Raw genomic sequence first — 122012 nt, 5'->3', positions numbered from 1 at the left:
TTTCAATTTAAGCCTACTAGTGTATGGGTGTGCCCCCAGGCCTGAGGCCAAAAAAAAGTCATTGGCCTTCTCACACCAAGAATAGTTAAAGCCCTCATCGGCCCAAAGAAATACCAACTAGCCTGTTACCAACCTCAGTAAACTATTGGAAATTGTGTTTCTGACCAGATACAAATGCCATTTTCCTTTACAGAGCAGTAAACAAATTGACAATAAACTTTCTACATGCTTATAGAGAAGGACATTCAACAAGCACAGCACTTACACAAATGACTGATGACTGGCTGAGAGAGAAATTGATGACAGAAAGATTGTGGGGAAGGTTTTGTTAGACTTCAGTGCAGCTGACATTATCGATCATAGTCTGCTGCTGGAAAAAAGAATGCTACTACTTACTTGCTACACTCCAAGGTTATATTGGTGATAATAGAGTTGCTTCTGTCTAACAGAACACAGAGGGTGTTCTTTTAATGGAAGCCTCAACATAACCAGGTAGAATTCAGGAATTCCCAGGCAGCTGTCTAGGCCTATTACACACACATTTTCAATCTGCACTAATGACATGATCAAGAAATGTGTGTGTGTGTAGATATGACTAAAATGTCACACCTCAGTTAAATCCAATTATTAATGACTACAATTATTACACTGAAACTGTGGAAATGTGTTAGAGCGCAGGGGCTAAGAGTATAGACATTGTGTTACCATTTAGCAATGCGAGTGAGTTGGACCAGATAACAAAGGACAAGGAGAACTGTCTACAAGACAGCTGAGAAACCAAGATAAAGAGGCCTCCCAATTTACGGAGGAGAGAAACCGTTAGGCTTTGAAGAGTGCACTGTGTGTGTGTGTGTGTGTGTGTGTGTGTGTATGTGTGTGTGTGTGTGTGGACCTGATGGTCAGGAGAGCAAGTTTCCAGTGGAAAACTACAGCCCGCCTAAAGAGGGGTGGGATTTTTTCCTCTGACGTGTGCGTATAAAAATATTGTACGACCATTTGGTTTCAGAACGTTCTCATGGAATAAAGCCTGATGATTGTATGCTCTGGGCTGCTTGGTCTGATTATTAGAGATTTACAACCTCTGGGATACAGACTGAGTAATAAGTTCATTTTTGAAACATTGGGGTAGGGAAATTCTCGTAACACATGCCACTGGCTTTGAGTAAAGCCAGAGGTCTATGTATGGCGGATGACTCAACACTATACATTTCAGCACTACAGCGACTGAAATGACTGCAACACTTAACAAAGAGCGTTGCAGTTAGTTTCAGAGTGGGTGGCAAGGAATAAGTTAGTCCTAAATATTTCTAAAACTAAAAGCATTGTATTTGGAACAAATCACATTCACTAAACTCCAAACCTCAATTAAACTTGTAATAAATAATGTGAGATTGAGCAAGTTAGAGGTGACTAAACTGCTTGGAGTAACCCTGGATTGTAAACTGTCATGGTTAAAACAGATTGATACAATAGTAGCCAAGATGGGGAGAAGTCTGTCCATAATAAACCGCTGCTCTACCTTCTTAACAGCACTATCAACAAGGCAGGTCCTACAGGCACACGGCTCTGAATTTTATCGCACCTGGACTACTGTTCAGTCGTGTGGTCAGGTGCCACAAAGAGGGACTTAAGAAAATTGTGGAGGAGAGATGGACCATCACTGTTGTGTTTGTGGAGAGGTGTTGACATGTTGAAAGCACCGAGCTGTCTGTTTGAACGACTGGCACACAGCTCAGACACCCATGCATACCCCACAAGACATGCCACCAGAGTGTCTCTTCACAGTCCCCAAGTCCAGAACAGACTATGGAGGCGCGACAGTACTACATAGAGCCATGGCTACATGGGAACTCTATTCCACATCAGGTAACTGATGCAAGCAGTAGAATCAGATTTTAAAAACAGATACAAATACACCTTATGGAACAGCAGGGACTGGGCTTAACACAAACATAGGAACAGACACATGCATACACACACATGATAACATACGCTCTATACACACACACGTACACATGGATTTTGTGTTGTAGATATGTGGTAGTGGAGTAAGGGGCATGAGGAAATCGTTATGAATGTATTGTAATGTTTTTGGCACACCAAGGCGGAGAAGTTGCCTTTTCTTCAGCAGGCGGTCTCCTTCCTGGGCTATCGGATATCCACCGTGGGAGTGGAGATGGAAGAACCAGTGGTCAGTGCAGTACGGTCGTGGCCTGTTACTCCAACATCAAGGCGGTGCAGCGCTTCCCTAGGTTTGCTACAACTATTCCAGCCGCTTCATTAGGGGTTTCAGCACAATGGTGTCCTCTCACCTCCTCCTGAAGGGAGGTCCCCGATCAGCTGCGCTGGACTGGGAGGCCAACGAAGCCTTTCGTGTGCTCAAGGAACGGTTTCTCGAACGCACCGGTTCTCGCTCACCTGACCCGTCTCTGCCCTTCATTGTGGGAGGTGGACGCCTCCAAGGTTGGAGTAGGGGCTGTTCTCTCCCAACGTACTGGATCGCCGCCTAAACTCCATCCATGCGCCTTCTACTCACGGAAGCTGTCTCTCTCAGGCAGAAAGGAATTACAACGTGGGGATCGTGAGTTGTTGGCCGTCAAGAAGGCGCTGAGGCATGGCGGCACTGGTTGGAGGGGGTGCTCAACACCCATTCCTTGTCTGGACGGACCACCGGAACCTAGAGTACATTCGAGCAGCGAAGAGGCTGAACCGGCGTCAGGCCAGGTGGGCTATTCTTCACCAGGTTTGACTTTACCCTCTCCTACCGCGTTGGGATCTAAGAACGTTAAGGCCGATCGTTGTCCCGGTGCATGACACAGAGGATCGGAGGGAGGAAGTGACACCCATTATTCCCTGTCCCGCATTGTGGCTCCTGTCGTGTGGAATGTGGACGTGGACATCCGTTGAGCCCTGCGACAGGAGCCCTCACCTGCCCACCTGCCGCTGTCCCGGGACCGATCTCCTCGCCTGGGTACACACAGCACCTGTGTCGGGCTCCCGGGTATAGCCCGTGCTATCGACTGTCTCTCCGCCAAGTACTGGTGACCCACCTTGGCCCGGGACGTCCGGGTTTACGTCTTCCTGCTCCACCTGCGCGCAGAGCAAGACACTGAGACACCTTCCCTAGGCAAACTCCACCCGCTGCCGGTTCCACAACGACCCTGGTCCCATCTCCGTGAACTTTGTCACCAGACCTTCCCCCTGGGGAGGGGGCACACCACCATCCTGGTCGTTGTGGACCGGTTTTCCAAAGCCTGTCGTTGATTCCTCTGCCTGGTCTCCCCACGGCCATGCAGACCGTGAGGCTCTCTTCTCTCACGTCTTCCGGCACAGCGGATCCCGGAGGACATCATGTCTGACCGTGGTCCTCAGTTCACCTCCCGTGTCTGGAAGGCCTTCACTGGAACGACTGGGTCACGGTCAGCCTCACCTCTGGGTACCGTCCCCCAATCAAATGGGCAGGTGGAAAGGGTAAATCAGAACTGGGTAGGTACCTTCGTAGTTAACTGTCAGGACCGGGCTGTGGGAGTGGGTGCGTTTCTGCCTCGGGCAGAATACGCACAAAACTCCCTCCATCGGCTCCTCCACTAACCTTACACCCTTTCAGTGTGTTCTAGGCTATCAGCCGGCCTTTGCACCCAGAGTCAGATCGAAGGCTCCTGCGTGGACGCATTGGTTCCGGCGCAGAGGAGGTATGGAACACAGCGCACACCGTCTCCAGCGCGTCGTCCCCGGGCAGAAGGCGCAGGCCGATCGTCACCGCAGTGTGGCCCGGTCTCACTCCGGTTACAGGGTCTGGCTTTCTACGAAGGACCTGCCCTCCGCCTGCCCTGCCGGAAGCTGAGCCCGCGGTTTGTGGGGCCCGTTCAAAGTCCTGAAGAGAATCAATGAGGTGGACGATACAGATTACAGCCCCCGTCAATTACCGTATCTCACCCTCATTTCATGTATCTCCTCCAGGCCAGTGGCAGCTGGTCGCTTGGCTAGTGCTGGACCCCACGACGCACCTCCCCCTCCCTTGGACGTCGAGGGAGCCCCGTCGTACTCTGTCCGCAGCCTGTTGGACTCAAGTGTGGGGGGTCTCTCCAGTACCTGGTCGACTGGGAAGGGTATGGTCCCGAAGAGCGGTGCTGGGTTCCGTGCGTGGGACGTCCTGGACCGTTCTGTCATTGGGGATTTCCACAGGCGTGGCCGACCGACCCGCACCGCATCTCGGGGTCGTCCCCCAAGGTCTAGCTGCTGCTGAACGCTGCTGATGGCTAACGCCCTTCACTCATCAACCCCGGTACTTGTCTGGTCATCATTACACACACCTGCTTCTAATCCCCACTCTATCACTGTATATACAGTGGGGAAAAAAAAAGTATTTAGTCAGCCACCACATGTGTGCAAGTTCTCCCACTTAAAAAGATGAGAGAGGCCTGTCATTTTCATCATAGGTACACGTCAACTATGACAGACAAATTGAGATTTTTTTCTCCAGAAAATCACATTGTAGGATTTTAATGAATTTATTTGCAAATTATGGTGGAAAATAAGTATTTGGTCACCTACAAACAAGCAAGATTTCTGGCTCTCACAGACCGTAACTTCTTCTTTAAGAGGCTCCTCTGTCCTCCACTACTTACCTGTATTAATGGCACCTGTTTGAACTTGTTATCAGTATAAAGACACCTGTCCACAACCTCAAACAGTCACACTCCAAACTCCACTATGGCTAAGACCAAAGAGCTGTCAAAGGACACCAGAAACAAAATTGTAGGAACTGCACCAGTCTGGGAAGACTGAATCTGCAATAGGTAAGCAGCTTGGTTTGAATAAAATCAACTGTGGGAGCAATTATTAGAAATGGAAGACATACAAGACCACTGATAATCTCCCTCGATCTGGGGCTCCACGCAAGTTCTCACCCCCGTTGGGTCAAAATGATCACAAGAACGGTGAGCAAAAATCCCAGAACCACAACCAGGGGGACCTAGTGAATGACCTGCAGAGAGCTGGGACCAAAGTAACAAAGCCTACCATCAGTAACACACTACGCCAAGGGACTCAAATCCTGCAGTGCCAGACGTGTCCCCTGCTTAAGCCAGTACATGTCCAGGCCCGTCTCGAAGTTTGCTAGAGTGCATTTGGATGATCCAGAAGAGGGATTGGGAGAATGTCATATGGTCAGATGAAACGAAAATAACTTTTGTGTAAAACTCAACTCGTCGTGTTTGGAGGACAAAAGAATGCTGAGTTGCATCCAAAGAACACCATACCTACTGTGAAGCATGGGGGTGGAAACATTGCTTTGGGGCTGTTTTCTGCAAAGGACCAGGACTGACTGATCCATGTGGAAGGAAAAGAATAATGGGGCCAATGTATCGTGAGATTTTGAGTGAAAACCTCCTTCCATCAGCAAGGGCATTGAAGATGGGAAACGTGGCTGGGTCTTTCAGCATGACAATGATCCCAAACACACCGCCCGGGCAATGAAGGAGTGGCTTCAGTCGAGAAGCATTTCAAGGTCCTGGAGTGGCCTAGCCAGTCTCCCAAGATCTCAACCCCAAGAAAATCTTTGGAAGGAGTTGAAAGTCCGTGTTGCCCAGCGACAGTCCCAAAACATCACTGCTCTAGAGGAGATCTGCATGGAGGAATGGGCCTTGAAAACCTTGTGAAGAGTATTGAGAAACTTTTTGTTATTGACCAAATACTTATTTTCCACCATAATTTGCAAATAAATTCATTAAAAAATCCTACAATGTGATTTTCTGGATTTATTTTTCTCATTTTGTCTGCCATAGTTGACGTGTACCTATGACGAAAATTACAGGCCTCTCTCATCTTTTTAAGTGGAGAACTTCCGCAATTGGTGTGGCTGACTACAATACTTTTTTCCCCCACTGTAAACTCCCCTGTCATTTGTCTTTGTCGGTCATTGTATATGTTGCTTGTTTTCAATGAGAGGGAATCTCTCCTACTATTTCCTGCGTACTTCATATTTTGCACTGTGGGTTTAGTCCCAGCTTTAAGCTATGGTCCTTTAATAAATTCAGTAGTTCTAAACCTCTGCCTCCTACCTACTCTACTACACTTGTGACATTATGGAAGTATACATGGAGACTGTTTAGTGACAAAATAAGGGGCTAAATACATGTACAAATAAAAGTGTTTCCTGATCTTTCTTATAGCTCTCAGATATAGGACAGACTCTTCAGAACAAACCCTTTAGATTTGTTTTGGTGACTATCTCTTCCATGTAGTGAATCTGTTATTCCATTTTTTTATACTTCAAGGGTTCTTAAAATTCAAAATCAAATAGCAAAATTATCCTTGGTATGACCTTTTAAAACAATTCCATATAGCTTAGTATTTTTTGCTTACGTCAATTGTCCAGTTTATGAAGTGCACCATGTTATCCATATGCTGTTCAGCACCTTGGACAGTTCCTTCTGGAGTCAGTTATAAACACCTTGCGTTGTATCTGATATCCTGGGTGGAACAGCTGCTTTGAACTACTGTCTGGTGAAATATCATTAGGTTCCTCACTGGGATGATGGGCAGATAGATACCCCTGAATTGTCACACAGATGGAGTGTCAGATGTTGAAAGATGACAAACAGCAGACACATCAAAACCCCAGACACATCAGGGTTCCTGATATCTCTTTCCTGTTGTGTTTTCTTTGTTTTCAGGAGGTATTACTGTGTAAGCTAACCCTCCGCTATCACAGCTCACACATTGATATGTGATACTGCTCCTTAATTGTTATTTTCTGCAGTTTCATTCGTTGTAGTGACTGTTAAAACACTCATATCAGGGTATGTAGGGGGTATGTAATGGTAAAGGGATGTAATGGTAGAGTAGAAACAAAGACGGATATTGCAAATATGCACACAAAAGTTTTTATGTGAATCTGCATCATCAAATTGATGTATTCCATCTCGCGTTAAGTTTTGACTGGAACAAATGTTATGCATCATTATTTTTCTACTGTACGTATCTGATGCATCGCTGTGGTTGTGAATAAATTACATTTGACATTTTAGTCATTTAGCAGACGCTCTTATCCAGAGCGACTTACAGTTAGTGAGTGCATACATTTTCATACTGGCCCCCATGGGAATCGAACCCACAACCCTGGCGTTGAATGAATATCAATTGAAAAGTCTGACATGCCTCTGTCTTTCTCAGAAGTAATTATTTGTATCGGCATTTTAAAAACATTTGGAAGACAGTGGCGTTTTGGGTCTGACTTAAAAGTGCCTCAGCCGATGTTCTTCTCTCTCTCTCTCTCTCTCCCTGCTCAGAAGTCTCACACTGAGAAGCAACACACAATGAATGGAGAACAATTAAGGCATAGAACCCTGAGAAGTCTCAGCTTCACTTGCAATGCTGTAATTTATATGCCCTCCAACGGACTCGTCAGTGTATCAGTTATCAAACTCTGCTGACTGATATAGGGGAGACAGGAGGGTAGATCTGACATAGAATGTCTTTGGGCACTTGAAGTAAGATAGTCGATATGAGAAGACAAAGGATGAACAAGAAGAGTGGCACTTCTTGACTGGGCATTCTTAGTGGTGCTCCTTAGTTTCAGAATCAGAACATCAGAATAAACTTGCTTTGTTTTTGCCATGATGAAGATGCCAGCTCATGCATTCTAATGAGGGAATTAAGAAAAGGCGTTTGGAGGGAAGAGATAGTGACTGAAATAATATTACAAGCTCTAGTGTCAGCACACAACCTGTTTGTCACCGCTGGTTTAATTCTAATCACATTCACTGGATCAAGATGTTAATAGCCAGCCTCTAACCTCTATAATGTCTTACCGGGTGTCGCAGAGTCATACTGGCCATGTATAACCGTAGCCTCCAGGCTAAGGGGAATTCATCTGGAGGTCATTGTGTACTATTTTGACCAATAACCGTGTGTTTATCACAGTTCTTCCCTCAAACCCTTTAATTTCCTTTCCGCTGATTGCTGCGATATGTGTCTGCAATATAGAGGAGAGTCCAATGATTGCTTTGGGATGCAAGGGCACAGCATCACAGAGGTGGAAACCTTGTAAAAGGTTGATTGGGTGGTAAAGTGGCCTTGGAAAAGCTTGGCAAGCCTTTAAAATGAAATGTCTGCTGTAAGGGAGAGGGTAGAGGAGATCGATGGGAATTGATTTCCTTCTGGACCTCACCTGTTGTTCTGTTCTATGCTGTGCGGTGTGTGTGTGTGTGTGTGTGTGTGTGTCATGCGTTTCCTCTGGACAACAGAGATGTCCATGTGCTGAGTAAGGCCTTGCCTTAGTAGAGGATAGTGTACTTTCACTCATTCACCCATTTACAATGGAGAATATTTCTGTGCATGCAGAGCAATTGACAGCCCTGTGTGTGTAATTAATGATGACTGATTGCATATATTCCTGTAATTTGTCTGATGAATCTAATGGAGTGGACTAAATGTTACGGCAGAGATCAACGAGCATGGAGGATGTGTAATGTAATGTAACTTAAAGGATGTCGGCTCCTGGCATATGATTCAGGTAAGAGTAGTTATTGACAGACAGCAGTGTGCTCCTCAATGTCTTATCTCCTAGAGGTGTCACCACGCCGCTGCCTATTGTAGGGTCTTAACATTGTCTGCAGAACACTGGAAAGGATCAAACATAACCTGTCTGTCACCTTTCTCAAAACGGATAAGAAGGGCAAATACACTACAATGTCAGCAGACAATGACAAGCTACTACACTGACTCATACTACAGTCATCACTTCCTAAGGACAGTATACAATATGTACAACCATGTACAGAAGTAGGATCTTAATTTGAGGCAGTTTGCTACAGCAGGAAAATAATCTGGCAGACACAGGAAATGTTTTAACAGGTTTGTCACGATCGTCAAAAGGAGCGGACCAAGGCGCAGCGTGGAATGCGAACATACTTTATTTATATTCACCACACGAACAAAACGATACGTGAAGTCCACGGTCAAATACACAAACCAACACAGAACAAGATCCCACAAACACAACTGCCCAAACGGCTGCCTAAAGTATTGCTCCCAATCAGAGACAACAACAACAGCTGATTCACGTTGCCTCTGATTGAGAACCACCCCCACCAACATAGAAACACATGAACTAGAAACTGAAACATATAACACAAACATAGACACTACACACCCTGGCTCAACATAAAAGAGTCCCTAGAGCCAGGGCGCGAGCAGTACCCCCAAAGGCGCGGACTGTGACCGCGCCAACATAAACCCGAACAGGGAGGGCCGGGTGGGCATTCCTCCTCGGAGGCGGATCCGGCCCGGGCGCGACCACCACCCTCTAATAACCCCCCGTAGTGCCCCTGGTCTGGTCTGGCCCCGCTGGCTGGAGCTGGGACTGGACATTGGCGGAGTTCGGATTGCTTAGGCTCCGGTGTGAGCAGCTGACCGGTACCTGACCAGGCACCGGTTAAACGGGCACGGGCTGTGCCGACTGACGACGCCAGCACCCCAGGCTTGGTGCGGGGAGCAGGAATGGGCCGGACCGGCTGATGACGCGCACCCCTGGCTTGGTGCGGGAGCAGGAACGGGCCGGACGGAAGCTCATCGCACCACAGGCTTGGTGCGGGAGCAGGAATGGTCCAGGACCGGGCTGACGACGCGGCACCCCTGGCGTGCGGGAAGCAGAAACGGGCCGACCGGTCTGACGAAGCGTCACTACAGGCTTGGTGCGGAGCAGGAATGGGCCGGACCGGCTGACGACGCCGCACCCCTGGCTTGGTGCGGGGAGCAGGAACGGGCCGGACCGGGCTGGCGCGCACTAAGGCTTGGTGCGGGGAGCAGGGAATGGGCCGGACCGGGCTGGACGACGCCACCCCTGGCTTGGTGCGGGAAGCAGGAACGGGCCGGACCGGGCTGACGATAGCGCACCACAGGCGGTGCGGAGCAGGAACGGGCCGGGCCGGGCTGGGCGACGCGCACCACTGACTTGGTGCGGGAGCAGGAACAGGCCGGCCCGGGCTGGCGACGCGCACCATAGACTTGGTGCGAGGGGCGAGAACAGGCCGGGCCGGGCTGGCAACGCGCACCATTGGGCTTGGTGCGGGGAGCAGAAACAGGCCGGCCGGGCTGACGCGCACCATTGGCTTGGTGCGAGGGCCAGGAACAGGCCGGACCGGCTGGCGACGCGCACCATTGGCTTGGTGCGAGGGGCAGGAACAGGCCGACCGGGCTGTGTAGACGGACTGGAGGTCGGAGCGAAGAGCTGACACAACCCGTCCCTGGCTGAATGCCTATCTTAACACACTCTGTGAGGCATCAGCACAGGACGTACAGCCAGCTGTACACATACTGGCACTACAGCAGGTGACACTGGCGCAGATATCCGGGGACCGAGGAGGTACTGGAGGCCACGAGCGTTGAGCCGGGCACACTCCGTCCTGGCTGCATGCCCACCTTAGCACGACACGTGCGTGGTGCTCGCGACAGGACGTACGGACTTTGCCGGACCACTCGCGGCACAGTACGCAGCTCCGCATATCTCGGAACCTGCCCAGTCTCACGCTGCCTAGCCTGAGTACGGGAGTTGGCTCTGCTCTACCTCTAGGCTCCGCCAACCTCCCTTCCGGCCCCCCAAACCCGGTGGCCTCCTCCTAATCCCCAAACCCGCCCCTGTAGCTGCCTCCAGCAGCCCCCGTCGTCCATGCCTTGTGCCCCCTAAAAATGTCTTGGGGTTGCCTCTTGCGTGTCCGACGTCGGCCCGGTGGCGCCGCTGCTCCTCTCTACGGCGCGCCTCCATGTCTCCTCCCACGGACGACGATCCATACCGGCCTGATCTCCTCCCAAGTCCAGACCTTTCCCGGTCCAATATCTCCTCCCAAGTCCAGGCTGTCTGCTCCTGGACACGCTGTTTGGTCCTGTTGTGGTGGGATCTTCTGTCACGACTCGTCAAAAGGAGCGGACCAAGGCGCAGCGTGGAATGCAAACATACTTTATTTATATTCACCACACGAACAAAAACAACAAAACGATACGTGACGTCCAACGGTCAAATACACAAACCAACACGGAACAAGATCCCACAAACACAACTGCCCAAACGGCTGCCTAAGTATGGTTCCCAATCAGAGACAACAAGCAACAGCTGATTCACGTTGCCTCTGATTGAGAACCACCCGACCAACATAGAAACATGAACTAGAAACTGAAACATATAACACAAAACATAGACACTACACACCCTGGCTCAACATAAAAGAGTCCCTAGAGCCAGGGCGTGACAAGGTTAAACATAGGGCTGGGCGATATGGTCTAAAAATCATATCTCAGTTTTTTTCAAATTTATGGGCGACTCATGATATATATTAAAATAAAATAAAATCTCTAGATAAGCATTGTTATACAATTAAAGGTAAAATTGTGATGGATGATTTGAAGGAGTCAGGCGCAGGAGGGTAAATCACAGAATACAGAATTTATTCCGAATACAGAGTTACGCAGAAATGCGTCAAACAGTCCAGTGCGCAAAACAGGCGCACTGGAACCAAACAGGCACACAGTGAAAAATACCCCCTCACAATAAACAATCACACAAGGACAAGGGGGCAGAGGGAACACTTATACAAGTACTAATGAGGGGATATGAACCAGGTGTGTAATAAACAAGACAAAACAAATGGAATGATGAGATGAGGAACGGCAGTGGCTAGAAGGCCGGTGACGACTGAACGCCCGAAGCCTGCCCGAACCAGGGAGAGGAGGCAGCTTCGAGGAAGTCGTGACAGTACTCCCCCTTGACGCGCAGCTCCATCAGCGCACTGACACCAGGACGGCCAGGGAGTACGCGGGAGCAGGGTGAGCCGGATGGCGACGGTGAAATCCCGCAACAGGGAGGGATCGAGGATATCCCTCACCGGGACCCATCACCGCTCCTCCAGACCGTACCCCCGCCCACTCTACGAGCTACTGAAAGCCCCCACCCGACGCCTCGAATCCAGGATGGAATGGACGGAGCGCCGATGTCCAGAGGAGGCAGAGGGCCTCCACCTCAGACTCCTGGGCGGACCAGCCACCACAGGCCTGAGGAGAGACACATGGAACGAGGGGTTAATACAATAATCTGGTGGGAGTAATAACCTATAGGTAACCTCGTTTATCCTCCTCAGGACTTTGAACGGCCTCACAAACCGCGGGCTCAGCTTCCGGCAGGGCAGGCGGAGGGGCAGATTCCGGGTCGAGAGACAGACCCGATCACCCGGTACGAAGACCGGGCCTCACTGCGGTGGCGGTCAGCGTTGGCCTTCTGACGACGCAAGGCGCGTTCCATGTCTCCTCTGCACGCTGAAACCAGTCATCCACCGCAGGAGCCTCGATCTGGCTGTGGTGCCACGGTGCCAGAACCAGTTGATAACCTAGAACACATTGGAATGGCGTTAGGTTAGTGGAGGAGTGACGGATAGAGTTCTGGGCATATTCGGCCCATGGCAAGAACACCGACCACTCCCGGCCGGTCCTGGCAGTAGGACCGCAGGAACCTACCCACATCCTGATTCACCCTTTCCACCTGCCCTTTAGACTCGAGGTGGAAACCAAAGGTCAGGCTGACCGAGACCCCCAGACGTTCCATGAACGCCTTCCAGACCTTGGATGTGAACTGGGGACCCCGGTCAGACACTATGTCCTCTGGCACCCCGTAGTGCCGGGAAGACGTGTGTAAACAGGGCCTCCGCAGTCTGCAGGGCCGTGGGGGAGACCGGGCAGAGGAAGGAGGTGGCAGGCTTTGGAAAGCGTTCCCACAACGACCAGGATGGTGGTGTTACCTTGAGAGAGGGGAAGATCAGTAGGAAATCAATACTCAGGTGAGACCATGGACAAGAGCAGGCACGTACTGACGCCCAGCTGGACACTGAGGTGGAGATGGCTCTGTGCGTAACGCCTGCTCTATATCTGCGTCCATTGCCCATACTACCGGCGCCACAATGCAGGAGGCCGGGAGTATGGGGGTGTTGTCTCTGGGCCTCTCCTCTGTGTCGTACAGCCATGACAGTGCGTCTGCCTTCACGTTCTTCGTACCCGGGATGTATGATAGTGTAAAATCAAACCAGGTGAAGAATAGGGCCCACCTGGTCTGGCGAGGGTTCAGCCTCCTCGCTGCCTGGATGTACTCCAGGTTACGGTGGTTCGTCCAGACGAGGAAAGGGTGTTTTGCACCTTCGAGCCAGTGCGTCCACACGGTCAGGGCTCGGACAACAGCCAACAGCTCCCAATCACCAACTTCGTAGTTCTGCTCGGCCGGGCTGAGCTTCTTGGGGAAGAAGGCACAGGGGTGGAGCTTGGGTGGCGTGCCCGAGCGTTGAGATAGGACCGCGCCTATCCCTACCTCGGACGCATCCACCTCCACTACGAACGGTAGTGATGGATCGGGGTGGGCCAGTACCGGGGCTGAGGTGAACAGACCCCTCAGGTTACTGAAGGCCCTGTCAGCCTCAGCAGACCAGCGGAGCCGGGACGGCCCACCCTTCAACAGAGATGTGATGGGAGCTGCGACCTTGCCAAAGCCCCGGATAAACCTCAGATAGTAGTTGGCAAAGCCAATAAAACGCTGCACCTCCTTTACCGTGGTTGGAGTCGGCCAATTACGCACGGCTGAAATGCGATCTCCCTCCATCTCCACACCTGAGGTGTTACTGCGGTATCTGAGGAAGGAGACGGACTGTTGGAAAAAACAGACACTTTTCTGCCTTGCCAACTCTTTGCGAACCAGGGACACATGCTCGGTGCGCGTAGCGGAATACACCAGAATGTCATCGATGTAGACCACTACACTGCGACCAAGCATGACCCAAACACCTCGTTCACAAAGGACTGGAAGACGGATGGAGCATTCATCAAACCGTAAGGCATCACCAGGTATTCGTAATGCCCCGTGGTTGTGCTGAATGCTGTCTTTCACTCGTCCCCCTCTCGGACACGCACCAGGTTGTACGCACTCAGGAGATCTAATTTTTGTGAAGAAGCGCGCCCCATGCATTGACTCGATCACAGATGGAATGAGGGTAGAGGATAACTAAATCGTATCGTCCCCTTGTTCAGTGATCGTAATCAATGCAAGGGCGCAGACAGGCGCTTTCTTCTTCACAAAAAATAAACTCGAGGGAGGTGGGCAAAGTGGAGGGATGTATAAACCCCCTGGCGCAGGGACTCTGAGACGTATGTCTCCTTAGCCTCCGTTTCAGCTTGTGACAGGGGATACACATGACTCCTGGGAGGCACAGCGTCTACCCGGAGGTTTATCGCACAATCCCCCGCCCGATGAGGTGGTAATTTGGTCGATTGCGTTTTGGAAAATGCGTGCACCACATCGAGGTATTCGGGGGGAATGCGCACGGTGGAGGTACTGTCTGGACTTTCCACCGTGGTTGCACCAACGGAAACACAGAGACACCTACCCTGACACTCTTGCGAACACCCCGTGAGAACCCTCTGGGGCCATGAAAAGGTGGGGTTGTGGAGTGCTAACCGGGGAATACCTAACACAACAGGGAAAGCAGGAGACTCAATAATAAAAAAAGTGACTTGCTCGTGATGAGTCTCGTGTGTAACCATAGTGACAGGTGCTGTAACCTCCCTAACGAACCCGGACCCTAATGGTAAACTGTCAAGTGCTCTGATGGGGAGTGGAATGGATAGGGGAACCAATGTAATGCCTAGACTGTGTGAAAATGACCTGTCCATAAAGTTCCCAGCTGCGCCTGAATCGACCAGCGCCTTACACTGGGGAACTACAATGTAATCAGGAAAGTGGATGGAGGGTACAGTGCACAGCAGAGGGCTCTGAACGAGTGTGGGTGTTCGATACTGTCATGTGAATTTCTATCTCTAATTCGACCTAAGCTTGAATCATTACCAGAGGTTGTAAAGCTCTGGTTTTAATCATCAATGATTCAAGGTCCACAATCCACAAGTAATTATCAGTACATTTTAGTTAAGGAGAGCTCTGCTCAAAACACAAATATCCTGTTTTTATACCCCTTGACAAACAAAGACACTATGCTCCTCCCACCTTTCTTAAACAGTTTCCCGCCTTCCCCCTTGAATGGTTAGTAACGCCCCTCTGTTAGTGGGGTTGACACTACATGATAATTCTAACATTTATACTGTTTTTGGGGGTGAAATTCTTTAGTCATTATTTTTAATACACAAATTCATCTATCAATCCACCCTTTTGACTAAATGGTTTCATCTTCAGGATAAATGTATTTACAAACATGTTTAATCTCAGAGATCAGTTCTATTTATCTACATCCAATCATAGGTCTTCTTTTAGGATTTTCCCTATGACCTTCATACATCAGAACCAATAAACGTTTCATCCAATTGCGGTCTTTCAGGGTCAAAGTCGTCGTTATCCCCAAGCCTGGAGGATCGTATTTCCCGCTCTCCTGGTCAGAGTCCGAGTCGGTCCATCTCTTATCATTTGGTGAGATACTGCATTCACCAACGCCTTGCTCACCAATCCTCGGACACAGGGAACAAGACAACAACCACATAATACAAGAATTCCCCATACAAACACTGACTGCCCCTAAGATGGTTGCTGCTATGGTTTTCCATTTACCAAACATGGTATCAAACCATCCTGTCCAAGATGTACTAATTCCTGAGTTTTCAGCCCACTCTTTACTTAGCGCAGTTAATCCTGCAAGAGCTCTGGTCACCGTCCCCTCGGTCTGCGGTGTTGTTAGGGATAAATGTGTGCAACAATGGCCCCCACCATTTTACAGACTCCACCCCTTTCTGCCAGCAACATATCCAGAGCTAACCGATTTTCCCAGGTCATAAGTGAGGTGGCCGGATAATTGCTCGGAGATCCCCTTTACTGCATCTCTAGTCTGGTTAATAAATCGTTGTTGGTTGTAATATATATAATTAATCCAATCCATTTTTGTTTATTGTCACCCACCAGAAAAATGTTGTGGTGAACCCCTCCCATATCTGATTCATAGCTTTGTATTCATCTGGAACACCCCTGGGGATGCCTATACCATCTATCCAAATGGGGCTATTTCCTTCCTGACCTATATTCCTTTTCCTTCTGATTCTTCTTCCTGTCACTGGTCTTTGATGACCAATTCTTACAGGCTGGACCAACAACACTGGTGCACAAGTACCCACCCATCCCTCTGGTAATGTCTGCCGAATACTCCCTTTTTTGTGCATGCCCACCACACATCAGTCAGAGGGATGGTTAGGTTCCTAATTTTTTTTCTTCCTTCCTTATCTAAATCAGTCACATTAATTATCTCCTTACAGCCATCAAAATCACCCAAGTTACGGGTGCCATTTCTATGTCTGTAACACTGGTATTCGCCAGGAGTTAAAGTGAATCTAGGTGGGCTGGCGAGTATGTCAATTTTGCCAGCCCAATCCCTGTGCAATTTGGCTCTTTTTGATTGGACCCCAGGTCTAATAGACAGGGAAACATTGCCTTTGGCATTGGGGCGGTCAACATTGTCGGTCGCCCAATGGAGCATGCATAACAATTGGTCTCCCCCAAGGCCCTAGCGGTGTATTTCATCCACTTTAACCAGAGATTCTCATCAGGGACCCCCTCCACTTCCCCATTGTTCCATTAAAATATTTCATAGTGGACGGGTTAGTCAAATTGACTCCGTCATCCCTTGACTGATTTACTCAGTCTATTGTCATTAATGGATTAATGCCAGTACCTGCTCCTCTCTATATCTGTTGACTCCATTAAATATAATCTTAGACAAGTATCCCGTCCGTATACGTCCGCGCAAGCCCAGTAAGTTATTTTCATGTCCTCTTTAGTGACCTTTACTATTGTTACTACCATCTCCGTGGGGATGTCGTTATACCTTCTTATCCTCCATCTGGACGTCCAGCCCCCCGTCTCATATCTCCTTCCCCCCAGTATGTCTAAATACCTGAGCCCAGGAACAATCCGCTGAGGGGGCTGAACATAAATACAACGGGATCTTATAATCCCATGTTGCTTGCTTATCCGCTCTGATAAGATCCCTAATCATAATTTTGAATCTTACTCCCCACCCTTCTCTGACTCCTATTTTGTAGATCACTCGCCCTTGATGGTCAGTATGTCGGGTCGCTTTCCCTTTATTTCTTAATAATGGTAAGGCCATATCGTAATTGGTGTGAGGTGGTGGTGGATTTTGACCTACCACGACTACTTGCCGAGACTATGATGCAGCTCAGGGTCCACCCATATTCCCAAAAAAACCCAACCTCTCCTGTCTTGAGTCCTTCTGCTCGGTACCACCCCATACTCACACCCTAGGAACACACTACAGTGATGATAGGTCTGGGTAGGAGATCTTCGTTGACAGAGGTGACCCCCGCACCCTGTGGCGCAGTTCCGCTCGTCAACTCTGCGTGTGCTAAGCGGTGCTTGTATGTGGTCCTACCTTCTTGCAGTGGGTAACATGGACCCAGGTTCCTCTCTCTGCTATTCTAATGGCAAAGGCGGTGACCAATAGAACCTGGTAGGGGGCCTTCCCAACGGGGCTGCTTCCAGTCTTTCTTCTTTAGGGATTGTATCCACACCCAGTCTCCGGGTTGGATAGAGTGGGTTACCCTCTCCTTTAGTTCTCCTGTGGGACACAGAATCTTTGACATACGTGTTTGGTTAATGAACAGTCTTCTCATATGTCCCGCCAATGTCCCTTCTACTTCTGTATCTGCCTCCTCTAGTCTGCCTAACTCGGGCATTCTATATGGTCTCCCAAACACTTTTTTCAAAGGGGGGATAACCCATCTTTATCCGGTGTTACCCTTATCGTCATTAATACTATTGGTAGACATTGTACCCAATTTCTTCCTGTACTCATGTCTTTTTCTTAAACGTGATTTAATCGCCGAATTAGTGCGTTCAATCAAACCTGCTGATTCCGGATGATATGAACAATGTTTTTTCATATTAATATGTAACTTCTGTCCAATATTATCTATTACCTGGTTGGAGAAGTGAGACCCATTGTCGGAATAAATAGTTTCTGGCAATCCGAACCGAGGGATTATTTCCTGACATAAAGCTTTAGCTACTGTGAATGCATCAGCGGAGGAGGTTGGAAAGACTTCTACCCATTTGGTATACTTGTCTATCACAGTCAAACACCATTTTTTCCCTTCACTTCTTGTAAGTTCTATAAAATCCATTTCCAACTGTTGGAATGGATATTTGGCCTGGGGGAAATTCCCCTTTTGGTGCTCTCTGCTTTCCTTGATGATTACTTTGTGCACATATAACACACCTAGAACAATTTTTTTAAAGTAATTTGTTATCCCGTACGCTACAAAGTGCTTTCTAATTATTTCCACCATTCCCCCCGGTTGATACGTGACTTTGTCCATGTATCAAAATTGCTGCATATCTAAACAGAGATTTTGGTAATATAGGTAAATTACCTTGATGCCACATTTCCCCCTTCTTGACTGCTCCCATTTTCTCCCATCTACTCACTTCTTCCTCTTTTCTCCTTCCTCTCTCCTTCGCAGCTTCAAAAAGCCATACCCTCGCTGTCTCTAGCCCCTCCGCCGCTGTTTTTAACATTTGCTCCACAGTTGATATGCATTTGCGTAATCATATTTTCTAACTTTGCAACATCGAGATGCCCAATAAATCCATACCTCTTCTCCCAAATGGACCCATAAAACATATTTCTCCGATCCCTCCCTCCCCTATACCTTTCATCTCCCGTTAATTCTCGGACTTGTTTAGAAGATGTCTTTCCCATCGTGGAACAATAAGAAATCCCTCCCCCCTTTTTTGTTTTTTAAATAATTCACTCGAATTATTTCCGTAGAACCAATCTCTTAGTGCGCCTCTTGCTTTTGTAATTAACCCTTTAAAATTATTTAACCCCTAACCCAGAGTTTCTATTTAAAACTCCGGTTTCAGGAAAAGAGTAAGTTACCCAATTTTCCTCACGCGACTTATTTTTTCCCCCACCCCTGAAATAATAATCCCGTCTCCGAGGGATCCAGTCTCACACACATATGACCTTATCATCTGTTAAACTTGTTTGCACAGTTCTAGCAAATGCCCAGTCGCATATATGAACTCCCGACATATCCCTCTCATACGATGATAATTATTTCCCTGTTTATACTGAACATTGCAATTCGTACAATGACAATATTAACTTAGTTTACATTTGTGATTGCAATTCACTGTCACGATCGTCGAAAGGAGGAGACCAAAGCGCAGCGTGTTGAGCGAACATCGTAGACTTTATTATAAAGAAACCACGATCAAAACAACAAACCAAATATGACGAAAGTGAAGTCCAATACTGATAATGACTAACAGCAACAAGGAAACAAAAACCCACAAAACCAAGGTGAAACCACACAGTATAAATATGGCTCCCAATCAGAGATAACGAGCCGACAGCTGACACTCGTTACCTCCGATTGGGAGTCATATGACTAATCAACATCAAAACCAAACATAGAAATGAAACAACTAGATCCCACATAGAACTACACCCAAATGAAAATGACAACCCTGGCTCACTACTAAAAGTCCCGGAGCCAGAACGTCACAGTACCCCCTAAAGGCGCGGACTGCAGACCGCGCCTCACAACCCCACAATAGGGGAGGGCTGGGTGGTGTTGCTCCCCCGGAGGCGGTTCCGGCTCGGGCTTGACCACCACCCCACTATAGTTACTACCCGCTTTCTTAACCTCCCTCCCAATGACCACCCTCCACTTAAACCCACCTGGATTAAGGGGCAGCACCGGACTAAGAGGCAGCACCAGGCTGAGGGACAGCACCGGACTAAGGGGCAGCACTGGACTAAGGGGCAGCACTGGACTAAGGGGCAGCACCTGACTAAATGGCGGATCCTGGCTGGCTGGCTCTGGCGGATCCTGGCTGGACGGCTCTGGCGGATCCTGGCTGGATGGCTCTGGCGGATCCTGGCTGGACGGCTCATGGCTGGCTGACGGATCTGGCTGCTCATGGCTGGCGGAAGGCTCTGGCTGATCCCGTCTGGCGGAAGGCTCTGGCTGCTCCTGTCTGGCGGAAGGCTCTGGCTGATCCGGTCTGACGGAAGGCTCAGGCTGATCCTGTCTGGCGGAAGGCTCTGGCTGATCCTGTCTGGCGGAGAGCTCTAGCGGCTCCGGTCTGGCGGACGGCTCTGAAGGCTCATGGCAGACGGGCGGCTTTGCAGGCTCAGTACAGACGGGCAGTTCAGGCGGCGTTGGGCAGACGGACAGTTCAGACGGCGTTGGGCAGACGGGCAGTTCAGGCGCCGTTGGGCAGACGGGCAGTTCAGACGGCGTTGGGCAGACGGACAGTTCAGGCGCCGTTGGGCAGACGGGCAGTTCAGACGGCGTTGGGCAGACGGACAGTTCAGGCCCCGTTGGGCAGACGGCAGACTCTGGCCGTCTGAGGCGCACCGTAGGCCTGGTGCGTGGTGCCGGAACTGGAGGTACCGGGCTGAGGACACGCATCTCAGGGCTAGTGCGGGGAGAAGCAACAGGGCATGCTTGGCCCTGGGGACGCACCGTAGGCCTGATGCGTGGTGCCGGAACTGGAGGTACCGGGCTGAGGACACGCATCTCAGGGCTAGTGCGGGAAGCAGCAACAGGGCATGCTTGGCCCTGGGGACGCACATAAGGCCTAGTGCGGAGAGCAGCAACAGGGCATGCTGGACCCTGGGGACGCACATAAGGCCTAGTGCGGAGAGCAGGAACAGGCCGGGCTGGGCTGGCGACGCGCACCGTATCCCTGGTGCGAGAGGCCGGAACAGGCCGGGCCGGGCTGGCGAGCGCACCGTATCCCTGGTGCGTGGGTAGGAACAGGCCGGGCTGGGCTGGCGACGCGCACCGTATCCCTGGTGCGAGTGGCCGGAACAGGCCGGGCCGGGCTGGCGAAGCGCACCGTATCCCTGGTGCGTGGAGTAGGAACAGGCCGGGCTGAGCTGGCGACGCGCACCGTATCCCTGGTGCGAGTGGCCGGAACAGGCCGGGCGAGCTGGCGACGCACCCTATCCCTGGTGCGTGGAGCAGGAACAGGCCGGGCTGGGCTGGCGACGCGCACCGCATCCCTGGTGCGAGTGGCCGGAACAGGCCGGGCCGGGCTGGCGTAGCACACCGTGGACCTGGTGCTTGGAGTAGAACAGGCCGGTCCGTACCGGGAACACACACCACTGGCCTCAACCGAGGATCAGGAACGGGCCGGACCGGACTGGCAACACACATCAGTCTTTCACGCCGTGCCACAAACACTTCCCTCCCTCTACTCGCCAATGGCTCCCGTACTCCGTTAGCCTTCTCTCCTTTTCTCCCTGTGGCAGCCTCCTGCTGCCCAGCCCCTAAACCATGTGCCCCCAAAAAAATTTTTTTGGGGTTGCCTCCCGTCCTTCCGACGATGGCCCTGCCGATGCCGTTGCTCCTCTCGCCGTCGCCTCTCCACCGTCTCGCTCCATGGTCGGCGATCCATACCATCCAGGATCTCCTCCCAAGTCCAGGACCCTTTACCGTCCAACAGTTCCTCCCATGTCCAGACCCTTTGCTCCTGGACGCGCTGCTTGGTCCTTTTGGTGGGTTTTTCTGTCACGATCGTCGAAAGGAGGAGACCAAAGCGCAGCGTGTTGAGCGAACATCGTAGACTTTATTATAAAGAAACCACGATCAAAACAACAAACCAAATATGACGAAAGTGAAGTCAATACTGATAATGACTAACAGCAACAAGGAAACAAAAACCCACAAAACCAAGGTGAAACCACACAGTATAAATATGGCTCCCAATCAGAGATAACGAGCCGACAGCTGACACTCGTTACCTCCGATTGGGAGTCATATGACTAATCAACATCAAAACCAAACATAGAAATGAAACAACTAGATCCCACATAGAACTACACCCAAATGAAAATGACAACCCTGGCTCACTACTAAAAGTCCCGGAGCCAGAACGTCACATTCACTACCATGTCATTTCGGACTAGTTTTTTTTTGTAATAGCTATTTACCTCTAGGATCAATTGCGGACCCTCCCTGTCGTAATAATTATTACCTTCTTTGACTTTGGTAACTAAGTTCAACTCATTTTACCAAAATCCATGAATAAAAATTACTGACCTTTTCCTTGGATTAAAATGCTTTTTCAAACTTGTTAACGTCTTTATCGTTCATAAGAGTAATCACCGGCCTGTTTATTAACCTTAACGTGGAAGGCCAGGACTCTCTAACGGATGCTATCACCCGCCCGTACACGGATTTCGGTGTCTCTAGAACGATAAAGATGTATTAAGCTCCGCTTCGAAGGACCAATCTGTCATGTGAATTTCTATCTCTAATTCGACCTAAGCTTGAATCATTACCAGAGGTTGTAAAGCTCTGGTTTTAATCATCAATGATTCAAGGTCCACAATCCACAAGTAATTATCAGTAAATTTTATTTAAGGAGAGCTCTGCTCAAAAACACAAATATCCTGTTTTTATACCCCTTGACAAACAAAGACACTATGCTCCTCCCACCTTTCTTAAACAGTTTCCCGCCTTCCCCCTTGAATGGTTAGTAACGCCCCCTCTGTTAGTGGGTTGACACTACATGATAATTCTAACATTTATACTGTTTTTGGGGTGAAATTCTTTAGTCATTATTTTTAATACACAAATTCATCTATCAGATACCTGGGGTGAGCGAGAGTGCCCTGCCTGCCGCCTCCAGACCCAAAAGAACGCTGACGACATTGTGCAGTGAAATGTCCTTGCGTGCCACCAGAGTGACACTGGTGCTGTCGTCCTCCGCTCTCCCTGGATTGCCGCTCCACCCAGCTCCATCAGCTCGTGATCCGGGTCGAGCGGGGTTGGAATGGGCAAGCCGCCTCCAGGACGTCCTGTGGTCGCCGGATGGCCATGTCCACCAGTTGAGTGAAGGACAATATGGTGTCCCGGCAGGCTAGCTCCCCCTTCGGACGTCCTCCCATAGATGGGACCGGAAGTGAGTCGGTGAGGGCCCGCTCGTTCCACCCGGACCCAGCTGCTAGAGTCCGGAACTCCAGGGCGAAGTCCTGCGCGGTCCTCGTCACCTGCCTCAGGTGGACCAGCCGCTCGCCCGCCTCTCGACCCTCGGGCAGGTGATCAAAGACAGCCGAAAGAGGCGAGCGAACTCCACGTAGTTGTCCAACGCGGCTCCTCCTTCATTCCAGACCGCGTTGGCCCACTCCAGGGCTTTCCCCGAGAGGCAGGAGACGAGGGCGGACACCTTCTCCCGCTCCGATGGGGCCGGGCTGATGCTGGAATAGTAAAGCTCCAGTTGGAGGAGGAATCCCTGGAAGAGAGCAGCTGTCCCGTCGAAATCCTGTGGTCGGGATATATGGATCCCTCTGGGTGATGGGGTGTGGGTGGCTGGATCCGGTCGCCTAGCTGGTCCCGACAGATCTACTCCTCTCCTCTCCAGGCGTTGGACGACCTGGAGAACCCGATCCATCGCTTCTTCCAAGCTGGCTAGCATCATCGAATGCTCCTGGACCTGCGCCACGACTCCAGGCATGCGCTCCTCTCCTGCTGACTCCATGGCGGGTGTGTGATTCTGTGATGGATGATTTGAAGGAGTCAGGCGCAGGAGGGTAAATCACAGAATACATAATTTATTCCGAATACAGAGTTACGCAGAAATGCGTCAAACAGTCCAGTGTGCAAAACAGGCGCACTGGAACCAAACAGGCACACCGGCAATACAAAATACACGGAGCTCAACGAGCTACACTCTCCTCACAATAAACAATCACACACAAGGACAAGGGGGCAGAGGGAACACTTATACAAGTACTAATGAGGGGATATGAACCAGGTGTGTGTAATAAACAAGACAAAACAAATGGAATGATGAGATGAGGAGCGGCAGTGGCTAGAAGGCCGGTGACGACGAACGCCGAAGCCTGCCCGAACCAGGAGAGGAGGCAGCTTCGGGAGGAAGTCATGACAAAAATAGACTGCATTTCAAACAGTCAGCAATAATCAAATTAATTCAGGGCTTGTGAAGTTAGACCTAGGCTAAATATAAGCCTTCCACAACCAGTAGACCCACTAATAATTGCATTAATTTATCAAAATAGTTTAACCTGCTTTTTTTTGCAATAATCACTGATCTGGCTTTCAAGTCTGTCTATGAAAATGCGCTTTTTGTTACAAATGCAACTAGAACCATGCATAATGCACATGAACTAATAATGACTAACTTCTTATAGCAGGCATTAGGCTATAGACAATGAACACAGGTCTCATCAACAATCTCTCAAGCCCACGTGCTAGTGATTAGCCAGCTAATCTTTATATTTCAACATCAAGTTTAGCCAACTTTGATCTATTTGCTAGCTAACAAGGTTGAACAGTTGAATTGTTATAAACACACCCTTCTGTCTGTCTCCAACTGTTTGAAAAGCATGTTAGCCTGTCCACTTTGTTCAGATGTTGAAATCAAGTGGCCTACCTTATTTTCAGAATGAGAATGAGTTGCCAATTCCTTAAATAATTGTATTTTATGCTTATTGCACATTTATAAAACACAGACTAGACAGCTAGTATAACAGTCTTTGGCTAAAATGCTGCTAGCGGTACGTGGTACCCCAATGCCGCGTTAGACAAACTGAGCATACATTTTCCAGAATCAATGTTCATTGATACTGTAGTTTTAGTAGTGTCTGCTCTGCGTGTAATTTGATAGTGGAGACATAAAAAGGGTATCGTTAAAAAAGTTAACTTCTCCTCTATTACAGTAAAATAATGTCTCAATGTGTGTTGGTGTCCAGATGACTGATTCTGCAAATGCAAGTAGCGAGTTGAAACCGCTTGTCAGAGAGGAAGATGTGATCTCTCAACTTTGTTGGCGTGAGAGGCAAAGGGAGGGGCTTGGTGTGTGTGTAAACCATAGAGGAAGAGGTGAAGTGAGAGGTTTCACTCTCGCTAAAATCTATCCAAAATAAAGCCAATGCGTTTCTATGGGTTTATTTTGGACCTAAGCTTGTCGCCTGCCTTCCTGCCTTCCCGCCATTGGGACAACGACTCCCCATTGTTAGGGTGCAGACGTGCATCTCGTCATTATATTAAGATCAACACGAGAACAAGCGGACATAAACGAAAAATTATTGCGATACAGGCATTTGGAATATAACGCAAAAACATCAATTCAAATTAATCAAATTAATGTGAGATATAGCCCAGCCCTAGTTTAACATGTTAACATTCACAAGGCCGCAGGGCTTGATGGATTACCAGGACACGTACTCACAGCATGCGTTTACCAGCTGGCAAGTGTCTTCACTGACATTTTCAACATCTCCCTACCACGCCAACAGATCCACAAATGACGCAATCTCTATTGCACTCCACACTGCCCTTTCCCACTTGGACAAAAGGAACACCTACGTGAGAATGCTGTTCATTGACTACAGTTCAGCATTCAACACCATAGTGCCCTCCAAGCTCATCATTAAGCTAAGGACCCTGGGACTGCAACTGGATCCTGGACTTCCTAATGGGACGCCCCCAGGTGGTGAGGGTAGGCAACAACACATCTGCCATGCTGACCCTCAACACAGGGGCCCCTCAGGGTTGCGTGCTTAGGCCCTTCTTGTACTCCCTGTTCACCCACGACTGCACGACTCTAACACCATCATTAAGTTTGCTGACGATGGTGGTAGGCCTGATCACCAACGACGAGGAGACAGCCTATAGGGAGGAGGTAAGAGACCTGGCACTGTGGTGCCAGGACAACAACCTCTCCCTCAACGTCAGCAAGACAAAGGAGCTGATCGTGGACTACAGGAAATGGAGGGCCGAGCACGCCCCCATTCACATCGATGGGACTGTCGTGGAGCGGGTCAAGAGCTTCAAGTTCCTCGGTGTTCACATCACTCAGGATCTATCATAGTCCACACACACCAATACAGTCGTGAAGCGGGCACGACAACGCCTCTTCCTCCTCAGGAGGCTCAAAAGACTTGGCATGGGCTCTCAGATCCTCAAAAAGTTATACAGCTGCACCATTGAGAGTATCTTGACTGGCTGCATCACCGTTTGGTATGGCAACTGCTTGGCATCCGGCTGCAAGGTGCTACAGAGGGTACTGTGGACGGCCCAGTACATCACTGGGGCCGAGCTCCCTGCCATCCAGGACCTTTATACCAGGTGGTGTCAGATTAAAGCTCTACAAATTGTTAAAGACTCCAGCCACCAATGTCATAGACTGTTCTCTCTGCTACCGTATGGCAAGCGGTACCGATGCACCAAGACTGGAACTAACAGGACCCTGAACAGCTTCTACCCCCAAGGCATAAGACTGCTAAATAGTTAGTTAAATAGTTAACCAAATAGCTACCCGGACTATCTGCATTGACCCTTTTTGCACTAACTTATTTTGACTCATCATATACGCTGCTGCTACTGTTTACTATCTGTCACTTTAATCCTAGTAATATGTACATACTGTATCTACCTTAATTACCTCGTACCCCTGAACATCGACTCGGTACTGGTACCCCTTGTACACTGAGTATACCAAACATTAGGAATACCTTCCTAATATTGAGTTGCACCTTCTTTAACCTGTCTCCTCCCCTTCATCTACACTGACTGAAGTACATTTAACAAGTGACATCAATAAGGGATCATAGTTTTCACCTGGATTCAGCTGGTCAGTCTATGTCATGGAAAGAGCAGGTTCTTAATGTTTTGTATACTCAGTGTATATAGCTAAGTTATTGTTACTCATTGTGTATCTATTATTCCTTTTGTTATTACGTGTTTTACTTTGAAATTATTTCTCTAATTTTGTTCTCTCTGCATTGTTGGAAAGGGCCTATAAGTAAGCATTTCACTGTTAGTCCACACCTGTTGTTTACGAAGCATGTGGCGAATACAATTTGATTTGAATTATTATGTGGATTATAATTAATGGATATTTTGTTGTAGGGTTTGATACATTTTACGTTAGGGCAAATCAAGTCCGACATTTTTAACTTTAGAAGCATTTTTAAACCTTGAATACACTACACGTTTGCATATCCTGCTATGCAGGAAAATTCTCATCAACAAAAGAGTGATCAAATTAAGATCCTACATCTGTAGCTAGCTACTATATTCTGCTACATGTCAAATGTAAATATTTGACAGGCCTACTGATACTGTAAGTTTGGCACAGTATTTTGGTTTTTCATATTGCAGTAATGTACTGTAATTGGCTATTGCTAGATAATGCATACAGATTGATTGTGAGTTGTTGCAGGTGTTGGTAACTGTCCTCCCATCAACAGAACACGTGTCATTTGTTGGCGTCTCTGGCGACTGATCTGAATGGTCCTATGCAGAGAAGTAGAAGCTGCAGTGTACTGCAGTGTGAGTGGAGCCTCTGGGACCAACCGTAGCCCCAGGACATGAGATGATACTGCAACCAAAGCACAATGTGACTGCCTGGCTGAGCGGGAGAGACAGTGGTGTCGCTGACACTCTTTATCTGTCTGAGAAAAGGAGAGCGAGTGTGTGTGTGTCTGCATGCTTGCGTCTGTTTGTATTGTATGCGTGTGCGAGAGCGCAGGACACATTGCAGTCGCCAGACTAAACAGGCTGATTGTTTTGTGCCTTGAGAAGTTGAGGAAATGTCCCAGCTAAGCTTCTAATACCTGAAGAGGTGATAATAGATTCTGCTCTGCCTCCTAACTGGCACTGTGTTCTCAGTAACAAGCACAGTTGGTTGTTTTCACTCTGTCTTTTTCTGCAAAACGGTGTCTTCCCCTGGGAGGATGAGTCACACAGCGCTGCTTACTATCGGTTCAAAGCAGTTTCATCCTCAGATGGAACGTGGGCATTGTTTGGTAGATAGCTCAGCTGTGTGCTACTTGCTCATATATTTATCACCTGGGATAGAGCAATGCCTCTTCTGGCACTATCAGTTCTCCTAAGCATTTCGATTTGCTGCGCTAATGTTATTGATCTTGATCATGACTTTGGACACAGTAAATTAAATATTTCTGGGTGCTACACATATCAATGATTTATTTATACTCTGTCTTAAAACGAATTATGGTTGATCATTGAAATGGCTGAACAATGCGATTTGGCACAGGTATGGGGGCAGGGGGGTACAGCACAACACTTAGGTGTGCTGGTTAGGAATGGTCTATCAGACTCCGGCAGGGTTTTTGACATGGGGTAATAGCAGGAGTGGGCCTGCATGGCCCCTGAGGACCCATGATGGCAGCCTCACAGTGAACATCAGCACTCAATAGTCTTGGCATCTCCCACATGCTCGTTGAGTCACTCAACTCTCCATGCTGTCAGCAGGCTCTCCTCATCCCTCCTCTTCCCTCCTCATCTCTCCTCTCCCCCCGACAGCGCCCCTGACAAACGAACTGTCCCTCTGAAGCTGGATGGATCCTCTCTAGGCTCTAATTGTGGAGTGGAACATGAATGTGGATGTGGAAGCCTTCCTTCACAAAGAGGATGTGGGGCTGAGATTTACACTGGCTGGACTCTGCTACAGTAGCCTATCGGGCACAGCTCTTGACTCCAGCCATTTGTCAAGATTTGCGGGAGAATCTGCCCTGTTTCCACCCAGACTGAGACTGAGCTTAGCTGCAGATGGCAACCTCTCCTGGAAGGCAAAGTAGGATGCAACTTGTTAGAATGCAGTAAGCCTATTCCCTGTATCCAAGATGGAGGCACAAACATCCCAGAAAACAATTCTGTCACTTCACACTTAGAGCCCAGGAGATCAGTCTTGTTTGCCCTGGTGTTGTTGTTTTTCTTGAAGCATCTCTCCCCTTCAGTATCAGCTGATGTTGGTAAAGGGAGACAGGATGTTTTAGGACATCAAAGAAGCAGCCCCGCCTTTAATCAGCACTCCAGCCTGAGCGCGAACAGAAGCAGGTAGTAGGTAGGTTACTTTATGCCTTAGGTCTGTCTCTGGATAGGAAGATGTGGTAAGATAACATTAGCGTCTCTGTGCTGTGGTGTAAGGTATCTCCTCGGCGAGGTTGGCGTGTCCAAATGGGTCTCAGTAACAATACGATGTGCAAATCACGTCCAGTTCCACCTGAAGCCTTGAGGGGAGGAAGGATGTGTCAGCACAAGGCTTATCATGCAGAAAACATCTGGCCAGAGACAGCATTATGTGAGAGAGAGAGAACAGTCAGCAGCAGCATCCTTTTCCTGTGCTGCCTGTCTCAATTGGCAATCCCCCCTCTCTCTCCTTCTCTCCCTCCCTTTCTGCCTCTCTCCCTCCCTCCGTCTCTGCTCCCTCTCCCCATTAGGGTGCCAGCAGAATAGAGCTACTTAATGAATCAGAATCTTTGTGAGCCCGTACTCAGTAATCACATCACACTAAACTGAGAGACAACTTTTTTCTCCCGTTAGTGCTTGGGTTTGTTGCTAATCTAATGACATACCAGTTCCTTTCAGGATGCTCCCTCCAACCCAGAGATAAGCTCACAGTGCTCTTTGTTGAGTGCATTGGCATGAGGAGCTGATCAGCTGTGACAGGAAGCACCCTGAGAGCATGTGATGTCTACGTGTGCTCATTGCTCTAACTCTCCTGTTAAAGACTGGGCTTTTTGGGCTTCTCATCTTTATTTTTGCAGTGTTGCTTAAAAACCAATTTGGAAATCTTGCTGTGAGTGGTGCAGTAATGATGTTGTTTTGACCCAAAAGCCAGACTGCTTTATTACCAAGGGACCGAGGGAGGAGGGGGGGTGATAATGGGGCGGCAGGTAGCTTAGTGGGTAAGAGCGTTGTGCCAGTAACCGAAAGGGCGCTGGTTCTAATCCCCGAGCTGACTAGGTGAAAAATCTGTCGATGTGCCCTTAAGCAAGGCACTTAACCCTAATTGCTCATGTAAGTCGCTCTGGATAAGAGCGTCTGCTAAATGACTAAAATGTAAATGTGATAGATCAATGTTTTACTGTCTGAGCTGAACCAGTTGCCTCTTCACCATACTCAGCCTTGTACTCTTTTTGTTTCAGGAGTGCACCTGGGAAATAGACCACATCATCCACCAACCTACAGCTATTGGTGAGTATTTCTGCCTATTTTGTTGTTTCTACTTTCCAGCATTAATGGGTTTCATTCTCAAGGTTGTTATAGCTGTGCTGCTGTTGTTGTTTAAACTAGGTGGCTTTATTAGGTGGAAAGGTGGGATCAGGTGCACATCTCAATAACATTGTGTGCATTGTGATGTCACGAGAGGCTACACAGCTTTCAGCGGGATTGCTCAAGTAGTGCAAGGAGACCAGGTTCAACCAAAACAAGGATTTTATTAAAGGTCTTGGGAAACTAACGAAAGTATAACACAATTCTGTTCTCTTGTGGCTCTTTAAGGGTTAACAGTTCAGGGATGTCTCTTCCACATCCAAAATCATAACTCTCCCTCGCTCAAATAACTTTTCCCCAGTCTTACTGTATTCCACGTTGCAGCTAGTGGCCAACCCAGCAAAACGTCCTTCCAAATGTCCCACACGTATTTCCACAGGTGCATATATCCAAAGGTGAGTATTTCCCAAAGGTAAGTATCTCCAAATCCTTATATTCCTCATGGAAGTGGACGTGCAGCACTCTTGTCCTCCAGAGAGCCCAGCTTGGAGACTGTGTCTCTTCCCTTCCCAAACCTTCAGCTCATCAGCCCCTCATTGGTTTCAGCTGCGTGGGAAGATTGGCCATAGAGGGTTGGAGTTCCCGACCATACCAGCAGATGGAGCCATAGCTGTCTGGGTTTGCAGCCATCTCAGGGGATGTAACGTCCCTCCAGGACACAGCCTCTCGTGACATCACACATCCCCTCCTCGGGACCGACGTCCTCGTCGGGGTAAAGGCAGCGAAGAAGGCATCACGCCGGGAGAGGGCGTCCGCATTGCCGTGGTGCTTGCCAGCCTGCTCTCTCTTCCAACTCCTCCACCTCTAGGACCAGGGACTCCGCCTCCTGTTGTCTCTCCTTGAGTTTCTTACTGAACGCATCAGCCTTGGTTTTAGCAGAGTTTAGCTTCTGTTGAGCAGCTTTCAGTTCCTTCTCTCTCTCTGCCTCCGCATTCTTCATCTTGTTCTCCAACACCTTGTACTTCTCCTCTGCCTTCTTCTGGACCTCCTTACTACTGCGCAGGGTCTCCTCACACTCCTCGATGGTCCTGCGCAGCCTCTCCAGCTCCTCCTGTTGCTTAGGGAAGGAGCTCTGTTGGAGTTTAGCCTGGAGGATATCTAACTCTTCTGTCTTCATGTCTAACTGTTGCTTTAACAAACGATACCTCCCAGCGGTCCCCTTCAGACCAGACAGTTCTTTGTCCAGATTCTGTAGCTCCGTCTCTGTGTCGGTCTGGGCACCTGCCATCCCTATCAGGAGCCCGGGCGGGAGTGAGTAACTCGGAGGATTGCACCGGAGCCTTCCCAGGATGAGTCTTGCCTCTCCGTTTCCGAGGTACTCGGGTTATCCTCTCCTGAGACTCTCTCCAGAGTGGGTAAAAGGCTGGGCAGTCTCGTCCAATTAGGACAGGGACGGGGAGGGAATCAACCACCCCCGCCGTCGTGTGTATGGTTCCCCGTGTGCTGGTCATTGTAAGTTCAGTAATGGGGTATTCTCTGGTGTCCCCATGGACACAGGAAACTGGGAGGACTTTCCCCCGGGGTCAGACACGTTGGGCCCACCAAATCCCTACGCACCAGGGTGGCCCGGCTACCAGAATCCAGTAAGGCCTCCACATCATGGTGATTCACAGTTACCGGGCAGGTGGGGGTCGATCTGGGCCGCCATCTACGACTCCCAAGAGCGAGGCAAAACGGTGTGTGGGTGCTGAGCTGGAGGACTCCGCAGTGGGCATAGGTTCATCGGCTGGTTTCCCACACTGCCAGGAGATATGTCCCATCTCCCCACACCGGTAACACTGTCGAGTTTCCCCCCTCCTGGTGTACTCTTCTTGGACCCGCCTGGTTTCTGGCTCCCCCTGGAGCCGGGATAAGTCCTGACGTGGCTGGGTTCGAGACCTTGGGGTCCTTTGGACGGGTTCTTCCCATTTGTGGTGGGGCCGCACTCCTGGGGTCTTTTCGGGAAGCATTCAGCATCTCCGCTGTGGCCTGGTACTTTTCCACAGCTTCCACGGTCAGATCAGCCGTGGTCAAGGCCTGTTGACTGATGAACCGTTTTGCCTCATAAGGCAGGGCGCGTAGGTAACGATCCACCACAACGGCCTCCACCACCGCCGCTGCTGTATTCCTCTGCGGATCCAGCCATTTCCTTGCGATTCGGACAAGTTCATGCATCTGCGCCCGAGGAGGTTTGTCTGGTTGGAAGGTCCAGCTGTGAAAGCGCTGGGCCATACCAAACCTTGTGAGTCCATATCTGCTGAGGATCTCAGACTTCAGGGCATCATAGTCAGTAACCTGGTCAGGGCCCAGGTCCCGGACAGCATTCAGCGCTTCCCCGGTTAGGAAGGGGGCTAACAGACCAACCCACTGTTGCTTGGGCCAGGCTTCCCTAGTGGCCGTGGCCTCAAATGCATGCAGGTATGCCTCAATGTCATCGGTAGCTCCCATCTTAGATATAAAGTCACTTGCCTTTATTGGGCGGGTATTTTGGACAACCATCTGTCTCTGCAACTGCAATTCCTCTGCCTTCAGAAGGTTGGCTTTCTTTTGCTCCTCCAAGAGAGCCACGTTTGCTTGCATCTGGGCTTGCTGGCCAGCAACAAGGGCTTTCAATATGTCCTCCATTTCAGTCGGCGGGAGCCTACGGCCAACTTGGAAAACTGGGTGATCAAACCTTCGGTATCCTCCTCTGACATGCACTATTAACGCTTGGCGTGCCTGTATTCTCCACCATCTGTGATGTCACGAGAGGCTACACAGCTTTCAGCGGGATTGCTCAAGTAGTGCAAGGAGACCAGGTTCAACCAAAACAAGGATTTTATTAAAGGTCTTGGGGAAACTAACGAAAGTATAACACAATTCTGTTCTCTTGTGGCTCTTTAAGGGTTAACAGTTCAGGGATGTCTCTTCCACATCCAAAATCATAACTCTCCCTCGCTCAAATAACTTTTCCCCAGTCTTACTGTATTCCACGTTGCAGCTAGTGGCCAACCCAGCAAAACGTCCTTCCAAATGTCCCACACGTATTTCCACAGGTGCATATATCCAAAGGTGAGTATTTCCCAAAGGTAAGTATCTCCAAATCCTTATATTCCTCATGGAAGTGGACGTGCAGCACTCTTGTCCTCCAGAGAGCCCAGCTTGGAGACTGTGTCTCTTCCCTTCCCAAACCTTCAGCTCATCAGCCCCTCATTGGTTTCAGCTGCGTGGGAAGATTGGCCATAGAGGGTTGGAGTTCCCGACCATACCAGCAGATGGAGCCATAGCTGTCTGGGTTTGCAGCCATCTCAGGGGGATGTAACGTCCCTCCAGGACACAGCCTCTCGTGACATCACAGCATTTAAAAAGGTTGTCAGTAGTCGTATTTTCTGTCATTGAATGTGTTCCGGTTAAGCTAACTAATCAGAGCAATGCAAAGCTCAACTCAAGGCTCCTCTGTGCTGTAGTCTTTTCCGTTTCAATGCTCATTACTGTCCTATGATCCTAGTGCTTACCATGTGATGTGTTGCTGTTGTGAGAGAGACCTGTGGGGCACAGGGCATCCTCTGGGCCCAGGGGAGTCCCCAGACCACCTGGGCTCTCTGTAGAGAAGTGTGTTATTGACACGGAAGAACTGTGTGAGGGAGGGGTAGATGAAGATGCACAATGATCAGGCAGGGAGGAGGAAGAGGAGGAGGAGGAGGAGGAGGGAGGTATCGTGGGAGAAGTCTTTGAAGACGTTACAATGCAGAGGAGAAAGAGGAAAAACAAAGCTGAGCAACCCAAAATGCTGTGAACCTCTTTAAGGCAACCCTCTCCTCATCACATATTCATCTTCAGCTGGAATATTTATACAGAGCCATCCTTTGAGATAGACTGAGCAACAGTTCCATTTTCTAGAGAAGAGGACCAAGCTGCCAGTCAGCAGCCTTGCAGGTCACTTTGTGGGTGACTGTCATGGGTGACTGTCATGGGTGACTGTGGTATTACGGCTACTAGACCTTTAGCTTGGCAGTCAGACACTCAAACATCCAATCACCATACTAGTGTCTCATGGTGTGAGTAGGACCATAACAGCAAAACACTTTTTTATCATTAAACAGAATGTGCAATAACTGAACTGCTCAAGCAGTGAGGTAGACAGAGAACACGTCAGCTATACAGTAGTCTATATTTGCCTGGCTACTCAACCTCCTTGCTCCGGCCAAACGCTACGCCACGCCCACGGACGTTCTTTTCTTCTCCGCAATGAGTCTGGATCTGAGTACCTCCCCGACGATTTCAAGAACGCAAACACATTCTAACCGTTCTGATTGGTCCCAGAAACCAATGGGTTGGGCCAGAGTCAGAACACACATGGGTAAAGCGGCATTTTGAAAATGTGTCATTGGCTTTGATACTCTGATTAGTTAGAGATGATCCAATCACTGATAACTTTGTTTTGTACAACACCCCTCATTTTGACGTCACCACAAACGACTTCAACGATGACAGTCTCAGACTGAAGTTTGTAGCGAACATGGAGCAGCGGAAAAATGATGTTTGAGTTGTCAGGCAAAGTCTAAATATCAGCTGTCATTCTTCTTCTCATGATGTGACATTTCATTTGAGGTTGGTAGATCAAGAGTAGCTCTATATGGTATAGGAAGAAGAAGCACATTTTTTACATTTTAGTCATTTAGCAGACACTCTTATCCAGAGCGACTTACATTTAGTGAGTGAATACATTTTCCATACTGGCCCCCCGTGGGAATCGAACCCACAACCCTGGCGTTGCAAGCGCCATGCTCTACCAACTGAGCTACAGGAGGCCCCCTGTTGATGTGTACTCTCAGTTACTGTCAGAGCAGAGAAGTGACAATAGTAGGCGAGACACATCCAGGAGGAGGAAATATTTACATTTACGTCCTTTAGCAGACGCTCTTATCCAGAGCGACTTACAGTTAGTGAGTGCATACATTATTTTTTTTAAATTATTTTTTCATACTGGCCCCCGTGGAAATGAACCAACAACCCTGGCGTTGCAAACGCCATGCTCTACCAACTGAGCTACATCCCTGCCAGCCATTCCCTCCCCTACCCTGGACGACGCTGGGCCAATTGTGCGCCGCCCCATGGGTCTCCCGGTCGTGACGGCTACGACAGAGCCTGAAATATGTTATTGTCATGGAAATACTGTATGTTATTGTCATAAAATTGTAAATTGATTAATTTGCATTGTAAAGTATGTTATAGAAATGCTGATACCGTATGACCTTTGCTTTAAGAACACATGAGGAGAGAGGCCAGGAATACTGGGAAAAATGGGTCTCGAACTTGAAAATTGTCTAATTCAAAGATGATGTTACTGTAACTAATCTGATGAATGTATGATGTGTGCTGTACCCGCCAGACCATATTACAATTTAAACAATTGTTTGTTTGTTCTTCAATAAAAACAAGAAAAAAAAATGCTGATAGATATTATATTTTCCCTTTTTGTAACGCATGTAATTTACATTATTGAAACATACTGCACTCACACTCACAAGAGGTGAAAAACAGAACAAACTATGATTGTGGTCCTGCTTGCAGATTGGCCAAGGAGTGTTCGAGCTAGCACAATATTGTGCCAGGGTTGGAATGGAATGTTCACATGTGTTTTAGGATCACTTAGCTTTCGATTAACATGCCCTTGAAAGAACGACGGTTTGCCAGTTTGGCTCTGCTTCGTGCCTCACAACATTCCTAGTCTTGCCATTTGTGATGACACACCATCAGAGTTGAGTAGTAATGGATTACATGTAATGTAATCCGTTGCATGTAATCCGTTACATGCAACGGATTACAAAAATAATGTAATCTGTTACGTTACCAGCAAAAATGTAATCAGATTATAGATACTTTTGAAAAACGATGATTACTTCTAGGATTGTTTACAAATTCAGACAGGGTGTTGCGAAAATAATCTTTGACACCTTGCTGTTTTCTCAATGACATTCAAATCAGCATTGAAAAAAGGATTTAAAGTTTGTTCCGCCTGAGCGAGTCTGACCACAAATCAGAGACCACTATGATGACACACCAAATGCGTTTGATGGATCGCTGGAAAACAGCATGAATTGGCTTTTTTTAGGCTACAGTCCAAGCTATGTCTTCCAATGGTGCGACTGTGTCACGATCGTCGGATATAGAGGACCAAGGCGCAGCGTGGAAGGTGAACATACTTATTTATTAAATGATACACGAACAAAACAACAAATCGATACGTGACGTCCACAGGTGCAAAACACAAACCAACACGGAACAAGATCCCACAAACACTGTGGGAAAACCACCTGACTAAATATGGTTCCCAATCAGAGACAACCAGCAACAGCTGATACTCGTTGCCTCTGATTGAGAACCACTCTGGCCAACATAGATTTACAAAAACTAAACTAGACACAACGAGCACAAAACATAAACTCTACACACCCTGGCTCAACTTAAAAGAGTCCCTAGAGCCAGGGCGTGACAGACTGCTGTCGGCATCCAATGATTATCCAACTTGAACGGCTTGGAGGTAAGGATGACAGCAGTGCTGTAGCTTACGGGCGATACGGATATCACTTATTATTGATATCTAGCACATTGATGTGAATCACACTGCTGCTCACTCATTTAGCTATTTGCGCCTTATAGATTGTGGTTGTTGTGGATGGCTGTTCACAAATGTATATGTGTATTTTAACCCAATAATGGTTGAAAATTAAAAGTTTAAGCTGCCTATCAATCATTGTTTTGTGACCAGTGGACAGCCAGTGAAAAATGCGCACTTGCAACAGCTGCATAGTGCGGATCCCAGCCTATGGAATAAAAGTTTGAGGGTGTTCCTACCTTCTAAACTCCTCCATGGTATTGTGCTCCATACTTTCAAAAACTAGTTTAATTTAAGAAGACCACGACTGGTGCTTTTATTGCTCAATCTAATTCGTGCTGATTCAAAACAAAATATCCATAGGCCTAACATACACATAGTCAAACACGCACACTTTTGACAGATTGAAAGGGGCAATATGTAGTTGCTACATCCATTTTTAGACGTATAAATTAATCATATACTGTATACTCATTGATTCTTAAAGAATATAACTTATAAAGGCCTCATTAGCTTAGTTCAACTGTCACACCCAATGAGAACCCAAAATATAAGCTTGTTTTAATCCAATGTTTGTAAACATTGTAAATGTAAACACACAAAATATTTTGTGCACAATTTTGTTTACATCCCTGTTAGTGAGCGTTTCTCCTTTGCCAAGATAAAACATCCACCTGACAGGTCTGGCATATCAAGAAGCTGATTAAACAGCATGATCATTACACAGGTGCACCTTGTGCTGGGGACAATAAAAGGCCACTCTAAAATGTGCAGTTTTGTCAAACAACACAATGCCTCAAGTTTTGAGGGAGCGTGCAATTGGCATGCTGACTGCAGGAATGTCCACCAGAGCTGTTGCCAGTGAATTGAATGTACATTTCTCTACCATAAGCTGCCTCCAACGTCATTTTAGAGAATTTGGCAGTACGTCCAACCAGCCTCACAATCGCAGACCACGTGTAACCACGCCAGCCCAGGACCTCCACATTCGGCTTCTTCACCTGCGGGATCGTCTGAGACCAGCCACCAGGACAGCTGATGAAATGTAGGCGTATTTCTGTAATAAAATCAATTTGTGGGGAAAAACTCTGATTGGCTGGGCCTTGCTCCCCAGTGGGTGGGCCAGTCTCCCAAGTGGATGGGCCTATGCCCTCCCAGGCCCACCCATGGCTGCGCCCCTGCCCAGTCATGTGAAATCCATAGATTAGGGCCTAATGAATTCATTTCAATTTACTGATTTCCTTACATGAACTGTAACTCAGTAGAACCGTTGAAATTGTTGCATTTTGCGTTTGTATTTTTGTTCAGTATAAATATAAATAAACATGAATATATATGTTTTTGTCTCAGAAAACTTGGGGAGCCAAATAAAATCACAGGCCACCAGTTGGGGATCCCTCTTTATTGGTATCCATTTAAGAGGGAGGATATCCAGCAATTTTACATCACCCACATCAGAATGTATGTCAGAACAGGGAGTAGAGTACTGTTGTTAGAGATGACCTACATCAGGCCTCCTGAGTGGCACAGCGGTCTAAGGCACTGCATTGCAGTGCTTGAGGCGTCACTACAGACCCGGGTTCAATCCCAGGCTGTGTCACAACCGGCCGTGACCGGGAGTCCCATATGGCAGTGCACAATTGGCCCAGCGTCTGGGTTAGGGGAGGGTTTGGCCGGGGAGGCTTTACTTGGCTCATCGTGCTCTAGTGACTTCTTGTGGCGGGCCGAGCACCTGCAGGCTGACTTCGGTCGTCAGTATCCTCTGACACGTTGTGCGGCTGGTTTCCAGGTTAAGCGGGTGGGTGTAAAGAAGCATGGTTTGGCGGGTCTTGTTTCAGAGGACGCATTATTCGACCTTCGCCTCTCCCAAGCCCGTTGGGGGAGTTGCAGCGATGAGACAAGATTGCAATTGGATATCATGAAATAGGGGGTAAAGAAAGAAAAGAGAGATGACCTACATCATGAAAACTGGAACTGCATCGAATGCACTCATAAATGTGCTGCTACTCACAGAATGTTTCAGACATATCAAGTTTCATCAAATGCTCGCAGCCAAACAACCAATAATAATAATGTGCGACTCTGGTTCTTTTCCTGTGTTTGGTCCTGACAGCGTTCTCACCTGCAGCGAATCGCACCACGGTACAAACTGAATCAAACCGAGACCATCCTTTTTGAGCTGAACCACGGTGCGTTGTTTAGTCCGGAACCGAGTGCGATAGAGTGTTCACACCAGTCCAAACGGATCAAACTAAGAGAATAAACTCATTAGAGTTTGGACAAACCGAACCAAACCAATTTGGTGTGAAAGCCCCCATAATGTAGTTAAAAGTACTCAGTCCCAATCAACTCCAGTTATCAACACTAAGTCCAGGGAGCTAAGATAACTCCAGTTATCAACACTAAGTCCAGGGAGCTAAGATAACTCCAGTTATCAACACTAAGTCCAGGGAGCTAAGATAACTCCAGTTATCAACACTAAGTCCAGGGAGCTAAGATAACTCCAGTTATCAACACTAAGTCCAGGGAGCTAAGATAACTCCAGTTATCAACACTAAGTCCAGGGAGCTAAGATAACTCCAGTTATCAACACTAAGTCCAGGGGAGCTAAGATAACTCCAGTTATCAACACTAAGTCCAGGGAGCTAAGATAACTCCAGTAGAGTCAATTTAACTCTAAATGTTTTTACTCTGTGATTTAAACTCTCGTTGATTTACTGTGTATCCAGATATTTTTGACATATGACCATAAAGAACATAATCAGGACAAGTTATCCTATTTACATGAACAATATGATTCGGGTGGTGAAAATCTGTCTCCCTTTTTCCATCTTCCATATTTCTGCTCGCTTTCAGCCAAAAAGCCCATGATTGATTGAGCGCTAAAGAGGATTAGTCTATTGGCTGAAAAGGAGAGGAGCTGTTGTGGGATGCTTTCTGTACCCATGGTAGCAAAATGGCTGGCTGTGATGTGGCCATCCAGAAGGCTGTGTTTCTGAGCAAGATAGCACTATGATGGGGCCCAAGACTCTGCCTGCCTGTCCACTCTCTGTTTCTTATTCGGCAGGCCTATAATCTCCTCTCAAAATAGTCCCCATCCGTCTGCATGTCACTGATAGTGTATGGGAATTGCATGCGTGTTATGGGGCCAATGCTTCCATATAAGACATTTTGGGCTGACTGTATTTGGCGGCAGAGTCACTAGTGTGTGGTGGAGTCTATCATCTGTTGAAACAGTGCTTTACATATCATGATTAAAAGCTTGAATAACTCTGAGGAGATGGCTGACATCAACATCTAGCTAGTTTAAACATTAAAAGCCTTAAGACCCAAGTGAAAACTGATGATATGCTACTCACTATAATGATACGTTTCTAATCTGTGCATTCGATGCCAAGCAATCGTATTGACTGTGAAGTGTGGAAAGAAAGTGCCCTGGTCTGTCATCATGTATGCTGTTGAATATAGAATAAAGTCCTCCCATTTTCCCAAGGAATATTATTTGGGACTACTCTAAGGAGAAATAGACTTCTTGAACAGCCTACTTCCCTCTTCATTGTCAGTTTTTCAAAGGAACATTTTTCCTTGCTGACTATTTTAACTTTGTATGACATGATGGGTATGTCTTGAGCTGGCTGCTGTATATGAGTGTGTGTGTGAGTATTCATCCGTTGGGGTGTGTTTTTTTTCTGCGTGTGCAATAGTGTGTGTGTGTGTGTCTGAGTGTATATGTGTGTGTGTGTGTCTTGCATATCCTCTTGCTTATAGTCATTTAGGCAATTTAGTCTCGCTGAGGACACAAATGTTGTATTTAAATGAATTAGATCCTCTGGGAGAAGCGTGAACAAACAGAAGGATAATTTAATATTTCAGACCATGCAAATCACGTCTGTTTTTCTGTTAGGGCGGAGGCAGTTACAATTCTATAGCCTGACCGCAGTCTGCAGACACTAATAGGAATAGTGGGGCTCAGGGGCAGTAGTGTGGACATTAAAGTGTGTCTTAGTTTGCTCAGCTGAATAGAGGGTTTATATACTAATAGAACCTTTCAGCTTTAGCCCCTTTATACTAGTTGTGAATATCAAATAGATCTCCGACTTAAAAATGCAGTTATTCATTATAATTTTTACCTGTTTCTAAGTAAGTATCCAACAAACACCCAAGCAAGGGTGCTCCCTCCCTTTTACAATGCTTGTAATATCAACGTACTGTATTATTATGAAGTATGAGGTCTTTGGCAGATTTGGTGATGGCATGAGGGAGGGAGGCTGGGTTTATGGAGGCAGACTGAATGGAGCGGCAGAGATTTGTGATATAAGGGGATTGCAATCAGAGCCCAGTAATCCATCCATCCAGACCTCCAGCATCATCAGCGGATCAGAGGCAGAGCTACAGTACAGTATGTCTGGCCAGAGGGGTGAGGGACGTCACTTGTTCCCACCAGGGACTCTGTAGTGCATCGCATTACAACTATCTTTAGCGCTAGGAGACGCAAATGCACGCTCTGATGTGATGTTATGCCTTGAGATGGTTGGGGAATGTTATACGCCACCATCTTTTCTATTGAAGCACTGCTGCTGTCGCTCCTGTTTCCTTCCTCATTCGTCACCGCGCCTTGCCTTCCCTCGCTTCGTTTTCTTCATCCATCTATTCTGTGTTTCATCCCAAGATGTATGACTCAGCCAATTTGAGATGCTGTGACTCTCGGAGAAGATGATGTGTTTTAAAGACAATAGTGGCAGAGTGAAACACAGGCTTCCCTCAGAAACAAGTGGAACCTTTCATCCAGAAACCCCTCCAAAATGGTGACAGCAGCAGCAACACTGAGACAAGCCAGATACTGAGCCGTGTGCCTAAAGGGGATGGGAGAGATGTAGAGCCTTGAGATAGCTGTCTCTCAAAGACACGTCTCTTTTGTCTGCTATCTGTCTCCTTGTCTTCGGTTTGTAAGTTATTGAATAGTCAGTGTTTGACTTACTCCTTTCACCCTGTCCTGTGCAGTCTTGTCTTCATTCCTGATGGTCCCTGCCGTCTTCATCTCTTCTTCATTGGTCCTTCCCCGTGTTTGTAGGTTGTAGTTATTGCAGTGTAGTAAATACTGGCTATTGGCTACAGATGCTCATGCACACTGACAGCTCTGGGATCAGCCATATGATACCCCTGCTGCTAGCAACCTGGAGGAGAGCATGTAGTGTCTAGACCAGGCATCCAGAGTCTGCCATGTACATCAGAACAAAACAAAGCATTGCATGACTGTCCTGGACATGCATTAGCACACCTTTGATTCAGGAATCTGGGTACTGTTGAATGACTTCCCATTAAAGTAAGGCATTCTGTTCCTACTAGCACAGCTTGCAGGAGTGATTGAGATTGAAGAGGTCCCAGAAGAACACAGGGCTTGCTAAACCACCAACCCTTTCTTAAAATAGCTTTGAATCATGCATTATTCGTACCGGGACTGCCAGTGCTGTCAAGCAGCATTTTCTGCGATGCTTATTGTCTCCCCTTGTTTTCTTCAGGCTCTGCAATTCGAAAAGATTCCCTAAACTCATTTCCATAGCTTTGTGTTTGTTATTGGGTGACTGATGACTCCCCCTTCTACAGTGAAGAAACATTAAAGAATACTTATTACATTCTGTTTCTTCTCTTCCTCGGTGTTAGAATTGGTTGCTGACAGTGTTCTGTTGTTGTTGCTGGCTGTTGCCGTGCACACAGACAGAGAACGTGGCGACGACACACCTCTAGAGATGGGGAAGTGGATTTCAATCTCCCATCCTGCATCATGCTGTGTCCCCTGGGCCCACTAAAGCGTGAAGGGTGCTGGGAGGGGGCGCTGACAGGTCCTCCAGAACCTGCCACTTTGTCAGTAGTGATGCAGCAGCCACACATACTAGTGCCGCACGTGTCCCTCTTATCGATCAGGATCGATATCCTCAGCTAACAGGGCCACACCCAGAAACAGAAACAAACACTCATACACACACATTCACAAGAATACAAAGCCACATAAAGACGTTCACACACACTGATACACAAAAAGAACCAGACAACCATAGGCTGGGCTGATAATTGAATCCCTGGCTCTTCCTCCATTTTTCCTTTGTTCTTGTTGAATGGGCCATTCTCCTGGATGATGAACGGTTACGCCTCAGCCTCTCTAATGTCCAGCAGTGAGAATTGGAACAGCCATTTCACTCGTCAAATGCACAGACAGTGTTTCATGTAAGATGTCAGGGTTCACTGTGTGTGTGTGTATGCAAGATATTATAAGATGTGTGTAGGTATGCTTATCTGAGTGTTTGTATGTGTGTGTGTGCGTGCGTTCATGCAGCGTGTGTGTGTCTGTGTGTATGATGTGAAGGCTGATGAATAATTCATCCCTGGCTTTCCATGAGGAGGCTGTCAGTGACTGAAGTCAGGAGTTATTTCGTGTGTGGATGGCTGCTACCAAACTGCATTAGTGGGCCCGGTCATGATTACTGTGGCTGTGGGTTTGATAAGGGAACATTTACTGTCCTCCCCCCTCCTCATATCGCTGGGTATTGAGGTGTCATCGAATACAATGAACATCACTACTTTCAATGATTGTTATTAACATTATTTTCCCTCAACCCTGTCAATTCTGTCTCTCCCATTCCATCTCTCTTCTGCATATGAATTCTTTGCTCATTCTAAACAAACCTCTGTATAAAGGAGAAACTACAGTGACAAGACCCTCCATATACCATCAGGTCAAACATTCATTCCAATCGACACAAATCACACAACAAATCCACGCCAGGTTATGCATACCTAGTACACTATGAGATGTGCTGTATACAGATGTAGGATCTTAATAATCCTGCAGCAACAGGAAATGTGAATTATTATGTGGATTATAATTCATGGACATTTTTATAGGAGTTGATAAATGTTTTCGTAAGGGAAAATCAAGTAAAACATTTCAAAGTGGAAATGACAAACTTCAGAAGACTTGCAGTAAATGTCTCCTGCAACAGGGTGAGCAAATTAACATCTGTACTATAAATCACCTAGCTAATTGTGTTTCAAACCTGTGTAATGCAATTTTCGGAATAGCGTTCGTTAATTGGCAACAGCTCAGAGAGTGTTAATTGCTGTTTTCATTGTTTGTCTTGAACTATGTATTCTTCATATGAGTGCTGCTGTCTCTCTCCTCTCTGTCTCACACCTCCTCCTCCTCCTCCTCTCAGTACATCCTTCAGTGCTCTCCAGGGTCCATTCCATTGGCTTCCCTAGTATGATTTATGACCATCTTTGCCTCTCATCAGCTAAAGCAGTGGTGGAGGTAATGTGTGAAATGGCACTGATCACCAGGGGATGAAGATTAGAATGATAACACTGATTGTGATGCCACCTGTTGTACACACAGAATAGCCTACGACTCCCCATAGTATCAGTATGATCGTAACCAGCGATACTATCACACGTCAAAACATGTTGATGTCACAGGTTAATGTACATAACCTTTTGGGCTATGAGGTTATGGTTGAATGACATATTGCTGTAGGCATACCAATTTGGTTCTCACTTTCCTGAGCAAATGTCAAATGTCAACTCATCTGGCTGAAACTGTATGGTGTATTAGAGCTGAGAGGTCAGTGGCGGATGGTGGGAGTGTCCTGTTTCACAGGTCTGGGAATTGCCAGGGACCTCACAATACAATAGAATCCACGATACTTAGGTGCCGATACGATATGTATTGCGATTCTCACGATACTGTGATTTTATTGCGATTCGATGTTCCAAACATATTGCTCACCATATGTCTGCTGCAGAGGGACAAGAGAGAGCCATGAGAAAATGAGTTTTGATCAGTCATGGAAATAAAAGTGCTGAAAACCAATTGGCTCCCTATTTAAAAAGAAGATGGAGAACAAGCTAAGAAGGAAAAATACTGTTTGTTAAAATGATACGATACAATATATCGTCCAAAATAATATCCCGATATGTAACTGTATCGATTTTTCCCCCCATCACCAGCTGGCTGTGGCTGTGGTGACTTAGAGGTAGTCTCAGATATCCCCGACCTTGGAGAAACGTAAGCCTATAGGCAACGGCACAAGGTCTGGGGAGGCTGTTGGCTTTTCTCTGACATTTAGAAAGAAGAAAACATTTTTACAGGGTGAAAAGGGGGTGCGAGAGGTGTAGACTTACTGTGAAATGCTTACTTACAAGCCGTTAATCAACAATCTAGTTTTAAGAAAATGAGAGTTAAGAAAGTATTTACTAAATAAACTAAAGTAAAAAAAGTAACACAATATAATAACAATAACGAGGCTATGTACAGGTCCCGAGTCATATGCGCGGGGTACAGGTTAGTCGAGGTAAATTGTACATGTAGGTAGGGGTGAAGTGACTATGCATAGATAATAAACAGCGAGTAACAGTAGTGTAAAAAAAAGTCTGGGTAGCCATTTGATTAATTGTTCAGCAGTCTTATGACTTGGGGGTAGAAACTGTTAAGGAGCCTTTTGGACCTATACTTGGCGCTCCGGTACCACTTGCCGTGCAGTAGCAGAGAGGACAGTCTTTGACGTGGGTGACTGGAGTCTTTGGCAATTTTTGGGCCTTCCTCTGACACCACCTGGTATAGAGGTCCTGAATGGCAGGAAGCTTGGCCTCAGTGATGTACTGGGTCATACACACAACCCTCGGTAGTGCCTTATGGTTTGATGCCGAGCAGTTGCCATACCAGGCGGTGATGCAACCGGTCAGGATACTCTCGATGATGCAGCTGTATAACTTTTTGAGGATCTGGGGACCCATGCCAAATCTTTTCAGTCTTCTGAGGGGGAATAGGCATTGTCATGCCCTCTTCACGACTGTCTTGGTGTGTCTGGACCATGATAGACCGTGCCAATAGTAATTAATGAATACTGCACCATTCAATACATGATGTGTATTAGTGATTCATTCCAAGGCTGTACTGTACTGTAGGCTATGTAGGAACTGGACATGATTTCACATTTCAGTTTTAGTTGCAATATACTGCAATTTCATTTATTATTTTTTTCCCAAGATTTGGAAGCACTCCCAAGCACTGGCCTAATCCTCCATCAAATATGATTAAACTAAGTATATCCTTTCTGAGTCCCAATAACACATTTTCATTTCCACAACAAAAAAAAGAAAGCTAAGCAAACATCAATGCAAGACTGTTTATATATTGTTTGACCAAGCCTCTTTTGGTTTTCCTTCTAAAGCTCTTTTGCTGCGTCTATCCTTGGTCCCACGGGCTCAGTGTCTCCAGCATGTTAGCACCCCCTCAGGGCAGCTGGTCCAACCCCAGATGGCTGACAGGAAAGACCAGATTTAAACATGCGACTGCAGTGACAGCTCTTTGTGTGTGTGTGTGTGTGTGTGTGTGTGTGTGTGTGTGTGTGTGTGTGTGTGTGTGTTGTGTGTGTGTGTGTGTGTGTGTGTGTGTGTGTGTGGTCCGTGTGCGTGATGTAAGTGACAAAGATGGAGTAACCAACAGAAAGCTTGAAAATAGAGAATAGCGAGAGTGAGACAGACTGACTAAAAAGAGAGAGATAAACAGAGATCAAAACATAGCTGGAGACAGGGAGGAAGTATCTGGTGTGCCTCTGTGATTTTCCCTGCACTCTCTGATCTGGCTCCCAAGTGCTCATTCAGATACACATTCATTTTCTTGACAGTCCTATCAAGACTGCTGTCCTCACACATATTTTCTCATTTGTACTCCTTTTGTCTTGTGTCATTTTGAGGCCATCTGTAGCACACATTGTGCCCAGTGTTAGCAGCCTGAGAGGGGGGTGGTGGTGGGCAGTGGGTGGTCCTGCCCAGGGCTCCGTGTGTTATTGTTGCCCAGTGGTCAGTGGTGTCGGTGGCCGGGTGACGGTGTGCCAGGCTCTCAGCAGGCTGCTGTTCACTGTGTGTTAGAGTGTGTGTGCATGTCTAGGCCATACTCACCTCTCTCCCCAGCCATCCCAGAGCCATCTGTGGTGTGTGCTTCTGTTTGTGTGTGTGTGTGTGTGTGTGTGTGTGTGTGTGTGTGAGTACAGGACAACAGGTGTGTGTTTACGTGTTGCTGAGATGATGATGGACCTCAGCTTTTACAACAGCACTTCCTCTCTATGTAACGATGATGAGAGCAATAAACAAATTGCATGTGTGTTAATAACCCTGTTCATAACAGCCATAACACCTCAATGTATTCTCCTGTGTTCTCTCTGGCTCATCTGCATGGAGGGGATCCAGCTGGCAGTAGCAGGCACCGATCAAACCTTCCGTGTTAGATGGTCCCCAGTACCTCTCCCTCAGGGGCCATTAAGCTCTGTATTCAGCACCGTGTTGAGTTGAGCTGTCGTCAGGCAGGCTTTGGAGAGCGCCGGCGTTCTGTACTGATAGGTAACAGAAAGACACACCCCCTTCAGAGGAGCAGAGGGCTTCACGGAATATGAAATGAGCGTCTCTCTCTTATCCACACCGTACCCTCAATGGTATAGGAGCAGCAGAATTTAGATGGGCTTTATTATTATGATCGTTTCAGCCTCCTCATCTGTACCCTCTGGTTCCTTTCCGTCTTAACTTACTCTGCATACATTGAAAGGTATTCCTGATACTGGTTGGCTCGCTGTCCATCCGAGAGATTAGCAGTGCTCTGAAGCACTGGAGGGAAGAAACGCTGAAGACCTACCTCAACTGTGTATCTGGCAGCAAGATGTGGGTCTTAGCCAAGATGTTTCAGTTGATTAGTTGTGTCCTTCAGGGAATTAATTAAAACCATTATACTCAAACCTACTTTCCTCTGAAAGTTTAATTCAACCTTTTCATTCTCCCTTCAGGCTCCCAGTAACGAGTTGGCCACTCTTTCAACCATTTTGGTGTTAAGGTTGGAAAACAGTCTGTTGAATACAAATGCAATTTATCAGTGAAGTGTCTAACACATGATTGAAGGACAAATGCGTTTGAGGCTGCAGATCTAGACTGATGGTAAAGCATGAGGGCTTTGTGGTGTGGCGGTGGTCTATCTCTCAGTCTTCAAGGGGGACCTGACCCATGAAAAACAAAGAGTTGCCGTGGTGACTGGAAGGTGGAAGGCGTGTCAGGATCCTGGCAGAAAGACAGGAGGGTTGGGCTGGGTGCTTGTGTTAGGGCCTCTCTCTCGCTCTCTCTCTCTTCCTCTCACTCTCTCTCCCTCTCTCTCTCTCTCTCTCTCTCTCTCTGTCACTCTCCCTGCAGCATGTGGGAGGCTGGGGAGAGAACAAATACCACATCTCAATAAGACAGAGAGAGAGAGATGCATTTTACATTACATTTTAGTCATTTAGCAGACGCTCTTATCCAGAGCGACTGAGTGCATACATTATTTAAAAAAACAAAAAAAACAATTCATACTGGCCCCCCGTGGGAATCGAACCCACAACCCTGGCATTGCAAACGCCATGCTCTACCAACTGAGCTACATCCCTGCCAGCCATTCCCTCCCCTACCCTGGACCACGCTGGGCCATTTGTGCGCCGCCCCATGGGTCTCCCGGTCGCGGATGCCACCTTCCTTTTTCTCGCTCAGCACAGACGCAACGGCTTCCTTCCCCTGACCGCTTCTCATTCGCTTGCAGCATAACTATGTGATAACAATACATCACCAATGATGTAAAGCCTAAATTGAACCACAAATTGTTATGGTAGTGTAATGTAATGCCACATCCTTAAACAGCCATAGTTACTGGCACTAAGGAGGTGACTTTACCGTGGCTGTAATCAAGGACAGTGACAGAATAGTAAGGGCCATGGTGAAGTCAGACTGGAGGCTCATTCATTAGGGGAGGAGGAAGGGCTTGTGCATATCGTAAAGCTGTCGGAAGAGAATAAGAGTTCAATTTCAATTTCCCACTTTGAGCACTGACACAAGGCCCTAACTCTGTTAGATTTAGTGTCAGTTAGGTGGCTCACAGCACTTAGTAGGGTTGTCACGAAACCAGTATCGGGATGTTCAGATGTATCGTGGCAAGGAAACAAAACATGAAGCAGACTGAATTTCCTGAGGAAAACAGTCCTGATGTTAGAAACAAACGGCATTATGTTGTCACCCAGAATCACATGTTTATTTTCCAAGCTATAGCACACACTTTGTTACATACAGTAGGTTTTTAAAGGAGCAAAGAGTTTAGTCTGCTTTGTGTTTTCCTATTTGGAAAATCAGGTATTGTAGTATCGCCATACTGATATTGTGACAACCCTAGCGCTTAGATTGGACTGTTTTCAGAACCTCAATAAGATTGGGATGTGTGGTCTGGTGTAGTGTAGAGAGAAAGAAAAATGGTTTTGAGAGGAAATAGTCTGTTCTGTGAAAAACCATATATGGTCTTATTTCTCTGAAGTGTAGACTGTATTGAGTGCCCTTTACTAAAGCAGACTTCAATACAAAGTGCAATTTTACTCTGGAAGTGGCAAGCTGCAGGTAGCCGGGACTTCATCTTTAAAATGAAAATATTCCTTCCACTGCACTTTGTTCTCTCTGGGAGAACTCAGAGTCCCTTTTCACCCTGCCCATGAAAAGTTTCTTAATTCCTTTCAAGAAGACATTTAAATTCATCAGACCTAAAGCTATCCGTTGTGAGTGATACTGATAAAGAAAACCAGCCTATTTAAGACTTGGAGATGGGAGTGAAATGTGAACTGTATGTTAATTCAGAGCAGACCAGAGCACTAGAAACACACAATAACAGCTAGCCCAGATACTTAACCCACTCAGTGTGCGTGCCTTCTGGACTATTGGCCTCAGACAAATTAACTTACTCCAGAGGAGCTTCTCCGTGAATTTCTCCTTTAAAGTCTCATTTTTCCAGGTGACTACGTTTCATGACTTTAATGTAGTATTTAATGACTCTGGCACGCTTGATAAAGCAAGTCATTAAAATGTGTTGTAAGATATCGGCTCACCACTGTCCAACAGAAGAAGGGGTACAGGCCCACTAATGCTGCTCTCTACTCTCCTCTCTGCTTTAGATTTAGAGGACCAATAGCATCTAGAAGTACTGATTTAGCTGAGTTACTGATTTGTTCCAGTTAAATACCATGATTTACCATCCCATCCCCATCGTATGCATCTTTAATGATAATGAGCTTATTGGTGATGAGATCAATATAGGGGTACGGTTTCAATTCCAAGTTGTGATGTGACATGGCGTTTGACTATGCTCCCCTGCTTTAAATTCCAGTGGTAAAATCCATATTGCAATACTTAACAGCCAAAGATATGCTAGAGAGTTACTGTAGCTAGCATTGTAAAGCATCCTCTTCTCCTGACCCTGGAAAAACACTGTGGGCTCTGGGCTCTGCTCTGTTCGGTTCCACCATTGTTTAAGCCTGTTGTTTGTTTTGCTGGAATAAACAATGGGCAGCACTTAGGGCTTAAGGCACAGCCATTTAGTATTCCTCAGGCCTCTGCTACTCACACAGGGGGATGTGGAGGTCCCTGCCTTACTGAATGCCTGCCTCCCTGCCTGCCTGCCTGCCTCCCTGCCTGGCTTCCGTCTCCTCTGCCCTAAGGCACAGGAATCGGGAGGGACCCAGTCCCAGTCCCCTCACTCGTGAGCGACGGAGAAGAGGTATATTGAGGCATTTGTCAGCTAAACAAGGAAGGTGTCACAGACTATTTTGAAGCTGTAGCTCATCCACAGATATACATTCAGTAAGTCTCTTCATATGAGGAAGCCAGTGAGTGCTCCTCCCCAGCTGAGTCTCTCTCAAATCACTCTATTGAGATGTGGCACGGAGTCTGAGCGCTGAGCGAACCGGGCTCTGCAGGAGAGGGTTCATCTCTCGGGGACCAAAACATCCCCCTGCTTATCACACTCTCACTTGTTCAGTTCTCTGCTCATTACCAGTTGATTGGCTTATTTGTGCCCTACATTCCCTTTCAGGACTGTGTCCGTTCGCTTTTAGTCGTCTGGGTACTGGTAGCTAATACTGTACCAGGGAGAAGGGGTTCACAGTGGAATGGTGGTACAGGGACTGATAGTGACTACGGTATATGGATCCATGTATTATAATTATATTATGACTGAATCTCAGTGTGCTATGCTTTAACCTTGATGAGCCAGTGGCAGGGTGAAATGAGTGTGTCTCAGTTTGTACCATCACCATGCCCTGAGGATGCTGCAGTCATCATGTAGGTCCACCTCTGCACTGGGACCTCAGCTGGTTCACACTAATGATAGCTTTCTCTCTATCGCCTGCAGCAAGTTGTGTGCCTGACTGGAACTCAAGGCCCAGACAAAGGGCTCTACATTGAACACACACACTAACTAGTGCTGCAGAAGAGAAAGACCACTCTTCCCTCAGCACGCCTACTTTGCTCCCTGTGTATATATGGGAATATTCCACTGACTTAATTATAGTCTACTATACATCTAAATGTGTTTTATTGATATCAGTCAATCCAAGATTTCACCTGGAGTGAAAACAATTCAAGGAAAAGCATACGAACGTAGTAAAGTAGTAAAACAATAACCATGGACGCCAACTGTATGTAATGATGGTGCAGGGAAATGCCGGGACCATACAGTTCCTATCAGACATCTGTCTATAGATGTCTGGGATAATTGGCCTTCAAGGAGTTTTCACTCCATCAGGTGCTGTTGTTTTATTCATATCTTACCCAAACAAATATATTCTCCTGCCTTAGGGAAGAGGGGGTGGGGGACAACAGGGTTCTTCTACTCTCTGTCTCTCATGTACCTCTCCTCTCTCTCCTCTCCCCTCCCTGGCTTCTGTAAAGGAGATGAAACGAGGGCTGTTCCCATTCCACACAGGCATGGAGGTGCATTAAATCCTCAGCTAATTGTATTACATCTCTGCCTGTTAAATTGAAATCATGCATCATAGCACTGCAGTCTGATGGGATGTGCAGGAGGCCCTGTGTTGGGGATCTAAATAAATATCTGCATGTGCCTAGGAATAGGGCAGCTTTTAACAAGGCACACCAAACTATCCGTTTTTCATAATACTGTAAATATTGAAGGAGACACATCTCCTGTTAAACTAACAGTAGGAATCATTACGGTGGTAGAAAGGAGTAATGATGTACAGTGAGGGGGAAAAAGTATTTGATCCCCTGCTGATTTTGTACGTTTGCCCACTGACAAAGACATGATCAGTCTATAATGTTAATGGTAGGTTTATTTGAACAGTGAGAGACAGAATAACAACAACAAAAATCCAGAAAAACGCATGTCAAAAATGTTATAAATTGATTTGCATTTTAATGAGGGAAATAAGTACCTACTCATTTAAGACTCTCAGGAGCAATTCCCCGATTCCATTAGATTTTTATCTCTGTTATTCTGCTCATATCATACAGTATGTAACATCCTTTTGTAGGTGCACAAAGCCTTGTACTTGAACCGCTTTGAACCTCCCCAGTAATACACCTAATCTAAAACCTTTTAACACCTCTGTCTCGTTGTGCTGTAAGAGAGAGTGGACTCCGCTGGGATTGACAACAATAGTCTCCATCATATAGACAGTTTAGTTGTGTGCAACTATGGGGAAAATAAGAAATGGTTGGCTTAGATTATTGACACCATGTAAAGTATATTTTGTCTCCAATGTTTATTGAAAACATAAGTACATTTGCTCAATGAGCACTTGTTGTCTCTCAAATACATCGTTACAGCTGTTGGTTAGCTAGCTAGTGAATTTTTGCCATATTAGCATAGACGTGACATCAGTTAAAACACCTCAAAACAAGACATGGGTATCAAGAACAAGATAAAACTAGATGAAACGAGCCACCTACGATTCATCACATTATTATTATCCAAAAGAAGACAGAGATACAGACATTGACATTCATTGTAGTGTTGAATGGGATTGCAAATTTCGGGGACAAAACAAAACTTAACTCACATATACAAAAAGAAAAGGAAAAATTCCTATTAGTTGGTACATATTACAAGAAGACAGCATATACAGTACCAGTCAAAAGTTTGGACACACCTACTCATTCGCGGGTTTTTCTTTATTTTTACGATTTTCTACATTGTAGAATAATAGTGAAGACATCAAAACCATGAAATAACACTAATGGAATCATGTAGTAACCAAAAAAGTGTTAACAAATCTAAATATATTTTATATTTGAGATTCTTCTAATAGCCACCCTTTGCCTTGATGACAGCTTTGCACACTCTTGGCATTCTCTCAACCAGCTTCTGGAATGCAGGCTATTTGAAGAATCTCAAATATAAAATCTATATAGATTTTTGTAAAACATTGGACTTCTATTGGAGGTATTGTATCGAATCTTTTCCATATGCATTACATTCCCTAAATCCCGTAACCACATTTCAAAGGTAGATACAGTCTCCGGATCACCACCTCAAGCTGAACCTTGGCAAGACGGAGCTGCTCTTCCTCCCGGGGAAGGACTGCCCGTTCCATGATCTCGCCATCACGGTTGACAACTCCGTTGTGTCCTCCTCCCAGAGTGCGAAGAGCCTTGGCGTGACCCTGGACAACACCCTGTCGTTCTCCGCTAACATCAAGGCGGTGACCCGATCATGTAGGTTCATGCTCTACAACATTCGGAGAGTACGACCCTGCCTTACACAGGAAGCGGCACAGGTCCTAATCCAGGCACTTGTCATCTCCCGTCTGGATTACTGCAACTCGCTGTTGGCTGGGCTCCCTACCTGTGCCATTAAACCCCTACAACTCATCCAGAATGCCGCAGCCCGTCTGTTGTTCAACCTTCCCAAGTTCTCTCACGTCACCCCGCTCCTCCGCACACTCCACTGGCTTCCAGTTGAAGCTCGCATCTGCTACAAGACCATGGTGCTTGCCTACAGAGCTGTGAGGGGAACGGCACCTCCGTACCTTCAGGCTCTGATCAGTCCCTACACCCAAACGAGGGCATTGTATTCATCCACCTCTGGCCTGCTGGCTCCCTACCTCTGCAGAAGCACAGTTCCCGCTCAGCCCAGTCAAAACTGTTCGCTGCTCTGGCACCCCAATGGTGGAACAAGCTCCCTCACGACGCCAGGACAGCGGAGTCACTCACCACCTTCCGGAGACATTTGAAACCCCACCTCTTTAAGGAATACCTGGGATAGGATAAAGTAATCCTTCTACCCCCCCCAAAAAAAAGAAAAAAAACATTGTAAAGTGGTTATCCCACTGGCTATAAGGTGAATGCACCAATTTGTAAGTCGCTCTGGATAAGAGCGTCTGCTAAATGACGTAAATGTAAATGTAAATGTCTCCAATTTCCAAAATTGCAATATGAGCCTTTTGGCTAATAGAGTACAAAGAGAGACAGCCTTCCCTTCCTGGTTATTCCCAACTGTACCAAACAGAGCCATCAATGGGTCTGGGTCTATAACTCTTTCAAAGGCTTTAGATAAGTAGTCAAAAATGAGAGCCCAGTAAACATGTAACTTAGGACATGTCCAAAATAAGTGGGTCAAAGTCCCCTCATCCTGCTTCCACCTCTCACACAGTGGTTGAACCTTTGAGTAATGTAACCTGTGTATCACCTCATTCACTGAACTGTGTGGTTTATATTCCTGAGAGCTTCTACCCAGTCCTCATCTGAGATATCTGAACCAAGTTCCTGCTCCCAAGCCCTTTTAATAGTGTCTGTGGTTACCTCTATGTGGGCCTGTAGCACATCATAAAGTCTAGAGACCGACCCTTTTGAATGGGGTTTGACAAGGATAAGGCTATCTAATGTAGGATTATTTGGCTTAATGCCATACTGTGGGCTTCTTGTCATTGTTGCTAGCTATCTGGCCATCTAGAATCACAACAACACACTGCCATCTGCCCCATTGAAGGGTGCGCATTGTTTTCGTGACGTTGTCAGCTAACCTGTCTATAGACACTTACATTTTTTGGGCTGTCTGTTGGTCATACTTTACCCCATACAGAACTGTGGTGTGTGAGACTGATCTTTGAACATGATCCTGTCATGTGTGGAGTGGAGTTTCTACAGTGGATGTTGATCAATAATCTGATAGGTTTCTCTATTGCAATGTGAGCAAGATGCAGTGGCAGTTGAAAGGACAGAGAAAACACACTGCAGCTTGTTTGGAAAGGAAGTGATTAAGCCATCCTATTGGGGTTTACAAAGGAGGCGTTTTATATATCTAATCAAACAAGCACTAAAGTGCAATTACTAGCATGATTAGGGCCAATTAGTTGGGATCCATTTCACTGTTGTTGCCTGCAATACGATATAGGGGCTGCCAATGCCACTGTGTCTCTGTTAACACCAGTCTTGTTTTCATTTGGTCTGTACTGTACATCCAGCAAACTATAGGCTCATTTAAATAAATCCAGTAGAATATAAACATTATTGTTTCCTTGTTGTCAAGTTAAGTAATAGAATAGTTAGGCTGCTGTGAAAGAAACTGATAAACCTCCTTCCCAGGTAGATACAGTAAGTCATATTATGAAAAACATGGGTATGGACAGTAGTTGTGTTACACAAAGATACAGCATAAGCTCCAAATCACCCGGGAACAGCCATAGAGAAACCACTTTGATATTCCTCTTTTGTCATACATATTAGAATGTCCTAATTATAGGAAGCACATGGGAGAAAACATCTCTATTGGACTGTAGTGCTGTTTTTATGAGCTTTCTAGTCATTTCCTCACTGTGACGCTCATAGTCACTATTCTCATTAAGGCTGCTTGTTCAAAAAGCACCAACTGTGATTTGTACCAGGGTTTAGTCGTCAGGCCTGTCACATGTTTTACTGCAATCAGATGAGAGAGACTTGGACACAATAGGCATGTGGCACAGGATTCACATTGACATGGTTATGAGTCGTTCAGAGGAGGATATCTTTGTGAGAGTAGATGTCTAGGGGAAAAATGTTGTTCGCTATGCAGATCGTTCTGCATTATATTTCATTTTGAATTAGGGGTATACCAGGGGACAGAATACACATTTCCCTGAACAGGTAGGACAGATGTATTATGTATTTGTTGTGATAAGTCATCATTCACATGGTAATGTATTCAAATTCAATAAAAGCTGCAGTTAATTCAAACGGCTCAGCTCAAACAAAGCAGAATTTGGGAAAGCTATTTGGGGACTGGGAGGATTGAATGATTCACACCTCAGCAATTCTATTGATAGGTAGGTAGACACACAGACACTCTGCACATACAAAATAGATACAGGCAGACAGAATACATTGAAGGAGAGGTAAAACATACACACTCTTGGTAGAAATCTTCAGTCAACAGTAAAAAAGAGGGGTGGATTTATTCAGAACCAAACAAAGAGGAAGTGAAAGGTCATTGGTACCAATGGGAGGCAGTTACTCTTAGCTACCAATACTTCCCCATTGGGAGTGGGCAAGGCTGGGCTGGCTGCTAGAAGATACTGAAAATAATAGAGGGAGGAGGAGGAGGAAGGAGGAGCGTAGAGGAGAGCAGCTGGTGGGGGATGGGGTAAGGCAGGGCTACACGCCTGTATCACTACAACACTACTACTGCTCAGGACCAGAGACAGAGGTAAGACATATAGTTACATGCCTTATTATTATTGCCCTGTATGAGTCTCTGCAAGTCAGATATCTACAGCATGTGTCGTTATCACATTTCCTATTGTACCCACTATAACGATAGAAAGCTGGGTTGAATGGGGAATCATATGTTCTGTATATGTGTGACTGTGTATGTGTGCTTCTGGAGCTCTACCTAGGGCACCCCTAGACACAGCCTCCTGACGGACAGGGAGATGGGGAGAGGGCCTCTGCCTCTCTGTGGATGCTGGATTGAGGGATAATTAGCCTTTGCAATCACCGGTGATGGAAAACGTAATTATGGGCAGAGAGAGAGAGAAGAGGGGCCAGTTGTTAGTGGCAACTGGTGGAGATGAGACAGGTGGAACTAACGTAGAGGAGAGGAGGAGAGAAAGTGGGACACAAGGTCAGTGTTCCCTCACTCTCTCTTTAAATCGCAGTATTTTAATACTCATCTAATGTTTTTGTGCTGGCACTCGTCTTCCCAGCCTTGTGTGTGTGCGTCCTCTATTAATGGCTTCTCACATGATTTATACCCTCCCTTCACTGTTTGATAGCTTTCTAATGAGATTGTTGAATTTGTTTAGGGGCCTGCGTGCGGAAGCACCAGAAATACCCCAACATAATCTCTCCCTGCTCGCCTCGTGGCCGCACCCTAACAATGATTCTAGCAATCTGAATTAGGAGAATGATCCCAATCTCCCAGGCGAGCCATTATCCACCCTGCTGTGTGCAGATCAATACCAGCCCAGATACTCTGGGAGACTGAACATCTCGCCAATCTCTCCCGATGTTAGAGGAGTGAATATTCACAGGCCTCTGTGTAGAGATGACCTCCGTTTGAGTATGGATCGTATGACTGTCAGAGTCCAGTTAGTTTAAGGCTCCCTCTTTGTTTCATTCTCTTGCCTCAGACGTTTGTCCGCGGGCCAAACAGAACTCAATGCAAAGCGCTGTATTGAGCAGAGTTCTGTGTTGTGTCAAGGCTAATGCAGTAGTGCTAAGTAAGCACTTAAGTGTGGGTCTGGGTGTGGGTTAGCTACTCGAGAACCTGTGTGACTCAATAGCAGTAATTGATCAGGTCTTTCAGTGGTGAAGAGATCCTGTGTCCAGTCCCAGGTTGAGAGAAAGAGAGAGAGGGTTTTGTGTTCAGCAGGGGAATCAATGTGCATCAGCCTTTTGTAAAGGCATGGATGCTATGTTAGGATGAGTTAGAGCTAATTTAGAGGTATGCACAGAGCCACATACTCTTTGTTTTGTCAGACTAGTTCTCCTGATCATTACCACAGTGAGATGCACATTATGGTTGTTTGGAACTGTGTTTCCATACTGAGATCAATGCGACTACAATGCTAGTTGTAATATGCTGGGGACTCCTGGGGGTAGATGTGGTTTCACATGAGGTGTGTATGTGGTTAAAAGCCTTTAATATTTTTTATTGTATTCTTTTGTAAAATTTTTAGGGGTATATTAGCTTTGATATTGCAGATAGCTTGTGGCTGCCATCAATGTAATTGTCTGCATTATTTCCAATCCCCCATATATACAGTATAGTTTTTGTAAATACATACATTTATATAACATATATATATATATTTTACTTTATTATTTTCCCCTAACCCTACCACCCCTCCCCGAATCGAAGTGAACTAATGGACAACAACACTTAGGTTTCTACTTCCAGCTTATACATACTATATACATTTTACGGACACAGTATATTTTTACAATAGTTATCTTTTGTTTGTTTTTAGTCCCATCCTTCAGCTACCCTCAACCCCTCCCATCTATCTCTGAAGACCATCCAGTTTTGATTTCTATTTGCCATATATTTTTCAACTTTGCTATGGTGTTTTACAAAAGTTCTGAACCCTTTCTATCATCTCTCATAATTTCTAAAGATTGTAAATTAAAGATAAACATTTTTGCTAAGAGTATTATTACATTATTTATCGATTGAATATGACTTTTCAAATCACCCAGCAGTGTTATTTGCAGTGTTAGCTCCAGTTAAATGTTGCAATTCTTCAGCCATTCCTGAACCTGCGACCAAAAACAAGCTACGTATGGACAGTACCAAAACAAATAATCGAATGATTCTGTCTCTTCACAGCAAAATCTGCAGAGCTGGGATGGTTGTATCCCCCATTTATATAACATTCTATTGATTGCAAGAATTTTGTATAATAATTTAAATTGAAAAAAAAAAAAGTTTTGAATCCCGCATCATTTTGTGTATCAGTTCATAATCCATGTGCTATGGAATCGGAACATCAACAATCTCTTCCCAACCATTTTGCAATCTATATGGCACAGCTGTCAATTTTGGTCCTTAAATGAAACTGGTATCCTTTTTATTTATCACAATTTTCTTTAACCAACTTTGGTCTTTAATGCAGGGCCGACAGACAAGTTCCTTACTTTCTCCCCCTTCCACTTGCCTATTCAATTTTTGCAGTAATGCTGCAATTAGTTGGTTGTAATTTTGGGTAGAGCGGTGGTTAAAAGCACTGGTTCCCTCACTATGTCTTTCTGTTGTGATGAGGAAAAGCTAAATATCCTCCCTTTCCTTCCTAGCTGTCAGTCATAGTGCATCTCTAATTGGCCCAAACAGGTTTTCACAGTAGGACAACACAGTGGTCACTGTGTCTAAAAGGCTCACTCACTGGGGGAGGGGGCTGCACAACACTTACAAAACTGTATCTTTATAGCCTTCCTGCACTGTATTTCATTAAATGTTATTTGTGATGGTTGTACTGTGGCAGTATAGCTCTAATGGTGTGGTTCTGTCTTTCTGCATTCTGTAGGACTGAGGACAGTTGAGATGCATGGCCTGTAAGCAGCCAGTGCCAGCGATGGCTCATAGGAAGAGGCCAGGGACCAGTGGCTCCAGCTGCAGCATGGTGGAGCCCCCCGCCCGGCCGCCCTGCCCCGCCGCCTACCCCCCAGAGCAGCACAGCCAGGACCATGAGGAGGGGCCTGGGGAGGGGGAGGAGGAGGAGGAGGAGGAGGTCCACTACTGCCGCCAGCAGGGCCTGAAGCCAGAGCTGACGGACAGCCGGCCGGCCACACCTACTACACCGGAGCCGGAACACGAGCATGAACACAGCCATGACCACGATCACCCAGACTGCCAGGACCATGATGACCACAGTCACAGCGACGACCATGCAGAGTGCCATGGCCACGACCACGAGCATGCAGACTGTCATGGTCACGATCACGGTCACAGTCACGACGATGTAGACTGCCATGACCACGACCATGGCCATGTCCAGAGTCACATCAATGACCACGACCATGCAGGCTGCCAAGGCCACCGCCACGACCACGCTGACAGCCTGGACGGAGACTCCAGCTCTGACTATGTAAACAACACCTCAGAGGAGGAGGACTATGATGAAGGTCTGCCGGAGGAGGACGAGGGCGTCACCTACTACATCCGCTATTGCCCTGAGGATGACAGCTACCTGGAGGGCAGCATGGACTGCAATGAGGCAGAGGCTGACTATACCGCCAGCACCGTGCAGCACGTCCGGGCTGAGCCGCCGGCCGACACAGACGAGTGCCAGGAGGCGGTGGAGGAGTGGGTGGAGGGTGGGGTGGAGGTGGGAGAGGTGCGCTGTGAGGTGGTGGAGCAGGACCCAGATGAACAGATCTACGACGGGCGGCCGGAGCCCATCCTGGACCACCACCCTCACCCCGCCGCTGTCCTGCATGAGTCCCCCGCACCCACAGAGGAGGAAGAAGAGGAGGGGGAGGAGTACCTTCCTAACGATGAGGAGGAGGTAGAGGAGGAGAGAGCTGGGGTTGGCTACACTGGGGACTGCTATGCGCCGGAGGAGGACAATGGGAACTCTGTGGTTCACGTACCGCGGTCTCCATACCGTGGCCGTAAGGTGGTAGTGGAGGGGGAGACGGGGGAGGAGACAGGGGAGGAGACGGGGGAGGAGGACATTGACCAGATAGTGGCAGAGATCAAGATGAGTATGAGCATGGGTAGCCTGAGCAGTGGTGGGACTGACCAGAGCCCTGAGGAGCTGGTGCAAGACAGTGCACCCAGTGATTACCACCCTCCTGAGGCCCATGCCAAGCCTGAGCCTGCCCCCTACACCCCAACCCCACACCGCCACGACAGCAGACCCAAGTCCCTCAACCTCCCCTCCACACGACACAACAACCCTGATCTCCAGAGGGGCTTCAAGGTTCGCTCCCGCACCCCTGAGGAGCGACAGCGGTGGGCTCAAGAACAGGTGAGAGGGAGAGGCCATTTTGATGGGTATTTTATACACACGCTCATTGAATCTACTCTATTGAAATGATGTGAATGAAAAGTCAGGCATACAGTTTAGGTGATGAGAAGGTTGTCAGAATATAAATCCAACGTTTAATCTCTCTTCCACATTTTACAGGGAGATCAAGGGCTGAGTGATCAAAGTTATTTTCAGACTTAATTTTTCCGATTCAAACACTAATCTCCTGGATAAACATGACTTGGGTTTTGAATCGTCTAGATTTTGGGGCATTTACCAAAGTATCCATTTTAAAAGGACTAAACCAACCCTTAAACCACGGTCCTCCTTCTTTACACTTTACCTTAGTGGGGGATGGTCCAATGCCCTCAGGGAGAGATCTGTATAGAGTAACGTTATACATTAAAGGTCAAATCGGGGTTGCTTATATTTGTCCTGTTTCACACGCGTACAAGTGTGTAACCTGTACAGTGTGTGGTGAAATGGAAATGTTTTTTTTGCATATCCCACTCCCCCTGAGACACCCTTGGAGAGTGGGGTCACGGCATGTGTTTAATACACAAGATGTACGGTCAGGTTATGTTCAGATTCTGGAGCAGACCTATGCCATTGGAACTGATAAAACAAGATTTGTGATAGGGAGGTATTTATTATGTGTGAGGTGGTTGACAGGCAGGTTATTGCATTGTAGCTATAGTGTAGCTAGTGAGACCCTTCCCTTCCCCCAGCTGGAGACCCATCCCCCAGCCACAGCCAGACACCTTGAGCTCCCCTCTCCATCTCTCCACTGCCCTCATTCAGATCCAGCCTGTTCTTGTATTCCCCACACACACACACACACACACACACACACACACACACACACACACACACACACACACACACACACACACACACACACACACACACACACACACACACACACACACACACACACACACACACACACACACACACACACACACACACATAGCCTCTTCCTGTCCTCCCCCAAGCCGCTCTCTGAGTCCTACCATGCTCTCCCCCAGCCCAGCCAGATGGTGAGGTGAGGGGAGAGCCTATGTGTGCCCTGCGGTATGGGACGGCAGCATGCTGATACACACCTGCTCCATTGTGTGGATGTGTGTTATGCATAACAGTGTGTATGGTTGTGTGTGTCTGTGTGTGTTCTCTTTACTGTGTTGTTGGAGAGAAGTGGGACATGCCACATAACTGGATTATATTGGAAGCAAGCACATATTGTGCAGAACAGTCACTGACAACCAAAATAAAAAATCTACTGCCCAGGTTAAATTCGGTGACTGTTTGTGATTTTACGCAGCAGTTGTAAATGTTTTGCAAAATGCTTTCAGTGTTCAGGTACTGTGTTTAAGTCTCACTGAAGTGTTTGAAAACATCAGATTCAGGCTGGATACTTCCTCCTTCCTCAGGGCAGATATTTGTTTTATCCTGTCAAACAACAAATGGAAATGATTATTAATTAATTACTGTTTGCTCAAGCTGATGTGTAGATGTTGAATATTAATCAGGATTTATGATTGTGCTGTTGCTGTAAATAGAAGGATTGTTGAATTATGTTAATATGAAATTAGAGCAATTTCATAATCTTTAATTTTTCTTTATCATGCTTTGCTTTACCATGCTTTGCAAAGTAAATGTGAACTGTCATGACTATAGCGGTACTCAAAACACCATTATGTTGTGTGTGTAATTCAGAGAAAAACGTGTTACTGAACTCAATTCATGTCTAATAATAGCATGACCGTATTTTTTTTTCATTACACCTACTCTCTTTTCTCCGACCCATAGAGAAATGTACCGGACTGTATTACTAATGTATGTTAGCTGTAGCTCCCTAAGGGACCGGCCCTTTTTTTTCAATTTCTACTGTCTGCTTGGAAATGTACTATTAACTCTCTGTTGCCCGCTGGTCCCTGTTTAACCCCTGGTTTAACCCCCACAGATGACCAACGGTGCAGAGCAGCCCAGGAAACAGCAGCGCTCTGACCTCAACGTGCCGCTGGAGAACAACAATGTCCCGGAGGTAAACTGTCTCTGTCTGGACCTGGCTCGTCTGAGGCAGCAGTCCAAACTCATTGTGACAGATGATATTATGTGGAATACATAACAGTAGGATTACCGTCCTGTGCTTGCCTTCAGAGCCCGTGTCATGGGTGTGAAGGGATTTTCTTCTGATTATTATCATACAGATTATTTATCATCAAATCAAATCAAGCTTTATTTATACAGCACATTTCAGACATGGAATGCAACACAATGTGCTTTACAGGAAAAAACAAATAAAAAACTATACAAATAAAAGCTGAAATATGTAATACACAACAAACATAAGATACATAACAAAATAACAAACTGAACAACTAAAAAGCACCCTAAGGAAAAGCAAAGCTAAAAATATGTGTTTTAAGATCTCTTTTAAATATGTCCACAGTTTCGGCCCCCCTCAGGTTCTCTGGCAGGCTGTTCCAGAGGCTGGGGGCATAATAACTAAAGGCTGCCTCTCCGTGCCTCTTGGTCCTAGGCTTTGGGATAGTTAAAAGGCCAGTCCCAGAGGATTTATGAGAATCAATTAACTGTGTTTATGAATTAATGAAGTCCCTGTCTCCAGCTAACACAGTGTGGTTGTCCAGTTTGCTTAAGGAAATCACCACTGTTATTAATGTGGACATTTCTCTCAGGGACATTCTGTACAATGCTGCTATCCTCCTCCCCCACTTCCATTGCTCTGAAAGGAAGGGAATTGGCTGTGCCCTTTTTTGACTCAGCAGTCAAACCACTGGTTGGGAGCAGCAAGCTGTGTGTTTACATCAGGGAAAACCACTCAACCTTGATCTGACTGTTGAAATGACGCTCAGAGACACAGCCCTTTCTGCTCTGAACAACCTCCATAAGAGCCCTCTCCTCTGCCCAACCCAGACTTGACTTATTATCCTAACATGGTTTTGTCCAGCCAGGCTTTCATTCACACGACAGCACTAAGCCTGGAGAGCACAGCCGAACTGCAGAGCGAGGCACATCTTCACTTTAAAGGTTGTCTAGTATGATACGGAAGCATTTAAGTATCGGCAAAGCAACAGCTGGGTGTATATTTGCGGGAGGCCACTATAGCATAAGTGTACCAACACATACTAGGATGTTGTTTCCCTTTAAGTTATCAAGTGGATTGACAGTGCTCCTGGGCCTTCCTCACAGACTGTAATGAACGGCCACTCATATTTCAGCCTGGACCCTCCATTTGAGTGGCATGTCTTTCAAGTGATGGCCATAACTCAGAGTGCTTTAATGTGTGGCTATATCATGCAGAGCTCTGTAGAAGTATTGATATACAGTAGTGTTTCACATCTGAAGATGTAGGCATGTCATGACCTTGCATGTTAACATGGACCACTGTTTACAATCAGGTCGATGCCATGAAGTTGTACTTCCTTTGATCTGTACTATACACTCTTAGAAAAAATTGTTCAAAAGGGTTGTTCGGCTGTCCCCGTAGGATAACCCTTTTTGCTTCCAGGTAGGACCCTTTTGAGTTCCATGTAGAACTCTCTGTGGAAAGGCTTCTACATGGAACCCAAAAGGGTTCTACCTGGAACCAAAAAGGGTTCTTCAAAGGGTTATCCTATGGAGACAGCCGAAGAACCCTTTTAGGTTCTAGATAGCACCTTTTTTTCGAAGAGTGTAGCACACTTCTATGTATTCAGTTTTTGCATCGTTTCTTACATTTTCTTCCTTATCTGTTCATGAATAGGGTTTGTATCAATTTCATAGGCTACTTTGAACTGATGTTCAAAAATGCTTCATCTTCTTTGATAGAATGAAGCTTTTGGTGTTTGTTGGTCTGTTGTCTGTTGTTTGTTGTGGAAGCCAAAAGCCTTGCAGAGTGGCGGTTTTCCTTTGAGTTTCATGAAATGAGATAATGCATATTTCATTCTGTTTCACTACTTCAGAGAGTTCAATCAAGACTTTGTGTTTTTCAGGAAACAAAGAAAGCTGCATCTTTCCCCAGCTTTGTTGATGGTAAGCTACCTCTACATTTGTTTCATTTAACTCTGTCTCATAACTACTCCAGATGTTTCAATATGTTGAGGATGAAATCAAAATACAAAAATGCATCAAATTCATCAAATTCACAACATCCAAAACAGATATTCCCTGTAAGAGGCTTATATCACTTTGGGTGCAGGGATCTGCTCATTCCAAGGATATTAGATTTATCTCTCTATTTCAAGCGCCTTAATAACCACTCAAAATCTAGTTGCAAAATGACAGATCGTGGCGTATTAACGAGAGAAAATATGAGCTTGCAGCTGTTGCATGCGATCAACATGTTATTATGAGAGAGAGCGAGAGAGAGAGCGAGAGAGAGAGAGAGAGAGAGAGAGAGAGAGAGAGAGAGAGAGAGAGAGATCAACAGATGAATGAGTCTGCATTTGAAAATGAAGACGAATTATCATATTCATTTTCACTATCTTTATTTGGGCAATTTACTTGAGAGCCATCATGTCAGACATGTCAGTGAGTTACTCGTCAATGTGGGAGAGCTACAGTGGGGAAAAAGTATTTAGTCAGCCACCAATTGTGCAAGTTCTCCCACTTAAAAAGATGAGAGGCCTGTAATTTTCATCATAGGTACACGTCAACTATGACAGACAAAATGAGATTTTTTTTCTCCAGAAAATCACATTGTAGGATTTGTAATGAATTTATTTGCAAATTATGGTGGAAAATAAGTATTTGGTCAATAACAAAGTTTCTCAATACTTTGTTATATACCCTTTGTTGGCAATGACACAGGTCAAACGTTTTCTGTAAGTCTTCACAAGGTTTTCACACACTGTTGCTGGTATTTTGGCCCATTCCTCCATGCAGATCTCCTCTAGAGCAGTGATGTTTTGGGGCTGTCGCTGGGCAACACGGACTTTCAACTCCCCTCCAAAGATTTTCTATGGGGTTGAGATCTGGAGACTGGCTAGGCCACTCCAGGACCTTGAAATGCTTCTTATGAAGCCACTCCTTCGTTGCCCGGGCGGTGTGTTTGGGATCATTGTCATGCTGAAAGACCCAGCCACGTTTCATCTTCAATGCCCTTGCTGATGGAAGGAGGTTTTCACTCAAAATCTCACGATACATGGCCCCATTCATTCTTTCCTTTACACGGATCAGTCGTCCTGGTCCCTTTGCAGAAAAACAGCCCCAAAGCATGATGTTTCCACCCCCATGCTTCACAATAGGTATGGTGTTCTTTGGATGCAACATCAGCATTCTTTGTCCTCCAAACACGACGAGTTGAGTTTTTACCAAAAAGTTATATTTTGGTTTCATCTGACCATATGACATTCTCCCAATCCTCTTCTGGATCATCCAAATGCACTCTAGCAAACTTCAGACGGGCCTGGACATGTACTGGCTTAAGCAGGGGGACACGTCTGGCACTGCAGGATTTGAGTCCCTGGCGGCGTAGTGTGTTAGTTATGGTAGGCTTTGTTACTTTGGTCCCAGCTCTCTGCAGGTCATTCACTAGGTCCCCCGTGTGGTTCTGGGATTTTTGCTCACCGTTCTTGTGATCATTTTGACCCCACGGGGTGAGATCTTGCGTGGAGCCCCAGATCGAGGGAGATTATCAGTGGTCTTGTATGTCTTACATTTCCTAATAATTGCTCCCACAGTTGATTTCTTCAAACCAAGCTGCTTACCTATTGCAGATTCAGTCTTCCCAGCCTGGTGCAGGTCTACAATTTTGTTTCTGGTGTTTCTTTGGTCTTGGCCATAGTGGAGTTTGGAGTGTGACTGTTTGAGGTTGTGGACAGGTGCCTTTTATACTGATAACAAGTTCAAACAAGTGCCATTAATACAGGTAACGAGTGGAGGACAGAGGAGCCTCTTAAAGAAGAAGTTACAGGTCTGTGAGAGCCAGAAATCTTGCTTGTTTGTAGGTGACCAAATACTTATTTTCCACCATAATTTGCAAATAAATTCATTAAAAATCCTACAATGTGATTTTCTGGAGAAAAAAAATCTCAATTTGTCTGTCATAGTTGACGTGTACCTATGATGAAAATTACAGGCCTCTCTCATATTTTTAAGTGGGAGAACTTGCACAATTGGTGGCTGACTAAATACTTTTTTCCCCCACTGTATATCTAAGCAGGCCAATCCCAGGCCTCTGTGTATGTTTGGTTCGAGATGTTTTCAAGGCATTCTTCGCCAGGCCCCTCTCACCACTGGGCAGCGAACGGCAGGGCCTAATCTTCCTGGAGGCTGAGCTGTTTCTTTCTTTCACTCTCTCTGATATCATGACAGTGCATTGTATCCCTCAGTGGATGTCACAGAGTCCACATCTACATATCACACGGGCACATTGATCCCCCTGTGCCTCTCTCAGCTCCCTTCCCACCCGTGGACATTTTACTGCTCAAGCCTCCACCATGATTGTTTCTCTGCATAATACCCAACAGCTACAGAATTGCAGTGTTTGATTTATTGAAATTGTACATACAGAAGGCTACCAATACTCATACGTATATGACCTTTCATCTCAGAGCTTAACTAGAATAACACAGAGATTTCTTTGTTTTGCAAAATAAATATGATCTAATAGCGTTTATCTTCTCCTGCTCCTTCATTTCTCTGTCCATCCCTTCTCCCTGTCTCTCTCTGTCAGTTCCAGGGCCCTGTGAGCCAGAAGATCTTATTGATGGCATCATCTTTGCTGCTAACTACCTGGGCTCCACCCAGCTGCTCTCTGAGAGGAACCCGTCCAAGAACATCCGCATGATGCAGGCCCAGGAGGCTGTCAGCCGGGTCAAGATACGGACAGACAGCAGACAGGCCTTCCATCACACACCACACACACACACACACACACACACACACACACACACACACACACACACACACACACACACACACACACACACACACACACACACTCACCACCCATTTCAAATCCCTTCCTCCCTTCTTTTCATTTGAATGTTGTTTTGATCTTGTATGTTTTCACAGTACTCTAGACCTTTTGGAATTCAGAGTGAGGTTGTCAGATGTGTTTGTTTACACCCCAGGAGACAGTGTCAATCTGTAGGATTATTGCTACTGTAATGTAGGATGCAGTGGTACTGTGTAATCATGTTCCTCCCCAGTGGGTTGGTTTTCAGTCCTTTAGTCTGTTTACAACCCACTGTTTTTTTTTTATACGGTCAGGATTTAATGATGCCCTATAGAGAACAACCCCTTAAGGTATTCATCAATATTATTTGATCTTTCTAGTTATATATATCTGAATTTTTATTCTTTTCAGCATATAGAAAAACCTGATGACATCAAAGCTTATACAGTGTATTGACATAACTGCTGAAACCTTTTTTAATTGGTGCTCTAAATGAACCTCTTGCTGTAGATAGTCTGCAATCTGGGCAACAGATATAACGTTTTATAAATGGAGTTAAAATGTGAGTGCAAATGCTGGTCTTTTTAATTAAAGTGAGGTCCAGATTGGCCTATTAAATCCACATGACATCAATACTGTTTACCTCCCCAGTCAGAGCAGTTTGAGATTTGGCCAGAATTAGCAGTCCATTAGGGCTTCAGTTGGGCCAGATTGGGGTAAACACGTGTCACATGTGTTGGTAATGGATTGCTGGAACACAGGGGTTATGTTTCCCCTTCCATTTCCGCCCCCTTTTTCTACATTTCTTCTCTGCTATGAATACTGATGGGGGGCAGCCAGAGGGATCCATATTCAAAACACTCAGCCACTGTGCATTTCAATCACTTCACTACTGGTTGGCTTTCAACTAGCTCTAGAGTTATAATTGCTTTTGGCAGTCTAGCTTTTACATTTTCCCTCAGTCTGATAACATATATCACAAATATAGTATTTGCACGGTATTATTCCCATGCAGTGAAATGTTATGTTTTTGAGATGAGTTCATGTGTGCTGACAATTATTCTTGAGACCATAACAAGAGACTCTGTACATGATTTTGGGAGCTATACCTATTATAAGAAAATACAACCTAAGATGAACACCAAATTTCATAAGCTGTCCAGGCACAATACATTTCCTCTCCCTCTCATAAAACATGGGCTGGCCTTATCATTATGTTTTATAACCTAACTCACGTGGTCCACTGGCACTCAGCTGGGATCTACTTTTAGAAACATCCACCTGTGGCAAGGCCAGCCAGTCACTGCAGAGCAGGATGGGTGTGTGTGTTAGCTCAGTGGGTCAGATTGGCCCCCAGCTCTGTGTGACACAGTGCACACTCTCCTGTCCAGCAGCAGTCTGCTTCAGCAGGCACAAGACTGGGGCAGGTACCCTCCCATCTGAGCAGCTGCCAGCTTTCCTTTGGGAAAAGCTGGCAGCTTCTTGAAGGGATATTTGTCTTGAAGGCACCTGCCTTTCTTCCCACTGCTGCTGGGATCTGCTCCATCCATCCCAGTGAAAAAAATCCAATCTGTCCTTCCATTCTCTCGCTACCATCCAAGGCCTTTGAAGTTGAAACCATGGCAGCACTTAACTGCAGGTTGTTGTTTTTTATGTTGGCTGTTCAGCTGTGGAGGAGGCCATCGGAAACTCACTTGTCCTCTGTAGCTCAGCTGGTAGAGCCCGGCGCTTGTAACCAAGGTAGTGGGTTCGATCCCAGGACCACCCATACACAAACATTTATGCACGCATGACTGTAAGTCGCTTTGGATAAGCGTCTGCTAAATGGCATATTATTTATTATTATTATTCTCTCCCATTTATACATTTTAGTCATTTGGCAGATGCTCTTATCCAGAGCACTTACAGTTAGTGAGTGATACATTTTCATCTGCCTGGGAAACCCCCCACCCTGGCTTGCAACCCCATCTCTACCAACTGAGCTACGAGACCTTCTCTGAAGAACTGCAGATATGTGTCTCTCCACAGATGAATTGCCATATTTCACTCTGGAGGCGGGGGATTGGGCTCTTTTATGTTTTGTTAGCTACCATTTCTTCACACACCAACCCCTTAACACTGTGACTGGGCATGGTGCTCTGTGCTGCCTGCCTCTACCATTTTATGGTTCTCAGATCTTAGCCACTCCAACACCAACAACAACCCACACACAATTACACTGCTGTCCTCAATTTTATCCAAAGCTACAGAGAATGAAGTGAGCCTTTACAAACACAAAAAAAACATAACATTGCAGGTAAATACACAGCGTCTTTGTTTTATTTATGCAAATCTTTTTGGCATGCAACCCTCATTTTATGTAATATTTATGCAGCTTCATCGCCCACTCCCCTTTTCTGCCTGCCTTGATTTGCTGCAGTGGATGTAGCTGGATGTAGCTGGAGGACTCGATGTCTGCCTTGCATTAGGAGGGCTGAATGGAGTATGTTTACAACACCCGATTATCCTGTAGGCCATTCTCTGCTTTGCTTCCCATACAAACACAAATAAACTACTAGTTGCAGCACGCAAACATCCATTCTCCCTCTGAGGGCGATCTCCCTCTGCTCTATCTCTCACACATTGTGAGGCGTAACACTGACCCTTCCTCTGCTCCTACTGGCTGGCTTGCAGAGAGCTGTGCACCAACTCCCTCAGGCAGCCAAGACGTCTATCTGCTGATAATGGATGGGACTGGAAACATCACCAGTTTCAGCTCAGGGCTCCCAAACACAAACAGAGGTCTTTATGTGTCTGACTTCCTACACCCTCCTTCTGGTCCTGTGCAGTCACATACGCGTTAAGGTCTTTTTGTGGCGCTCAGTGTTGGGAGAGGGAAAGGGGGATACCTAGTCAGTTGCACAACTGAATGCATTCAACCAAAACAGAGAGGTGTGAGATTAACTAATCTGAATCTTAACTAATTAACTGAATCTAATCTGTGTTTGTCTGTGTTTTCTGGTCAGCCACCCTACAGTAGGTTTCTCAATGTGTTGTTTTTAACCATTTGAAAACCACTCAGTCACCAACTGTCAGTTTTACATCTCATTTCTCTAGGGGGATGTACTGATGTCAATCACTAATCATTGCGTTGCCTTAAATTACATGTCAAGTCATCTCGGATGCTGGGCTCTGCTGTAATTCCTCACCATGTTCTGCAAGAATGTGTTGTGGACAGGAGGGTATGCCAAGCATGTCTTGCCTTGACTTGATCCTGAAGCCCTTTGATAGAGTATTTGCATATGCTACTGAAGTTCCCTTTTTTACTTTGATATAAAGGTATGTATCAACTCATTTTTCCATGTCTTTATGATTTGCTGTATTCAAAAGAGCAGTTTAATTTGTTTCTGCAGAACACAGCTGTGCCACCCTCCTCTCCTTTCAGAGCAGTAACACACCTGCTGTTTGGTTTAGTTTTGTCTCTTACTTTCTTTTCTTTCTTTATTTCCTGCCCTCTGTTTTTGCCCTCCTCCTGTCCCGTGTCTCGCACTGTTTGTCCCAACTCCTCCCGGGTTCAGAGGCTCCAAAATCAAGAAAAAGGCGGTGTGTAAAACAATCTGATCTGATAAGAACAGAAAAGGGACACCTTGACTCCCACCATCACCCTCCGGCTCCCTGTTCCATCTGTGTGTACTGTCTGTCTGTCTCACCCTGACACCTCTGAGCCGTGGAGTGTGAGGATGTGACTAGAATCTGATAGAATCTCCATATCCCACTCCATCTGATTACCCAGCATGCATTACTGAGAGGCTGACTGTGCGAACTCTGGGAACATCCTATCCCTGCAGCTTGTACTCTGAAAAACAAGCCAGCAAACATTTAATCCATTATGATATTGATGATTAAAAAATATTCTACTACACAAATTACTACAATTATATTAATACTATTAACATTCATCAAATAAATTGCTCCCCAGCTGTTTCATTATATAGTACATATTTTAAAAACATGTATATTATGCTCCTCATTATACACACATAACCTCTTAGTTAATTAACCTAAATCAAACGTGATTGAATTAATGCGCGGTGCGTGGTGATTCGCGTGAATGCAATCCACATGCCTGGACTGGCATTCACACACATCCGCAGCTCCTAATGCTTAGCTAGCACTGCTATGTTGCTCCTACTCTCATCTGTTCCAACTCTCAACACACCAACATCATGTCAACCTATTGATGTAAAGCCCCAAGCCAATCGGGTCCCTCTATGACTATATACCCCCTCACTGCTGCTCCTCAAATCCCTTCCACTCTGCTCTGATCTGGATGCTGGCCCTGTCTGTCACTGAGATTATGTTTTTGATTCCACATTATTCCATGCAGTCATCATGCACAATCACATTACCATTTATCATAAAATGAATATTATAATCACTTACCAAGTTCCCATTGTAAAGGTACGTAGCCTACAGAGACCCATTTTGTGTGGAACAATGTGAGCATAACCACCACTCAATAAACAACAACACATCCTATGCAATGCTCCGAACCAATCCTTTGGAGATATCAATGTTAATTCAGATTATGAAATGGAATATGAATGTACATTTTATGGCTGATCTCTATGGGTGTAGCTATATCCAGCACTGACTAACACCTACTGTAGGCTCGCCAGGAGTCTGCCGGGGCCCAACCTATAACATCATTGCATGATTTATGAAATAGCTTTAAAACTGCTCTCAACTGGAGATGAAAAGTGCAGCTTCTTACCGAGGCCCCCTGGTGAGCTCTCCCCAGTCCTCAGCCCCCCAGCCGGGTGCTTACAGAATGGGCACCGGGGCCGCTCTCTCCTGCCACAGGGGGACTCTGACACACCTGTCTCTCTCTTGTCTCCGTCCAGAGCCCAGAGGGGACCACACACACTACAGGTACCTCTTCATCTCCACCCAGAGGATCAAAGTGCTCAAGCGCAGACACCCAGGTGAGTAGAGGTCCTGACTCCAGCCTTAACAGGACCAATCAAATGTAGTGGGGGCCATAGACACGCAACTCCTCTCAGTGTCTTTTGTACAGATTTTGATGATCATTTATTGGTTTAATTTTTATCTGATCTCCTCTGAACAAAAAAAAAAAAAATTTAAAGCCAAAGCCTCTATGACAGCTGTCAATAAAGTGGGACTTAGCAGTAAGATGAAAGCTAGTTTTAAACACTTTGTATCCCAACCCATTTATTCCCAACCCATTTGATTCCCAACCCTTTATTCCCAACCCAATCCATATCAATATTAATTTGTCAGAAATCATCTCAACTCCAAAGCCAAATTCTTTATCTCACATATGCTTGACACTCTTTAACAGTAATCAGTTATAAATTAGGTATTACACTTTACTCTTATGTCACCCTTAATGTCTATGAACCTATGGGAAAATTGTCCATGTGTGAGGGTCCGCAGTGTTAACAGTGAGTGTCTCTGGTGTAGAGTGCCAGCTACTGACTGTGAACAGAATGTGTGTCCCTGTCGTTGAGTTGCAGTCCTACTGAACAGAACAGCAGTGTGTGTGGGCTGGCTGCCTGGCAGAGCCTACTGTAGCGTGCTGCAATGCAGTGTCTCTCCACTCCACTCCCTGCCTGGCACAAGGCTACCTACTTCCCGCAACCATCAAGATGGCAAAGTCTGGATTTATGGGGCTCTGTTGGTAGCAACACAATGTCATTTTCATGTGATTTTTCTTATTACTATACCAATTGTACCATTTCCTAGATATTTTTTTCATCCACTTTGTCGTATAAAAATGTAAGAGCGATCCTATTGAATAATATTTTTAAATAATCTCCAAGCGTGCCTTGGTTCAGTCCCTGCTGTCTGTGTGTACCAGAGGGAATGAGAACATTTAGAACATCGATTGATTAGAGCTGTGATTTCCATGCCTGGCCTGCTACCATATGGGCTAAATGGAAATGCATGGATTTTCTGCCACACTGCTGAGGCTGCTCATCCATGAGAAAGGTGAAAGGCTGTGGGCACAGCATGCACAGACAAATTGGATCATTAATTCTGCTGACACTATTATGTTTTGCTGAAGGCGTGCAGGACAGAGCTGAGCATTCCTGCTCCTTGTTGTCATGTTCCCACTTCCAACCCTCATGTGAAATACACCTTGTCATACTTCGTCTGAAGCTTAAAAAACACACAATGTGTTTATTTTACTCTAACGTCAATTGTAATACACAATATACTGTTGTTCATTGTTTGTTGCTGTGGTTCATCAAAAACTATATACTTCTCCATCTCCTACATGTATTGGAACATTGTGGTGCTGATGGCGGCGCCGCATGCCCCCCACAGCCTCCCAGGACTGCATCGAGACCACACCTGGAGCCCCAGAGGCCAAAAACATACAAGATGATCTCCCGTCTTTGAGTCTGTAAGTGTCTGTGTCTCTGTGATCTATCCCTTGAGGCTATAATCGAATGGTACAATGTCCTAACTGGAGGACTAGGATCAGACCAGGTGAAGGTTATGCACAGACATGTTTCTAAATGTAGAAGTCATGTGTTGTGACTGATTCAGAGATTAGTCACACACGTTATGAATATGTTCGCCTCCCCCTACCAGCGTCCGTCTGCCCCTGCATTGCAGTTGCTCCCTCTCTCATCTCTCTATCTCTAATTAGCTGCTGTGCGCATAAAGGACAGTCTGTCTGAGTGTTAACACATGATCATTTACCTCTCAGAGGACATTATACATTTCAATTATGCCTCTCCCAACGTGTCTTATTCTTATACCTATGACAAGGTAGGCTTGATCCTGGTATACTGGTCTGATAAGGGCACTACTCCTTTACTGTCTCCATTCGTTATGGGCAGGAGCATTAATGGAGTTTCCCCATGGTTAGGGGGTAGGGTGGGACAATATTATGGGATTCTTAAAACTCAAATAGCAGGTTATTTATATTGGCCCCCTGTCCCTCTCGTGAGAGGTTGCCAATGTGTGATATGCTGTCTGTCACAGTTTTCCATTTTCACCCACCACAGTCCAGGATGTGCTTCATGTGTCTATCAAAGCCCAGCATGCGTTGGATGCTCAGTTTGTTAACAGGGCAACCTACAGCTTGCTTCCTTCCTTAGGAAACATATAATTCCCTAAAACAGCCTGAGGGGAAGTGGGGGTAAATATAGGGATTATAAGGAAACTATATGTGAGAGAAACATCCCTAATATCTAATATATGCAATTATTCTCTTTTCTTCTCCTCTTTAGATCAGCTTTTACAATCAATACCTTTGCCATTTTAGACAAAAAATGAACCAATCATTGCACCAATGCTATAGGCTTCATGATGCTCATTGCTTTGGCTGTGCGACATGTTTTTGGTCCATTTATTGTTTTATTAAATGATGCCAGACAAAGCTAGTTGTCAGTAATGAAGACATGGCAAATAGGTTTTACATTTAAATTAAATGTTTATTGGCCTCATATATACTTGGCACATACATTCCACTGTTGTCTTATGTTCTTTCATTCATACCACATAAATGAATATTATCTCCATCCCCAGTTGCTCTGTGATGTGATTCTCCCCATTGCTGTCACTATGACAGTGTATTGTCAGTGTATTCTTCTCTGCCAAATGCATAGCTGGTTTTATTCATGTGGTTTTATTCATAGAAATTAATTACTAGAAGGAAAAAACCATCTCAACCACAGCAATTTGACTCTAACACTCATTAAATTCTATTTTCATGCCTTATCCTCTCTTCTCATTGGCTCTTCAGGCCCAGCTCATAGCCCAGTCGATTGGGCAGTCATTTAGCGTGGCCTACCAGGGAGTTCCTGAGGCCAACGGCATCAACCCAGAGGACCTGAGTCAGAAGGAGTACAGTGACATCATCAACACGCAGGGAGATGTACAACGATGACCTCATCCACTTCTCCAACTCTGAGAACTGCAAAGAGGTTTGGCTCTCATTTAACTGTATGAGGTAACTGTATAATGGTTCCTCAGCTGCACTGTACAATCCACTTCTCTGAGTACTTTTTGATGCTCAGTCAGTGCCCTCTTACATAGGATTAAAAGAGTGTGATGAGCAGTGAGGCAGTCTAGTTCTGTGGAAGTACTGCACATGGACTGAGCCAATTACCAGAGAAGCTGACAGTGGTCTTATACCCATCTGGCCCTCCTTCTTCCGCACGTTGTTTCTGTTCTTCCGTTTACACCATTATATTTCGATGATTAATTTTTCTCCTGCCCACAATCGCTTTGACTAGAGGCACTCATCACTCTCTCTCTCGCTCTCTCTTTCTCTTTCTCTCGCTATTGGCTGGCTCCACAGCTGCAGCTGGAGAAGCATAAGGGAGAGATCCTGGGCGTGGTCATAGTGGAGTCTGGCTGGGGCTCCATCCTGCCCACGGTCATCCTGGCCAACATGATGAACGGTGGGCGTCCGCCCGCTCCGGGAAGCTCAGCATCGGAGACCAGATCATGTCCATCAACAACACCAGCCTGGTAGGGCTGCCGCTCGCCACCTGTCAGGGGAATCATCAAGGTACATGGACAGGGCCAGAGTTCTAGGAAGAGTCATTCAATCAAATCAAATCACATTTTATTTGTCACATGCGCCGAATACAACAGGTGTAGACCTTACCGTGAAATGCTTACTTATAAGCCCTTAACCAACAATGCAGTTTTAAGAAAATAGAGTTAAGAAAATATTTACTAAATAAACTAAAGTAAAAAATACAAATACAATAAGTTACACAATAAAATAACAATAATGAGGCTATACACAGGCGGTACCGGTACCGAGTCAATGTGTGTGGGTACAGGTATAAATTTGTGGTTATTATGGTGACATTACATTAATTGTGTAACACTACATGAATTCTGTAATTTGATCATAATTATAATGTAAAATAATCCACTGACTAAACCCAGTGGAGGTTGCAGGATGTCCTCTGCTCTGTCTGACCACTGTGTTTGTCCATCAGGGCCTGAAGAACCAGGTGCAGGTGAAGCTGAACATTGTGAGCTGTCCCCCTGTCACCACCGTGCTCATCAAGAGGCCAGACCTCAAGTACCAGCTGGGCTTCAGCGTCCAGAATGGGATTGTAAGTACAATCAGATCAGGCACCACCACTTAGCCCTGTGTGCAATGTCAAACTATGAACACAGTGCCGTAGTGTTTTCATTCAAGTCATCACTCAACAGCAAAAGGCCTTGACCACTCTTCTTTTGTCTGTTTTTGGAATACTGTGTTCTCATGCGTAGGTTGAATAACACAGGCTGTGACTGGTTGAAAAACGAGATTCTGTACTATATCAATGTCTTTGTCTAATGAAACTTCAGTTCCCTCAGGAGGATTTCAGCTGACATGAGTTGAATAGGAGAAGACAGCACTGTAAATTATTAAAAGCTTTTTTCTTTATCTCCTTTCAGCTGGTACAGTCATATCTCTAAAAAACCAATTCTGAGGAAAATAATATTGTATCAAATAATATGACAAGCTGTTAGCCTATAGGTCTGTGCGTACAGTATGTGATTTCATCATGAGCTTTACATGCTTTGATATAAAAAAAACATGTTGCTCACACATGTATTTTAGTGTGTTCGTCATACCACTTTATTCAAGTCTGCATATTCAAGTTATCCTCTGTAACACATTGCTTCTTTGACACAAATTGTCAACTCCTTAGAGCAATATTTATGTAGTCTGACAATATCCCTTTAAAATCCTATTACATTTTTTTCCAGATGCAATTACTGTTTTATCTCTTGTGGCTATCATTGCACTGAGGCTGAAGCTTGGAGCTTTATTGCCTTAGGTTATCAGCTCGGTGTGAACTGCCATTTTCCTTGCTACTGCATGGGCAGATTAACCTTACAATGTCATTCATAGAGCTCAAATCTCACCCTGGTCTCTCCCTACCAGGATCACACAACCAAATCCATTAACTATCCTTGACATTTTAGCAATACAACTGTTCCAGTAGATTTAATGGAACATCGTTGCATCATTGCTTTATTCCCCTATAGAATTACCCCTGTCTTGTTGCCCATGGGGGTGAGTGACTGCCATTAAGGATAATATTCACCTTCTGCTTGTCATCTTCACCCACAGATCTGCAGCCTGATGCGTGGGGGTATTGCTGAGCGAGGGTGTCTGGGTTGGCCACCGCATTATTGAGAGATCAATGGCCAAAGCGTGGTGGCTACAGCACATGAGAAGATTGTCCAAGCCCTCTCAAACTCTGTGGGCGAGGTGAGGTTCAGTTCAGATACACAGATATATTTCATAAAGGAGCTCAGAGGACACCAGAATCAAATAGTATGAAAGAGAATGAACATAAGATGCATTCATCTTTATTTATTTTTATTTGTTTATTTCACCTTTATTTAACCAGGTAAGCCAAGTTGAGAACAAGTTCTCATTTACAACTGCGACCTGGCCAAGATAAAGCAAAGCAGTGCGATAAAACAACAACACAGAGTTACGTATGGGGTAAAACAAAACAAAGTCAAAAAATACAACAGAAAATATATATACAGTGTGTGCAAATGTAGCAAGTTATGGAGGTAAGGCAATAAATAGGCTATAGTGCAAAATAATTACAATGTAGTATTAACAATGGAATGATATATGTGCAAGAGATGATGTGCAAATAGAGATACTGGGGTGCAAATGAGCAAAATAAATAACAATATGGGGATGGAGGTAGTTGGGTGGGCTAATTTAAGATGGGCTGTGTACAGGTGCAGTGATTGGTAAGGTGCTCTCTGACAACTGATGCTTAAAGTTAGTGAGGGAGATAAGATCTCCAGCTTCAGAGATTTTTGCAATTCGTTCCAGTCATTGGCAGCAGAGAACTGGAAGGAATGGCGGCCAAAGGAGGTGTGTTGGCTTTGGGGATGACCAGTGAGATATACCTGCTGGAGCGCATACTACGGGTGGGTGTTTGCTATGGTGACCAATGAGCTAAGATAAGGCGGGGATTTGCCTAGCAGTGATTTATAGATGGCCTGGAGCTAGTGGGTTTGGCGAGCGAATATGTAGTGAGGACCAGCCAACAAGAGCGTACAGGTCACAGTGGTGGGTAGTATGTGGGGATTTGGTGACAAAACGGATGGCACTGTGATAGACTACATGCCAATTTGCTGAGTAGAGTGTTGGAGGCTATTTTGTAAATGACATCGCGAGTCAAGGATCGGTAGGATAGTCAGTTTTACAAGGGCATGTTTGGCAGCATGAGTGAAGGGAGGCTTTGTTGCGAAATAGGGAAGCCGATTCTAGATTTAACTTTGGATTGGAGATTCTTAATGTGAGTCTGGAAGGAGAGTTTACAGTCTAACCAGACACCTAGGTATTTGTAGTTGTCCACATACTCTAGATCAGACCCGTCGAGAGTAGTGATTCTGGTCGGGTGGGCGGGTGCCAGCAGCGATTCGATTGAAGAGCATGCATTTAGTTTTACTAGTGTTTAAGAGCAGTTGGAGGCTACTGAAGGAGTGTTGTATGGCATTGAAGCTCGTTTGGAGGTTTGTTAACACAGTGTCCAATGAAGGGCCAGATGTATACAAAATGGTGTCGTCTGCGTAGAGGTGGATCTGAGAGTCACCAGCAGCAAGAGCGTACATCATTGATATACATGGAGAAAAGAGTCGGTCCAAGAATTGAACCCTGTGGCACCTCCATAGAGACTGCCATAGGTCCAGACAACAGGCCCTCTGATTTGACACATTGAACTCTATCTGAGAAGTAGTTGATGAACCAGGCAAGGCAGTCATTTGAGAAACCAAGGCTATTTAGTCTGCCAATAAGAATGCGGTGGTTGACAGAGTCGAAAGCCTTGGCCAGGTCGATGAAGACGGCTGCACAGTACTGTCTATTACTCGATCGCGGTTATAATATCGTTTAGGACCTTGAGCGTGGCTGAGGTGCACCGACCAGCTCAGAAACCGGATTGCATAGCGGAGAAGGTACGGTGGGATTCGAAATGGTCGGTGATCTGTTTGTTAACTTGGCTTTCAAAAACTTTCGAAAGACAGGGCAGGATGGATATAGGTCTATAACAGTTTGGATCTAGGGGGGGGGCAGAGCTGGTGGCCAGGGTAGTCAATAAAATCATTAGGCTGTAAGTGTGTGCCTCTAAGCTTGATTATTTTCAATGAAGATATTGACAGATAAAATAACAAGCAATAGATGCAAGTGCCTAGCAAAATTTTTGTTTTCTGTCTTTTCCTAAACCAGATTCACATGAAGACAATGCCAGCGGCCATGTTCAGACTCTTAACAGGACAGGGAGACTCCTATGTATATTTAAACCAAGGACAGATCCCATTCTCCTCCACAGAGGAGCTGTAAGCAGCGGTTGTTTACAGTCCAGTTGGAGAGCTCTGGGTGGACAAGACAAGACTAGCAGACTAATGAGTGTCTGAGGATGGCTAGTGAGCCAGAGTGATTTTCTTTTTATTTTGTGTCGATGACTTATCATTTTTTCATCTCATCTTTTTTTAGCTAACATTCATTCAACTGACACTCCCTATATTTTGCTGATGTTAATACTAAAGAGGGTCATCTGGGCAGAAAGGTAGTTTACCTTATTTATTTGTGTTGTTTGTGTTTTTTGGATGTCAGTTCCCAGTGAGACTACATGGAATGCATCACAATGTGTTTTTTATATCCATATCAATGTAATATTGTACCTGCATATTGTTTCATTTAGTTTTCTTTGTTGTATTTATTTGTAGTGTAAATACATATTTTGGTAATGGGGAAGGACCATGGTTGCTTTGTACATATTTATTGACTTTTCCTGCTGGTTTGATAGCAGGGAAAAGAGCCCTGGACTGCTAAAGGACAATTGAAATCCTGTTGTTAATATAGTTTAGCTGGACAGTAAAAGGGTGTTTTGGGAGTGACTTGGGTAATATCATTTTGTTTATATTTATCAAGCAAATGCTAGCAGTAGAGGTTGTATGTTACAAAGCCATACTCCCTTCAGATTTGAACTTTTTCATTTTATAGAAGTTCAACCTCATCATGATAACAGTCATGATGAGGTAAAGGTTCTTGACTAGTGTGCAAGTCTTTTTAACTTCCATATGTCAACACAATTTATTGGACAGCACTGTCTCTCACACATTTTAATAACAGTTCATTCAAAACTGTTGAACTTAACATTGGTTTGATTTTCAAAATAATAAGCAATGTATGAAACTTGAAAGGGTCGTTTCTATGTGTGCTATGTTCATCTTTTTGTGTTCCACCCCAACAGAAACTCATTTGAGTCGATTGTAAATGTATTGTGTTGTAAAAGCTGTGTCCATTGCCATAAGCAGTATTAGAATGTCTGTACAAAAAGAGAACTTTGTCTAGTATTGTGTTCATAAAGCGTCACGGTTAGTCACTGCAAACATCCCCCCTTCTGCTGTGTCGGGCTTCAGCCTTGAAGGAAAGATGAACAATGAATCCCATCTGACTGAGGAAGCCTTACGACTGAGTAATGCTTTTAACATGCATTTTACTAAAAATTACATTTGAAAAATTAACATTTATCTGTGTGCATGCCTCATGATAGTATCAAGTCATTATGGCAACATAACAATAAAATCTCAAATAATCCCCAATTTCTGTTTTGCTGGCTCACTGGAATAATTGTTTTACTGTGAATTGTGTCATTAGGTTTTATCAGTCAACATTTTCAGATAAACCATTTACATTTGTTAAATATTTATTGTATGGACAGGAGATTGATTGTCTGCATTACAGTATGTGCATCACACTGGACTTGGCGTACGGTGTGTGAATATCTCTAACTCCTCCTGGTGGCAGCAGCTAGGTACTGACTAGAGGACTAGACAAAAAACAACAACTACAATATTTCAATACTTTCTGGTTTATAACAAGATTCAAAGGCTTTATTTAACAGTTTTGCATCATCTTATAAACATATGGTAATCAAGTAATTACAGTCAAAAGCAACTTGAAATCACATGATGAAAGAGAAATCTGCTGTGAGCACGTTTTGTCAAATCATATACTTAGTTGCATAGCGTCTCCAAATATCAAATTTCAAGAGTGAAAATTGCTGTTTGGGCAACAGGTAACCTGATGTCACGAGAATGTATATCTCTAATTAATCAAACTTAGTGCTTTGAATAATTCCCAGAGGGTGTAAGGCTCTGGTTTAATCATGAATTAAACGACGTCCGCAACCAACAAGAATGATCTATATGTTTTCCAATCATGGCTCTGGCGCCAAAAACACTTTGCTCCGTCCCTTCAACCCTGGAATGCTTTCTCAACAGTTTCTAACTTCCCCCCTCTGTTAGTGGGTTGACACTACATTATAACTCTAACATCGTTCACACATTTATACGTATTTGGGAAATCCTTTAGTCATTATTCTTAAAATACAAATTAATCTATCACCTGATTAAGATGGGGCAACATAGACAACTAACAGAAAAATCGACTGTTAGATCTACAGCGCTGTGGTTGTCTATACTAGCTCTTATTGGTCCTGGTGTTCCCAGTCCTCTCAGGGTTCTGGTCAGTCTTGTCACACTTGAGCATGACCTTGACCCCTTGTCCCTGGCGTGTGGTCTCGAAGGCCTGCACAGCCTGCTCCAGGGGGAACCGGTGGGTCACCAGGGCGCCACGTTCACCTTCTTAGAGGCCAGCATCGCTCATAGCCATTGGCCAGCTAGAATAAGAGGACAAAAACACATTAACAGTTGAATTATAAGACAACAGATAAACACAACTTGCTGCAATTGTTGGAACATTAGAGACCATATTCCTGAAGACCTCCCATTGTTGGGAAGGGCCCATAAGTAAGCATTTCACTGTTAGTCTACACCTCTTGTTTACGAAGTATGCGACAAATACAATTTTATTTGAAGACCTTTGTCCTGCGCTGGCTTCAGGGCTCTGTTGTGTGAGATGAAGGGCAGTGTAAAAGGCAACAACTTATTTTCTGTACCTAGTTAATGTGAGAGAAAGAGATTCACTTACGTGGTTGCAGTAGCGGAAGACCCCTCTGATGTCCACACTCTCTGAGAGCAGCATTGAGCAGTGGGACAGTGGTCATCGCTGCACCCATCCCTACTAGAACCACCACTCCTCCAGGACGTGTAGCCTGGCAGCAAGAATATATTTCTTTATTTTACACCAAATACTAACAGACGAACACAAATAACGACTACATCTCCTCTGCCCAGACCTACATGTTCACCCCCCCATCCCTAGTGCCTGCATTATTGTTTGCCACATGGCCTTACATTTTACTAATTTGTTTTTCTTGGTCGCCCATGCTATTTCAATACTTCAGTAATAAATCATTAGATTTTTCCATTGTGTTAATGATGGCGGATTGATAAATTTTTTGTATATGTTTTTTCAAGATGAGAAGAGAATCGTCCCAGCCCATTGGGTCCTCACTACACCCCCATATGCCATGTCTTGAAATTTGCAGAGACGGATTAAAAGTACATTTACATTCTAATACTTTGACAACCAACTTTCTAGCTTTGCCCATAACTTTTGGACTTTATAGCATTCCCAGAGAGCATGAATTATTGAGTCATTATTCGTTTTACACTTAAGACATGATTCTGCTGTTGTGCTATAGAATTTGTGAATTTTGTCTCTTGTATAATAAATTCTATACATTAGTTTATACTGGATTAAGCGTACATTTTCGTTAACTGTAATTTCAATAGTTGTGCTCCAACACTCCCCTCCATCTTGTGCCAACATCAGTTCTTTTTAAGTCTTGAACCAATAGTTCATATTCTTTTCTAAAAGAAAACTGCAACATTTCACAGTACAGCATTTCCATGGGTTCTAATATCACTCTTGTGGCTGTACTTACATAAATGGCAGTTTGGACACTGCTCTCCACACCGGTGCACTCGATGGTGATATGAGGCTGTGCTCCCAGCAGTCCCTCCACTCTCTTAGCCAGCTCCTCAGGCCCCATCCTCCTTCACAGTCAGAGGAAAGTCTGCACCCAGCTCCTTGGCCATGACCAGGCGATCTGCTGACAGGTCTAAAAACAGAAGGACAAAAAAGAGTACTGTGGCAGTCCCAACTATACTGGGCCATCAAACAGTAGTACTAATGTACCAACATTTATACCTTTTCACTTTGAAGCCCTTCAAAAAAAGGAAGACCCTGGTAGACAATTTTGATTTGAGTGAAACAAAATGGATCCCATAAAGAGTGTATTATTACCCCCTGTGCCTTACCAGTTATGACTACCTGTGAGGCACCCATAGCCTTGGCCACCAGCAGACAGACCAGACCAATTGGTCCTGTGATAGGGAAAAGAGAAATGAGAGCGATGCTTAGGTTGAATGTGCACATATTGGTGGAGGATTTGGACACTGCTCTCCAAGCCGATGCACTCGATGGGGATATGAGGCTGTGCTAGTAACCTTACAAGATATTTTTCAACTTAGCTGGTCATCGTGAAACTGTGTGAATGAGGGCTAGAAGTGATGACATGAGGGGTCAGTATAGGAAATAGTGTGTAAACCTGATCTGAGCCAGAAGGGCCCATAGGGCAGGAGCCTATCGTCTGATTCAGTAGCTTGAGGCAGCGTGATGTAAAAGTACACTCCCTGGACAGGGACGCTAGTCTATTGCAGGGCCTATATGGAAAATATAGGGAAATACATTATCATTAACTAAAAAGCAAGAGCTGATCTTTATTTAACCAACCCTTTCATTCATGAATGAATATTTAGGTATTTACATGTGTTAATTACGCACCAGCAGAGTGGATTTGTTAAATATTAAGTATGTTACTACAGGTGTTTAAGTTCACTTGGTTTCCCCACTGATGTTATGCTGTCACCATGATTCTCACTTTTGTAACTAACCCACATTCTTTAATTTCCGAACTTGCATGGGCATGTTAGTGGAATGTAATAACCGCCATACTTCTTATTGGCTGTATATTCTGCAATGTTACATTTAATTTTATTTCATTTTATCACATCTTGTAGGAGTTGAATGACTGGACATAAAACCTGAACAGCTGCAACTGCAAAAATTGTGTCACACTTCATGGGGTCCAAGCTGCAGTAACAGTAAATAACAGTATCAATGAATGACAGCCGAGTTTTTTACCTACCTGCCCCACAGATAAGTACACTGCTGCCCAGGGTCACTCCAGCTCTGCGGCAGGCATGAATACCCACAGACAGGGGCTCAATCAGGGCCCCCTCCTCATATGTCACATTGTCAGGCAGTCTGTTCATATACATAAACAGAGAGAACTTAAGCAATGTAGGTTTGTCATGTTACCCCCAGTGTTCCCCATTGGCAGTATGTTGACCGTTACCTGTCCTTGTAGATAAAGTAGAAATAATGAACTCACTTGTAACAGAAGTTGGCGCTGTGTTTGTAAAATCTGCACAAATTCCCATCATCAGGGGGTGTGGCACAGAAGAAGATGGTGGGGGAAAGATTGTAGTTTCCTGATTTGAAGAACTCATCCATCTCGCGAGGGACACCTGGCTCTACAGCGACTCTATCCCCCTAATTAGCCAACACATATGAATAATTGACAGACAGACAATCCAAAGTTGCATTATCTGATCAGTGTTTTTTTTTAACTGATTAACTTTAACCTGCATTAAAAGCAACAACATACCCTCATTGAATCAAGTGAGTACTTCCTTCTCACATGCTTGCACAGTTCTTACCTTCTTTGAGGTTCTTCACTGCTGAGCCCACCTTCACCACCCGACCAGCCGGCCTCATGCCCCAGCACCATGGGTTTCTTTACCACAAAGTCACCTATGCGTCCATTTAGCCGAGTAGTGCACATCTGACCCACAGATCCCAACTGAATGCATCTGAAGCAACACCTCTGGATAAAGGAAAGACAAGCAATTGCTCCATAGGACAAACAAACTGTACACAGTTTCTACACAATTGAAAATCAAATGCAGAAATATACTTTACAAGCTGTCAGAATACTACATTTTTCTTATACCATTTGGACCTGGTTCAGGGATGGGTCGTTGTTCCTGTAAGAAATCAATCATCACAATTAGCCTGACCATTCAGATAATCAATCGTAAATATTTATCCATTCATACAAGCATTCCCCATGGCCATGAGGAGCGTCCCGCAACCAGCCATTTAAATTACCACTTATATTCAACATTTTGACTTTTTTGCCATCTGTAACAAAAGTAAAAGTCAAAATTGTTAATATTATACATGGTAATTGAAATGGCTAGTTCCGGGCCGAAGCTAGGCCATGAGCAGATGGACTTTCTGATTTTGACCAAAATCTGCAGTTCGAAATCTCGATCTGCTTACATCATCATGACACAGTTTAGACACTACTTTATTACCAGTCTGAGGTCGCCCTGGGAATGCAACACCACGGATAGGTTTTCTTTTTCCATGTTGTATTCACTCAAAGACAACTACAGTGTGAATAAAATAAGAAATTTTGTAAAATGCTTTTTTGGTCTGTGCAGGGCTCAAAGTGCATCTTCCTGCTGCTTGGTGGGCAGTCGACAAAAACAAAACATGTGATTGGCGTACGGTGGCGTTAGATAGAACATGCCATTATAGGAAAGAGAGGGTCGAATTGAGCTATTCCTAAAAGAGAGCTAAAATTATACGAAAAGTGTATTGCTATTTCGTAGCTATCTTTATTAATATAATCTGACTTATTCTAATGATTTATAGGTTGATAATGGTGTAAGGCTATGAAATGACTGCTACAATGTTTCTGTTGTTCCTATCTCACCTGCTGCGTCGCATTTGAGCTAACCCAGAGCGATCTGATTAGTCACATGATTGCAGTGCGTGGTACATGGACCAATCACAGGTCTTGTTTCGGGGGCGGGAATGAGGTTGAAGACACACAGGAAATGTTTCTATGGAGACAAATATTAAACATGTCGGAATCAGTGGTCTGAATAAGACTCAATCGTCTGTCCGTATGCTTTGTATATAGAGTATTTTGGTTCTTTAAAAAAAAAACGTAGCTACAAATAACGCTAGGAAATAACGAACAACCACGATATGGTTGTTGAATGTGCTTACAAACATTTGGAAAAGTTAAATATTAGTCACCGACGTCTTGTTGTACCGTCATTAACAACACTAACCAAACTAAAAAAGATGTTTTTGAATGGCAACTGTCTCCTCTTCCCTCCAAACCAGGTAAGCAAGACTGTAAATTAACTTTCACTGAAGATGTTACCCCAATTTTCCACATTATCCATAGGGCGGCCTACAGAGCACCACTTTTTATTTTACCTTTATTTAACTAGGCAAGTCAGTTAAGAACAAATTCTTATTTACAATGACGGCCTACACCGGCCAAATTTACAGGGCAAAGTTGTACAAGTGCCTTGCATTAAAATCTTGCTGATTAGAAATCTGACTCCCTATCTTGTTTCTTGTGAAATTCCTGCATTTAGAACAGCTTGAGGAACTTGTTCTTGATGGGAACCAGCTAACTATGCTGCCAAGTGCCATTGGATCTCTAAGGAACCTTACAATCCTAGGAGTCAATTGTAATCCCATTTCTTCCAGAGGCCTTGGGAGACCTGACAGAGCTGCAGGTGCTGTGGGCTGCATACTGTGGTCTAATGATGCTGCCTTCCTCCATTGGAAGACTTAACAAGTTACAAAAACCTGGTCTAAACAATAACACAATCACTGCACTGCCTCCTGACCTAGGACAGTTACAAGCCCTACTACATTGGTTGAACCTGGCAGGCAATGAATTTAAGGCTCTTCCAGATGAAATCAATAACCTAGTCTTGGACTTGGACAGAAACAGTTTTGAGCATGTGCCCAAATCACTGTCAGGTCAGTGATTTCATGTGCATTCAACTGATCATTGAGTCTCTTTCCTCTATATCTGCAACGAGAGAAGTTGCTAAAAGCAAAGGCAATATTATTTTTGTACTATTAGCCTAAATGCATAATCAATTAAATATTTTCTACAGATATGACAAGTCTTCAAGTCATGAGTATGAAGTTCAATGACATTACGTCACTGGAAGATGACCTGATCCTTGGATTTACTGGAATGACTAAGCTTGAACTCAGAGAAAACCCACTCAGACACAAACCACATCATTGGAAGGTAACAAGCAAGAGGCCGGTTCAAAATAGCTACTGATTCAAGTATGGAACTTGTGTTTATTCTTCAATGTGTTGATTATGTATTGACTGCAAACTAGACTGGTTCAGGTGTGGTATATGTATGTGTTGGTAACCATTTAGTTTAGTTTTTTTATGCTCCATGCAGGGTTTGAACTTCATTTTGCTGGGAAAAGTGAATAAAGCCGAGGCAGATATTTCTGATTCATAACACACTGTATATCAAAATGCAGCATTGAGGCAACTTATCTCATCATGTCTGTGTCAATCAAAATATATGTAAGTAACGTCTTTTTATTTCAATAACATTTTTTAAAATAATTAAACAACTTAAACAATGGTGAATAGTGAAAAGGGGACTACACTGTCTAGCGATCCTGCTAAATCTGCCATTTAACATCCCATACTGTATTTGTTGTTCTCGGATAAAAACTGTTACTCTTAATTATCCCTGTGATCTGTATCCTTGTAATATGACATTAAGCAATATCTACTGTAGAGCGCCTTTTTTTAGAGACTGAAGAACCACAATGGCCTGGTAGGAAGTCTTGAAGTCCTCCTGAGTAAGTCCTCAGTTCATCAATACTGACATAGCCTTCAAATAGAATAAACATTGTTACATTATAAATATTTTCATTATTCTAGAAAGGGTGTATTTCTATCATTGATAATACATTCGTATGGAAAGCACATGATAAAGATAGTTGTAAGAATGCTGGGTGATAAGTATTTGTTTTACCTGTAACCATGTTATTAACTGGGTAATGTTGTACTTCACAACACAGAGCCGCCTCTCTTTCGGGAGTATTCGGAGTATCCAGAAAGGGTACCTCATGGCTATTTCATAAAAATAGTATACTTGTTTAGTGTGAGCACATTATACTGAACAGCTGTAACCATTGCATAGGTAAATATGACCCCTAGTGGTAGAAATGTAAAAAAGCATGCTCTGTTCTGGACCAATGATTTATACACTTTGTGTACAAAACATTAAGGACATTAAGGCTCTTTCCATATAATAATAATATGCCATTTAGCAGACGCTTTTATCCAAAGCGACTTACAGTCATGCGTGCATAATTTTTTTTGTGTATGGGTGGTCCCGGGGATCGAACCCACTACCTTGGCGTTACAAGCGCCGTGCTCTACCAGCTGAGCTACATAGACTGACCAGGTGAATCCAGGTGAAAGCTATGATCCCTTATTGATGTCACTTGTTAATTCCACTTCAATCAGTGTAGATGAAGGGGTTAAGAAGGATTTTAAGCCTTGAGACAATTGAGACATAGATTGTGTATGTGTGCCATTCAGAGGGTGAATGGGCAAGACAAAATATTTAAGTGCCTTTGAACGGGGTATGTTAGTAGGTGCCAGGCACACCGGTTTGTGTCAAGAACTGCAATACTGCTGGGTTTTTCACACTCAACAGTTTCCTGTGTGTATCAAGAATGGTCCACCACTTAAAGGATATCCAGCCAACTTGACACAACTGTGGGATGCATTGGAGTCAACATGGGCCAGCATCCCTGTGGAATGCTTTCGACACCTTGTAGAGTCCATGGCCCGATGAATTGAGTCTGTTCTGTGCAACTCAATATTAAGAAGGCATTCCTAATGTTTGGTATACTCAGTGTACATACACTACCAGTCAAAAGTCTGGATACACCTACTCATTCAATGGTTTTTCTTTCTTTTAAAAAATGTTTACATTTTAGAATAATAGTGAAGACATCAAAACTATGAAAAAACACATATGGAATCATGTAGTTACCAAAAACTTGTTAAACAAATCAAAATATATTTTATATTTGAGATACTTCAAATGCCACCCTTTGCCTTGATGACAGCTTTGTACACTCTTGCCATTCTCTCAACCAGCTTCATGAGGTAGTCACCTGGAATGCATTTAAATTAACAGGTGTGCCTGATTTAAAAGTTAATTTGTGGAATTTCTTTCCTTCTTAATGCGTTTGAGCCAATCAGTTGTGTTGTGACAAGGTAGGGGTGGTATACAGAAGTTAGCCCTATTTAGTAAAAGACCAAGTCCATATTATGGCAAGAACAGTTCAAATAAGCAAAGAGAAACGACAGTCCATCGTTACTTTAAGACATGAAGGTCAGTCAATATGGAACATTTCAAGAACTTTGAAAGTTTCTTCAAGTGCAGTCGCAAAAACCATCAAGTTCTATGATGAAACTGGCTCTCATGAGGACCGCCACAGGAATGGAAGACCCAGAGTTACCTCTGCTGCAGAGGATAAGTTCATTAGAGATACCAGCCTCAGAAATTGCAGCCCAAATAAATGCTTCACAGAGTTCAAGTAACAGACACATCTCAACATCAACTGTTCAGGAGGAGACTGTGTGAATTGCTGCAAAGAAACCACTACTAAAGGACACCAATAAGAAGAAGAGACTTGCTTGGACCAAGAAACACGAGCAATGGACATTAGACCGGTGGAAATGTGTCCTTTGGTCTGGAATCCAAATTGGAGATTTTTGTTTCCAACCGCCGTGTCTTTGTGAGATGTGGTGTGGGTGAACAGATGATCTCCGCATGTGTATTTCCCACCGTAAAGCATGGAGGAGGAGGTGTTATGGTGTGGGGGTGCTTTGCTGGTGACACTGTCTGTAGCTCAGCTGGTAGAGCACAGCGCTTGTAACGCCAGGGTAGTGGGTTCGATCCCCGGGACCACCCATACACAAAAATGTATGCATGCATGACTGTAAGTCGCTTTGGATAAAAGCGTCTGCTAAATGGCATATTATTATTATAATTCAAGGCACACTTAACCAGCATGGCTACCACAGCATTCTGCAGCGATACGCCATCCCATCTGGTTTGGGCTTAGTGGGACTATCATTTGTTTTTCAACAGGATAATCACCCAACACACCTCCAGGCTGTGTAAGGGCTATTTTACCAAGAGGGAGAGTGATGGTGCTGCATCAGATGAACTGGCCTCCACAATCCCCCGACCTTAACCCAATTGAGATGGTTTGGGATGAGTCGGACCGCAGAGAGAAGGAAAAGCAGCCAACAAGTGCTCAGCATATGTGGGAACTCCTTCAAGACTGTTGAAAAAGCATGCCAGGTGAAGCTGGTTGAGAGAATGCCAAGAGTGTCAGAGGAAGGCCCTCAAAATTGTAAAAGACTCCAGCCACCCTAGTCATAGACTGTTCTCTCTGCTACCGCACGGCAAGCGGTACCGGAGTGCCAAGTCTAGGTCCAAAAGACTTCTCAACAGCTTCTACCCCCAAGCCATAAGACTCCTGAACAGCTAATCATGGCTACCCGGACTATTTGCACTGCCCCCCCACCCCATCCTTTTTACGCTGCTGCTACTCTGGTAAGTATTTATGCATAGTCACTTTAACTCTACCCACATGTACATATTACCTCAACTACCTCAACTAGCCGGTGCCCCCGCACATTGACTCTGCAACGGTACCCCCCTGTATGTGAAAAACCTTGAATGAGTAGGTGTGTCCAAACTTTTGATTGGTACTGTAGGTAATTGTTCTGAACCCCTCAAAATTAGTAGCTGATCAGGAGATCCATACAATATGCAGTACATCCCAACTATTGATGTCTGTGTGATCACAGTAATCTCCACTGCAGTCCTCTTCCTTCTGCCTATTGCCCAATGCCAATATGTCATCTGAATCCTTACAATAGAAATACAATACATATACAAATGTATTGTGCTTAAAGTGAACAAATTATGATTTTCACTAAATTGAAACTAAGATGAAGAAGATCATTTTATTTACCTCTGTTTCAACAGCCTTTGCATTATCCTCCTGCTCCCAAATGAATCTCCCAACCACTGCTTTCATATTTTGTGTGCATATTTTTCAATGTGATGGAGAATATTATTATGGGAAAAAATTTTGCATTATGACAGTCATGCAAAATGCAAGGGAAGGAAAGCTGATTTATTATCTACTTACCCTCCTGGACAGAGACTGGAGGCAGCACATAATGACCGATTCACACCGACTTGACACTGTGGCATTTCTCACAGGCAGCTAGATAGAAGCTGTGAAAAACTGTCAGCCTGTTCTCAGCATAGTCCCCACTCTCAAATATCCTGAAATAAATAAACAAATGTATGTCAATGGGTCTACATTTCGATTTTCATTTCCTGGGATGCACTGCTCACGAAGAAACCATGCCCCCTAGAGGCGGGCCTATGACAGTGACACAGCAGGAATCAGGACAAAAAGGCCACGTTATACAAAGGAAAATCAGTGAACAAGGAAATAAAGACATCATGCTCAGCTGGGCTGACCAAAGGTAAAAACAAGAGAAAACAAACGCAACATCCGAAGTGGCTATTTTAATGTATAAATAAGTAGGAATTAATCGGGACGGTTAGGAGTCACAATTCATGAAGTGGAAACACTTGATTAGAGAGCTGTCTAGCTAGGTGTGCATAGCTAACGTTAGCTAGCTGCTAGTAGCTAGCTAGCCTACCTGACTGTATCAGGACAGGTGGCATCCTCACTGAAAAGGTAGTCTGCAGTCTCCCAACTTGTAATAGCTCCACCCTCAGATACTGAAATGGAAATTTAGTGCACTCAATAAATTATGAAACTGGTATCCCAAATACATTATTTTATTCAAGTTTAGCTAAGTAGCCTTGAGCTAGCTTGCTAACTTACCCCAAAACCAACGGACTCCTCTTCTCACGCTATTTGAGAACCATGCAGTTCTATTTGTGAACATACTTTGCAATGACTGTTCAAAGATTTCCGTTTTAAAAATAAATAAATAGTGTTTATAAAATGTTTGTCCTTGTGGAACAGAAAACCTTGGGATGTTAAGCAAATCATCAAGGTGAGGATGATGTCGATGATCGGTCGCGGGCCTGCTGCTGCTGATAGTGCCAGCGGAGGGCGCGAGCAGCGCAGCATGGACATCTTGGCGGTAAAAAAAGGTATGTACTCTAATCACCGCAGCATGGACATCTTGGCGGTAAAAAAGTATGTACTCTAATCACCTCGATATTATATAATGTCCACAACAGTTCTCGAATTGACAGTTTAACTCGCAGGCTACTGTCTGGCTAAAGCCTATGCGAAATAAATCCTATAACACAATCACAGCTCCTCAACTCACTGTCGGGACATGAAAAGGGAGAGAACAATGCCAGCATGGCAATAAACAAATATTAAATGCCCCGGCTGATATTATAGAGACTAGAGTCGGATTTTATAGACAAGTATTACAAATATAAATAGTATGATTAGGCTACTAGGTCTGTTATAACAAAGGCAAATAGTAAAATGGTCTGAGTGCTGTATTTTCCTTGGTGAGCAGTTTGTGAAGGTCTAAACAGAGAATGATAATCCTCTTAACAACATAAGCACCAAGCTAATTTTTTGTCCATGTCCAGACTGTCGACCTCCCAGTCCAGACGTATTATGTCCGGTGGCAACAGAGTCAGCATTATGGAAATATCTGGCATGGTTACCTCCACATTTGTAGAATATGTGCTACCATCCAATTGACTTTTGCAAAGAGAGAGGTGTTGTAAAAAAAAGTATTTTTACCCAACCTCAAAATGCTGGCCAGTGATACTCGGAATTGGTTTGTGAAGAAGCAGTTGAGCGGCCGGAGACCATCTGGCCAGAAGAAGAAAACATGGGCTGCCAAAATCCTGAGGCACCATAGGGAACGGTTACTGAAGGAGCTGGATGTCAACAAGGTGCTGCCATACCCTTGTGTATGACAGGGTGTTCTCTCTGGGGGAATGCAAGGACATCCTGGGTTATGACACCAATAAGAAAAGGGCAGAGATATTTCTGGACAAGTTGTCTTTGAAGGGCCCGGGGCGTTCTGTGCATTCTGCTCTGTTCTGGAGGAGGTGTGTCCACACTTGCTAACCTGTTTTCTGCTGGATATTGAAGGTACTGTAATTCACAGTCTTTAAATCACAAAATATGTAATTTTTGTCAGTTTCATTGGAAAATGTGCCATGTGCCAATTGTTAGTGGCTGGAGGTTTTAACCCATTCAAAGCTACCATCTTTTCCTAAGAACTGGGACAAAATAGCCACTTTAAACCACAGCAGTGAAGAGATTGTCTGTCCAGTGAGATATGTTGTAACATATGGCCCCTGCATCTGTGCTAGACAGTCCATTGTCCCAATTAGTTCAATGAAGAAAACTATAGACATAGGATAATCAACATTCTGTACTGTCTTCAATTTTGTTTGTATTTTTGTTTACATGTTCATATTGTTGATTTTTTTTCTATTTTTCCTGGTGTTTAGGCCTAAACAAAGGAATTATGACGTGGCATATTGATTTTGTTACATGATTTAATTCATCATCTGGGGAAAATGAAGTGTGTTGTCACACCAGTATTTCTTCATCTGGTGGTAGAATTAGTTTGAATATCATGGAGGCTTTCACTCATTGTTATTATTCTATTATCTCTTACAGATCAGCCTGCGTTGAGGAGCTGTCAAAACCAGGAGGGGAGAATCATGGCTCCTCACAACCAGGGTGTGTTTCTATCTCAGGAGCATACAGTGATGCACCCTCTATTAATCTATAATGACCCTCTCTTCAACACCAGGTGAGCAATAATGTCTACAAAGAAAACTGCATTCTGCAGCAACCTTACCATCGCCTACAATAGGCTGTAGATATAGTACCTACTTATAACATGATGGTGATATGAACTGACTTTATTGGGGGTCAGTGGTCTTCTGGCCCTGATGCTGGGACACAGCTGAATTAATCAGTGTGTTTTACACCTTACCTTTAATAATCAATAAGTTGTGTCTTTAAAGTATTTCATTTGAACAAATTTAGCTGATGTTTGGCAATTCTAACTCTCTAGAGACCATGTTAGCAAATCTCACACATGCGGTTACCTTCAGATGGCAAGGACTTAGGTCTACAGTAGTGCTGAGCAATTAACTGAAATGTCGGTTATTTTTAGTTTTTTAAATAACTAATTGACCGACACCGGTTCAATTATTTGAATTCCATTGAGTTCTGTTTTTTTCTGTGAACTCAATGTGCAGTTTCTCTAGAGATAAATCAGATCAAGCCCGAACTGTGCGATGTAGTAGTGAGTTGTAGTTTCCAACAAGACAATATTATACATAGTTTAGCGCAGAAGACATGGTAATTAGCTACAATTTCTATAATCCATTGCACACCTACTTGTCCAGTCTGTTTCTTTTATGCCTGCTACATAAAAGAGAGAAGAATGCGCGATTGAGAGGGATAGAGACTCGAGAGCAGTTGCTTCACGAGGTATCTCTACCTGAAATACATTAGCTAAGGGATTGATAGTTGGTATTCAGCAGTCATAATAGCATGCCTTATTTACTTTGAAAAACTACTAAAATAGTGATTTTGTCAGACAGCATAGTTAGCAGCTCTACACAGATGAGATGACTTGGAATGAAATAATAAAGTCATCAAATAAATATTTTATTAAAGTAAAGTAATGTGAATAAATTATATTTAATAAGTGATAAGCATTAATGGGCAGTCACTAGCGTCATGGGACTTGTATTAATTGTTTTATTCTGTGTTGTTACAGCATTCAACCCACATAAAAAAATAAACATCGAAAACCGTGATTATTTTTTAATCGAACCGAAACCAAACCGACCTCAAAAAGGACTAATCGCTCAGCACTAGTCTATAGTGTCCGCTCTATTGAACAAAGTGGTCCTCTGATTGATTAGCAGTGGATGTACAGCATTCGAAACAGGAAAATATTTGCTTCTCAAGCAACCCTAGTATCCACACTTGGTGATTAGAGACTGATATAATGACTTAATACCTTTCTGTACAAAATGTTTGTATTTGCATAATAAACATAAAACAAATAGTCTTCATTAGAATATTATTGCATTGATTTTAGGAAATGCTGCTCTTATGTGTATTTTGTGTTGTATGCCCACTCTCAGATAGGCTTCTCCTCTGATGTTTTCATCAAGGATTATAGATTATTCATGCATAGATTCTTCTTCAAATCCCCTTATGAATTTGACATAGGGCCTACTTTACCAAGGAAATACCAAGAAAATTGGGGAACGGGATATCGTAGGGAGTGGGAGGGAGGGTTTTTGTTGTTATTTTTATTTGTCTGGTCTGGTGTCACATGATGGACATGTTAACTATTTTGTCCTCATCATTAGTGAGAGGTTGCTTGCAGGTCAGGAGCTTATAGGCTAGCTGCCACAGATGCATGCCAATACCAATTTGGTTTTGTCTCTCTAATGTCATGTAGCCTTGTGTTTTATATCTTGAGGAGACTATAAAATAATATATTACTGTGCGGCCAGTGGACAGTGTGCTATCTGCTGTGAAATGGATGGGGAATGCTTCTGTGTGCTCTTGATGCCAGCATGGCTGTCACAGTGGGCTGTGTACTATAAATCAAGCCCTGATGATGCTCAGTTTAGAATCTGGTTAGAGAACCTAGATGTCAATGTGCAGGTCCATATGTTTATATATTACCTACTTACTGTCATATTAGGTGCAGTATATTGCCTGTATGGGAGGGATGAATATAATATTGGCAAATCCTTACATGTAATCCAGCTGGTACTAAGTGATTTGGAGAGACCGAGTCAAAGTGGAAAGTGGACAAGAGACTAGGGTTGTGGTGGTCACAAAGTTTCGTCAGCCAGTGATTGTCAAGCAAATAACTGTTGGTCTCACGGTAATTGACCGTTAATTAACATGAACACATTTAGCATCTCCTGGCTTCCACACATAGCCTACAAGCCACTGATGCAGACCTTTGGAACATCTACATTTAAAAAAGTATAATAAATCCATGTAATATAGCCTACACCTTCACAATAAATCCATTATTTATTTTAGACAGGTCTAAAGAAGCATGATATGAAGAAAATGTAGTCTATTTCAGAAGAACAGAATAGCATACTCTGAGTTGTCCTTATGTTAGGTCCTGATCTGGCAATGCCAAATGGCTGTATGCTACACTAGTTCATTTAGCAGACAAGATTTGCTTAGAATTCCGTGGCATTATTTTATATTATTTCATAGTATGAAGAATACAATTGAACAAATCTGAATAAAGTATAAATATTTTCTCCAAACGATTTGAGGGAGTGCGCACATGCGGCTATTCTGTGTTGAGCGGTTAACAAAGAAATAGGTACTCCTATATGCTTAATTTAGAGTTATTAATGTAACTTTAGTTTTTCTACAAACGTTGGGCTATATGTTTTGATTTTTAATACATTGTAAGGCTGCGTGATGCGACTCTAATGATGATTTGAAAAAAGTAGCTTGAAAGGAATGAGTTCTGCTTTGTTTTTTGCGCAGGCTGTACACACTTCATTATTCTCTCATTCACAATTTGACAAGCACTTGATAATGCCTCGATTTTCACAGCGGCATCCCCTTTGTGGCCGTAATGCACCCTAGGTGCATATTGAAGATATTGGAAGAACTGTCCACATTTACTTTTCGTCAGCCAACAAGATGAGTAGGTCTGACGAACAGCAAAAGCACTAGCCTATGTCAATCTACTATCCCCCATTGTACAAAAGTCGGCCTATTCTGTGTGGGAAAGAAATATTCCAAATTATCTTCCCCAAACTTGAAACTCATGCGCTGCTTATGTATGCCAGTTAGGCTCTAAACCCCTTGTTAAACGGATTAATGTGCTTCATTTAAGAAGTTATTTGGCCACTTTAGTTGTGATACAAACCTTATCAAAACATATAGGCCTATGGGCTAGGCTACATGAGGTGTGCGACTATGATTAGAAAAATCGCAAAACAAAGGCAGTTTCTTATGCTGGGCATCATTCACAAGTGATAATATATAATTCACAAGTGATAGGCTAATATTGTCACCAATCAGACTATTCTTGATTGAAACTTGTCTTTACATATACTAAATAATATACACTGCTCAAAAAAATAAAGGGAACACTTAAACAACACAATGTAACTCCAAGTCAATCACACTTCTGTGAAATCAAACTTTCCACTTAGGAAGCAACACTGATTGACAATAAATTCCACATGCTGTTGTGCAAATGGAATAGACAACAGGTGGAAATTATAGGCAATTAGCAAGACACCCCCAATAAAGGAGTGGTTCTGCAGGTGGTGACCACAGACCTCTTCTCAGTTCCTATGCTTCCTGGCTGATGTTTTGGTCACTTTTGAATGCTGGCGGTGCTTTCACTCTAGTGGTAGCATGAGACTGAGTCTACAACCCACGCAAGTGGCTCAGGTAGTGCAGCTCATCCAGGATGGCACATCAATGCGAGCTGTGACAAGAAGGTTTGCTGTGTCTGTCAGCGTAGTGTCCAGAGCATGGAGGCGCTACCAGGAGACAGGCCAGTACATCAGGAGACGTGGAGGAGGCCGTAGGAGGACAACAACCCAGCAGCAGGACCGCTACCTCCGCCTTTGTGCAAGGAGGAGCAGGAGGAGCACTGCCAGAGCCCTGCAAAATGACCTCCAGCAGGCCACAAATGTGCATGTGTCTGCTCAAACGGTCAGAAACAGACCATGAGGGTGGTATGAGGGCCCGACGTCCACAGGTGGGGGTTGTGCTTACAGCCCAACACCGTGCAGGACGTTTGGCATTTGCCAGAGAACACCAATATTGGCAAATTCGCCACTGGCGCCCTGTGCTCTTCACAGATGAAAGCAGGTTCACACTGAGCACATGTGACAGACGTGACAGAGTCTGAGACGCCCGTGGAGAACGTTCTGCTGCCTGCAACATCCTCCAGCATGACCGGTTTGGCGGTGGGTCAGTCATGGTGTGGGGTGACATTTCTTTGGGGGCCGCACAGCCCTCCATGTGCTGGCCAGAGGTAGCAAGACAATGCTAGACCTCATGTGGCTGGAGTGTGTCAACAGTTCCTGCAAGAGGAAGGCATTGATGCTATGGACTAGCCCGCCCGTCTCCCCAGACCTGAATCAATTGAGCACATCTGGGACATCATGTCTCACTCCATCCACCAACGCCACGTTGCACCACAGACTGTCCAGGAGTTGGCGGATGCTTTAGTCCAGGTCTGGGAGGGAGATCCCTCAGGAGACCATCCGCCACCTCATCAGGAGCATGCCCAGGCGTTGTAGGGAGGTCATACAGGCACGTGGAGGCCACACACACTACTGAGCCTCATTTTGACTTGTTTTAAGGACATTACATCAAAGTTGGATCAGCCTGTAGTGTGGTTTTCCACTTTAATTTAATTTTGAGTGTGACTCCAAATCCAGACCTCCATGGTTGATAAATTTGATTTCTATTGATAATTTTTGTGTGATTTTGTTGTCAGCACATTCAACTATGTAAAGAAAAAAAGTATTTAATAAGATTATTTCATTCATTCAGATCTAGGATGTGTTATTTTAGTGTTCCCTTTATTTTTTTGAGCAGTGTATGTGTGGAAATTTGTTTTGATTTAGAATGGACCATTATCATGCACCTGTCTCAAACGGGCAGTGGGAAAAATACGTCATCTACAGTTGAAGTCGGAAGTTTACATACACTTCGGTTGGAGTCATTTAAAACTAGTTTGTGCAAATCAATCCCAGAACAACAGCAAAGGACCTTGTGAAGATGCTGGAGGAAAAAGGTACAAAAGTATCTATAGCCACAGTAAAACAAGTCCTATATCGACATAACCTGAAAGGCCGCTCAACAAGGAAGAAGGCACTGCTCCAAAACCGCCATAAAAAAGCCAGACTACGGTTTGCAACTGCACATGGGGACAAAGATCGTACTTTTTGGAGAAATGTCTCCAAATGTGGTTTGATGAAACAAAAATACAACTGTTTGGCAATAATGACCATCGTTATGTTTGGAGGAAAAAGGGGGCTGCTTGCAAGCCGCAGAACACCATCCCAACCGTGAAGCACGGGGGTGGCAGCATCATGCTGTGGGGGTGCTTTTCTGCAGGAGGGACTGGTGCACTTCACAAAATAGATGGCATCATGAGGAAGGAAAATTATGTGGATATATTGAAGCAACATCTCAAGACATCAGTCAGGAAGTTAAAGCTTGGTCGCAAATGGGTCTTCCAAATGGACAATGACCCCAAGCATACTTCCAAAGTTGTGGCAAAATGGCTTAAGGACAACAAAGTCAAGGTATTGGAGTGGCCATCACAAAGCCCTGACTTCAATCCTATAGAAAATGTGTGGGAGAACTGAAAAAAGCGTGTGCGAGCAAGGAGGCCTACAAACCTGACTCCAGTTACACCAGCTCTGTCAGGAGGAATGGGCCAAAATTCACCCAACTTATTTTGGGAAGCTTGTGGAAGGCAACCCAAAACGTTTGACCCAAGTTAAACAATTTAAAGGCAATGCTACCAAATACTAATTGAGTGTATGTAAACCTCTGACCCACTGGGAATGTGATGAAATAAATAAAAGCTGAAGTAAATCATTCTCTCTACTATTATTCTGACATTTCACATTCTTAAAATAAAGTGGTGATCCTAACTGACCTAAGACAGGGAATTTTTACTAGGATTAAATGTCAGGAATTGTGAAAAACTGAGTTTAAATGTATTTGGCTAAGGTGTATGTAAACTTCCGACTTCAGCTGTATGCACTTAAATAGCGAATGAAGGACGCTTTTCCCGTGGTTCAGTTTTAGCCAGCCAGGTAGGCTATACTCCTGTTGTAAAGATAAAGAAAGTGCTTAATATTAGGAAAGTTGAGAAATAAATATAGTAGGCCTAGTCTATAGAAAGCTGATGAGATCCTCCTCTTTAGTAGCGGCCATCACTCTGTTTTCTCGCAATTGCATAGCCTATAGAAATGTTGTGCAACATGAGCTCATGGGCTCTCATGAAGTGTTTGATTAGATTTTTCGATCACATTTGCATTGATGTCAGAGTGATTAGAGGGACAATAGCGTGCTGAGTACCAGGCAGTTAGCAAGTTTGGTAGGCTACTAATGACCATCAGCAGCATCAGAGCTTGGAGAAGCCTAATTACCGTGACTAAACGGTCACGTGGAATTTGACTGCCTTCATGACTCGTGACCGCCGGTGTAAGCGGTAATACAGTCACCGCAACAGCCCTACAAGAGACCTCTCTCGTATTAGATAGAAAATTCTCCCTTATTTACAGTGTTCAAGTACTATGGCAAGTATGAAAAATTTATGCACTCACTAACTGTAAGTCGCTCTGGATAAGAGCGTCTGCTAAATGACTAAAAATGTAAAAGTATGCTGCTAACCAATGGGCAAAATCAAATCTATAAGCACACAACCATTCTGTGTTTGAGTCCCTCCATGACAACAGTAAGGCCAGAGTGTTTTGTCGCACAACCGCCAACGAATGTGGATGTGAAAATATGTGCATCTGAGCAGAACATGAGCCCTACCAATCAAGACACGTCAACTAGCTTGAAATAGAATAGTACAACAGAAAATTCTAGAGCTGCTTTTTCGGTCTTGTTTGTTATATCGCAACAATGACGTAATTGGTTGCTATAATTTCTAGTATTGTCTTTAAAATATCCCAACTGGTGATGAGAAATACAGCTCGGGTTGGAAGCATTTCTTTAAAATATGCATGTTTATGCATGAGGTTTATTTTCCATTACAGCTGTAAGCACGCTTTGTTGATATAGTATTCTGTTTCAGGCATAATGTGAAAAGTCAGCAAGTCTGCTGCTTTCTTATTTACGAACACAATAATGCTTTCTGTGCAGAATGTTTTAAGGATAAAATAGTGTTTTCTGGTTTGGGTTGGGTACAATACTGACAGGAGTTATTCAATAGCTCTGTTATCTGGGAGTTTAGAAGCTTTCTCTCAGAGCAAGATTCACAGCAGAATTCCAGAGCCTGCACTTAAAACATTTTTTTTTACTGAAAAATTACAGTTTCTCTGTCATCAGTTGTGGATTCACTGGAACAGATAAATAATGCTCAACATAATGAGATGTCATGATGAAATGGGAGATGGAGGAAAGGGAAGTAGTGGTAATGAAGATTCCATGGTGATTGGTGATTGGCTATGAAGGCCAGTTAAGGCAGGGTATTGGAGAGGGTGGGGGGGGGGCAGGTTGGGGTGGGGTCAAGGCAAGGGACAGAGGTATAAATGTGGCCCAATGAGGATAAACAGGGTGAAACAGCTGCTTTAAGACATCATGAGATGTGTTCTCTCACCAGCCAGTGTTCTCTCTGTCTTTACTATACATTCTGTAGGCTAACAGCACTGGACTGTACAGCACTGAGTCTGACTCATGGTGTCAGTCAGCTTCTGGTTTTCTATGCTCTTTTTTTATGAATGACTCTTTGATTCTGAGTCAGCACTCTACACAACAGCCTATAATAAAGTGTTAATAACATGGTAGGAGGATGGTAACAAGGTATACCTATAGGTCTGTACATTTCCAATGCATAGGCTATGAAAAGGTTCCTTTCTCGAAAATGTTCTGTCAAGTCTCTCTTCTCACGCTGAGCCAGACACAGAACATTAAAGGAGTGTGTTTTATTGCAGGTATTCTGGGATTAAGGCCACCGCAGGATGGTGTTCTTTCAGCTCCCTCCATCTTTGAAGTGTCATCTCATTCACCTGCTCGCCTTTCTGTATAACATATTTTGGCAGAACCATCAGACCCAAAATAAAAGTCCTATTTTTACATTTCCGAATATAGAGAACACAGAACATTGCTAATAAATTACGAAGTGCCTCCACACAGAAAGCAAACGTCATTGTCGGATGAAAACCTCTTATATTCAAAACAGAAACTTCTCAGGAAATGGAAAATGTTCCCATTAATGAACATATAATTATGAAACTTCAAAGCCTACTTTGAATAAATGTTTTTCGTCCTCGAGTCATGAAATATTCCGAGTACATTGAGGGGTTACTGCTTTCAATACATGTAAAAAAATATTCAAATGGGAAAAAATTGACTTACATGGTTTTCATCCGACAGCGAAGGAATATATGTCAGACCATTATTGTCACACCATATAGTCAGACCATATTGTCAGACCATTATTGTCACACCATATAGTCAGACCATGTTGTCAGACCATATTGTCACACCATATAGTCAGACCATGTTGTCAGACCATATTGTCAGACCACATAGATGGAACATATAGTAGAAGAGAATAACACTGAAGAATGGAAATGTTCTTAGTGTTCCGACACAGAATTCTATGACTTTTCCATGTGTTATCTTGGATTCAATCAGGAAATGCCACGTATTTAGTTTAACCATTTATTAGAAAACGATTTACAATACATACAATACATTAGTCTTGGCGTTAGGCTCTGCTCCTTCGCAGTAGCTCACTGCCAGAGCGTGCATCATGTTAAGATAATTATTATAACAGGCAGTGAGCAAAGTACACTGTACAATCCCCCTAACCCAAAGCAGAGCCCAAACAGGTGGAGGCTGGGGTGGGTGGTGGAAAAGCAGAAAACAGACATGCATGGTGAGTAATGCATGTTACAGCAATAGCATGCCACCAGGAACACCAGCTTAAGCTTGCGCACAGCAGCCAACAGAGAATATGTGTGCAGAACCTGATTGATTCAATAGACCGTCATATTCAAGTAGTGATGCATCTAATTGGTGCAATATCAGCTGATGCTATTGCAAACCACTTGGATTTATGCTGCAAATTTGCCACTATGTTATTGTTGATGTTAGTGAAATAAGTTCAATATTTGTATTGTCCAAGATCCTCTATTGTCAAGGTACATTTGTGGGTAACTTGTTGAGGTCTTTGATGTTATAAGACCGTTGAGAAGTTTAAAGGTGCTCTTATGTCCATAACGTACATACAGTAAAATAACACTCACAGCACATAACTTCTCCTGAAGTGTATATTAATCCAGTAAACTACAGTATCTTTCCCTATTTATTTTAGCATAGCATAAACAACAGACTTGGCTGAAGTGTGTAGGATGTTATTGGGGAGTCTGGTTTCACTCCACCTGTAGTGTAGCCTAATGCTGAGGCCTGTTCCTCCTCCTTTGTATTAACAACACAGGATGCCGTGTGTAAACACAGACTCACTGTTCTCTTCATTTACACGTCCCCTGAGCTTGTGGCTGACACGGCTGCTGTCTGGACCCTGGTAGTTATACTGAATCACACTTCATTCTGCATTCCATACAACACCACTGTTTAGGTTCCTGTCATGACAGGAGCAATGTAGCGTCTCAGTTTCAGAAATAGTCCTTTGTCATGTCCCCTTGGTCATTAGTTGGGTGTGAAATGTTTATACTGTATGTCTTCCTTCTTGGTTTCACTGACTTTGCTGAATATATTTGGGAATGAGTTAATGGGCTCATGCATGGGATCAAAGCTTTTTTTGTAGTAAGGAGCTGCTCACCGATGACACAGTTTCATGACATGCCCTCTCAGACCCGAAGACAGTGGTATCGCCGTCCCAAGACCAAAACAAGTAGTGCTTTTGCTAGATAATAGCTACATACATGTCCAGGTCATATTTCAGTCACAGCCAGGTGCAGTGTGGTTGTAATAGCATAATATTTATATAATTTTAAGGCAATTTGTCAGGCAAGTGCCCAAATGTGACTTTAAAGCTTCTCACCCTAAAAAGGGTTATTCAGCTGTCCCCATAGAAGAACCCTTTGAATAACCCTTTTGGTTCCATCTAGAAACCTTTCCACAGAGGGTTCGACATGGAACCAAAAAGGGTTCTCCTATGGGGACAGCCGAAGAACCCTTTTGGAACCCTTTTTCTCCAAGAGTGTACTTGTCACCACATTGTTCCTGGTTCCATTATGTATCACAGTATGTTTCTACGCCTGACAGATCCTCCATAGTCAGCGACCCAGTACTGCTATGCTAGAGTTTCTAGGGACCTAGTTACTGCAGAGAGCACAGGATGGATGCTGCTGCTATACCCACTCTCTGTCAGACACACATCACGCCACCACCCATTAGGGCCAGTCATTCCTCTAGCTAAGTTTGAACTGAACTATTTTGATGGCTGTTTTTAGCAACAACTGAAGGTAGGACTCAGGCTAACATCAGGGAACTGTAGTGGTTCAAATTCTGAAGCGTGAAAAGTAAACTGTCAACCCTCGTTTTCGTGTTAGAGAAGGGAACAAGCTGATAGGGGTTTTTAAAGCACCATTAGGCTGAACAGGTCCGTACTTTGGTACATTGGCCTGTCTCTTTGCGGCCTGGTTTCAGAGCAGAGTGCAAATGACTCAGATCAAAGATAGAACCCCAGGAAAAGCTCCGGAAGACGCTCAGGGACATTTATGATTGGATCAGTGACCTGTCTGTCAAAGCATTTGAATCTTGTTAATGAAAAGACCTTGATTAAGGGGTGAGGATGAAGAATCTGTTGCCCTCCAGTAGGGTTCTACGTATTGTGAACTCTGCGTCTCTTGTTAATGGCGGATGCTAGGTCCTATCTAGGCACTATATGTGAAACGTCAGATAGCATATGGATAGATGGCTCCCTCCCCTGGGCTGTGTCTTCAGCTCACAACAACAGCAGATGGAGGAGGCTTTTTGCAATACATAGGCTAGCTCACTGAAATGATAATTTAGCAGCACTATATAATTAATTTAGTTTCAGGCTTTTAATTTCAATTTGCCTTTACAACATTGGCTGTTGGATTATTTCACTTCAACCTGCCAGGGATGTTTTAATTCAATGCATTGACTTATCTTCTCTATCTCCTTTAGTAACTCCACACAGCTCCCTTGGATCCTCAATGTAGTTAAGAACATTTATTTGTCTGTAGTTCAACTCTAAATGTGCCTCCCGCCCAGTGACGCCCCCAGAGCTTTTAGTCAACTATATAGATGGAACCACATAAATGGAAAAGTCTGTAGAGCTGGAATATCGTGTCTTACATTTTGTACACTGAATGATGTTGTAACTCTACACTGTGATGCTATTAAGTTATGTTATAGGCTTAATGCTGTCTTGAGTGAATGCATGGTCTTGAGAGAGTCTAGAAAGCTTTTAATTTAAAAAGTTGCTTATTACATTTCACTACCATGGTAACTGTGTGTGGTGTATGTTACAAGGGCTCAGGGCTGTAGGTTTGTTATTGCTAAGTCCTTTGCTGTGTGGATATTGTTCAGTGTGCTGTTCTCTATGCCAGGACAGTGTTAATGATGCAGAAAGTATCAGCATCCAGGAGCCCCAGACAAGCCCATACAGACTGTCTCCTGTTTCCCTGGCTTCTGTTCCTTACGGACGCCCATGGTTGAGGAGGAGAGACAGCTCCAACACCCTGCTCTCTCTCTCTCTCTCTCTCTCTCTCTCTCTCTCTCGCTCTCGCTCTCGCTCCACACACACCTCCAGCAGACAGGCAGTGCAGTGAGAGGAGAGGTGATCTCTTCCGTTGCGGTGCTGGTTCAGGTTTCCTCTGCCCCTGGCTGGGAGCACTGGGTCTGACCTTGACTCTGGCCCTGCAGATCAGATCTGCCCAGTGCAGCAGAAACACACCCCCTGCTCCTGCCTCCCTGCTCCCAGCCCTCTGTCTCTGACAGGTCCTGCCTGGCCTGGCGCACGTTCAGCTCACAGCCTGGAGAGGAGAGGTAAACACAGGGAAAAAGCAAAGGGATATCAAGGATATTCCGTCTTTCCCTCTTACACAGCATGAGCATGTGTGTGTGAATATATTTGCATAAATGTGTTTCTTTAGAGAGTGAGACCTGGTTGGTCCCCACAGACCTCAAAACCAATGTCAATACATGTGGGAAAATGTATTGTGACTTCTCTCTTCAGGTGTGTTCATATCCAATCTGTCAATGTGTATGTGCTTAGGAGTTATTGCATGCAAGGGCCCACCTCTCATAAGCCTATTGCTAGAGGTGAGCACGGCGACGCCTTAGTGCTCAGCAGGGCGTGAAGGCAGCTGTGTGCGGGTGGGAGGGAGCGGAGCCGGGTTTAAATGCACTCGTTGAAGTATTTGTGCAGTTATGTAAGAATTACAGCCATTACATAAAGTCCAGGCAATGGAGTGTCTCTGTGTGCACACACGCGTGCGCACACACACACACACACACACACAGACACTTGTTTTTCTGTCCTCGTGGGGACCTAACATTTATTTTCCCTAACCCCTAACCCTGAACCTAACCCCTAACCCTAATTTCAACCTAATTCTAACCCTAAACCAAACCCCGAGGATAGAAGCCCACACCCTTCAGCCTTCCAGAGGGAAGCCATCTGATAATTTGACCTGAAGGCCTCAGACTTATTAGTGCATTGTGCCATAAACAGCACGTGACTGCTAGACCTAGCTAATGGATGTGTAGCGTATTGGTGTGACTGACTGGTGTTGCATCAGAAACGGTGGTCAATAACAGGCCCGGCTAGCTATCCAGTTGCCTGGCGTCAGGGTGAGTGACAGTAGTGGTGATTGTAGCTGGGCCAGCCTCTGGTCTGCAGTGATTACTACTCTCTCTCCCCCTCTCTCACGTGGACAGTTGAGAGCTCCCGCTGAGACATTTATCCCCCAGCTCTACTGGGTCTATTCAGGGATGCCACTCACTTGCTCTCAGGAAGAAGACTCAATGTGCCTCCCTCCACTGTAACCCTCTTCCTCCACTCTGCCTGCAGAGAACCACTTTCACATTCCTGTTATCTGTCCTCACCCTTCACTGACTGACAGGGGCTGACTGATACAGAGTGATGGGTCACATGGACACGACACATAGGACTACTGTAAATATCACAGCAGTGGGAGGCTTTTACATATATTAGGCCTATATGAATATTGTTTCTGTCTTGTTGCTTTAAAGATTGCTTTTAGCATATTTCCCCCTGGCGATTTGGTGTCATTTTCATAATTCAAAGTGAATGTTCACATTTCACATTCATTTGAAACCTTTTTTTTATGTGTGAAGCATTGAGCCAGCATGGGAGCTACACATACTTTTAATGAGAAGCTAGCAGTCTTACCCAGTGGGTTATGGATAGATTTTTCTCCTTTTTGTGATTTTGCTTCAAGTTTCCTCACCTATTGGTCTTTATCAAGGGATAAGGTTCCATCTTAGGCAGTAGGTAACAGCTTGCCTTTGGCACATGGGTTCCTAAAATGGTGGTTTTACTTGCTATAAGAAACCAGTGATTAACCTGTGGCTGGCAATATTTTTATGTTGTCATGCTGCACTATAGATAGACTACTGGTATGGTAGTGTAGTCGTTATTACCTGTTAAGTGTCTCTTTCTGACAGGAGAGTGGATGCTCCAGTGTGTGTGCAGGCTCCCCCGTTCATCATTGCCTCAGCATATTTGTGCTGTGAGGCACTTAAGGGGGAAAAGTCTGAACCAGACAGCTTCTTAAAAAAGAGATGACAGAGGAGGAGAGGGCTGCTTCACTGCCCTGCTGACTGGATCCACACGGTGAGCTCTAGCATGCCAGTTCCCCAGCCTCCTGCTGTCTCCTGCCTGCTGCCTGCAGTCTACACCCGGAGCACTGCGACACAGCCTCCTGCCTGCCTGCCTGGCTGCCCACTCCACCTGGCATCCCTCCTCACACGGAGAGCCCTTTTTCCTCTCAACTTCCTCTTTCTCCCCTGAAGCTTTAGCCATAAATCACAGCCAGGCCAGTGCCTCATCCTCAGCTCAGCCGTAGTCCCTCCTCCTAGCTAGGCCTGCCTGCCTCCACCGTCCTCTGGCGCCTCTCTCCAGCAGGCCTCCTCCGGGACCAGCCGCATGCACGCGCACACAACAGTGGAGGCTGGTTGGAGGAGTCAAATAATTGGAATGGAGTCAAACGTGTGGTTTCCGTGTGTTTGATGTGTTTATACTTTCTATTAATTGCATTCCAGCCATTACAATGAGCCTCCCACCAGCCTCCTCTGCCACACACACACACACACACACACACAGTCCTCTCACTGCCTTTCAGCCTGCAAAAAACCAAGACACAGTCAGACCACAAACACAGCAAAACAGCAGCGAGCAGGGGAGGGAAGAGGCTGAGGAGGACAGCTGGAAGTAGTGGGCACTTCAAAACACTGTTCTGTTTCTATTTGCATACATATTACATTACCTGACAGCCCCATGTAATGTTAAAATGAATATGCTCCACACGTCCTCTGTATGTAACTTCCATGCTGCGAGTGCCTCATGTTCACTTCATTACACTCTGGCATGTGAGACAAATAACATGTACGGTATGCAAACGGTAAAGTGTGTGTCAGCATCAGCAGCCCCATTTCTGGAGGGAGAGGAAATGGAGGGCCATGCAGGCTGCCGAGGCGAGGCGTTGCAGGGGAACGTGTGTGTGTGTGGAATGAAAGCAGTACTGCAGTGGAGTGTTGAGTTACAGCGATGCTCCATGACTGCAGCCACAGCAGTGACACCAAGCAGCTGGAGGCTTACACTGTCTGACTGCCCTGCGCTGCGCTGCCTGACTGCAGAACGTGCCACACACAGTTAGTTTGTGATAACGGCTACTCTGCGTGTGTGGCTGTTTGTGTCCGTGTCTCCCTTTGTGTGAGCGTGTGTTTGTGTGTGTGTGTTATGTTTGCAGTAATGTTTGCAGTGTAAGTGTTTCTCTATAATGTGTTTGAGCGAGAGAGAGACTGGTAGAGTGTGAGGGACTGTAGTTCAAGGCTACAGATTTAATCTTGCTGCAGTGGGTCATGTGATTAATCGTGGCCTGGGGTCAGTGGATAGTGTAATTTATGGCGAGGGATAATCAACACATTAGATGGGTGCTGCTCCTAGTGGACATCTCAATCTTAAACCAATCCAATATTCTTCAATTCCACTCCACAACTGCAATTATGTGGAAGTGTGACCACTGTAAAGCTACAGTAACTTTAATGGATGTGATTGTGTGCTCTCTCTGCCTGATCCTGGTGGCATGTGGTCAGTGGGCGGGAAGACTGCTGGTGTTTATCTGAGTTAGTGGAGGCTGGGCTCTGTCACCTGTGACTGGGAGCTGGGAGGTGTAGGTGTGCTGGGTAGGGTGGGGAGCATCAGAGAAAGAATCTGCTGTGGGTCGACTTGTGCATCACCTTGCGCTTCCCTTGACCTTGTCCTCTCTGTCTTCCGCATGGCTGCAACCCAGGTCCTTCTCCTGTTGTGGTGCTGCCCTCGCCAACCTCAAACCTTCCACAGTGTGTTTGTGTGTTTGCGTGCGTGTTTCTGTATGTTTGTGTGTTTGTGTATACAGATCTGTTATTTTAATTTGATCGATCTGTTGTCGCAGATAATTTTCCTGCACACATCAAACATAAGGCTATAACAAAATCAATGCCACAATTTGTATTTTATTTTTTCTCCCTGAATGTCTAGTTTTTATTTTGGTGATTGTTAGTTATCAAAGATGATCTTATTTAAAAATATCTTGCTCCATTATACTTTCTACATACTTTATATTTGGTTTTACTCGTTTAAGTTTACACTGAAAACTTTTTACCATTCAAGTAAAAGATTTAGCAATACATAAATGCATATAGGGAAACACTGGACTTGATTTGCCCTCACGAAAAATGTATCAACACCTCAAAAATGTCCATTAATTATAATCCACATAATAATTAACATTTATTTATATTTCTGCAGGATTAGTTTCCTGCTGTGAGAAGCAGGGACAAATGAAGATAGCGCACCTGTATTTATGTTGGTCATGTATTAACAGTTTCATTCCCTGGAGTTCCATTCTGTCTGAAATAAGACTAAGGAGACAGGAAGTCAGAAAGTGAGATTTTGGCTGTGGACAGTTATTTCAGTAGGACACCCCTCTGTTCTTCCCAAACACAAAGGGGTGCTGACAATAGCAGTTTCATTTTGACCTTCCTCACCGGCTGCTCACCAGCTTGTACATCCTGGCATGAGCTTAGCTACGTCTCTGTTGTTCTGGTGCTGTTGATTTATTTATTACATTTAAGGATGTTGTGGTTTCCTGGCTGATTAAATCCATACAGTAGGGGTCTGAGGTCTCAGATTTCTTTCTTGTAATCATATAGCCTATAGCTTGAGTGGGTTAGGCTATTGATGTTGTTTGCCCATTTGTATGTAGGCCTAGTGTAGTCAATGTTACATTTAGCCCTTTGAAGGAATATTTTATTCACAATAGCCTATACATATTGGCATATGATATATAACCTACCTTGCGTCAGACCCCTCCTCCCCCTCCCGGCCAGGCTGATGGTGGGTAATGTTCCTCTGCAGTGACATACTTTATGAGGAGGTAGAGGAGATTTTGGCGCTTAGTCATTAAGAATCCCTTAGCGCTTAATGAAAGATTACTAACCGTTACGTCTAGTGCCCTGGCCAAATTTTCCATTTAAAACACAGACCTCTACCATCCATTTAAAACACAGGCCACCCTGCCCCATCCCTCAATGTGATTGGACAGGGACTTTGTTTACTCCCAGAATACAGCCAATAGACATACAAGCAGAAACAAAATGGCAGCCGTTCACTGGCCCTGAATGTATTATTAGCCAAGCGACTGCATGTTTTATTCTTCTATTGTCAACATGGCATGTTAGCATCTTAGCATAGTATGTGGCAAAATACGTGTACGTTGTCAAGGAGTGCGGTCACATATGTTTTGCAAAGCAGAGGATCACTGGTTCGAGCCCGGTATGGCGACAGGGACAGTGGAGGAAGATATACTGTTAGCACCGCACTGACGTCAGTTTCACAAGCTGTTTGAATATTGCATATCTGATACTGCAGTATATAAAATTCAGTCATGATGTTTTTATGTTTTGGTGTATCCAGTCCAGTGGCTGTGCTCAAATGAATTAGCTGTAGCATGACGCAGAGACTTGTTTAACCTTTAAAGGTTAACGGTCCTTCCCATGAGGCAGAGCGACTCTGAAACAGTCCCAGTGCTTGGATCATGAACTAAGAGATCACAGAGCTGCAGAGAGAGAAACAGTATCTTACACACATCTGAACGGACAGGGACAGGCCTTTTAAGTCTAATGTTCTGTAGAGTGTTTTCCACCCCCTTGTTGTCTCTGAAGATTTAGACGTGTTTACTGTTGCTTAGAATTGGACATTGATAACTGTTTAGGACCTCCCAGTGGCGCAGTGGTCTAAGGCACTGCATCGCAGTGCTAGCTGTGCCACTAGAGATCCTGGTTCGAGTCCAGGCTCTGTCGTAGCCGGCCACGACCAGGAGACCCATGGGGCGCGCAAAATTTGCCCAGCGTCGTCCAGGTTAGGGAGGGTTTGGCCGGCAGGGATGTTCTTGTCCCATCGAACTCCTGTGGTGGGCTGGGCGCAGTGCACGCTGACACGGTCGCCAGGTGTATGGTGTTTCCTCCGACCACACTTAGTGCGGCTGGCTTCGGGTTAAGCGGGCATTGTGTCAAGAAGCAGTGCGGCTCGGTTGGGTTGTGTTTCGGAGGCTCTCGACTTTCGCCTCTCCCGAGTCCGCACGGGAGTTGCAGCGATGGGACAAGACTGTAACTACCAATTGGATACCACGAAATTGGGGAGAAAAAGTGGTACAAAAATATAATAATAAAAAAGATTTTGACTTTGAATCAATGTGAAAATAGCGGTCCTCCCAGAGATACCGGGATCTTTTGACCTTTGACCGCTGACCGCTTGGTTTGACCTCTGATTCTTATGATATTTTAATGTAAGACTCTTGAGCAGGGATGTATCAAAAGAAGATGATAGAGGTGAATATATCTATACAGGAAAAAGAGAAGAACTGTCTCATTATGGAGATGGTTTGTTTTTCTTTGTGATGAGAAACAGAAACGGTATACAATAATCTGTGTGCAGTAGGCTGGCTAATCTAACTCAATCCACTTTTAGATTCCTAATCATCTGTAATCTGGGACCAGACAGTCAGGGATCTGTAGTTAAGGGAGACTCCTCCTGACGTCACATCGTTGTGCGTCAGGACAGAAAAACAATATAGAACTGTATGTTTAGGACAGTAATAACACAAACTATACAGAGTATTGTGTTCATAAACCACTTAGAAACAGTTTCTGTATTCAGATGAATGTTGCATTCTCCTCTCTCAAAGCCCTTTCCCAATTAGCCTTGTTGTTGAACTCCATTTAATTGAGCCAGTGATAGGATAATGGTGACTGCCCTTCAGACCTCAGTAGGAGCAGGGCTTGGCTGACTAAAAAGATTGAGATTAAAACAACAAGGTCAGTAGGTGGCACAGATGAAGCAAAACCTGTTTTTCAGTTTCACTTACTACCTTGTTACCTGCAAACGTAAGATAACATTGTAAATTGTAAAAAATTTAATAAAAAAATTAAAGATAGTTTTGGAAGAAATGTTTAATGATTTATTTTTAATTAAAGATGTTATAATTAATGTGATCAACATGTTGATAATAGAATATGTGAACGTTACATTGTGGGAGAAACAAATATATCTCGTTCGCTCCCACCTTTTTTCTCTGCTGTCTTTCTCCCTCCCCCTTCCTTTCAGTACATATAAAAACTACAGGTCTGGGAGCAGTCCTCAATCAGCCCATTAATCATGTTTTTATACAGCCATTTTTTATAGGGTTTAATAATGAACCATATGTTTGCTCTGAGAAAAAAATATATATATATCATGCACCCAAATGAAATACCAAGATTTCTTCATTGGACAAGAACCCCTCTCAGCTCTCTACATGCACTCACTCTCCCTCCCTCTCCCTCTCCCTCTAACGCTTCTCTTCCCTGCTCTCTCTCTCGTTAAACACACGCACAGCACACTCTCCCCTACCTCACACATGGACGTTTGGGTGCCGCTGCAGCGTTTCGCTAGCTAGAGTTTTTTTCCAAACAAAAGTGCCGCTAGAGCGAACAACAAAACAATGTTCTGGTCCTGACTAACATTGAATGGATTAGCCATCTATTCTTGAGCACTAATGAGATTAGGGTGTCATTGCAGACATGGGTTGCGGCGGCATGGTACCTTTGTTGAGCTCCTTGGGGAGTGTTTTCCCTGTCAGTCCTTCAGCCTGGAAATGGCGTTCTGATGCTGAACAAGGAAGACGCGGTGCAGGCGGATGCCAGCGAATAGAAATTACATGTTTTCCATAAACTGGTTTGTGGTGTGGATTCCTAGTAGTGGTGGACAAATGAAGTACCAGAAATACATAACGGTGATGCAGATGGCTATGGGGGTGACTGCCTTCAACAGAGACAATTGCATCCCTCCTAAGAGACAGATGTGGTGAGTATGAATTTCCACCGTGCGGGGAACCGGGGTGATGCTGAGGAGAGGAGGATAGCGTAGTGTATGTACAGTCTACCGTATCACTCTTACCTAGTGACAGAGCGAGGAAGACAGAGAGAGGAAACCACACAGCCATTGTGCTTCTGCTCCGGCTGCACAATTAGCTTGTTAGCTTTGTTGTCAAGGAGAGTGGGAGTCTCTCTGTGTGACATGCTTAGTTAGGGTGAGCAGCAGCTGTTTGCGGAAGTCAGCTCAGCCTCCCTCTTTGTGCTCAGTGTTGCTACGGCTGTGGAAGTGGGCAGGGAGGAATATTGTATGCCGGTATATGGTTGTATTTGTGTTTTCTGGGCAGGGGGATTGTTAGCCGATGCCGTTACATGGTTGTATCTGTCATGTATGTATTTTGGGCAGGGAGATTGTAATGCCTACTTGGTTGTATCTGTGCCTACACTGTGTGTTATTTGGGCAGGAACATAGTATGCCAGTAGTACATGGTTGTAATCTGCCCACAGGCAGAGAGATTGCCTGTACATGGTTGTGTCTCTCCCTATATGTTTGTATTGCGCAGGGGGATTGTATTCCACTACATTCCAGTTGTATCTTTGCCTCTGTTTTTGGAGGACTAGTGGTGGCACATCCCTCTCAGATCCAGAAAGAATTAAAGACCATGTGAAATGGAGTAATAAAAGCATTGTTATCTAGACTCAATGTGTCATAATATGTCGGATAAATAATATTTTAGTCTGATGAATACTGTGTGGACTCGATTTTGTCCCTATCTTTGTGGCATTTCTAATTCCAGTACATTTGCTTTTCACACAGTCCACTTCCTTCTTTCTCATCATGTCATTATTACCCCATTGTTAGACATTTTTATACTACCGTGTGCAATCAGAATAATTATTGCTATCAAAAATGTTTGCTCTCTGCATCTAATTAAAATGAATAGCATGAAAATATGCAGCATGAAACATGATCTCCTACTGTTATTAGTCATTGTGCAATACTACTGTAAAACAACATCCTGTTGATGGGTGTATCTAATCATCAGAAACCTGTCATGCTCTCTGTGTTGCGTGTCTACATCTCAGCCTTTCCACCTGTCTGTTGATAACCAGATTGACGTATAATCTCATTTACCATCCATCCATTATACAGAACACAATCCGTCCATCCAGATGTGACCATACTATACCTTATACCGCAGTGGTTCAGTTCAGTTCAACCTATGGAAATATGGAATGGTTCTGTATTATACTGCAGTAGTCACGGTAAGACCAGGACAAAGCTGTGTCAACTACCTGTGTTTGGATGTTCTCCTAAACCCTTTTACTTAGTGTCTTAGTAACCACCATATCATGAAATCAGACCCTTACTGCTGCAGGATATCTGGAAATCAGGTTAACCTTGTTAAAGACCGGAGTAAATAAGAAAATATTTAATTCTAGTAGGGAATCAATGGAAGGGATTGGTTGGTATTTATTTCTTCCGTCAGATCGCATGTGCACTGTTTCCTCATCTGTAATCCACACAAATGACGTTAAGCATGTGACATAATCCGGCCAAATTCAGTGGTATTAGTCATCGATGACAAACAAACAGTGGTTTATTGATTTATTGTAGCCAATCTAGTAGAGCTAATTCTGAGGGATGTTTATGAAAAAATGCAAATTCTGAGTATGAAGAAGAATCCAGATCAGCTGTCAAAACGCCTCAGTTTGGGAGTGGGGAGAATATCTATTCTAGAATGTGCTCCTCCTTTCTTTGTGTGAATGCTGTCACTAGTGTTGAGAGAGCAGCAGCAAGCACTGAGGTTCTTTTTTTTGACACTGCTCCCTTAAGAGAGGCAGTGCTGTGCGGTGGGTCTCAGGGTCATCCCCATCCCGTGGTGGGGGAGGGGGATGCCCATTAAGATGAGATTACTGATATTGCCTGACGGACTGATGGACATGTTAGCTGCCCCAAGCAGAAGCCAGCTAGCCCCTGCTAGGCTCTTCCTGTTGTTTTGTATTGAGTCATTGGCCAGAATGGTTGTAATCTCCTCTCAGCTGGTTTATGGCACTAACGGGAACAGATTAAATTGGGTTTATTGACTTGTGGCTGCCCCCATCCCCATTCAGTGCCTTCACCTCATGGGGGGGGGCATTTGAATCAGGCACCATTCAAGATAGTTGCAAGTGGGCTTATCATACACAGCAGGGTGCTCTGGGTGGGACCAACACTGACCACATTAAGGAGGATGGCTGTTAATATACAGTGAGTGTACAAAACATTAAGAACACCTGCTCTTTTCATGACAGACTGACCAGGTGAATCCATGTGAAAGCTATGATCCCTTATTGAAATCCACTTCAATCAGTGTAGATGAAGGGGAGGACACATGTAAAAGAGTGATTTTTAAGCCTTGAGACAGTTGAGACATGGATTGTGTATGAGTGCCATTCATAGGTTGAATGGGGTAAGACAAAATATTTAAGTGCCTTTGAACAGGGTATGGTAGTAGGTGCCAGGCGCACCGGTTTGTGTCAAGAACTGCAACGCTGCTGGGTTTTCACGCTCAACAGTTTCCTGTGCATTAATTCAGCAAGCACTGAGCCCATGTTTAGGGCCTTCGTGACCTCACGGTAATGTCACTGCGATAATTGCGCCTAAAAAAGCCTGACTGGAGGAGCAATGACTACAAGGCCTATCAGACATTTATCCCCGCCAGGAAGATACAGACGTGGAGAAGCATGACTGTTAAAATCTGTCGAGTCAGAAAGATGCTCCCGGCCAGAATGACTCCATACCTGTCATGAAGACTCGCAGGAGGCTGACAAGATGGAATCAGTCACCGCACCACAAACACCGAAGGACATGACTAGCTAACCCCACGTCCCTTTCTCATATGAACTTGGTAATGTCCTCTACACTGGGCATTTTATATTTCTCTTTTAAGAACTATATCCAGCTTTCTCAAGTGAATACATCACAAGTCTAGGAAGTATGACAAGGTGACTCAACTACCCTACTATGTCAGTGTTTCTTTCTAGTAAGAAAAGAGAAAGAAACAGAAGCCTTGTACTGGAGTTCACACTCCAGTGAGATGCCCTGCGGCTGGCACCTTGCAGGTTAGGGTTAAGGAAGGCTTCGTCCTCACCTCAGTGCAGTCCATGGACAGATTCCCCATCACCCAGATGCTGAGCAGATGTTCCTGCCCTATTGTTCATTTATTACCCTTACATGACCTTTACACACTGTTAGTCAGAGCCTAGTGTCAACCTGGACTTGGGTTAATACACTTTACACTCCATTACCAGACATAATGCCAAGCTGTGCTTTTATTGTAAGTGTTTCACCCTCTCTAATAAGGAGGATCTACTGCACGTGGAGAAGTGATCAGGAAAGATGGGGGTGTTTGGGAGGCGGGTCGCATGTGGCTGTAGTGTGCTGGGTTGGTGGTGGGTCTTTATGTGCCTCTCCACGGGGTCACCCAGTGTTCGGATGTGACCATTGGCCTGTCATGTTTGATACATGTCTGAATGCCTAATCTGTCTATCCATCTGTCAAGAGTTGTCTAGCCTACCTAATCAGGGTGGCGATCCCTCCGATCCCACCTGCCTGCCCACGTTTATCCTGGTCACTTAAGTTTAAATAAAGGCTGTTGTTTTTTTATTCCTCAATTATCTTTTTCAAGGTTGCCCACTTGGTTTAAAATGCTTTGCTTTGTTTTGGCCTTTTTTTTTCCTTTTCTTTTTTCGCATCATGACGTTGTTAATCTCAGGGATGCAAATGGAATGCAGTAAAATGCCTCTCTAGTCATCCCACGCTCCAGGAGGGATGAAGCCTGTAGTGGATGAGTAATGTGTTGTAGTGTAGGAGCTCAGGGGACGTCATGTCCGGCCAGGCTTAGCCAGGAGAGCCTATAGTAGGCCACGTGCTGACCGTACTTCAGTCGCTCTCAGGCTCACAGGATGAAACATAGGCCTTCTCTGTGCAGTGCAGTGAGTGTCTGTAATGGCCCAGATACAGTTATTTATGTGTCTGCTGTGTTCTTTCTTCCTCTACTGATAATTTCCTCCAACAGAGATGCCTGAGACAGAGGTATCAGATACACATGCTCTGGCCTTTGTTGTCTTGGTTAAGTGCAGATGATTGTTCTGCAGCGTGCCCACTGTATGAGGAACTGTCATAACTAAATATTTCAGAGGTACTTAACATTGTAATGCTGAAGGCCCTATTCCTTTCCATTGGATTTAGACACAATAGCCGTACTGCAAGCTAGCTTTGATCCTAACTCTTGAGCAATTTTTAACGTTGAATAGCATTTTAAATCCAACAGAACTATTTTGCTTTGATTATGGAGCTGTATGCTCAAGTAAGCTCGTCCTACAAAGGACAAAGCTTTCTGACACTCCAAGCATAGACTCTTTGAACAGGGAGTTGATAGTTGAATGTTTTATATATAGACCAGAGAAAATAGAGACAAACGTTTGTTGCTTTCATGTTTATGATCTGTGTAGCTACAATCCAGTCTCTTTGAATGTGTTTGATTGATAGCTGAGAACAATGTCAACAGCAATGTCTTTCTCATATGAAGGTCAACTGAAAGGTGTTTTTTCCTTTCAATTGAAGCTGCAATATGTTACTTTTTGGGCGACCTGACCAAATTCACATAGAAATGTGAGTTATAGATCTGTCATTCTCATTGAAAGCAAGTCTAAGAAGCGGTAGATCTGTTCTATGTGTGCTATTTCTATGCTTCCCGTTCGTAAGTTTCCTTTTTGCATCTTTTACTTTCGGTTTTGTACACAAGCTTCAAACAGCTGAAAAAACAATATTTGTGGTTATGTAAATTATATTCACAGCGGTTTAGATGGTACAATGATTTTCTACACTATACTTGCTTGTTTTGTCACATAAACTGAAATTAAGCAAACTATTTGAATTTTAGCAACCAGGAAATGGCATAGCGATTTCTGCATAGTGCATCTTTAAGCACTAGACAACCAGGTGAGAGGAGTTCCTTACTAATTAGTGACCTTAATTCATCAATCAAGGACAATGGAGGAGAGAAAACCCGCAGACACTCGGCCCTCCTTGGAATGAGTTTGACTTGTGCTATAGGGTGTATGTATCCGTCAGTGTGCTAGATGTGATGCTGTGTTGCTCTGTACCATTCAGCCCCACAGCACATTTGTTTTACTTCCTGTGTTCCAAGGTCAAGGACAAATAGCACTGCTGTCAGGTATCACTTTTCACTGACTACCCAGATAGGCCATGTTGATGATATAAAATAGGCATTTAGCTTTTCTAATGACCACTTACTGCATCATGTCAAATCATATTGTTTGATAATTAGTTCACCTTGTCGACACTGATTATATTAAAATGTGTATCTGGCATCAAAGACATATATGTCGTCATTATTATTACTACTAATGTAGCAGTGCTTCCAAAGCACCTACTGTAGTATTTGAGTGAATGGACATGCTGGTTATGACGTGGACAGCATGGTGAGGACCATGGACTTAAACTGCCGCATTTCAAAACCATTAGCTCTATTGCGGTGATGATATAACTCTATCCATGTCTTTTAAAATGCATCAATGCTAATAGATGTTTAGGGGCGAAAGCTCTGGTATGTCGTAATGTTATGTGTTCGCTACCCAGTATAAGCAAACTGGTCTCAGAGCATTCCGTATTATTCTGTACGGAAATCCGCGACACTCTATTTAGTATGATATGTTACGTTTCGTATGGTATGTATTAATTTGTGGATGTCCATCACCCATTTCGTATGGTATGTTACGAATTTCCAAAACATATAATATGTTACAAATTCTAGCAAGGTGGCTAACATTAGCTAGCTCGCTAATGTTAGCTAGGGGTTAGGGTTAGAGTTAAGGTTAGGGTTAAGTTTAGTTAGGTTAAAGGGTTAAGGTTAGGGGAAGGGTTAGCTAACATGCTAAGTAGTTGCAAAGTAGCGAAAAAGTAGTAAGTAGTTGAAAAGTAGCTAATTAGCTAAAATGCTAAAGTTCTCCGTGATGAGATTCGAACTCGCAACCTTTGGGTTGCTAGACGTTCGCGTTATATGCCCATCAATCCACCCGGACCAACCACACTACTTTAGTTTTTGCCTTAAGTAACCATCTGTCTTATGTAACCATACCAAACATAACATATCATACTAACTTGAGTGTTTCAGATTTACATTTACTATGTTACGTCTAGTCTATGAGACCAGGCTGGTATAAGACCTGTGTATCAAGAACCACGCTGAGGTCATCAGTAAAACGCTGTGGTGACCTCTTCAATCCTCTGCAGTAAGGGAGATTCTCTATTTCTGGGCAAATCTTCATGTAATATTCATAAACTTCACCTCTCGCAAGAGTTACTGCTTAAATGTTTTTTAAAGTTTAAAGTTGAGGCATTGTTTGTTGTAAGGGCACACAAGGGATAGGAAAAACAGTGTTTGAGTCTAAGCTGCTCACAATTTTACTGCGTTACTCCACAACGGCAAGGAAAGCAGTCCATATTTGCACATGCAGCAAGTTTATTTCTGTTTCATTGGAACACATAGTTTCCAAAGTATTCATTCTCACAAGGACTCTTCTGTATGCTTTAGTTTCATGTAGATGGGTTAGTAGAGTGTACCACATAGAGCTTCTGCATGGTCCCTCTGTATGGGCCAGTTGACCCAGAGGTACTGTACCATGACCAGTGCTCCATCCAAATCAAATCAAATGTTATTTGCCACATGCGCCGAATACAACAGGTGTAGACATTACCGTGAAATGCTTACTTACAGCCCTTAACCAACAATGCATTAATTTTTTTATAAAAAGTAAAATAAAACAACAACAAAAAAGTGTTGAGAAAAAAAGAGCAGAAGTAAAATAAAATAACAGTAGGGAGGCTATATATACAGGGGGGTACCAGTGCAGAGTCAATGAGCGGGGGCACCGGCTAGAAGAGGTAATATGTACATGTGGGTAGAGAAAACCAGCAGAAAATCCATACCCTCTATCAGGGCAGAGAGAGAGCACAGCTACAGTGCCATGCCATCCATCTGAATGCAAGTCTTTCATTCTTAGAAATCTACTCCAGAACCCCACAGGGCTGTATGAATGGAATCCCCTCTTCACAGCTGCTATGTACAGTAAGACTCTGGGATTGTGGTTGTCAGACGCTCCTCCAAATTGAATGCAGTGTGTGTGTGTGTGTGTGTGTGTGTGTGTGAGTGAGTGAGAGCACTCTGGTGGCTTTGAGAGTAAATCCATGGTGTGCGTGGGCTGGGATGGTCAGCAGCGGGGGAGTGAAGAGGTCAAGGGAGAGAAGCCCAGGCAGCTTCCAGCCTCTACATCAGGGCTGCTGCCCATCAGCCATCATCATGAGGCCAGAGCAGTGAATGGGATGCCAGGCAGGGCACTGAGGGGAGGCACTCCACAGGCTTGTCCTAGAGGTTTTTGGTTTTGGGAGCTGGGAGCTGGTAACTTCAGTGCCAGGGAATACATCAACATGTGTATGGCCCTATCACGAATCAACAGAGATAAAACAGGTCTCTGTGCTATTCTCTCTTATCTTGCATCTCTTCTGAATCTGTTGAGACACAGTCAGTGGTACCAACATATAGAAGGCACTTATAGACATGCAACAGTGGTCTTATGCTCTGATTGATGCTCATCGTTTTCTTTGAATTCAAAGTAAAGAATGTTTCTTCTTCTTTGTTGCATTGTGAATAAACGGTAACAACAGAAAACAAAAAAGTGATCACAGAAGATTCCGATTCGACCATGTCTTGTTGTCTTTATAGAATCACCTCTCAATAGACCCATTTCACGATCCATACCATTTACTGCTCATAAAAGCAAAGCAGATGTGTATCGATGCAGCCCTATGGTCTAACATTCTGCAGGTCGAAAGTGCTTACCATACATGCCGTGACATTACTTGAATAAGTAATCAGCTTGCAGAAGGGCGGGCCAGGTAGTCAGCACTATTGTATTGCAGTAATGTCACTAAAGCACTCTATACCCAGAGCACTATTGCTGCTGTTGCTGCAGCCGTGGTTGGAGCCATTTCAAATAACGTTTACAGAGCCAATTACAAACCTTTAGGAGCTTAATCGTGATGCCCCTACAATCTTTGACACAGAGTTCTACCACTTCCTCTCTCACTTCCTCACAGCTTTCACATTGCCTGTTTGATTCCTAAACTCGGACGGCTATAGCAGTTTTAGGCTATTTGACAGTGGGGCCGGATATGAGGATAAAGGTTATAGTTTTCCCCTAAGCAGCAGCAGCCGCATAAATTATCCACTGTGACAGAACAGCCTCCAGAAGCCCCTCTCCTCTCCAGCATCTGGATTCCCCCAGGCTGGGGGTCTGAGGG

At 44.8% G+C, this 122012-nt stretch overlaps 3 long non-coding RNA genes and 2 pseudogenes across 3 annotated transcripts; 1 reads left to right on the top strand and 4 right to left on the bottom strand.

Moving 5' to 3' along the window:
- The first annotated feature begins 29981 nt into the window (after window positions 1–29981).
- LOC123487315 lies at window positions 29982–79835 on the top strand (annotated as a pseudogene).
- Window positions 79836–81236: 1401 nt separating this feature from the next.
- Window positions 81237–81909, bottom strand: LOC123487312. The gene is made up of 2 exons (XR_006659725.1): window positions 81789–81909; window positions 81237–81464 (listed from the first exon to the last, which is right to left on the bottom strand). It is a non-coding gene; the product is annotated as an uncharacterized LOC123487312 (long non-coding RNA).
- A 136-nt stretch (window positions 81910–82045) lies between these two features.
- On the bottom strand, window positions 82046–85130 carry LOC123487314 (annotated as a pseudogene).
- A 32-nt stretch (window positions 85131–85162) lies between these two features.
- On the bottom strand, window positions 85163–85919 carry LOC123487311. The gene is made up of 3 exons (XR_006659724.1): window positions 85733–85919; window positions 85366–85399; window positions 85163–85239 (listed from the first exon to the last, which is right to left on the bottom strand). It is a non-coding gene; the product is annotated as an uncharacterized LOC123487311 (long non-coding RNA).
- Window positions 85920–87780: 1861 nt separating this feature from the next.
- On the bottom strand, window positions 87781–91344 carry LOC123487313. Its single transcript, XR_006659726.1, has 3 exons — window positions 91280–91344; window positions 88246–88343; window positions 87781–88101 (listed from the first exon to the last, which is right to left on the bottom strand). It is a non-coding gene; the product is annotated as an uncharacterized LOC123487313 (long non-coding RNA).
- Between the last annotated feature and the right edge of the window lie 30668 nt (window positions 91345–122012).

This window comes from Coregonus clupeaformis, unplaced genomic scaffold (assembly GCF_020615455.1).
Source record: "Coregonus clupeaformis isolate EN_2021a unplaced genomic scaffold, ASM2061545v1 scaf1636, whole genome shotgun sequence".
NCBI classification, from domain to species: domain Eukaryota; kingdom Metazoa; phylum Chordata; class Actinopteri; order Salmoniformes; family Salmonidae; genus Coregonus; species Coregonus clupeaformis.
This window is presented reverse-complemented; position numbering and strand designations above follow the sequence as displayed.